We start from the raw sequence: 109,268 nt of genomic DNA, 5'->3' as shown, positions 1-109,268 counted from the left end.
TAACTTCAGTTCTGACACTTTTTTTCAAAAAAAGGGACAAATGGATTTTATATTTAACTCATATTTAGGAAATTTTATGTTAAGAGGTCATAAATAAATTTAAAAAGTCATTAACGAAATTATTTATTCAAATGAATTTTTACTAACCTGAGGGATAGAAAGAAGCTTCTTTGTCCGAACAACAGCTCGAACAACAGTTCGACAAAAAGAGTTAATATACTTAACTAGACAGTTAAAGTAACAAAGCTACTTTGCATTAAGACTTATACTAGTACATTTGAAAAAAAAAAACAATTGTACATCTCTGTTTCAGGCAGAAATTATATTGGTATCGCATTTTTAGTTATTTTCAATCACATTGTTGTTTTTATAGATATTTTTGAACAATTAAAAATCTGAAATGATTTACTGAAAGCAAAATAGTCCAAAAATAATATAAAATTTTTTTCATTCAAAGAATAAACAGGAATATAAAGCATATTAAATGCATAATTCGCGAATAAAAAATGCCATGATAAGTAATTTATTATTTTAAGTATTAAGTAGTTTTTACTAACACTTTGGGCTATATGCCAGAGATGAATAATAACTATCAAAAATATTAATGTTTAAATACCCTTACAGAGCTAACCATTTTAGGATCTTTAATATATTTATTCCTTCTTTGCAGACCAAACAATCAAGATGATAAATACTTAATAATTACAAATTCAAGTTCAACAGAATTTTTTATATTTCCTTATTATACATAGTTCCCAGCAAGTCACGTTTTTACGGCTATAAGGTCATAATGTTCCGATTCGTCCAATAGTCATACCTACTTTATCTCAATTAGAAAGTGTAAGGCTTAATCAGCGCGTTGTATTTTAGTAGTTTTTAAATATCAGACGTAAAAATGATTGTCACAAATAAACAGATGGTCAGACAGACTTTTGTATAAACAATTGAATCAGTAATTAGTATGTTACATAAGATCGGAAACCTCTCTATCCCTGCGCTACAAACATCTGGCTAATTTTATAGGATATTAAGGCTAGAAAAAACATCTAATACTTTAAAAAGCAATTGGCTTGGTAGTTTTTAAGCTTCTTACATAAAATTAAACCAAAAAAATGTTTTCTGTGTATAGATGAGACACATTCTTTGCCTATAATTAAGCAAGGCAGATAACTATTCGGGTTAATTAAAAGTTAAAAACGTTTAAATTATATGAAGAACTTCATAAAAGACATTGTATTAAACCAAGTTTATTAATGAAGGGTACATACTAGTCGTTATATTTTTTACTTGAACTTTGGGTAAATTAAAAATGTCCAAAAAATATTGTAAACGAATTCAGGATACATTTTAAATGTTTTTGTTAGCATGTGTTATTTTCATACATGTATCTACCTATATATGTTTACATATGTTGCCCCCTGGCTAACAATTTTCATTTTGGTCAAAGTTCTTTTAATTTTCTTTCCTATATATGAAAGCTGAAATTAAAATTATTATTTTCATTTATTACCATTTGCATTTTGGCCAAAGGGGCAGAAATGCTGTTGATGCCCTATATACAATATGACAGGACTCAATTGTGAGAATGAAAAATAACTTGATAACCGCATGTTAAATCTTTTTCTTACTCTCTTCTTCAGCTGCTGGCCACATCCTGGACGCAAAAGGAGGCGTAGTGCACAACACAATTGCACAATATTTCCGGGCCAAGGTAATAAATAAATTGCATACGTAATTAAAATCGACGACTGTGCACAACAGGACTCCAACGGACACGAGAAACAAAAGAGAGGGGGGCTAGGACTGGGGAAGGACAGGCAATTGTTATAGCAATTACAGCAACACAACTGAACAACAAGAGGCAACAAAAAGTTCTCCGACTTGACTTGTGCTTCCCTTTAACATCAACTGCATTTCGTTTCGCTTTCCTTTTTGTAACATTTTTGTTTTTTATTTTTTTTTGCACTGTTGGCAGCTCTTTTGTTTCATTTTTTTCTTACCTTTTGTTTTTGGTGTGTTTTTTTTTTGTTGTGTGTGTGTGTGTGTGTGTTGCATGTGAAAACATGGAAAATTGTTAATGGGGGTAATAGGGAAATGGGTTGGCCTTCTCCTTTTCCATTCGCCTCATGGTAGTGTATAGGTAAGCAAAGTTAAGTTTCTTACTCTGGCCTTGTTTGTTTTTAATTTTATATATACATATATTTATATATATGCATATATACGAAGGTATTTCAGGAAACGTCTTTGGTCCGCCTCGCTTGTTGAGCAATTTTGCATGACAAAAGCTCAGCAAAAGGCGGCAACTCAACTGAACCGAACCCAGGTCGAGTGTGGTATAGAGTGTCTAGGGTGGAAACACCTTTTCCCGATTCTTATGGGTCGGTTCTTATTGTTTACCAGAAGTCACGCAATTCGTGTGGCTCTTACTGGAGAACAAAAGAGAGCTTCTCATGCTCATTTCATTTTTCACAACTTAACAAAGAGGTAAACTATTGAGACTTGTTATTAGTTATAACCATTCATTAGGCATGAATGTTTTTGCCATTGTTCTTTTTCTAGCTCGACATATTCTTGTGAGCAACTCTACAAAAACGACAATATTTTTTATAAAGTTATCGATGATTGAGATTAAGTTAGATCCAGGACTAAGTAAGCAGCTCTAATTAAGTCTATGAGTATATAATAGTGTGTTATATATAGTTAAGATAAGGTGAAGTTAAGAAAGAGTCAAAGATAAAGTTTCCAAAAATAGAGAACAAATTTTAAACTTGATACATTTTGACTTTTTACGAACTGATGAAACATTTGATTCCATTCTTTTTGATCTTTTTGGTAAAATATTCCTAAAATGTTATGCATTTTTTAGGTATTTATCATAAAAGCTTCATATATGAATTATAGTTTTAATAATAAAATTTTTTAACCCATAAAATACATAAATGGGAAAAATTACTTTTCTAGACATTTAGAAATATGAAATATGAAGCAATGTTTAAAAATATTGGTTACAATTTTTGAAAATGTTTACCATACTTTGATGAAAATCCTACAATTTGCTATGTAAGCAATATTGGAAATATTTTCTATTTCATAGCATACTTATCAGCAGCACACACACACTCACACATCCCTTGTCAAAATGATCCATGTGGCTAATCATTTGCATAGCTGGAAATGCATAAAAAAAATTTCAACGAATCGCAGGCAGAAAGCATATTTTAGAAATATTGAAAAAAAGAAGACAATATAGAAACGAAGAGGAAAAGCAAAGCTTGGCAACAATTTTTGGAAAATAAATGGGAAAACATTAAACAGATTTAAGTAAATTTGTTTTGCTGCGTGTGCCATCAATAACTTTGGCAGCATATTTGACTTGCCAACCCCAGTGAGTACACCATTCTGCCCTTGCTCCAAACATTTTTTCAACATATTGAATGAGAGGGGGAATGGTTTGGCAAGGGTTTAAAAAATGTTTGCATTAGCTTTTCCCTTTCTACTATCCTCATCTGTCGTTTCTCGTTTCATTTTAGTTCACTTTTGCTAGCTATCTAACTGGAGGTCTTCTCTTTTATTTTTCATGCAAATTAACCCCCCCAAAAAACATAAAAAGAGTAAAGCAGGGAGGACTCCCCTCTCACACACTCACACACACACACACACACATACTTACTTGACAGTCTGGTTGGCTAATTTTGTGTTTCCTTTTCTTACACTTTTGTTGCTTGTAATTTTCAAAATCGATAAGTAACAGAGCACCATCAACTTATTTTATCTTCCCCACTTCTCCCACTTTTCCTCTTCACTTTGCAATATTTTTGCATGAAAATCACGAAGTCGATGTCAAAAATTTCACTTTATCGACTTTTTAGGCTACGGAAATTGTTGGCAACGCAATGGCGGCCACTCAAATATTACCACAATAGGTGGGCGTGCCTTGGCTTTTTCGGTGGTAAAGTCGGTTATTCTACTGTGTTGTGGTAAAAACAATTTCCCAAGTTGTCAATAATAGGAATAAAAATAAAAAACAAAAAAAAAACTGGAAGAAAAACTGCTTGAATTTTTGAGCAATACCAAAGAGGGTTGGCGGCAAAGAAATTGTTATGCTGGCAAAAATTTTCCTTCGCCTGACTTGTCAAATGCAGAAGAGGCCAAAGCGAAAGCCACAATACGACAAACGACAAAGGATTGACATATTTCAAGTGCCTAGCAAATGACGAGACCGCATTTCGTATGCATGAAATGAAGGCTGCCTTCTGGTAACCCATCTCTCCCCCCACAACCCCCTTTAGCTTTTGCTTCGTATAATATATATTAAGTTTGTTTTATTGAATTACCTTCTTTTGGGAGGGAATGCAGACAAAACTTGAAATACAATTTTAGTGTATTAATTCATGGCATAAATTGTTCAAGTGCAATTCAATATATCAAAGATTAAGACTCTTGAGGAAATTGAAGCCACAAAAAGAATGTTTGTATGGTGATATTCCCAATTGGGGATTGGTAAAACAATTTCTTTAGTTGGTTGACATCTTTTTGTGAAGATTTTTTATGTTTTGTAATCGTTTCTTTACAAAAAAAATATACAAATATTATATGTTTACACGAAGATGAGAAGAGACAATCAACGACAAAGGAACAGGCTGAACAGATAAGTAGAGAATGCTAACAAGAAGAAAAGTCATTTTCCAAGTTTGAATTTCGGAGGAGGAATAAATTGAAAGCCAAAGTCGTTCGCGAAAAGATGAAGCGTCTTTTTTTAAAGTCGAGCGCAATGCAAACGTCGATTGTGATTAAAATTCTTGTTAATTCCAAAAGATTGCATTTTTTGTAGACACATAGACAACAATTAACCCTACATTTATGCTTCTATAACTAATTATACTAAACTGAAATGAAAATAGTCAATGTATTGCGACAAATAATATAACAAAGCAGAGATGCCTATTAATAATAGATATCTCTATTAATAAAAATTTAAAGCAGGTGGAAAAAGAAACAACATTTACTGTCTGTATATAAAGAAGGTCTTTATCTTTATCTTTGAGTTGCATTACTTTACAATTAGCTTTTCTCTGTATACAATAAATTAAAGCCATCAATTCATAATCCTAATGCTTGTATTAAGCTAAAAAGGTTATAAGTAGCTTAGTAGTAGGTTCAAGCCCAGATTTAGAATCATTTTTGCTAATTTCAAGTAATGCTGAGAGTAATTAAAATGGAAATTTCTTATTTTGAGCGGAATGGGATTAGCCGAATAATTACACATCTCTAAATAATTCTAAAAGTTTTTAACAAACAGAAAGAAAATTTTAAAGATTTCAAAACTGTTGCGAATATTCTAAAGTGCAATGTTTAACAAACTTTTTGCAATGAGGCAATAGTTAGTAACATATATCTAATTTATACTGTACTACAATTCAAAAGCCTCAGTAACTATGTCTAAGCTGCTTCCGTTGCAGTATAAATACACAACAATTAGCTTGAAAAAAATAACCGTAACCAGATGCTGGCTGGAATTGTTGAGCACACACACTGACAGCTTTGGCTCGTCTGTCACCTGGCATCAATGCCCCAGATGCCGCTGGCACCACCAGCCCCACCACCAACCAACTCATGGTGGGACAAACAACAGGCAGTTGGAACGGCAGCATCTGAGTGGTAGCTCAACAACCGTGAGCTGGTGGCCCTCGATTGTGCCTTTTTGAGCGGGTCCATTGTTGTCCTTTTTTTCCTGGCATTGTGTGGGTGTGGGATTGGTTGTGCGTGTGTTCGTGGGTGTATGCCATTGCATTGTGTTGGGTGACGTTGCAGTCGACTTGTTGCCGTGACGTTGGCACTTGTCGTCATCAGCATCAGCATCATCATCAACCATTCGCCACTTGCCTTATAATGAGTTTGCCATTTTATTTTATTTATTTGCCAGAGTGCTTTGTTTCAGCCAAGCTAAAAGCGTACAAAAGTAGAAGGGAAAAAAATGCATTTTAAATTTAAATTAAATAATGATTTAAGTGCGCCAAGAGGCTTTGTCTACAAACTGGAGAGGAAGTTGGTTATAATGATGAATATTTTATAAGCAAATATAAATGACACGACACATGGCCATTTAAATGTAATAAAAATTAAAGTTAGCTGCAATTAGAATATATAGATTTCAATTCGCTCTATAGTGTCCCCCTCTCATTTATACAATTACGTTTTGAGTTCGCACATACAACAAGTTTCGTTCGAAACGCATTTGTGTGTTGACCCAGTTCATGACTCGAGGCAACACTCGTGGCTATTTGTTTGGCTATTCAATTGAAACTACGCGAAATTGTACACCTCCCCCGCCCATTTCACCCTGTGGCCCGTGGATGTAACCACCCAGCAAACAATGCAGAGACAGAGACAGACAACTACATATTCTATTCGATGTTAGATGTTAGACAGAGAGGCAGTTGGGACAGTTGGTGGCAAAAGGCAGAAATCAAATTACAATTTCAATATGCATTGCGTACTCTAAATGTCTGTTGGTGTCAGTTTTTGATTTCACAGTGTACATTCGCTATACATAGAACATGAAGTTTTCCAAGTTGATGTTTGGAGTTTTGATATTTCAAGCTGTGTGTTTGTGAGTGTGTAGATTTTGATTTTGTGTCCCACACACAAATGCATTTCTTGCCTGTCCATTTGAAATATTTCTATATGAAGGAGTCACTCCAAATGCTAGAGATGGCACTTGTCAGCTTTGGCTAATGCGAGTGAGTAACAGAAGTTGGAAAATTATTTAAAAATACATGAACACCTTTATAAAAATTGAGAAATAATCTGTGTTTAAAAGTACATTCTCATCTTACCAGAGAAGAGACTAGTTGGCATAGAAACAAACAGAGAAATAAAATCAGAGAATTCATATTCTTGCCATTTTTAAGCTAATTTCCATAAGGTTATAGTACCCTTTAAAAAATGCTCTTAAAAATTAACAGAAAATTTATTTAAACATAAGGAGAACAATTTCTGCACTCATTTTATAAATACATTTCCATTTTTATTGAATTATGTTTAAGTAGTTATCAATTGGCATTAATGTTGCATCTCTAGGGACAAAGTTTAGCTTCTGGTTGTGCGTGTCCCCATGTCACTTAATAGAATTTATCACATTTTAACTGTGTGACAGGAGTCAGATGGTTAGTTTAGGTCTGGTTCGGTTTGGTCTTAGTTTGGGTCCTTTTTGCTGGTGCTCTCCTGTCCACTCGTCACTTGTTTTGTCAGTCATGCATTTGAAATGTTAAATTCAATTCGAAATGCAGGCAAAAGTGTCATAGTTATTGATTTCGCACCATAAATAATGCATGCGCCAGCAAGTGACCTAACTTGTTTATTTATTACATGATTTATGCAAGTCGATCACCAGGAAAGACTTCAATTAAAAACGCCTTCTCAACTAGACGGCGATTAAGTGCAAATTGCGAAACCCAAACAGAGTAGTAGATGAATGTAAAGCGAAAACTTTTTCCAACGAACCGATTATTAAATTAAAACGTACAAGAAACTTCTTCCAGTCAAAGATGGAAAGTTTTATGTTCTTTCCTTTTCCCTTCTTTTTTTTCGCTCCATCTTCCTTTTTTTAAAGTTTTTTGTTTTTTTGTCTCTGTGTGCAACGCATAATTTATTATGCGAGGCAAAAATCTGCTGCACCAAATTTGTCACATGGGATAAATAATAAGAAGAAACTTGGCAAAAACTTTCTGCTCGAAAAAGTGCCAGGGGCCAACAGTGAAGGGAACTGCAAGGACTAAGAGAGAACAGAATGGGGCAGGCGGTGTGTGGGGTCGAGGAGGACCAATGGGATTTGCCACAGAGCTTGGGCAGATTACTCATACGCCATGTGAGACGACAGAGTGCAACTGCCAAGTGCAGCATCTAATACAAAGCTGCCAAAGGATTCACATAATAGTGTGGCCAGGCGAGCATGAAATTAGAGCTAAGCACTTGAAGACGATGTGCGGGAAATTTGTTAAACTAAGTTTAAGCAAATTGAATCATGTGAGAGTTGGATGACACAGGCCACAGGACTATAGCACGCCATCTATGTGTATGAGAAAGTAACAAATTTAAATTGTAAAGCGAATTTGCAAAGACCAACAAATTGTTGTTTCCTCGATATGCAATTAAGGAGACATTCAATGAAACACTTCAAATGGAATGCAGTCATCTAACTAATTTTTATTGCAAATACATATTTTTAAAATAAGATTAAAGTGCAATAATAGGTTTTAAAATATATATTTTTTATGTTTGAAAATTCCGCTTTGATCTTACTCACTCACATTGTAGAGAGTTTTCATCAATTCGGGAACAAATTCATCCCATTTGGCCTCAAAGATATTTCCAGCCACTGGCACCTGCTCCATATCATATTTATCTATGAATTTCTCCACATCAAAATTGCTATGGCCTTCGGCATTATTCAATTCAATTCTCTTCTCCTCGAAATCCAATTTATCCGATTGCTGATAGACCAAACAGACATAACGCAAAAGGCCACTCTCTTTGGGCGGCAAAGGCCCATAATATTCGGATATGGTTTGTCCTCTCATAACATCCTTGCCGGGCACATTCACGACTAGCCAATGTAGCCAGGAACGGTACATGGGATTCTCACGAGATGGAGCATCGGGACTGACCATGATAATGGTATAGAAAGTTTCCGCATCAGCATCCCATTCTAGTTTGGGTTGGAATTTTAATTCAGTGGGCGTATAGGCCTTACCCTCGGCTATGTCTAGAGAATTTTCAAACATCATCTGCAGTAGAGAAGAGCTTATAAGTAAATTGACTTTTTTCTTCTTTGGTCTTACCTTTAGCAACTGCTTGGGCGGTTCCTTCAGAATATCCGGTATAATCGCCATATCCTTCATAATGCGACGTACATTCAACTCATTATCCTCTTCTTGTTGACTACTTGATGAGGCAAATAGCAGTAGACTGAACAATAAAATTGCAAGCGAAATATGCATGGCAAACCCAGTAACTAAATGACCCTAAGTACCTCTCTTTATCCATATATATATACTTATATAGTGGCTTAAAATTGTACAAATAAATATATAATTAGGCAATTAACTATAATTTCATTTATAAATATTTACAAAATAGTTATTTTCGCCAATTGATGACCCCAAGGCAATTTGAATAGATAATTGATATACATTTGCTACACTTATTTGGTGGGGGGGTTGAGAAATTAGAGTCACGAAGAGTCAGCTCAGTATACCACACACAGACACACACAAATATACATATATTTATACACACATGTATGTATGTTTGTATATCTTAAGCCATATCTTTGGAGTAGACAGACTACCCTTAGGTAACAATTGTGGTCACTTATGTGTTTATATGTCCTTTTAATAGACTTGCTCGCATTTCAGTTCTCCTTATCAAGACAATTGTCTTGGTTTTTGTGTCTAGCCGGGAAATAAAAAAGATCTCACTAAATATGTCAAAATAAAGGCAAATTTATACACAAACTGATAAACAAAATAATATAAAACAGCGCAAAGGAAAAGAAAAAAAAAGCAAAAGAGAATAGAAGAATCTTTTCTTGCTTTTTTTGGATACAATTGCTATCTTGACATTGTCATCTCAGACTCAAAGTGGAGCCGGGAAATTGGCTCGACAGTTGCTGATGCCTCAAGCTCTTTCAGTTCTATTTGCTTCAGCTGTTTGTTGTTGCCTTGGCACGCCTATCAGTGGAATTGAATCAAATTACCTTGTAATCTTAACCTTAAGGTTATTTGCCATTGCCCACAAAACGCTTTGTGCCGCTTCGGTTTAGTTACTATTCGACTCCCCACAGTCCCATACCCATTTCCCCCCATTCAGTTTCCATTTCAACTTCCTTTACATCTTCCATGGCCCTTCTACCCAAAGATGGCAAAGAAGGAAGTTGGCAAGTTTCCTTCGCTGCGTTGCACCTTTAACACTTGTTTAGGTGGCGACCCCCCCAAAAGATGGGGTCGGAAATGGGCAGGGAAATACGATATATATATATATATAAATGGAAATCCAACATTAAGTCTTATCATGATTGCAAAGTTTAAGTGACTTTTGTGCAAGTGCAAAAGATATAGATTCAATGCTTTTAATGTTGTTGTCGAGGGATTTAGCTCATTTTTTTTTTTAAATGTATCAACTCAATCATAGATAGCGACGAATTGAAGAACTTCTGATTGGAGCAAACTTTAATATCGAATAGGTCGCGAGAATAAGTAAGTTACTGATTTAAGCTCTTAAGGGTAAGTTTGGATCTAAATTAGTAAGGATATTAAATATGACATATCCAACTCATAGGAATTTATTAATAAACAAAAACTGCAGACTAAAGTATTAAAAAATCTGCCAAAGATATGTATATAGATATATTGGAATGCCCTTTAAATAAAAATTTCATTAAATCAATTTTTTGATGCAAATGACAAACTATCCTATACAAGAACTTTTTTATTGCTTTTTGCATACTTTAGGGGGCGAATTTGACCCCATCAAATGATAAATTAAGATTTTCTTAGACTGAATTTACTTTAGAATATCTAAAATATATTCCAAAGATAACATAATTTTTATTATAAATTTGAAATTCTTCAAAACATTAAATAATATCTTTACTAAAGTTTGATCAGAATACAAATTATGAATATTCTATAAAGTCTAAAGACAGTCTAACTAGTTATATCTAAGTATATTTTCCTTAATAAAAACGAGACAAAAATTAGATATTTATATATTTATTCGTATATATAATCGATTTTCTGCCACATGTCAAACCATTTGACTCACAAAATTTTCGTTTAGCAATTAATTGTTGAATATTAATAACTTAGGACAACTTTTGGCCACATGTCACACACACACACGCACAAAATCCAAGACACACATACAAATAAACACAAACACCTAAGCCCAAAGCTACCTAGAAAAACAATTAATAAGCAAATTAATATATAATCAGAACAAATAATGAGCCAATATTTTGCTGAAATATTAAGAAAATGACAAACAGAGGCACCGGGAAATTACAATGTCAATGGCAGGCATATTTAAGGGGGTAACGGGGGAAGGGTAAAGGAGAATGTGAAGGATCTAAAGCTGGCAAAATTTTGAAGCTGTTACCATACAAGAGTCCCACACATGTTCTTCATTCAAATGCCATCATTATCGTGCTCATGCCGCAGAGTCTGCCGCTTCATTATCCATATTACTCCTTTCTAGTGCCTCATAGCTCACACTAACCGCTGCTCGTTCCCCCCCGAAAACCCCAGCACAGAGAACGGTCTCTGGATGGTTATTGTTTCCATTTTGATTTATGTCTGGCATCCTTGGGCATAGTCCTGGTCCTCCCATGCTTGGTTGCTCGTCTACAATTTTAACGTTGTTAACCAAATTGCATAAATTAAGTGCGTTCGTTTGCTTGAGTGGCGTTTGCCTGGCTTGAAGGCTCCTCCTCTGCTCTAGGGCTAGTCCTGTTTCTACTCTTTTTCTCCGTCTCCAGTCCTTGCTATATCGTCTCTTTATTCTCTCTTTCTCTCTCCGCGCTGCATTTGTGTTGCTAATGTGGGCACATTAGAAGCACATGTTGCCAAGCTACTTCTTCTCTTCTTGAGTGAATTTTTAGTGCTTATTTGTTTTTTTTTTCCTCCATATTTGCCTCCACTCCTACAAAACGATATGCAAAGGCTGAACCAAATGAGCAAGGAGTTAAGAAAATTATGTAAAGCACTTGGAATATTTTATAATTGCCATGTAAATGCATTTATGCCAAGCGGATGTTATATAATCCCTTCGAAAAGAAATATATGAAATCATTATGATGATTATTTCTTTCAACTTTTGACTTTGGCACAAAGTCAAGACCAATTAGTTAACCTATCCTTGATAATTATACGTTCATTATAATTATTATTCGGCATATTTTACTAAAGAAAGTTTCTGTGGTGTTTTTTAAGTTAAGTGGAAACGGAATGGAAACTCAATTGGGAAGTTTTAATGGTGCATATACGGCTTATTTTAAACTCTAGCAAGTCTAAGCTTGGCCTTTGTATTAAGGCTAATAACGTAATGCAATTTATTATAAATTAATGGCTTAGAATAGTCAATATTTCGTATTATCTTTAAATTTTTAGGATTATAAAAGCAATTCTTGTGAAGACCTTCAGTCTTTCAGGGCAGTCCAATAATTTTACTCTAAATAAATGGAAAATTTAAATAAATTATGTGGTTTGTGAACAAATTCTTCCATATTTGTATACAGAACGAAAGAAATTTACATTATATACTCCTAGTTTGTTTATATAATTTATTTCAAAAGAAAATAGCAAAAATCTTCGTAATTGCATTAACAAATTGATTCAAATTTAGTAAATAGCTTCAACTTGAGTAAATTTTACAGGTTCTAAGATATTTCTTATAAAAGTACAGATTAAAACTCAAAATTCCAAATTCCAGAAAACATTTCCTTGACGTCGTAGCATAGATTTTTGTTTAAAGCTTTGCCATCGTTTTTTTATCATTCCTGCAGTATTTACTTGTTTATTATATGCTCGAAGCGTTTCAACTTCTGCTCCTTTCGGCTTCTTGTTTAAGCTCTTGCCTTAGTGCCACAGTTTTTATCTTAGCCCCGGCAAATGGCATTCAAATGCAAACCACAAGAGTCACATAAGGATACGAAGGACGAGTTTATAGTATGCCATCGTAACCCAATGCGGCCATACTTTGTCTTCACTCCAACCACCACCAGATACCCCCCTCAAACCACCGCGTCAACCGTTTTGCCATCTTGCTTATGTATGTTTGCACAATTTTGCCACAATGGGCCAAAAATGGAGCAGAAGAGTCAAGCGAAATGTCTGTTTTATTGCGGTTTATGAAACAGTTCATAAATAAACACACATGGGTATGAGTGTGTGTGTGAGTGTGTGTGTGTGCGTATCTGTAAATGGAAACGCATCTTGCTTCAGTCATTCTGGTTAGGTATGTAAACCTATTTGTGTCAGGCATAAATGTATTTCTGTGGCAAAACAAAAATTGCATTACCACACAATTTGGTTTTCTTCATACTTCCAAACACACATTTTCCTTACGTCAAGGAAAATTGGAAATTTTTCAGCATAGTTTTTTTTGCCTTAAATATTTAAGCTCAATTTGCCAAATTCTATTAACGCGAAAAGTGTATCAAACTAACTGCAGGCTACCAACTAAAAAGGAGAGTGTATGTTTGGGTGTTGGGTGGAAAAGTGAGAACTTTTCCATTTAATAAATAATGAAAATTTCATAATGGCGCTTGGAAATCAGACCAGACAAACAGACAGATAAAACTTGGCCATTATCAAAGTTTTTCTCAAGAAAATTTTACAACAAATTTAACATTAATTTGGCAATTTACACGATGCCAAACTCGCAAATGGCCTCAGGCGAACTGAAAACGAATGAACGAATGAATATTCAATTTTCAGTTGAAATTTCTCGGTGAAACAGAACACAAAAAAAAGGGAAGTGAAAAAATTCCTTAACTTCATTTAAAGTATTTCCGCAGCAGACACTTTCGTTTGTCCAATTTACCAGAAAAGCAATTCGAGTTAAATGAGCTAAATATATTTTATGCAAATTAATTTCAAAATCACTCGCAAAACTCTTTAACATAATGGCAATTGTAGAAAAGTTCTTCTGGCATTCGTAAGTTATTAAATTTATCTATTTGTGGCTCATAAAAACTTATTAAGGTAATTCTTAGCTAATACAAATTTCCCAAATTAAACTTGGCCAGTCGAATATTTCTTGTGAATCAATGAATTCAAAAAGTTTTTTATAAAAGAAGTTTTCTTTAATGAAGCTGAACAATTTTAATCTTAATATTATTGCTATTATTTTTTACTATAATAAATATAAGTAAAATCTTCTACTCCTAAAAATACAACCAAATTTGGAATGGGTGTAGATTACTTTTAAGTCAGCATAAAGTAAAATTAATTTTGTAAAATATAATGATGAAACAAGATTTCCAGAAATAGTTTTTCATATGCCTTTTCTCGAAAACTAAAAGTAGATAGTTTTGTATATGTTTCTTTTTAGGCTACATTAGCTTTTTTAACTTATATTTACTAATTTCAACATCGTATTTTCTATATTCAAGTCTATCTACCTATAACAAAATATTCTAAAATACTTTGTTTTAGTTTGAAATTTAGAACAAAATCAGGGAAATTGTCACAATTTCATGATACTCGCACATTTATTGATGATTTCCGGTTTAGGTATTTGTTGAACCTCTTAAATATTTAACTGCAATATAACGAATTTATGTTTTTCAGTTAATAAAATTGTAATCAATGTTTGTATACGCTCGTCACGAAGAACCTGTCACATCGATAAAACTGCCCCTCGTTGGGCTTGCAATTTATAACTCAATTAACGAGCCGCGAGAACCGAGAAGAAACTTTGCCCAAGCAAATACTATAAAAATATCATATATATATACTTACATATTTATATAGGTATATTAATAAGAAAGATGATGGATAAAAGTATCTGCTACAGGCAGGCGAAAAACCGATTAACCCAGATAAGTGAACAGTTCAGAAATTCTGTACTTTTTTTTTAACGATAACAAATCGCTTACGGTTAACAGGCGGCATTAATTCTCATTCACAGTAAAGCATTTATTGGCCAATTAAAGTGGGTGGAAAACCGTAGAAGGAGGCATGAAACGAAATGATGGAACAACCCCTTTGGGCTATATATGTCTATGAGTGTGTGTGTATGTAGAGGCTTCATTTACTTATGTTTATAGAAACAACTCGAAGAATAATTGAGAGCAATTAATAATTTTGACAATTTACACAACATTCAGCCAAATGGCAAAGAGAACAAAGATAAGAGAAACGAAAACCCCTTTCATAATTGGTTGGTTCAAGTAACCGGTTTCACTTTTTTAATTGCTTATTTATGGTTTTCTGTTTGATAAGAAGGGGAAACAAAAAAAAATACATAACAAAGTATCTGCAACTGACAACTTCAATTGGCCAATTGGCTGGCCTTTTCGCTGTCGTTTGATACGTTTTATTTTTCTTTCTCTCGCTTAACTTGTGTTAAAATAAATCAATTATTTTAATTCACGTTGACAACTGGTTGTCATTTTCAGGACAACAAATTCTTTGACTATACCCTGTACTAATTTCAGAAAAAGAAGAGTATATTTGAGTCAATAGAATATTGGTCCCTTTACACATACAAATGACTTTTTCTACAATTTTTTTCTCTCCAATTAGTTGACCTTATAGCATCTCATTGTCTCTAGATAAAGCATATTTTTTACTTCCTATAGGGTAACTTGTATTCGAATTGAGTTGACTTTTTCTTGTCATGCGTCGTCAATTGTTCAGTTGTTTTTTTTTTTTTTTTGTTTTTCGCCCTTGGCTTGACATGGGTTAAGGGTGAACCAACGAACGCAAGAAAAAAAGCAACCGCAAGTGAAAGACTCTCATGCATAAAATGTCAATAGCAGATATGAATATCAAAAATAAAACTGAAGAAACTGAACGAGGGGAGACAAATAGATATGAAAGTATCAGTCATATTAAGATATTTCGATATGTTTAGCTCATTCAAACAAAAATGTCAAACCAAAAAAAAAGCCATTCAAGTGGAAAACTTGGATAAGCTGCAAGTAAATCATTACTGGGAGGGGGAAATAAAGAAAAGTTAGCAATATTAGACTTTAAATTAAATTTAAAATTTACCAGGGTATAAATAAATTCATCTAAACCCCTTTTATCGCCCCCCTCTACCCCATCCACCACATACTGCTGCATATTATACGATTTGCATATATAAATAAAGTTGATCAAAAACATATTCATAGTCCGCCGCCCGCATGTAGCAACAACAAAACCATTTTCCACTTGACATGTGCTCAAGTGGCTAACCATCCCATTTCCCCCTTTTTATGCCCTTCCCTATATCCTTAGCCAACATCCTGCTCGTATTCCCTATATGTATTTGAATGTGGTGCGTTAGGAGATACATATATATATTCAATTCAATCTGTTTTTTCCATTTAAACAATTTTTGCCAAAAACTTGTTTATAACTCAATTTTGCAAAAATAAAACGAAATAACACTTAAATAAATAAACACAAAAAGTGCGGGGTAAGCGGGCCTCCGTTTCCCTTCCTTGCGAAAAGTTTGTTTTTCAAGGGAAGAGGCGATGGTATGTGTGTGTGCGTGTGTGTGTGTGTGTGTGGGAGGAAGAAGGGAAATGAACAATTCCATTTTTGGGTGATTGTGTGCGGATTGTGAAATGCTCTTTGCCTGAGTTTTTGGTTCACACGCATGTAATACACAATAAAGGGGCTTTTGTTACAGTTGCCGTTCCCGTTGTAGTTGTTGTTGCAGCTCTTAACAAGGCACGCGAAGAATCCTCCAAAAGCGAAATGGATATATCAAGCGCTTTAGTCCTGCGAGTCTGCATGAGTATGTACATGCGTGTGTGTGTGTGTGTGTGTGTGTGTGTGCGTTGGTGTTTGCCAAAGGATACAACAATGAAATTGCCAAATGGCATTTCCTCTTCTTGCTTCTATTTCTCTGTGTATGTTTGTGTGTGGGCGCATTAGGATTGCCAGTGGGCGTGGCAGATTGTTGTAACCCAGACTTGCACAAAAACTTTTTGTGAAAATGTTTTGCAGCAAATTGTATTTAATTTTTACATTGCGTATGCTAAAAAACAAACAACAAAATAGAAAAATTTACGAGATTTCAATTTAACGATAAAAGTTTTATATCTATGTACATTTTCATGCTATCAAAACTTAACGAGGATATCAAATATCCCATGCGAATGTACTTACATACATATATGTAAGTAGTCAAAAGTTTGAAAAACTTTTCTTATAAATAAAATAATGCCTTGCAATTTATCAAGAGATAAATTCTTACAGAACTTCAAATGGCTTTGAATAATCAGATTCTAAGATCATTTATTGAGGAGATTGTCTATATAGTGCTGTTTCCAGAACTATTGAAATTCTTCAGCCAAGTTTGCTTACCAGTCTAAATTGCAAAATAATACCTTTACTTCAAAGCTTAACTATTCGAGTATTAAAACTAGTTTAGCTGTAAATCAAGAAAAGCATAGATTAACAGCTTTCATTTTTTTTTTGGAAATATCTTGTAATTATGATTAGCATTAATTTAAATACTAAATTAATTGCATCTCTATGTATAATTTATAGGCTGCAGATTTTGATATGGGTAAATAGATTCTTTAACCTGCTCAAAGCCTTTATTAGGCAGGTCAAAATGGAAATTTTCAAAAATTACCAATTACAACTAAGTGAAGGAAAAAATGGAATGTAAAGGTACCGAGTCAGATGATGCCTAAAAGAACCCCCAAGCTTACTAACCCATAAGAATTGATAAACAATTGATAACAAATGGTATACAATTTACAATATAAACGAATCTTTAAAAAAAATATTGAAAATCGAAAACCAGAAATCAATTGTAATCTTCGAAATTAATATATAATTTTCTCCAAAGGCTCAAGTAGCTCTAAAGACTAAATAGGCTAACTAATTATGTTAAATGTTAGATTATAAACTACACAATTTTTTACTTGCTTCGATATAGAAAATTTTACATATTTCATATGTTGCTATGGATTCACCAGAATAGCTCAAATCAATTTTATGTTTTTATTATATTTCTAAACAATAGAAGTGAAATAACTAATCCATTTATTGTATTTGTGGATTGAATACTCTATTTAACACCCAATTTTGAAAAGACAAATCGATTATACATTAAGCAGAAGACAAACTGAACATAATAATTTATTAATCCACTAGAAATAAATAGTTGCCAAAATTCAGATAGTTATTGCACTTAAATTGTTAATTTGTTGCTTAGTGTAGATTATAAGATGCAAGAGACTGAAAATTAGCCAAGTGTAGAGATATCTTTATCCCCTTCCCCCCATCTTTTTGCCAATTTGAATGCGAAACCCTTCTCTATGGCATCACATTGTTTTTGCTGCAAGTTCACTTGGGCACTTGGTTGCCACAATTTATGCATTTTCCATGGCATTAACGTTGAAAGGCGTCGCAAATGAAATGCCATTCAAAATGCTCTTAGTCCGCTTGGCTGTTGTCTGGTTAGTTGGTTACCTGGTTAGATGCTGCTGCTGTTTCGGATAATGGGCGGCACAACCGCCACCGTTCCCCACCACACCAACTCGACCACCTGGGCCACTCTACAAAAGGTCACGCAAATTAGTCCAGCAAGAACGATAAAGTTTCATGAATAGAAAACTGCCAGACTCGATGCTGGTTGTAATCCTTGGGAAAAACTTGTAAAAGTAACTAGATAACGCAGCAAACTAAGTTGAAGTTGAGCTCTAGGGAGAAGGTGGGAGACGAGTAGACAATGCAAAGACAAGGGAAACCATAGCGATGGCATGGAAGTAAATAGAAGGATGGTGAAAAAATGGTTTATTGACCCTGCATTGGGCTTTGATTTCCAATATATTCAGAGAGTAATACAAAAGAAAAAGGCTTAGAAATGGGATTATCACATTCACTCTCCAATTAGGCAATCCAATCTATGGAGACCCATTGGAAGATTTCCGTTTGCACTAGATGATATCGAATTTATCCACCATATTTTAACTGTAATTCGAAATATTTCTGCCAATTTCGGAAGTTTAAAAAATGTAGCAGACTAAAAAAAAGAAACATCAAAAAGGACGGAAAAAAATACGGGATTCAGAGCACCATAAATTTTGAACTCTGCCTGGCTTGTTTCTCACTCCGCTCATTTGCACAGCGGATTAAAGGGTCTCGTCGGGGTTTTCCACTCTCTCCCATTTATTATGCTTTTGCGTAGGGATTTTCGTATTTTCTTTTTTCCTATATTTCAATGTTTGCCTGTGTGTGTGTGTGTGCGGAAAGCTTGCAAAAGTGATTAATGCAAAAGTTGGCCGAGGCAAGCAAAACAAATTTGCCAAACGCGAATAGAAAAACGCCCCAAAACGCAACTCTGGTAGAATTTTTATTGAATTGCAAGAGCTTTGGAATCCGCTACCAATGCCTGTCGTTTTGGCTTGGGTCACTCCATTTACCTGCGGCATGAATATTGACAGGAACCATGAGCACGGTCTGGAACTAGAGAAGTTCGACCTGGCATTGGAGTTGGCGCATTGGCAATGGCCAAAATGGAGTTTCACAACGCTTTGACTACAGTTGCACGGATTAAAGTGAAAAATACTGCGAAAAGCGGCTTTGGGTAGCAAAGAGTACACTTCACAAAAAGTACAGAACAAACTGTCAAATATTTAAGCTAAATGACTGCTGGAGAGACGGAAAGAGCATCGACAGCTTAATACCTTTCGAGGCTGAAAACGGTTTCTAATTAAAGTCACCCCATAGCGGGCTTATTTGATGGAAAGTTTAAAGAGTTTAACTGTGAAAAAAAGGAATCTGAAACAAATTAGTATATGAAACATCATACAACTATTAGAATATTTTACGAAATTATTTCCTTATACCTTATGATAATCCCTTTATAGCAATACAGTAAAAAATTTAGACAGTATAATCCAAAATGCTTTTAATAGCGAATGTACTCTTCCTTACCTTTATGGCAAAATCATTGAAAAATACATTTTCAATAAATACAAAACGAGCCGGAGACAATAAAATGTCAAGAAAAATCACTGAGCCAGCCAAACTGCAACCCGTCCAACCCCCCATGTACATCCACACACACACACACACATTGGAGTTAAGGGAGATGAGAGAAAATCGAGATTTCTATCAAGCCATCAAACTGGCAAACGAGTTCCGCAGACTCGTCCAAGCCAAAAGTCAACAGGCTGAAGGCACAAGGGGCCAAATGTCAGTGACACCACCAAATAGCATACAGATTCCGATTCAAATCCTCATGGCAGAGCCAAATATCCCACCCTTATGTGAGTTGGAGGTGAAATGTTTTCTTTCCTGCATTATTGATGGTAATTTTAAAACGTGCCTACAAATTTCACACATTTGCCGGATTTACAGTTTTGTTTGCCAGCGAAATCGGAAAATCGCAAAAAAAAGAAAAGAAAGGAGGCAAAATGAATCCTCCTTTGCTTTTGTTTCGTTCGATTGACGCTTATCTTAATGGACCAAACATATGGGCAAGAGTGTACGTAGAATATAATGCAAACCCCCCCAAGTAAAAATGAACGTGTTGATAATTTAAATAAGCTACTTTTTCCAAAAGGCGACCCTTCCCGCTCCATCGTTCGTCGGAAACTCCCTTAACATTAAGCATACGCCCTGTCAGCGTTTGTCGTTGGAGTACCGAATGTCTGGCTGACTGGATGACTGCCTCCCTGGCTGGCTGTCATTTTGCCAGCGATAAGCAAACGGTAAATGATTCTTCCATTTCATATTAATTTCGCCTGCGCGTCAAATCCCAGTGAGATTTTAGCAGTCACTTCATTAAAAAAATATTTCCAATTTTTTTCCCCCCTAATAAAATGGCACCATGTGAGAGCAGGGAGAGAAATGAGATTTTTCCAACAAATTTACACAAATTCCTTATTGAACTTGGGCAAATGACATACTGAGAGTTATTTTATGTAGGTATCGGGGTATATTTCGAATCATTCACTTTACAGCTTGGAATCTGCTCTGTTTGTTTAATTTCGTTGCAGTTTCGGGACAGTTTTACCTTTCACAAGTTTCTCAGAACTGTTGAAAACTTTGAAGACTTTGTTGCTTTATTTGCTCGTTGCTGGTTGCCAACATGCAAACTTCAATCAACACTAGCAAATATAACCAACTCCCCTTTGCAAAGTCAGCCACCCTCCCTCGACCTTGGTCAGTGGCATACCGAAAGACTAACCACAAAGTAAGACCAAAAACTTAGCTGACCAAACTGTCCCGCATTGTGTAATTTTTCAAGTTGAGGACCAGCAAAAAATATATATATATTCTTATATATATATAAAAACTTTTTGTGACTTCTTATCGTTTTATTTTTGTTACTTTGTTTTATTTTGTAGGTTTTTGTCTTGAGGTTTTTTGCTTTATTTTTTTTTTGGTTGGCCATTGTTTTATTTACCTGGAGGTTACTTCTGATCCCCCTTAGTCCCCTTCTCAAGCAGTGTGGGTGTGGGTGTGTGTGTGTGTGCTTATTTATATCGCATGATTGAATCTTGGCCAACAGTAGAAGCAACTTTTTCTATTAACTTTAATGCCCAGGCAACCAAAACTATCCAAGTGTGTGGCATTGTACCTTTCTACCCACACCCATTTTGCGTCTCACTTTCTTTTCTCTGTCTCTTTTTGTCTAAGGTAAGCTTTTGTCTCCTGGCTTCACCTGTTTCTTGCTGTTGTTCTTGTTTTGTTGGCCGCGAAGTCAGTCTAGTAGTGGTCGCCTCTTTAGGTTTAGTAAATGAACTTGATTTTATCGTTTTCTTCTCTTGTTGGTATTGATTTCCAGCCAGTGTCTTTCACTTCACTTGACTTGACTTCTTCAAGTGGTTACATTGTTTATACTCTATCTTTGGAGGGAATAGCTGCTAGCATTAATATTTTGTGTTTGTTTTTTTTTTTTGTAAGAAGTGTTAAGAGTTCTTAAAGCGAATATGAATTATTATAGGATATATTTTTAAGCAGTGTACAAAAGATGATTTTTATTTCGTTGGATTTCTATCTTCTTTAAGCTATGGAAGATTCAGAATTAAGTTTAAGAAATATAAGTTTGAAATTGCAGTAATTTTATCTAAGGCATGTTTTTGACTTTATAAAGAAGTTATATTTTATAAATTACAAGACTATATTGATAAAGTATTTCATTACTTTAATAGTTTTACTTATAAGAATATTGAATAGTAAAGTGTAAAATTGCTCTTCGAAATACTGTGACTTAATGCCTGATACAGATAAGTATATTCAAAATTAGAAGGACTTTTTTATAATATTACTAATTTGTATTTACATAAATTTCATCTAAGAATATTATTTATATTGAGAACTGATGAAGAAAGAATTAAGGAAAGTACACAAAAGCTCTGAAAAACATTAAAGATTTATCTATAGTCTTCTATAAAGACCAAAATAAAAACCTAAAATTATTAAAATACAGTTAAGAGATAATTTGTGATCAAGTCAAAATCATTTCTGTATAGAAATTAGTGCTTGTTTAATAAGGGTATCAACTGTTTCGATGTATCATTAGAGAGAGCTTCGCTGGATTGTTTTTATGTCCTGATTGAGTTCGTTGTGTTTTATTTTTTTTTTGTCTTTTTGCCATTTTCGCTAATGAAAAAGTTGAAAAGTCAACGGTTTTTGCTCCTTTTTCACGGCAGGTTTTTACTTACTTCTTAAAAAGTTTTTGCAATTTTATTCGTTTTATTTTGTTGGTAAGCAGTTTTTATTGAATTTTCTGTTGAAAACGACCAATAGAATGACCGATAATTATTGATGACTCGAAAGAGGCTAACAAATAACACGGCAAGAGTTAATTAAGGGAATTAAAAGAAGTTCCAAAGGAGTTTAGCCAAAGGGAAATGTAGAAAAACGATGCGAGAGAGAGAGTGAGAGGAAGAAATTTAACTATTTATGCTGGGATTTTCATTTTGCCGTTTAATCTCTGACCCCCCGAGACCCCACTCCATTCTGCGGATAACCCCCCCCCCCCCCCTACCTACACAAGAGAGTTAATGCCATTGAAGCATGAGCCCGCATATTGAAATCCTATTTAATTCAATTATCGAACGCCACAACTTAAAGCGCATTTCAATACAAAACTCTGTCGGCTATAAGGGTCAGACCCCAAACCTTATAGCATGCCACATTCCGCTTACTTCTCCTCCTCCTCGTTCTGCTGCTCCTGCTGCTTCAGTTCCTTCTGTTGTTATTTTACTTACCTACCCTCCCCTTTTGGCAGTTTCACTTACGATTATTGCCTACTTTTCAGAGGGCGATGCCAGCTGATGGCGCTTGTACGACACGGCTAAGCTTCGCATTCACATGCAACATGTATTTAACTTGCCCCCAACCCCCACAGATGGTCCCTCTCCACTTGCCATCGTTTCGATTTATATATGTATGCTTTTCCCTATTTATATTGTACATATATCTGGGGTATATACTTTACATGCTCGAATTGTCATTGAAGCGTTTAGCCATTTTATTGGATTGCTCTGTCGTCTTGTAAGAAATCGCCCCAGTTTACTTTGGACCCCATCAGTGCTTTCTCTCTCTCCCCCCTAACCGTCTACATACTGGACTGGACTGAGATTTATGCGCATATGCTAAGCACAAGCCTTATTTGGGGGTTGCCCAGGATATGCCCAGGTCCAAGGGGTTGTCCTTATTCTACGTTTTGTGCTTCTTGTTGACTCTTGGCTGTCTGTCCTTGTCCAAGCCCTGCCAGACTATCTGGCTGACTGCTGCCCTTTTCCATCTACCGTTTTCGCTTGTCTTGGCATTTTCCACTTGGTGTTTTCTTCTTCCTTTTTGCTTGTTTTGTAAATTAAAATTGATTTGATTTTTGCTCTTTTGTTCCATCCTCCAAAACCTAATATGCTTAAATTGCACACATGCTTCCGTTTGGACACAGGAGCAGATCCTTTTCAATGCGGAGAATCCATGGCATTTCACGTTAATAAGCAGAACATTGCATTTTATTTTGATAATGAAACGTCCTCTCTGATGGAACACATAAGCAGTTGACTGGAAAATGTAATGGAACATGAAAAGAAAATCAACAAACTATTGAACAAAAGATTGAAAAAAGACATTGCAATTGGCTCTAATAGATAGAATCCCTTTAAGAGAACTTTATGGGGAATAGGTATCTTTTATTTTTAAAAGCTACGGCAACTTTGTAATATTTGTTTCATTTGGTTAGGTCAGTGCTGCAAAATCTACGTATTTTTACGTAGATCTACGTATTTTCAGCCCCGATCTACGTATCTACGTATAGAGTTCCCAAATCTACGTATTTTTTTTAAATTGTACAAAAAAAAATTTAAATGTTTAATTTAAAAGTAAACGAGTAATTTGCAATTTACCAACACTAACAGTGTGCTAGCAGCAGGCTTTAGTCAAGACGTTGCCTAATGTTGCCAGAAAGAACAGGCTGGCAACGATATTCATTATTCTCAGCTGTGCAGCACATGTAAATTTTTGTCGCGATAAAAAGTTCCTAAAGTTTGGTTGTTTTTATATTGATCTCAAATGGAAAACTACTCTTCTATAAGCAGTGAAAGCGATAAGGAGCAATCCACCACTCCCACAAAGAAACGGAAACGCCACTATGACATGAAATATTCGGATAGTTGGGAGCACGACAAAAAATATTGCGGCTGGCTGAAAAGAAGCGTCAAAGGTAGCAATTTTTTCTTTTGCAAAATTTGCATTGGATAAAAGGAATTGTTTAGGCACAGAAACCCTAAAAGGATTATTATTCACAAAAGACCATTTAAAGCAAATATCATCTGAGCCATCGAAAGAGCACATAAGCTATTTTAATAAAAATATTCACTCCTAAATATTAAAAAAAATGTTAATTTTATTAATAAAAACTTATGTATATGTAAACAAATATGGCATATATATAATTAAAATACCCTTTATAATTGGCTTTGTTTGACTTTAAAAAAAAATACGTAGATCTACGTATTTGACCAAATTTTGGCTACGTAAAAATACGTAGATTTTTAGTTCAAGCTACGTATAAAAAAAAATTTCATTTTGCAGCACTGGGTTAGGTATTCTTTTTTTTTTTTTTCCTTTGCATTTGATTTATACGCATGGCTCATTTCCGTTTTCTTCTTTGATTATCTCTCTCTCTCTCCTTCTCTTTCTCTTTCGCTCTTCTTCTTCGTGCGTGTTCTCATTGTAAAATTCGTTCTGGCAGCTTTAATGTTTGCCAAAGCGGAAATGGAAAACTTTTGCCACGTAGTTTTTCTTACGTCTCTAAGTAGCCAAAAATGCACGTTTCTCTTGGTTGTTGCTGGCTGGCAGTTTGTTTGTTGTTGCCTGCTGCCCTGCGATCGAGCATGAAAAGTTTTTTTTTTGTTTTTTGGTTTAATTTTGGCATTTCACGTATTTTGGCAAGCATTTCTACACATCCACCTACTCACACACACACACACACACACACATCAAAACAAGCTTGCTGGATAAATTTCTGTAAGGACATAAGCAGAAGAGATCCCATCTGGATGCTTAGTCTGAAATTTGCACGCACGTCTGCTCATTAAATACGCATACACATGAAGGCAAAATGAAGTGAAGGCATTTTCACAGGGAAGTAGATAAAGGGGAGACAATCATATCCAAATATTTATATGATGTGATGTATAAATGAAATTGCCAAAACTTTAAAAATTATCTTATATGATTCTAAAGACAAGATGGTTCTAATAGAGAAATTTTTTTTATCTGCAGAAAGATCCATAGGTTTTTTTTTCTTTACTTGACTTTATTTGATATGATTGATAAAACTACACAAAGAAACAGAAAATTAAAAAAAAAGATGTCTGCCCTGATGTAAAATTTATTGATTTAAGCAGAGCCAAATGAGAAAATAATAATCATGAGAATACTAATTGATAGTATTTTAAAATGGAAGCATGACTAAAATAATAATTTGACGATTTGAGGCATAGAGTATAAATTTTCATTGCCTACTTATTCGGGATATTCGTTGCAAATTTACTAACTAGATTAGTTTTAAGTTAAAACCCTTGCTAAAGTTACGAAAACTACATCTCTGACATATCATGTATTTTACACACATATCTCATCCTTTTCACACACACAACTGTGTGGGACACACACACACATAAGCACAAACTTATAAATGTTGTGCTAGATAATGAATCTTTCTCTATCAGTGAGTTGAGTTGTTGTCTGTCTGTTTTATTTGCTTTTATTGTCTTCAACTTTATTCATATCCTGTTAAAATGTATAACTTTGGGTTTTCGGGGGTTATAAATTAAATACCAAATGGTGGCCAAAAGACAAGGGGGTTGATGAGGGGGGGCCCAGGAGTTACATATATCTACATACATACATATAGGAGAAGGCCCTTCAAAGTAGACGATTGTGTTGATAAACTGCGATATGCAGCATAATTAATGAGCGTGTTGTACAATGCCAATATTTTACATACACACAATCACACAATTGTGTACGTGTAATGGATTTAATGAGTAAATTATATAATCTACTACATGAAATGTGAGCTTAAAGCAAGACAATTAACTGCATATGAATAATAGAATTTGAATTATCGTTTTCTACTTCTTAAATTTCATCAATAACTTGTTGCTAAAACAACAGACTTACCCCAGACTTGAGCATAAATAAAAAAAAAGTGAACAAAGTTTGCCCATTCGCACTCAAAATTAGCGCCCTCCAATTAAAGTCTTAACGCACAAAAGCCACCAACGCCTTTGCTTGTAAACAGTTTGCCCTCTAGACCATAACTCTAAGCCAATAGTCAACATGGGAAAATAAAACAAAAACATTTGAGCGACTAGTGAAGCGAATGAGCGGGGTGGCTAGGATTGGGCCAAGGGTATGAGTAACTTCAAAATTTCAACAATAGCAAAATGAAGCAAACGAAGCAGCAACGAAGCCACTTTAAGCCCCACACAAATCCATAAGGCAAACAAAATGGTTTTCAAATGGAAAAGCGCGACCAGAATGAGATGAAGAATGTGCCAGGCCTGGCCCTGTTCCCTTTACTAACGTTTGCCCTGCCCTCGGCAGGACTAGAGTGGGGACAACAACAACAACACAAAATCCCAGACAGAAGCTGGCGTTGCCATTGTAACCGAAATACATTCACACAGTGGTTGGAGCCTTCTCCATCTCTGCAACGGTAACAATTTTCAGTTACATTGCCAATTTTGTTATGCCATGGACTCTCAACTTGATTTGCGGTAATGGTACTTATCGCTAACGGTATACCGATATGATGAAAAAGCAAAATTGATCAACACTCTGTGGAAGGTTTTTGTTTGGCAAAATGTTTAGCAATGGCTGAGGTTAATTCAAAATGGTTATTTTATAACTGATTTCTTTTAAATTTGATCAATCATCTTTTTAAACCACTGTGCGTTATGCCGATAATTCTCAGCTATATTTTCACAGCGGTTACACCAAGAAGGCAAATTGAAGTGGATCTGCGAGAATGGAGAGTGCCGCTGTGGCTGCCTGCCATCCGGGTGTCAACATTGCCAAAGGCTCCCCCTACTCCACCCTGAAAACCAAACCCAAAGTTTGTTTGCTTGTGATTCGTTTTTTTTTTCCTTTCAGTTCGAGGCGCTTTTGTTCTGACATTTCAGTGAGAGAAAATTGAAAATTTTCTTACTAATCGCAATCGATATGCCTTGCCAAATGTCACTCAACTGGATGGAGGGGGGTAGAGAGATGGTCTGATTGTGAGATTTTTGTTTGAATTGGTTCGCTGCCACAAATAAATGAAAGAATACTGTAAAATTAAATAAATATTTGGCATTTCAGATGTTGTAAATAAATTACAATAATGAATGAGTTTTTTTTTTACTTAAGACAAAATTTCATTTCACTTGACAAATTAAGCTCTCAAATACTTTTTAAGATTTTACTTCGTTGCATTTGGTTCACCATTGCCCAAGCCAATTGTGAAATTGTTGCTTTAAATTTAACGCCCATCCCAAGGATCAAAAGTAAGCCACATAACACTTGAAATTCCAAGGCATCGTCTGTACAAATTAATATCGACATTGCCTTTTTTTTACTTTTATTTGCGCCTTTCCTTACAAAAAATATATAACGAGGCCAACATCAACGCCACATGCGTCCATTCATGGCCTCCATTTGCTTCAGTTCGTCATGATTGAAACAAGAACAACACTTCCATCATCATCATCATCATCATCATCATCATCATCATCATCGTCTTCGTCGTCATCGACGTGAGCATAATTCACAGCTGAGTGAATTTTAAGTGGTTATTGCAAAAGTTCACCAAAAAGGCGAAAGGCGTGAGACGGGCATCGGCATTGGCATCAAGTAGCGAAAGTGTTGAAGCGAAATTTTTATTGAGTTATTGTTTGGAAAGTAGAAGTAGACTGCATCAGGAGCACCACCACCAGCAGCAGCAGCACGAGCAGACGAATGGATCCTAGGCCAAAAATTAGGTTAAGCATTTATAAATAATTTTATTAGCCTTAATTGGCACGAAGTTGCAAGAAAATTTTAGCAAATTTTTCGTCTCTTTTTTGTTCAATCAAAGAAAATTTCTTACGAATTCAAAACTCAATTCCTTAAAGGATTAAATTAAAAACAACAATTTGTTACATTTTTTAAAAGGTCCTATCGTTAAGCACAAATACATATGTATACAATAAACACTTCTCTATGCCTCTTTATTTACTTGACAAATTTCTTTCAGTGTAATTCCTGTCTTATTTTTATGATTGACAGACACATTTTTACCGTGATGCCAGACGAAAATGATTATTATATAATTGAAATTGATAGATAAGCTAAAGGAATAAGACAAGAAACGTTTACTTCTCGGGCCCTACCGCCACTTCAATTATTTAGTGGAAGAGAAAAAGACCGACAAGAAATATCATTTAATACCAATTAAAGATGCAAAACGAAGCTGTTTGAACTAATGATAAGCCGACAATCAACAAACGACCCCCTCCCGAAAAATAGAAGTACTTGAACTCTGACTGTTTGCTTTCTATTGGAGACCGACCGAAACGTGTCCAACAGTGAAACGTGCTCAAGTTGATTTAAAGTTGCCAATTGAGAGGAGAATATTTAAACTGAATAAAACGAAAGGCAAAAGTGGCAAATAACATAGAAGAAGACTTTTGCCTATATATGAAATATAATTAATGGGTTAGTCAGGAATAAAATAAAGGGACTCAATTTAGTATCGCTTAAGGTGACTCAGATTTATGTCCTAACTAGGCTAGATTAAGATGCTTTAAGACAAGAATTGGGTTCAAAATAAATGATTTGATTTATAATATATTTGATTAAATTCTTATAAATTATTAATTGCCTTAGGATTGATTGTAATTTCGTAAATATTAAATTAATTGGTATAGCAAATGTTGTTATGGAAGAAAAATAGCCCTAAAGCAACTTTAATTTACGATTGTCAAAATTTTTACACAAATCTTTCTGTCTTTCTCTCTCTCTCTGGTGATAAATTTCAATTTACCATAGTCCATTTGCTGTCAATTTTTCAATTCAATTACAAACACAGACATTTTAGCCATTCACAGTCACATGTTCAATCAGTTTTCATTTCTATTATTATTATTTAAAAATTATAATTTGAATGCAACAGAATGCTGATAGTTAAATAAATGAAAACTAGAGGTAAAATAAATGCAATTACTAAAAATAAAAAACAACCAAATCTATAAATACACGCAATTAAAACTAATTTGAGCTTTTAAATCGATGAGAAACCAGCAAATCGACGAACCAAAAATCAAATGAACTTGATAAAGCGAATTCAATTCAATTCAATGGCCATTGGAAATGCAAATTTTTCACAGGGCTGCCAATTATGTAACATAGAGAAAGAGGAGAGAATACTGACTTGATTTGGAATTGTTGCAATAGGAGCTGCAGCTGCAGGCCTAAATTTCAGACAAGCCAATGCCACACAATTTTGTGCAAATTTTAGGCTGAAAAAAAAAAACCAAAAATTTGTAGCGATGAAATTAAAACCCTTCTAGCTATTTGGGAATGTTTAATAATTTCGCATGTAATACAAAGAGAAGGCAAAAATTTTTACTAACAATAAGCAAACATTTTTGCAATGACAACTAAATAAACTCTGGCTAAAATTGACAGAGAGAGAGTGAGAGATATGGATGAAAGGGGGCTGACCAAGAGTTGGGTAAAGTAAAAACCCAATACAAATATACTCAACTGACATTGGACCATACGAAATCCTGTACAAAAATCAAACTGACAACAAATCCCAATGACAAAATCAAGCAATAGAAATCGATATGTTAGTCCTCCATCCATCTATATGTATACCCCATGCCATGTAGTAAATGGTCATGTTTCGGTCTACTAGAGGTGGAGAGGGAGAACGAAAAAGAGATGGGCGCATTGAGGGTGAGCTACTACTGGTGATGGGATGGTTAGTTCGGTCGGTTGTCTATCCTGTCGAAATGTCAATGCAATTGTCATTGTCTCTGGGTTGTTGTACTTGCTGTTGCTGTATGTTTGCCGTATGCATCATCAATTTGGTGTATCCAGTGGCAATGGATGGAGTAGCAAATGACTAGAGCTGATGGCCATCGCTGCCTCTTTCCACTGAGCAACTAAAAAGCTAAAATGCAATAAGCGTTTTCATTACTTTTCAGGCACAAACTGGTAAGAGATATAGAAATATAGAAGTGATGCATGCCCAAGCTGTCAAAAACCTTTCACAAGTTGTTGAAAAATGAGCTTAAATAATTTTGTTTAAATTGTTCAGTTCAGATTCTTAAGAATGAACTACTTATTTGATTGGATAGATTCACACAACAATGAAAAGTAATCTGCCATGTTGAATATTTTGTTTATCTTTAAGTTTTTTGAAAATATTTCAACCCTTTATAGAATTTATGTACATATACATATACAAATAAATTATCTAAAAGGTTGTATTATTTCTAATTTTGTAACATTTTTTTACAACTCAAGGACACTAAGAGCAAGTTTGTTATAGATAAAATCGGAAGCTAAAAGTTGTGCAAAAAATCTACAAAATTTATAAAGAAAATTTATGATATTAGAAGGCATTAAGCTATTAAAACATTTATTTTAGTGAAAAAACAAAATTCTCATGCAAAATCGTCTCAATTTTTGCAATAAATGACAAACCAAGGCATAAATAAAATAAATCTTTAAGTTTCATTGATTAGTGATTATTAGTTTCAAAATTAAGGACGTTCTTTCAAAAAGTTATATTTTAAGTTATTTAAAAGTGTTTTTTTACTCAGAATTATCACCATCCGAATCCCAAGAGATCCGGGACTCGTAATATTGTATGACCATTTGAGGTATTTTTATATTAGCCACTTTTGCTGGGATCAGTTCCGGTTCCCCATCATCATCAAACCGTATCAGGAATGTGAGACCAGTTGAAAAATGGTTGACGCCACAAATTTCTATGGCTTTAAGTCCACGCTGAAAGCCATTGCCATTGGAAGGCTGCGAAGCCAAAGCTAAAAAGCAATTAAAGATATTGTAAGTCTCTCTATAGACTCTTATAAAGCTTGCTTTTGATACTTACAGGTTTTGCCACCTGAATTCGGAACCTTGGAATTCTTTGCAGCTTTCTTAGAAGCCTGTAGTAAATAACCCAAATAAAATATTGAGCAAGACAAAGATTTTAATTAGTTTTACCTTTTTGTTGCGTTTCACCTGAAATTGTTCGATCACATTGGCGAAGACTAATGGGTCCAACTCCTTCCAAGAGTTTTTCGACTCGCAGTGGTCTTTCCATTTTATATAATATTCAACCTGGAATGATATTGGAAAATCTTTTACTGTACAGTCATACATGTTTAAGGTGACCATTCCACCTATGTACCTTATCATTGCGAAGACGCTGATCTAAGATCTTTTCAATGACAAACTCCTGGGAACCAGAAACTTTTGATTTGTTGTTGTCCTTCTTCTGCATTCTTTCAGCTAAATCTTAACTATTTTCGTTGTGAATTTGTTTGTTATTTAGCTTAATAAAATGCTTTTCTCCTCGTTAAATTGTGTCTAATTGATTCACCAAACAATGCGTTTGCTTTTTAATAAGCACGTGATTCCCAAAAAGAGTTAACCAACACTGTGCAGCGATTTATAATAGAGATGGAATAACTGAAGTGACAAACCGTGACAGTCGATTACAATAAATCCAGGGCTGGGCAATCTTTTATTCTCTATAGTTTACCATTACAAATTAGTGTTGCCACAGTGTCAGAAATTAATTTAGGGTGACACTAACAGTCAAAGTTAAGGTTTCTCAACACTGTCTAGTAAACTCATTAAACTTCTAAAATAACATTTCATTTCTTTTTCAATTGTCGCATTAAACTTTACTTTTTTTTTATACTGTCAATATGAAAAAGAAAATTTTATTTTGATTTGAGCTGATTTGAAAAACTAAAAATTTCAAGCGATTATGTTTTATCCTTAAATACGCTCAAGTAACAATGCATTGATTGATGAATTAAAGCTACACATACATATATGATATCTATATACAGGACAATCTGCAAAATGGGAGTGGTAATTTGGTAAAAGTAATATGTATGTTGAACCCATGACCACTTTTAATACCTGCAATGAAAACGAAAATGAAAATAAATTCCAAAATTTGTGGCAGAGTGGTCATGGCAACCAGACGCCCAACATAAGCCGCTTAAAATCATTCGGCAGCAACAACAAAAAAACGAAACCAGAGACCAGAGAGAGAAAATGAAATCTTTTGGGCGGATGCGTTGGGAATTTCAAAAATCGCACTCGAAGCTCATTACAACAAAAGGTGCTTCATCAGTGGCAGCAGGAACAACACCACCACCACCAACAAGTACCAAGCCTGGGGACAGGCCCACTTAAGTCCGCGCTCTGCCATAATCAACTCGTGGTCCGCTGCCGTTTGTCGAACACCTTCAACAGGGGCTCGTCGGTGGCATCAGGCCACCTTTTTCATTTGCACAAAAACTCGGTATGGACAAATAAAAAAAAAAAAAACCAAACGAAAAGAGTGAAAAGAACAATGGGGCAATGTCGACACTCCTGGGCTCTGAGGCACAGGCTAAGGCTCACGTTTTGGCTCTGGGGTCCATTGCAGTCCCAGGCAGAGTCCGCCCTCCGCTCCCCGTTTCTCAACATTCCTCACTCTCTCTTTCTCTCGATGTCTCTTCATCAGTGCATTCTGCTCCTGTCAGACTCACAATGCCAGGGCACTTAAGCCATTGCTTTTTGATGCCCCACCTCATGCTCATGCTGTTTTGTTTGATATGGGGGTTGCAGGTGGGCGATTGTGTCTGTCTCTCCATCCAAACAACCAACCCGCCCCCCGCCACAAAACTCGCTTTCTGTGCTCTTGTCCCAGTTTCCGGTGTCGTCGTCCATGTGAGGATTTTTCTCATTTTGCGATGAGAGTTCAGCGTGTCAGGACAAAACCCATTTGCCTGTCTTCTAAACTCCCCGTGTCTTGGTCATGTAGACAGCGAGCAATAATTCTGATAATGCACTGACAAAAAAGTTCGTTAGACATAAAAGACGGGAATGGAAATTTAAGTCAAGTTTTCTCAGACACTAATTTGGCCAATTTGTAAACGTTTTAATAAGTGATCGCAATTCGGCATACCCACTTTAAAATATTGCACATTTTCGACTTTCTTAAAGACTCATTTCTCCTTTTAAATATATTAATTAATGGTGTTTGTCGAAAACAATAAATCGATCAAAAATCAACTTAAATTAGAATGTTCCAAATCAGATAAGTTCTTTTTTATAAGAAAAAACGATAGCATTTGTTTAAAGGTTTCTGTAAATGTTTTAAATCAATTTAACAAAAATTTCTCCAAGTGTTGAATTGGATCTCATACTCCACTTGCCTGCAGCTTCTTCAGTTGTCATCAGGTAGCTGCCTGCCTGCACTTAACATTGTCTCTCGGCCCTAGTGGTGTGTGTGTGTCAGTGTGTATGTGTGTGTGCCTCCTGTGCTTTCTCTGGTCTCTGACAATGATGGCGTTGGCATTGACGTCATTGGCATTGGCGTTGTTTGGACGCTGCCGTTTGCCATTCATTTACTATAGAAAAGATACCATACCATGCCATCATTGGGACTAGACGACATCGCCCAGCTTGGTCCAGGAGCAGCCTTGTTCAAATGCAGCCCCATTATTTATGCTTTTTAGCTACGTACCATACCCTCCGTTCCCCGTTACGTTCATAGGTGTCACATGACGCTCTATGAGCTTGTTGGCCTGCCTCAAAACTGAGGGAACTGGGAATCCAGAATATGGTCCATGAATAGGCTCGACGCCATATTGGCAAACATCTTCAATTTGCAGTTGTCGTACATTTTAATTGTTATGGTTATGCATCCCTGGATCCATAGAGAGCACAGGCGATGCGACCAGGACACTACAGCGATAATTGCCGTTCAGAGTTAGCTTTTAATTTGAATGGGTATAGCGTTTTGTAGGACAATTACGATTACCTTTGCCTCTGTCATCGATGGCAGGCCATTGAAATTTGGCTAAATGGCAAGTAAAATTGGATTTTTACCATTAGCTAGCTTAGCTCATTCCATAAACTATGTAGTTCAATTGAAATTTAAGATTTTCAACTTGAAATTAGTTTTAATCTTCATTGAAGATGCCTCAAAAATGGAAAGCTATTGTCTCCTAATTACATAGCGCACAATGGAATGGAAATGCATTTGACACGCCCCCTTCATCTTGTCTATATTGAGGATACCCATTCAAATAAGAGGGAGAGAAGGAAGAGAGAGAGAGAGAGAGAGAGACGGATAGCAAAAAAAAAGTTCGAATAGATATTCAATAGGGCATGCAATTCAAGAAATTATTGTGCAATTTCAATAACTTTCAATTGGGTTTTCAATTTGCTGCACACTTTATCTTTTCTTCGATTTCTTTGCTCTGTCTCCTGTCCTGTCCTTTCTATTATTTGCTTTTCTTGTTGTTTTGTGTTCGAACTTTATCTTATCGTTTTTTGTGACCCTACCGCAAAATGAATAGAGCATAAAATATGAAAACTTTATCGTCTGATGCGGATGCTACATTTTCTTCTTTTTCTTGGAATAAAAAATTGACGATTTTCGTCTTAGGAAATGAATGGAGTAAAATGGGTTTTCATTGAAATATAAACTAGCTAAAAAGCAAAAATAAATATGTTTGAATTTATGTTTCTAAGCTTTAAGCAACGAAAATATATGAGGCCATTAGCTTGCAATTGTAAGAGCTTAACTATGTAAAATCTTTTAATATGGCCAATGGAAACATAAAAATTGCATAAACCAGAATGCAAACAACAAAAATGCCAGCCAAACAGCCATCTAGCCAGCCAAGCCAAAAGGCAAACAATGCAATTTCCCACTAGACTACCGACTCACAGTTTTCCATTTTGCCAAGTTTTTCTCTTTCTCTCACAAGGACTGGAGAGGAGACTCAACCGAAATATGCCTCACGGCGCGTCGCGATCTGTAGCTGAGGGAAAAAGTTTCTTTCCATAAACATGGAAAAAACATGAAAAACAGCAAACAAACTTGCAAAAATACAAAATAGAGAAACTGACAAGAGAAAAAAAGGGGAAAAGAGCAAAAAGAAGAAAATATCTAAGGGAAATGGTAAGAAAGAAATAAGGAAAAACTCAGGAAAGTAAAATAAGGAAGCTTGTGAAGGAAACCTTGGCCGGGTTATGCATAAAATACAAACACAAAAAGAGTGCTTAAGGGGTTTGAGGGGGTAGGTTTGATATAGTAGATGTTGGCCAGGTTGAAATATTTGCATTTGCCAAGTGCAACGGCAAAGATACGTGAGAGTATCTTGCAGATACTTTTGCTTCTATATGTATAGATATGCATGTACATATATATGCCACCCGCAAGCCAACTTGTTTTTTTTCTCCTTCTCTGCATTGAAACAATATTTGCGCTTTACATGAACAAGTCGCTGCGGCTCAGAGTCGTATGTTTTAGTGGGTGGATAGTGTGTTTTTGAAGGTTTTCAGGTGGGATAAGTGGGTGCCGCATGTACGTAAAGTATCTTCGAGCACGAGCAAACCGTATGTATGTATATAAGTATAACCCACTCATATTAACGTTTACTTTTGCCGGCAGCACGTGCCTTGGCTGCTTTCACAGTTTCTAAACCAAACCATTAATCAAACAATTAGACCTGGTTAAGTTTCCAAGCGTTCTCTCTTCGTTGACTTACTATGTACCCGCCCTTCGTTCATTTGCATAAATTATGGCTTCATAATAACCGCTATTTATAATTTTCGTCGACGTCGACGCCAACGGACCCCGATTGGGAGGAAATTGAGGCGGAGGTGGAGGGTGTTGTCAAATACGCCCACTCTCAACACTCGGCAAAAGCAATATCGTGCACTTACCTTTTAGCGGGGGATGGTAACCCAAATGCCATTTGTTTTGGGGTTAATGTGAAAATGAAGTAAAGGATTATTGGTAAACCATCCACCTCATCCCCCCCAAATCATTCGTTATTCATTGATATATATGGTTCGCTCGAAGGAGCAACTAGAACGGCCAAATAAATATTGCGTACCGGTAGTTATCTCTAGAATGTTTAACAGAAAACACCTCGAGGCTAGGTGAAGTAGATCATATTGAACATAATTTTATGCTCCAGAGTAACAAATAATATATAATCGCTGCATCTTGCCTTCATAAATTCCTCTAATGTCTTTATAAATTATAAAAAAGTTGTATATTTTACAATTCGAAGACAATAACATTTGAAAATGTTTCGATTTTGAAGCCGCATATAAAATTCTCATAAACATTTATTGCTTATAAGAATAAATAAAAAATATTGTTGGAAGAATCTGTATTTCTATATTCCTGTTCTAACTCAGCTAAAGTTCCTCCAATTAATCAACTTTGAAATCCTTTTGTACCTCAGATAAAAGTCATTCAGTTGATTGTAATCGAAGATTTTTTTGGTTTTCCGACTTGGATAGATATATGGGATCACTTTCAGTTACCTACATTTGCAGACAAGGCCTCAACTTACAAAGTATTCAAGCATATGCTCTGGCTTACAATTAGATTCAATAGGTAAGTTCATTTGAACTGCTCATTTGAGCAGTGGAGAAATTTCCTCCAAAGTGAACAACTTCCTATGTATGTATATGCACACATCAAATTACATTTACCTCAACTTTAGCAATTTTTTGTGAAGAATTTCAGCTTAACCATCCTGGGGAAAAATTCAACAAAATTCAACAGCTGTTAAAATAATCCAAAATGTTGCCGACTCTTCAGTCTACAAGGAGGAAAATTTTCTTTCGCTTTTTTCATAATTTTTATGTTAATTTCTTTTACGTTGTATTTGAAACTTGGTCTACACAATTACCTTGATGTGCATTTACAAGATGAATAATATTAATACATATATAAGGAGAAGAAGGCATAATATAAATTCGCAACAAACAAACAAAGCAAACCAAACCAATTCAGAAACATTTTACACATGAGAATTATGCAAATTGCGTAAACGCTAAAATCAACTTGGGGCTTTTCAATGTAATTTCTACTCCATGCAAGGGCAAAGGATGAACGAAATGAGGGGTAAGATGTGATGAGGATGCTGAGACATTTTCCACAATTTGCCAAGCAAAAAAGGATTCACACACACCCAAACATACACATACACATATATGGGTATGACTGTTTGCAGGAGGCCCAGTACGTGGCCCAAAACGAGGCTCAAGTCGAGGCAGTCAGCCATCCAGCCAGCCAGCCAGCCGGGAAAGCGAAAAATTCGCAAATGAAATGAAACGAAATGTTTGCATAAACGATTTAATCGAATTCCAATGCAAATTCAGTTAAATTTCATTTCCTTAGCACCCAGGACTTGCTGCCTGAAAAGAAACGACGACGCCATTGACGATGTAGCAAAATCCGCCAAAAGGACAAGGGGGTTACTCGGTTTGGGGGTATGACATGGCATGGGTTCGGGTTGCCGGAAATTAGCATAACACTCGCGGTAATACAATAAAAAGAAAAGGATACAGATACAGATCCAGACAAGACTACGTCCTCCTTTTCATTGCTATACCGATGACTCCAAGGCAGGCAAGTGTAAAGTTCATTTTCAAATTGCTGATATACGAAATTGAAATAGGAAGCTCTTCCCTTTTCCCTTCGTAAGGAAACTCAGCTAGCTGATGATGGAAAATTATTCTTGCTGGTTATGGTTAGGGAAAAACATATAAAAATTAACTAGATTTTATTATTTATTTGCCATCTAGTATCATATTTGATTGGTCGATTGATACAGAAAAAGAAAAGTAAAAATGATTTCAGCATTAAACAATTTCAAGTCGAAAACAAAATCTAGTGTCTATATCTGTTCAGAGCTTTATCATATAATAATAGTAAGCGATCTTAAAGAGTATGAAAATTTCGCTAGACATTTTTACTTGTTCATCGGGTCTTGGGCATTTGTTTTGGCTATTTGCCTAATAGAGCGACTCAATTAATGAGTTAACATACATTAAGCGAGTTTTGTCTGTCCTTTTAGGAAAACTTTAATGAAATCTTAGCACGAACAAAATGGCCAAGAAGAAGATAGACGAATGAAAGGGTATAACTTTCCCTCAACAATTGTCAAGCAATGAATTTTATTTTGCTCTTTACAAGTTGTAAAGAAGAAAAAATTAGGAAGAGAACGAGAAGTCTTTGTGCCTTAGATTTTTCTCTTTTTTTCCATACAAGTTGTTGGCCCAAAGCCAAGCACTTTATATGGTGGCAAAACTTGGCCTTAAGAAGAAAAATCCGTAAGTCAGAAAAAGTTTATATGCCCGTTGCATATTCAAAGCCCGCTCTCTTACTCTCTCTCTCTCTCTGTCTTTCGGTTTTCTTCTATCTCTTTTTGTGTCTCTCTGTGGACAATGTGTTGGTTGTCCTTTCGGTTGCTGGTCGCGCATTTCCGTTACATGCCAAACACTTTTGGCCTTTGTGCCAAAGACCGCAAAAGTCACCGCCTGGCGCATACAAATTAATCATTTCGGCCAAACACACAAAGGTTTGTCGTGCATCAGCATCAGCAGCAGCCAAGTTAATGTTGGCTTTCCATATCGAAAAGGACTTTTCAGGATTTTATCTGAACGTTTTATTATTCGTCTCACGTACGCGACGTTTTTATGATATACCAATTTTGACATAATCCACGTGGATTACGAGGCAACAACCCAAACACTCAAAACACGCAACACTCATGCCAAATATTTTTTGGTATTTTTCTTCTCTTGTTGCCCAATTCTTTGAAATTGGCCAAGAACTCTCACTGAAATTGAGATATCATGAGACTAAGAAAAGTAGTTGGGGCACTTTGATGATGGTCAACTGCTAACAAAGTGAACGATTTCCGTTTCTCACTTTGATGAAAGTCCTCAGAGACTTATTGATTTTCTAGTGAAGTGAGTGATAAATTGAAAATGAAATTGATAACGAAGCTAGATCTAATTATTAAATATTTTTTAAAAATTCAATCTTTTAACTACACCTTGATTTATTCTACGAATTACTCTCCCAATATGTTTTTACAGAATGCAAGAGAAGACAACTAAAAGACAACTACAAACAAATTATAAATATAACTTTTTGCTGGGTGAAGAAATTGATGTCCGTAATTAATCTTCGTATCTTCCTGCAAGTTTTTGTATAATGCTTTTCGTCTATATTATAAGGGTGATCTGATCATGTTCAAATATGTAAATGAATAATTCCGACCAACAAATATTTCATATTACGATAATAGCTGCATATAAAAGTTATGGTCAGAAAGGATTAAAATAATACTGCATCCTGATGGATCAGACCTTGTACCAAGTGAAGGCTTAAGCCTCAGTCTGGGCTGGCCTTTGGCTGGTGACTTATAAACATTAGTTGCACCCTTTTGGATCGACCCATGCCAATACTATACGGTGCAGACGATTAAGAAAAAGTATGTCCTGATTTATGCACTGAAATGTAATTGAATTTTATTTATTTTTTTTTTTTTTTTGTTGACACAAATATCTCTTCTAGGCTATTAATTAAGTAATAAACGACTTAAAGGATTGAGGATTGAGGATTTTACACTCTATTTTGCAAAGGGACTCAGATACATACATACATACATAGTACTTCTACTGTGTATCAGTATTATTGACAAGTTGATCGTGACAAGGTAGTTAGATTTGTATTTACAAAATATTTATAATCAAATTTAAACATGATACGTATAACAATTTGAATGGCTATAATTAATAGAACTGGATATGTAGATATATGGTCTTATTTTTGTTTAAAATATTTTTACCAATTGAAAAGTACAAAAGCATGTTAAATAAATCTACAATTATTTTTTGAATAAGCAGCGCTTCTAAGCTTGTCTGTTAGGTGTTGAAAATAACTTCATGAAATGGTTGTATTATTCATTCCCTTTAGAGTCAAATCTGGATTAACCTTTAAAGTTATTAGTTTGTTGTGATTATCGAATTCAGACGTTATTGGTTCATTTTGAAGACGATTTCTTTCAAACTGAACTGTAAAAATTTCATGTGGAAAGTCAGAAAAGTCAGGCAGCTTTTCCAATCCAGCACCCGTGCAATTGAAGTGAAGTTTAAAATCCACCGAGGCATCAATAATATAACTATTATTTGTCCATCGACATTTATCCAAAATTTTAACATATTCATGAATCAACTTCTTACAAACAATAGAATTATTTTCCTTATGTTTACATGCAAAAAGCAGTATGTTATCGTTGGGAGCATAAATAAACTCTTGAAGTGTGACAAATCTAAAAAATATACAATATTTTATTTGTTATGGTTAGTGCACGAGAAAATATTTGAAAACTTACCTTTGAAATGTTTCGGTCAAAGCAGTCACATTTATAAACCTCAAAATTTCTAATCTTTTTAAGTCTTCAAACATTTCTGGGCGAATGTCTTCCATTTGTAGCGATTTAAAAGTCATCTCATGTAAATTTATCTTATTCTTAAAAAATTGATCAGAAAGATGCAATGGGCCACCTTCGCCTATAATAAGGGCTATGTTTAAGTTGTCTCCAAGTTTTACAAAGTAATCATTTAAAAGTTTATTGTTCGATTTCTGCTTTCCTGATAAAACCACAACCTCCGGTCCGTGTGTATTTATATCAATAGAGTATTCGCCAAAAGCGTTTTGTTTTAATTGCGATGTTTTAGTTGCAAAAAGGTTCCAGAATTTCTTAATTTTAGCGACACCAAGATGATGAAGATAGTCTATCCCTGTTTTTAAGTCACTGGGGTTAATAGTTTTGGTATGAATTTCAACTGATTCCAATGTGTCATTCAACGAGCCCAGAGGTACGAGTAAATCCAATTCAAAGGCAGCATCCAAAATAAAAATACTTATTGATGAATTTTCGATCAAAATATTGTAATAATCCGTTATTACGATTTCGGAAGTTATCTCACATTTTTTACCCGTGACAGTATAATTATTTTGTCGTAGTCTCTCAAAATATTCTGTGCAGTAATTCTCTTGTATTTGTGGGGTATATTCCTCCGATTTTACAGTGGTGTAAATATCTTGTTTCTGCGTAGTATTTTCCTCTGATTTTGTAAAGTAAGTATTTTGTGTGGTATATTCCTTTGATTTTACAGTAGCGTAAATTTCTTGTTGCTGTGGGGTATAGTCCTTAGAATTTACAGTAGGGTAAATGTCTGGTTTCTGTGTGGTATATTCCTCTGATTTTAATTTTTGACCTTTTTCACCGGTAGCCAAGAAAATCCATAACAAAGTCAAAAAGGCCGTTAAAATTAAAAATATGACTACAGAAATGCAAACTTTTTTTGGCGGCATTTCGATGTTTAAGTTTAAATCCGTGCATATGTTAGAGTCTACTAAACTAATTTCTGAACTTGAACTTGTATTTATAAGAAAGATATCCGAACTGCCCTTAATTGAAACGTTCATGAAAAACAACATTGCTTATGAATTTATCCTTATCTTGCGTAGTTTAAGTCCAAGTACCGTACCCGAGTTGGAAATGAAGGCCTTGCTTATAACCCTTATCAAGAATTTAAAAGTATATATTCTTGATAAACGCAAATAGCTAAACAATGAATAATTTTGTTTCCGAGAATGTTGATAATTTTGTCCATTCCTTATCATAACTCAGTAAGAAGAATGAAGTAAGTCAGCGGGCCGATTACGGTACTCTATAGTTGGACGGGTGGACGGAAATGGCTAGTTCGACTCGACTTTGATTACATATTATGTAACTATTTTTATGTACGGCGGAAAATTGTCTTAGCCCTACTTCCTTGTTTGAAAACCCCCCTTAGTTCTTTGTTAGGGTCATAAATGATACTTTTTAATTTAATTAATAAAAATTGGTATATACTCAGTTTTTAGTTGTGTTTTTATTATGTTTTAGTTATTGCCTTTACAATCAGTGCACAAAGTGTAGCTTTTGTGATGATTAGGACAACAAGCATTCTGGCAAGAACAGCAGAAGTGTCCATACTTATTTCCGTCTGCGTTGTAGGGACATAATTCGCATCGAGCATTTATTTCCGGATTGGTCATAATAGGCTCCATTGCTTATCGTTTTTGACTTAATGATGGCAGTTGATTTGGAGTATTCTTGACGAGAGCAATAGTATTTTTTGCGTAAGGCCTCTTTTCTCGTCGAAGAAAAAGCGATTTGACCAGCTTATAGTTATGTCACGTTGTCCAAATACTCTTGTAGACACATTACAACTGCTGGCTTTATGTTGATATATGTACCTAAATGATAAATGCGCTAATACCGGATATGCCTAGCAAACGTATATGAAAATAGGTCATTCGGCACGCTTGCAGGAGAATATACAAATCATTTGGTCACAAGTGTCAACACCTTCTTGTTTTACAGTTGTATCATGATTATGATCGGTTTTTTATTATCTTCAACAGTGTCTTCCTTCATGTGGTGCTGTATGCGAAACCCGGTTTTAGCAAGCGCAATTATCCTTTGATGCTTTCAACTTATTTGTGTCTATTTACCTATCGATTTGAATTGATAGATTCCTATAACTCAGTTGTGTGGAGGTCGGTTTTGTATGCTAATAAACTTTCCCCTCTTTGGAGACCAAGTCTGGATTATCCTTACATTCGTGCTCAATTTGTGATTCTTCCAAGTCTAAATTGAAGACAACAGTGAGCTCCCAATTAGAACCTATTTCTTCAATTTTATCAGAATCATAAGGTCCAAGTTCATTCAAACATAAAGTCTTCACTGTGGACTTATTTTTTCGCAAAAGTTTTACATCTGAATTCATTGACTCTACTAAGAAAAATTAATGATTGTCTGCTTTCGCACACAATAAAACGAATTATTTGAAGACATGTTATCATATTATTAAACATCAAAGCTTTTTATGTAAACATTTATCTTAGGACATGGGTCTTTCGTAACGTATCCGATTGGATTTTCATGCGGGGTCAAATTTTACCCTAACAAGGAACATGTAACTTTTCATTTTTTCACGTTCAGGAAAACCAGATATCCAAAATCGGTTTACGAAAACATCGATAAACATGATATCTCGAACTAAAACAAAAATTATTTGAATGAAGCAATTAATAAAAAAAATATTTAAAAAAAAAACAAAAAAAAAAGGGTAAAAAATGATACTGTAAGGAAGTAGGGTTAAAATACTTATCTCTGAATGTATTTCAATTATATGATTTCTAAATGTAAATGAAACATTTATTTTCGGGCATAAAAATTATATTTTTAGTTCGGAAACGTAAATTATTTCGCCCCCATAACTGTTCACTGTAAAATCAATTTTGTTGCATGTTGCACTTTTGCCACGCCCCAAAAAAGCTATAAAGTTACCCCAAAAATAAAAGGAACAATAACCACAAAAAAGAAAAGAGGAAAAAAGAAAATGATAAGTTATTTTGCCATATAAGTTATAAACTATTTGCAAGACGGGTAGAAATAAACAAACTGATTTGCATTTATGGAAATGGCATTTTAGCACACATAAAGCTTTCCACCTCTTTACCCTACCTCCGACTCTGTATCCCCTCTATACCCCTCTCCACCATCAAGTACTTTTCCTTACCCCTGCTGCAGACAACACGTAATGGCGTAAAAATGCAAAAGGAAAATATAAATGTCCTGACTGCAAAACTTCCGAATCCCTTCAAAATAGAAATGTCCATCGTGTGTGTGTGTGAGAGTGTGTGTGTGTGTGCGAGGGTGTGTGCGAGTGTTTGGCAAAAGTAAATATTTATGTTTTATGTTAATGAGAATATGTCTGACTTTTTGCTATTTGAATATTGGCAAACGGCAACAGGACTCGAGCATTTTCTGTTTGTTTGTCTGCTTGCTTGCTGACTGCTATGTCCTGTTTGTATGCGTGTATGCCTACGTGTGTGTGTCTATGTGGTATGTCCTGGCCAAAAGAATGACAAATGCGTCGGGTGTTGGTTAAAACTGCGGTTGCAGCTTGCATATTTTTCCGTGCAAATAAATGGAATGGTCTAACCGCCAAACGAATTCGCCTTGCTTGTGGTTTTTGCTCTATGCGGTAAATGCGATTGGGAGGGCGGGCGGTTTAAGCCCATATTGAAGATGGCCAAGGTAGTGGAACGGTCGGAATTCCGTGGTGTTGGTGAAGGTGGTGGTGGATTACTTTATGGGTCTGACTTTCGCTTGCTAACATAATGGCTGCAGCTTGCTGTTGTTTTGTTTGCCAATAATTGACAATTTAATTTGCCAAAGCGGCGGAAAAATTGTAAAAGAATTTATTACTGAAAAGCGAAAGCAAACATTCTCATTATGGCAAAGTTTCTATACACTATCAGTTGATAGTAATGTACAGATTCTAGAGGCAGAAATTCACTATAATATCTAGTGAAAAGGAGCCTAAGTTACTTACATATGTTTATGTATGTATGTGGATGTATGGGGCTGATTATATCCTTTGCAACTTTTACTACAGGGAGGCAGATCCATGAACTGGATGAATCGGATACTTTTAAGTTGCTCTCTTTGGTCTTTTTTAATTAAAACTTGTAAAAATTTTGCCTGACTCATTAAAGGTTTGTGAAATGGATCTTAAAATAAAGTTTGTCTTATTCAATCTTTTCATTCTTCATTCAACCATCTATCACTTTACGTAGCTAAATCTCTTGTCTTAAGACAATCTGAGCTTCGATGTTAAGGTAAATGTTGACCACAATATTTGTTATCCCTATTTGCTTTGCAGAATCTTTGAAAGCAAAGGAAAATCCAAAGGATTCTATTCTATTCTATTTAGTCTATTTTTGCCTTTCTTATAACTTAACTTAACTTAACTTTCTTTTAACTTAAGCAGAGATTAAGAGACATTAAAAAGCTCTTTAAGGTTAAAAGCGAAAGTGAAGAATGTAAGTATAAGATATCTATTTGGATAAAGTTATTTTTTATTGGCATAAGTTTGATCCATAAATTATTAGACATAATAACATAATTACAGTGTATTTTAATGTCGATGTGCTAGTTTAAGAAGAATCATTTGCATTTCATTTTTTTTCCAATGTTTTGAGGGTTCTCGTTTGTTAAATGTTTAATTAGTTTGTTGTTTATTGCCATCAGTATATTTGTACCGATTGTTGTTGCTGTCTCAGTGGCTATTTTCACTGTTTATTTATTTAACCCCTTTTATTTTGTTGTTAATTTATTAATGCCGCACTGATATGTCGCTTAAGCTGACATTTAATTAATTTTATTAATTTTTTAATTATGCTAGAGAGCGGTGAAGCAAAAAATATATGAAAAATTTCGTGTGGCTTTTTATGTTAATAAAAAAAACAAAAAAATTGGAATCAAGTAGACTAATTAAATCACAGTAAATGGAAATTTCATCAAATGAGCATTGATAAATGTTTTAAACAGTTGATAAATAGAAAATGAAATGGAAAACCAAGGAATTTGTCTTTGCACACCCCTAACGATTGATATTCTCTTTTTTTTCATCTAAGCAGTATGCAGTTAACGTTAGTTCAATAAACTTTTATGCTAAAACCATGTTGTCATTTAAGGCCCAAGACATCAGAATGAAACAACACAAAAGCAGGCATAAATATGCCCAAGCATGTATCTCGAGTTATGAAAGAGCAGGGAGGTGGGAGGGAGGACAGTTTGTCCTATTGGGTGGGTGGATGAATGTGGACACACATTGAAACCGAGATTGTCAACAGGGCATAAGCGAAAGTGATACAGGGGATTTACTTGGCAAGACAGGCGAGACAAAAACGAAAAGACAGCGAAAAGCAGCAACATTTCTGCTCGTCATTTTTGTTTCTTACAATGATGATGACGATGATGATGATGATGATGATGACAGGGTGGTCGTACTCTGTTTTCTGCGCCAGCCTCTCTGTGAGTCGATGCTGAAATATGCATTATAGTTATGGTAATGGCATGCTCGAAAACTACCCATACTACTGTCCCAAGATCTTTAGACCTGAAGACAACATCACACAGACTGAGACAGAGAGTGAGAGAGACAGAAGGTTGCTGATGTCAAAATGATGACAGGCATATTTACGTTCGTTTCGGTTTTTTCCTTCTACTCTATAAATAAATGGGTAGTGTAATTATTTCATTCAGATTACATCTGGAAATTTATGTAGTAATCTCTTAATTTAAAGTAAATTTAATTAATTTTAGCCTAAATATAATTTATTTTTTCTCTTCATAATGCTATGGCCTAAAGGGCTAAGCGAAAATTTCAAACTTCGACTTCAGTACATTAACAATAAGTAAGACCTGTAATCCAAAGTAATCTAATCAAATGATCACCATTGTGAGATATTTTGGCATACTTTTGGGGACTACAACATGGTGTAATTTGTTAGTTGAGAGATATCGAGTCTTTTTAAAAATTGTAACAACACAATTTTTAGAAATATATGAAAATAGAAAATTTAAGATCAGGTTTACTTATAAGGAAGATGCTAAAAACATTAAACTTTCCTTACAAGAATTAGAAGTCTTCTATAGAAACATATGACAAAAAAATAAAACATTTTTCCATTTTTGAGTTCATTAATAATATTTAAGGGTAATCAAAATTCGTCGGTGATTTATTTCATTTGTGTTTACTGTATTTTGCTCATCCTCACTTTTCTGTTTTGGCTTTGCGCGTCGTCTTTGGTTTTATGGCTTTTCTTTTCATTTTCCATGCTGCTCTTGCGCAAATTTTTAGCATGAGGTGGGCAAGAGTGGTAAGGGCTGGTGTGGTGTGGAGAGGTGTGCAAGGGGGAGGATGATGGGCTAAAGCGGCGTTCTTACTGACAGGCCGTGCAAGGTTAAAGTGACAAGTGCGATGATGTGGCGCCTTGCATAATGTTAAGGTAGCAAAGCCAAGGACATTGATGTGAGGAGGGGAGGGAGGAGGTGTTTCGTTTGGTCGTTTGGTAGAATGGCAGCAGCCAGGCATAGAGTGGATGTAGATGGGGCTGAGAGGGGAGGTGTCTCTCTGTCATGGGGAACATATTTACGTCGTCGCGACAAAACAAAATTACGTGCAGCCATCAATGAAGGAGTACGGCTGTTAAGGGATCCGTGAGGAGGGCGGAGAGATGTGCACGGTGTTTGGGTCTACAGGGGTAACAGCCAGGCATAAAAACTTTTTGCAGTCTGGCAAAATGAGTATTGTTGTAGTTGCAGTTGTAGTTACAGTTGTTGTTGTTGTTGTTAGTACGTTGTTTGAATGTGGCTTTTGCCTTTTGTTTTTATGCCACAGTAAAAACATTGAAATGCGATACTATTGTTGCACAATTGTTGCTACAACTACTGTTGTTGTTGTTGTTGTAGTTGCTGTACATTACCAACACCTCTGTGTTTGGTTTTGCACTTGCTGTTGTTGTTGTTATTGTTGTTGCTGTTGCTTGTCTCGCACAATGTGTGGCCATGTTTGTTGGCTGCCAGCATGAAATCTATGGGATTTAGCAAGCACTTAAACTTTGTCATATGCTGCTGACACTACCACATATAACTACATATATACATATATGTATAGGTATGTATATGATGACGATGTCAACATACACTTTGGCATTGCTTTACACACCTCTCTCCCTCTCTCTCACTGTCTCTCCAATCTCAATGCAACACCATGAAAAATGTCACCCCGTGTATGGACATTTTGCACTTGAAAACATGCAATTGAAATGGTAGACAATACATATGAGTAGAGACACCAGTTAAGTTAGACAAGAGAAACAAGGAGCCGTTAGTGGTTGGGGGTGTTTGTCATGGTTCATTTACCTTTAACATTCGCAAATGTTTTTCCTTGTTAACCGAGAGATAATAACTACAATTTTAGGTCATAATTTAATTGGGTAATCCGAATCATCTTCAATTGGTGCTTAGGTGCAAATTGGAAATTCATTCATTCCATTCCGATTAGAACAATAAAACCATATTTCTTATAAAAAAAAAAGTTTCTTGTGCGTCGGCCGGGAATCGAACCCGGATCAACTGCTTGGAAGGCAACTATGCTGACCATTACACCACCGACGCCCCTTGAATTTAGTGAAAATATTTCCATACTTCAAATCTGGTTAGTATTTCCTATAGTAAATAGTTACCTTATTCTTTCGATCCTTAAGATTTGAAACGATTTTTGTTTAAATTTCCGTAATTAAAATTTGTTAAGCTGTTGTTAAAATTAAGACTTATATTATCTTTCAAAACCGAAAGTTAATGTAAATTATTTTAAAGCCCCTGCAGACAGCAAGGTTACTTCCCATTTAAGATTAACAAATGAATTTAATTAAACAGGCCGAAATTTTTGAGGTCATAAAGGAACGTTTTAAGTTAAATAGGTGTTATATAGTAATTTTCTCCATTACGGCAGGCTTTCGAAAAATAATGTATTGAACTTATTCAAAGTAAACGTATTTGCAATATTTTTCTGTACAATATTAACATAATATTATACTAGAGACATTATTATTTTGACATATTAATATGTTAGGTTAAACTTACTATAACAATTATCAAAGATGTACTTCTTTGGATGTGGTTCTAAATGGGGTAAACTTTGCATCTAAAAGTATGCTATAAGGAATCAAATATTTTCCTTTTTAATTTTAAAGAATTATTGCAATCTCTTTCATCTAAGATATTGCTATGCAAACAAATTTCTGTTACTTTCTATAGTATTTATCATTTTGCCGCCAAACCCCTGAATATGCAAAAACTGAATGTGATAAGCGAAAACCGAGTTCATATTCAGATTCAATATAACCGACATATTATTTAAAAAAGTCTCCAAAAATCATGTCTGCCTGTGTTATTTTAATGTTTTATTAAAACTATCTTTAACTGCAGAATTAGAAGTATAATGCTCTAAATAGGCTTTTAGCGGCAACGAACAACCATAAACTAAAATAAAGAAGTACAACGAAAACCCAAATATATTCCTGCTTCCGCCTTTTGATTTATTTAAGCAAAATATTAAAAATGAAGATGTCCAAAGTTAACACTTTTAACAGAACCCATTATTAATATGTTCATATATGCACAAGTAATAATTAAAACTATCATTAGTAAACTTGCCTTTTCAATTGCAATGAAACGCCCACTCTTTTGCCCATAGACCATATAATTATAGCCAATGTCTTCATTTCCTTTAACCAACAACAGACACACAAGCCACCAACATTAAATTAAAAAACCAAAACAAAATATTATAGTAGGATCCAAGAAATGTTCTACACAATGTCTGTGTGCTGGCCAAGCCAGCACAGACAGTAGACTAGACTTGGACCCAACTATATCTACATATGTATCTCTATGGACAACCGCCCAAGTCATTAGAATTCTCTTTTTGAAAATTTTATGCAGAAAAGTCTTGTTAAAGGCGGTGGGTAAGGGAATTAGAGTGCGGGGGGAGAGGAACCAAAACCAAAAAGCAAAACGAATTTCATTAAATTAGACGTAACGGAAACAAAGTCGTTAAAACTTGGCAAGTCTCTCCCCACAAAATGCATTTCGAATGCATGGCGAGTGAATGGGATAGATAGATAGACAGGGAGAAAGAGAGAAGTAGCGAGAACGTACACTAACGATCCACCAAACGAGTGTTTGTCCTTGGTCCCCAAAATCCTTGCTTTCACTTCATATTCAAGAGGGATGCGGTGCAGGTGCTGCACATGAAGTCGGGGAGTTGTGCGTAGAGAGACGATGTCCAGTTGGCGTTTGGTCCTGATAGACAATGCCAAGCAAACGCCATTTTAATAAAACTCAGGCGAAAATCCCTTTAGAGACACACACACACACACACACACACACATTCACCCACTTACTTATTCACACACACTTGTACACATACATATTTTAACAATTTTCATGCGCACATTTTAAACGATTGAAAAGAGATTTCATTTGGGAATACGACAAAGTGTTACCTTGTTTTAAGCAATTTTACCATTTTTGTGAATAAACATTTTAAGGTTTTCAATTAATGAAAAGTTATAAGTGTTTGAAAGTGTTTAAGTAATAAACATTTTTATTTGTTGTATTTGGGTATCGATCTTTTTGGGTTAAACTAACTTGAGGTAGTATAAATGTTCTTTATCTTTATATATATAGACTCTTTAATTTAACTCTACTTCAAATGGTTACGTAGCATATTAAACGTAACTTTGATTTATTTAGTAAAGAGTTGAATTGAAGTTACCTTAACTATCAATATTTAGTTTGCTCCAAAATGATCTTGAGTTTGTTCATGCATAAAAATTGCTATAAAAATTATTATGCGAAATACTTAAAAGCTAATTCGAATCCAATATACATTTAACTAGTTAAAGTAGAAATCTTTACACTGGGCCCACATTAGCTTACTATCTGGTATACCTTACATACTCTATAAAAATCGTGTCCCACTACCTTTTTCATATGTTTCAGAGAAACTAAGAGATAGAGAAGTAGTATTCTGTTGAGTCAAACTCGAAAAACCAGACAGTCCTTCACTCTCTGCCCCCGTCAAGAGCATTGTCTACTAATAGAGACTTGACTGAAGTGAACTTACCCCTTAACTTTACTTGGTCATTTTCATTTCCCTCCTCCTACTCCTCTGTTTGGTGTGGAGCGATTTACTCCATGCTCATTTCATGCAATGGCAAATTGCCATTTTTAGTTGGCCATTCGATGTAACCGAAACTGGTGACCATTTCGACCATAGCCATCCTACAAATTAGTATAATAAAACGTTTCATAAAGTGAACCACACACTCACACTATCACACACACACACACACACACACACACACACACAAATACATACATTCATAGACCCTAAGAGGATTTCACTCTTGGCTTCAGTTACAGTTTTTCGCTTCGTCTTTTCTCTTTTTTTTTTATGTACGTTTAATAGTTTTGTTTGCATTTTTGTAGTCGTCTGCGTCTAGTTTCTCCTTTACGGTCACTAAGTATCCATTACATAACGAGGTTCTTGAAAGACCAACCCACCCACCCTCCACACCCTCCTCTTGTTCTCATTGCTCAACACTGTAGAATATTTATTACATTTTCTTCACACCGAAAATTGTCATTTTGAAATTGTATTATCCTGGGCCAAGTCAGTGCCACGGATAGCTGCTAGCTCTATGGAGGGTGTCATCAATGTCCTTAACTTCTTTGAAATTGTCGCCATATTTTGCAATTAGAATTAGGATAGGCCAGAAGTAGGTGGAGATAGACAGAGAGAAAGAGAGAGAGAGAGAACTAGGAATGGGGGAAAGCGAGCTGACACATTCAAGAAATTACAACGCCAAATGCCGACGGCCAAAATGGCTTGGGCCCAAACAAAAGGCAAAAGGCGACAACGATGATGGCGTCCAAAATGTATTTTATGGCCTGTTTAAATGTCTCGCGTTTTCAGCCCCTTCCCACACCGTGAATTGTCTATAAAAGGCCCCAAAGAAAGACAGTTTTATGGCAGATAAAAATTACCTTTACTTGAAATGGGGACAAAACTTAAATAGAATTGAAAATGTCCAAAGGCGTACAATAGATTGAAAGTATTTTTCAATCGATATAAAGTCAAGCAGAAAAATCTTTAGGTTAATAACAGAATTTTCAATTGAATTTAAAGAAAATGTTCTATAAGTTTAAATATTATCTAGTGTCAACTTTATGTTGGTATTATTGTTATTTAAATGATTTCTCATCTTGGTTGCTTAGACCATACAAAAGTTGTTAAATCTTAATATGAAGTTGTCATACAATAAATTGATTAATAAACCTTTAAAGTTTAAACTCCGAATGCATTTGAATTGAATTATTATTAGAAAGTTGTTCATATTAGTTCTCAATTTTTATTTCAGTACTTAAGATATTACTTAAACAATTAAAAAACAATCAAAACCAATTAAAAAAGACATCTGCTTAGGAAGATATGTACAAATAAAGAAATAATTCGAAAATGTAGTATTTCGAAGTCATATCTTTATTTATTATTTAATTGTTAGTATTTCTTTGTAAATTCATTCCCATTAGTTTTTCTCCAAAGTTAGAAATAAACTAAAGATTAAACTGTAAGAGAAATTTACTATCCTTCGTGAAAAACATAGTTTTTACAGACCAAGATTCATGTTAATCATTTACTTTCCTTACATATTTTCAGATGTGCAACTTGGTTTCCATATTTTAAATTTACCACTGCTAATGACAGCAGTTAATAGTCAAAAGGGCCAAAATGCAGATACCTTACCTTAAAGCATAATTTGAAGTTAAAACTTTACTTAAACTCAAACTTTCGCCCAAACAACACCCCAACCATTTGCCAAGCTCATTTATTTTAATGCATTTTACTAATTACTCACCGAAAAACAAGCTAAAGACCCTTCGCATCCAAGTATCCTTCCCCCGAATGCACATACCGAAAGCAAATTCAACTTTTTGACTAACTTCATGTGTAAGTTTAGCCATTTAAAGAGGGAAAACCATGGCTAACATTTCATTTACTAGCCAAAATTGTTTCAGGCATTTAATTAGTCTGTGTATGAGTGTGTGGGTGTGTGAAACTGAGAAGACCCCACAACCAGGTGGGTTGGCAGAATGAGGCAATATAGTAGTAGAAGAAGAACCATCATGTGTAATCAACCCTTGAGACTCATGGCTGGCTGACCATTTTCAATTAAGCTTCTCTCTCTCTCTCTATGAATGGTCGAGGGCAGCAATCCCTGGCAAAAGTCGAAAAATCAAAAAATAGCATAATGCCTAAATTAAAATGTTGGCGAATGCTCCAAAAAATTCCCCACTACATTTTTTCATCCTCTTCTTTTTTTCTTAACAATTTCATTTTATCCGGTTTTTCCATTTTGGTTTGTTTTATATGGACATTCCCTTAGCATTTTTCCGACTTTGTTTGCCCCGCAATTTACATTTTTTGTTGTCTGTACTTTCATTTTGTGCACGGCGAGGGGGGAGGAAAAGGAGTTTAAATTAAATTGGTTTTCGGTTATCGCACAGAGATAGAGAGAGGTCAAAAGGGCAATTTAAAAGTGTGTAGGGGAAAAGTCAAACTTATGAAGACAAATAAAAAGAATTGTCTCAACACACACATTTACCATTTCAGTTTTCTTAATGAACAAATGAATTGGATAAGCAATTTTACTTAATCTAAATAACAGAGTTGTTTGTTTTTATAAATTGTTAATGATGATAGAGAGTTAAAAAAAAATCTTTATATGAATTTCAAACAATTTTGACAAGTTTCGTAAAAATAAAGAAATTATATATATGTATTAAAGTTTGCTTACACATAAACCTTAGCAAAAACGGTTCTGGGTATGTGAAATTGTGGAAGTTTTCTAACCAAATTAAGCATTATACAATTGAAGGACTTATATTTTGAAAAAGAAAAGAATTTTTTAATCTTGAATGTAAAAAATGTTTTTAATTAGATCCGATTTTTTTAAATACAATACATTCTGAAAGTTCTTTTAAAATTTTAAAGAGGGAAACACTTACGGAGCGAATGTCCTCAATTTTAAATGTCTATATAGTCACTCAGTTGATGCAAATCAGTTTATCTTTTTATTTCAGGTTCTTTCATTTCCTTCCTCATTTTTCAAAATATTGTGTTTTTTGGAATTTTACCTTTCTACTTATATTTATATTCCCTAACTTTAGTTCTAATCAATTAACTATACAGACGCCGATCAATAAATTATAATGATGATTTCTGGCCTGCAATCGAGGTTTTATTTTCTATTTCTTTGGCAGGAGGCTATCTCATCAAATTGCTTTGGACAATTTTTGCTTATCAACAGGCATCGGCTGGTCGGCAGGCCACAAAGCTTCCTTCCTGTTTCAGAAGGATAACATCCACACACACATATCTTAGCATACACAGCAGGCAACTGGAGATTTGGCGGAGACTTCATATGGTCATGGACAATTTTTATGGTCACTCAAATGCGCATAAAACTCGGTCCTCTCATGTCCTGTCTCCACTTCGTCTCTGTCACTGTATGTTGTCCTTTCTGCTTCTGCTCCTGCTGAGCATATTTACGAGAAAAAAGCTGCTGATTAAACTTTATGGCAAACTTGCTGAATCAGTGTTTTTTTTTTTGCTCCTCCCCTCATCGCGTTGGTCTAAATGCCATAAAATCAAAAATTCCAGACATCGCCTGCAGGATACCAAATTTTTACGATACAAATTTGCCAACTAATTTATGTGAATATCCCTAATATAAGCGAAACAATTGCAAAATACCAAAACAACAATTTCAGTTTTCTTTCGTTTTTCCGCTTTGCATTTATTATTAAATTATTTATTTATTTACAAAATGCATTCAAGTTTTATTTGTCACATGTGTTGCAAAGTTGAAAATGGTTTTTGTTGCAGCATTAGCCTGGTCATTGTCCTGTCCAGTAGCAGGAGCATTGAAAGCATCAACAGCAACAGCAGCAGCTGGCTAAACAAATTGAGAATTGATTCTTTATAGACCATTAGTTTTGATTATACAATAGTTCATGAGAAGGGTGAGGTTTAGCTAGATGTTAGGGAGAAGGAAGAAGAGGGAAACACAGGCAGGAACTTGTGCTGGGGGCAACTGGGTTAGGGCCAGACGACATTCAATTGAACGCTTCAACGCCTATCGACAAATTTTGTGCCAAAAATTATGAGCGCTGTTGGCGTCGACTTTGGCATTGCCTATTATAGCCACGATATATGGTTATACTACCACTACTACAGGAGTATTTGTGTGTGTGTGTGTGTGTTGGCCTCATGTCCATGATAAATTTGGGTTTATTTATCGGCCCTGGCCCAGTGGCAAATGGTATAGAGAACATAGCACACACAGGCATATACACAGCTTACACTTGCACACCCAGATCATACATAGAGAGAGTGTGTTTCGGACACTAAGGCTATTTGTAGTTAGACTTTGGCCGCTTTGTAATGGTCGTCGTGGTAGATAGGGGCAGGGGGCATTTTGGGGTTGCTTTGGGGCAGGGAATTAGGCTACTACTACGACCGAAGAAGGTCGGTGGGGGGTGAGAGGGTGTCGAAGCTAATGGTGTGGGCTGGTCAACTGATACATTAGGTTTGGCCCCGTCCAGCTGGTGTTTGCTGAAGCGAAAAGCTTAAAGTTCAGCCAAGGGAAATATGAGCTCGATTTGCTATAACCGAAAGGAAATGGAAATTTCATGTATTCAGCCGAAAGCAAGTTTATGAAAAATTTAAATGTTAATGATTTGCCTGTAAGAGTAACATACAAACATATCTCTAGACCAGTTTAAAAGCTATATAGAGATCGACATTTAAAAGGAAGTCAATCTATCATTAAACTACCAAACTTTGGCTGAAGTCAATCAGAAATTTCTTTTGAAATGATAAGCTAAAGTTATTCTCAATTTGAAAAGTATAAAGCCAACTGAAATTATTTTTGTTTTATCATGGTTTGTTAATGTAGATTATATTCGATTTATTTGAACTTAGTATACAATTTTTATGCATGGTTAATAAATTCTTTATTTAAACTCTCTCGAATATTTGTAAATACAGTCAGTTTAGATTTTAAATTGACGTAATAAAGCTTTTTTTATGAAACTAAACCCGAGTTAAAGATAATCAGAGAAATGACAACAAAAATTACACTAAAAGCATTCCCACATTCAATCCCTTATCTAATCAGGATCCTCAAATCAGGTAAGTACTATCTTAATAACGTGAATGTATATTGTTTAATATATCAAAGAATATTAACATCGTCAATCATCTAAATAGGTTAAAAAAGTTGAACGTCAAGAAAAGTATTAAATTTTAAATTTATTTCAACTTTTTTTTTCATTTCACTAAGTTTGACTTTCTAGTTTTATTCTCAGTTAGTAGGAAATCGGTGTTCGTTAATGGAAAGTTAGTTCCATAAATATCCCATGTTAAATATATCGATAACTTTCGATTAGGAAACATTTTGCATATTTCGCGACCATAATTAAGAGACTTATTTGTTTGAATGCTCATTGATGTTATTATTTAATGACTCTCCATACTTTTTCCACAATTTTAATAACAGTAAAACTTATTAATGCACAAACAGGAGAAAAAAAAAAACAAAAACATTATTATGCTTCATTTAATAAAATTGATTTTTATTTTCCCGTCGCTTTTTTTTCCCTATATTTTTTTTTTTTGTAACAATTTAATGCATATTCAAATGGTGGCATCCGATGGTCATAATTAAAAACAATAAAAAAATAACAACACCAACAGACACACACAGATACATACACAAATTGTCAATAGCAATTTGTAAAATTGTTTTGCGCCAAAAACGAAAAACAAAGTTTCAGTTCAGTTTCAAATGAAGGCCGAGAGGAAATCATGAATTTCCAATTACAATTGCAACGGAAAGTAGAGGGACAAGAACATCAAGAAAGGGGAGGGGTATGGACTACAAACAATGCCTCAATTGGGCCTACATATTAATGATTTTGGTAGAACAAATTGGGTTTGGGATATTTTGGTTTGGTCAAAGTGCATAATTAATTTATCTAGCCCATCGAAAGAGAGAATAGTGAAGTTGGTTTGGATTGCTGCAAGGGGTGGGGGATGGGGCGCATAGTCGCGGCTAAATTGGGTTTACCTGACCACCATATCGACCATTGACCACCACCAGAGGAATTCAAATCACAAAATCCATGGAATTGTCCAGGACCATGTAGGAAGAGCTATGGCGACGCCAAATAGTTGAGGCTGCAAATGAAATGAGATGAAATTTGGCCAATTAGAGGAAATAAATTTCATTAACCCAAAAAAGTAAGTAGATTCTTTAAATTTATTTTGTTGTAATTTAGTTTTTTTTTTATTTTACTTTTAGGCTTTAATTTGATGCATAATTTATCAATTAATTGATTACTTACACACACTTTTGTTTTTGGTTTTTTTTTCCAGCTATATTTTAATATTTGCTGTAATCGTTTTGCGGCAATTTTTAGTTTTCTTTCTTTTTAGCTATTTAAACTAAATCTAGTTGTCAGTTAATTACAGTTTAATGCTTTAATTACACAGTTTAATTTTGTAGAGTTTTCTTTTTTTTTTTTTTTTGGTTTTCGGGTTAGCATTAAATTATTTATGATATTTTACATTTAACAGCCTTATTATTATTAGCATTCTGCGGGGGATTATTACACAAAAAACTAAATAATTAATTTCTTTTGTTGTTTAAATGCTGTGCGGAGTTTTATTTTTTTATATTTCTAATGCTATTTTTTTTCATTTGTGTATTTTTTTTTTTTTTTGTGTTAATATTTCTGGTGTGGGATTTTTTCGTTAGGGTTTTTCACAATCGATTTTTGTTTTGGCTTAAATTTTCATTTGTGTTATTCTTTTTTGTTGTTCAAACTCTACTATAAATTATTAATTTATGTTTTGTCACTTACTTTTAACTACAATCTGTGTGTGGTGTGTATTGTGTGCTCTGTTCAAGTAGGTTTTTGTTTCAGTTAAACTTTTTTGCTTGCTCGGTAATGCAATAATTTTCATATCAAGGATGTACTTTAATTTATTTACAAGCCAATAATTTTGATTGGGTTTTTCGTTGTTACAAATATTTCTGGCGGAGGGGAAAAGTGTGGGTGTTTTTCTTTTTGGATATCTTTGGGGTAGAAATTGCTAAATTTAAGTGGAAGTCTAAACTAGTTGTGGGAATCGCTAAAAGGTTATTCACTAGGTTGCTCTAGTTAAATGAACTACTATGATTTAGGCTGGGCCGTTCTATATTTTATCTCTAGCTTAGATCACGTAGTTTTAAGTTTTAAGAAGAAAAGTGTTAAAGAGGGAGAAAGTTGCTGAAATGCAGACCTCAACTAAAATTTTCTGTTTCACTTTTTCTTTTTCTCAATAGTCATAGGAAACTGCTATAGTTAGCTTACAATTGAAAATTTGAACAAGTTAATCACTCCATTTACAATCTTCTTTGGTATATAAAACTCTATTAGTCATATTCAATGAGTTTTAAGTCCAATTAAAGCACTCAAACCATATAAAGTTTGGACTTGATATTTCAAAAAGTTATGTCTGCTTTTATTTCAATAATTTTAAAGTTTTTGAAATACCAAAACAACTAATTAAATTTATCTGTTCATAGCTAAACTGAAGATTTATTCATTGTTCAAATTATTTCTATGAAAAGTTAGAAATTTATATGGAAGTCAAAAATTATCTTTAATTTTTAAGTCTGAAGAAATTAAGAGAAATGTGATCTAAGTCACATAAAAGAAGCTAAAGGATGTTTCACTTGAAGTTAACAAACAAATCAACTAAATATATTTCATTCTTACACCCCATTCCTTAACTTTTCTTTAGCAACTCTTTTTTTTTAGTTCTTCATTAAACATTTTAGCGAGATGTAAAAGAGTCTACTCTTTGGTTCCTACTCCTTTCAACTTTAAGAACAACCTTGATATAGTAAGTTACCCATTTAGTGGATCAATTTTTTAGCCTATTTTTATATATTTACGTCCATCTATGTCTCACCTCGAAAAGTTGACTTTCCAATCGCACTAGCTAAACTTCCACCATCCAATACGTTTCCTACCCAAAAAGATGTCACAACATTTTCTTTTTTTTTTATTATTTTCACTTAGTCTATTGAGCAATTATCCCTTTTTTTGCATAGCTTCTTCTCGTTTTTTTCTACTTAGACGTTTGCAGTGGCACTGAAACTACTTAGAAACTTGCTATCACCAGCCAAACTATTCACACTAAGCGAGGATGGATTGGCATTGGGGGCTAGGGCTAGGGACTTGTGTGGATCACCTGAACCAGCATGGAATTGCTGCAATTGATGTTGCTGCTGTTGCTTAAATGATTGATATGCCTCCGAACTGACAGCGGACCAAGTGCCATCCTTGGCCTTAACGTAGAGATGCTGTTTGCTTGGCTGCTTGCTGCCAAAATGATAATCTCCGGTGCCAGCTATCGATGCCGATGAGGCCCAATCATTGAGCAATTGATTGGTAGAATTCGAGAGAGTTGGAAAATCTCCAATCTCAAGATTGTCACAGGCCGGTGGACCACCAGTCAAGAAGTCCAAATTGCCATTGGTTGTTGATGCTGTTGTTGTTGTTATTGAATTGTTGGTGGGATTATGACGCATTGAAGCCGGCGACATGGACATTGCCGATTTGCCAAGAATATTGTTTTCACTCTTATAGAGAGCCTTCGGTTGACGCTGACGACGAAGTGTACCAACGCCACCACCGTTGGCCATCTGGGCGGCCAATGTTGTATTGGCATAGGCGCCAAGACCCTGTTTTAGGGCATTGCTGGCTAAAAGCAATTGTTGCTGCTGATTGAAGGGATTCATCCGCTCCGGTTTGCCATCGATGGCTTGTTCCATTTTATTCTCCGTAATGTTGATCTTTTTCAGTTTCGCTGGCGATGCCGTCAATATGGCCGTCGAAGCAGTTGATGTAGTCATGGGATTCGATTGATTATGCAGTTGCTGCTGCTGCTGTTGGTCAAGGCAGCCATAATGAGCACTTGGCGGTGCTGAATACATGCCCGTGGCCTGATAATCATTCGAGATGATTCCATTATTATTGTTGGGCTGCGGTTGTTGCTTGGTATAGCGATTTTGATACAGTTTCACATTGGCCACCACATTGGTGGTGGCATAGGCTCCACAGCTATCATATAATGATGATGAGGATGATGTTCCACCGCCAGTAGTAGAAGTCGTAGTAGCAGCAGTACCGGAAGTTTGCTGCGCATTTCCGACAATCATGCCCAGTCCACTTTTGAATGTTGAACATGCAACTTCCGCATAATCGGGCATATTCAATGGGGAGAGTCTGTAAGGGAAGGGACACAAAAACCTTGTTAATATCTCACATACTGCTGATGCATACTCTGTATGGGTGTGTGTGTGTGTGTGTGTGAGTGTTCATAAATCAGTTGTTGGAGGAAATTGCTTTTGTTAGGCCATGCATTAATGTAGCTTCTCCGGAAATTACTCTGTACTCTGCTACCTTCTCATTAAAAATTGGTTTTCTGTTTCGTACTCATTTCTCGTACTCTCAATTCCAATTTTAGTTAAATATTGGTTGTGTAGTGCCCCAATTGGGCAAATGGAAATGGGTATTATAGGGGGTAGGGGGATTTATATGGGTGTGTTCCACCCAACCATTAGCATTCAAACTTTCTAATTAGTGGGCGTTGGTGGTGGGGCGGAAAATCGTTTGCTAACTTTTTTTTTCCTCCATGTTTTTCGTTCCCGATTTTTTTCTCTCTCCCTTAGGTTTCCTTTTTTTTCTGTGCTTGTTGCCAAAACTTTTTTATTGCGCAAATTTTTGTGCACTAATTAAGCTAATGAGATAATGCTTATCTATGGCAGTTTTACTTCGTCTCGATGATTTCCCGTAAAAATTATTCAAACGAATAAAAATCCATGCAAGTGCGAATGTGTAAGCATAACTTTTTATGCGAATAGTTTTGCCAGTTAAATCCAGCCAAATTTGTAACAAATATATCTAGAAATTATTGATGGGAATGTTTACAGAAAAGTACGGTAATAAATAAATGGATTTATTTAAAATTTTCAAAGAGATTAAAAAAACTATATTGAATACTTGTATTTAGCCTTTAAATGTTTCTGTTTAATCTCTTCTTGTTACACATAAATAAAATGTTTTATAGTTAAATATTATAAAACTTCTGTATTCTGTTAGTTAGTAATAGAACGACTGCATGAATAAATTTTGAAATGTTGCACTCTGATTACAAAATGAAAAGTTATATGCTTACATTAAACAATTTAATTTTCTTAATACTACTTGAATACTATTTCAATATAAATTTTATAAGCTTTAAGTAAGCAAAACGAACTACGTAAATGGCTAAATCATTTGTAAACTCAAATCACTCTAAATATTCACAATGTTTTGAGTCACCAGTCTATTTCTAAGTCACCTCATATAATTGATTAATGAGATTGTTTAAAAACTCAAAAAGCTCTGAGTGTTCGTAGTATTTTGAATATTCATAGAACTAAGTATTATTAAGTACTAAGACTTTAAAATATTATTCATTTCGCCTTTTAAATGACAAAGAATTAGTTCTTGGGACTTAAACTTAAATTAGTGACCATATAAGTAAGTATTTTCACAGTTTTTTGTATTTTATGTAGCAAAGGCATGATGCAATTGGGAGTGCAAAAGTCATTTCTTGAGTGTTATATTATATATAACCGTACTCATCCACTTCATTCCCTATTTAGTCAATTCAGTTACAAATTGATATAATAGAAAGAAATTCGTACTCGAATTCATTCATTTCATTCAATGTAGTTGTAGTAGTCTAACTTCATTCAACTTCAGTTTTATGCCTCATGCAGTAGTAAATTTGAATGTCTCAAATGTCGATTTGAACCTAATAAATAAATAAAGTTATTTTTTAATGGTCAACGCATTAAGAAAAGATTAATTAATTGCTCTTTTCATATCAAGAATTGCGTGAAATGCAATTACCTAAGCAATTAAATAATATCTGTGAGAATTAACTGCTTTAATATCAACGATTTTTGGCCCATTTAACCCAATCGCTCGCGTTTGTTTAAAGACGCCTGAAAATATGCAACGGAATTTGAAATTTTCCAGCAATTAAGTTCTGTCGACGCAAACACAGGGGAATATTGTCGCTGTTCGTCTTTTCCGGCATTTGCATATGCCAATGGCGTAAAAGTTTTCATTCATTTTTATTTTTTCCAATGCCTTCGAGTGTTAAGCCCCGGTATGAGGGGCTGGGGAAAGCAGTGCCGGATCTAAGCAGCGCAATTCTTTCCCTGAGGGCTATCAATTTTTAATTGTTAATTTAGCGGTGAAAATTGCGTTTAGACTAAACAAACCAAGTAGGTGTGTGTGTGTGTATGTGTGTGCGTGCAACTTGAGGGTGGATGATTTCTCAAATCAGACAACCCGAAAAAGAAATTAAATATTTTAATTGGAAATTTTTAATGACGCAAGTTCTAAACGCGCGTGTCCCACACAAAGGGAGTGTTTATGTAAACACAAACACAGAAAACAAAAAACTCCAGCAATGTTTTGCTTATGTTATACTTTTTACGATTTTACAACGTTGTTAAAATGCACAAGAGCAACAACAAACAGAAAAAAGAACAGCATCTTCGTCCAAACAAGGGGAGAGAAAAGTTCCCCAAAGTTATACAACAGAAAAATTGAAACGGAAATAATGAAAATCGCGTAAAGGAAGTGGCAACAGCATTAGAGGAATGTAGGTGACGCAAGCCAGAATGGCAAATGGTTGGGGGCAAGAAGGAAATGTTTCCAAATTGAAGTGGAGACAACAGATACTCGTATTGTTCGAAGAAAAAAAATAAAACACAAAAAATAAAAAAACAAGAAAACACGTAGCGATAAAAAACTTAAGTGTACTAACAATTGTATACTCTAACTTCTTAGGCAATTGTGACATACAATCTATTTAAAGATTTCAAAAGCGTATTACACTTTTTGTCGAGCTAGAATTAATAAATTTTTAAATTCAATTAAATGTGGGTTAAGATTAAGATTGTTTTTTTAGAGTATATATGATTTTTGATTTAAATTGTACTAGCTAAATTGAATGAAAAAGGATATTTTATTTTCATAAGTTCAACAAACTATATACAGTGTGTACCAAAAAAAAGACTTAACTTACAAAATTCTAAAATTCAAAATAAATAATTTGAAATGAAAAATAGAATTTTTGAAGCTATAAATACAAATGTATTTTCTTTTTAAAAATAATATACAGAATGAACCTGAAAAGATTCCACAAGATATTTAACAAACCTGAAAAAACCTGAAGATATTTTACAAGTATTTCAACAAAAATGGTTGATTTGGAACACTTTATGTAAAAAAAAATATTCTTTGTTTACTATTTTAAACAATTTTTTTTTGAATTTTCATAAAGTTACAAAATAAGAATTGTAGATAGTGATTTATAATTAAAATCAAAATATAATTAATTGAGCTAACATTCCTATGCCTTAACATGTTTCCATTGACATTTTAGATTAGTGCTTTAACTAAGTTATTAGTTAATCTACTTTTAGATACCAAAGTATCTCTAAAAAGCACTCGCAACTCTTATAAATAGATACTGATTATTTAAATAACAAATAATAATTTTAAATGATAGTTAAAGTACTATAATGAATCTATTAGGTAATTTGTCATATGACAACCAAAAACTAATGATTTAAAAAAATTATGTGTCATAAATATTTTGCTTTAAGTAAAAGTTCATGACAATTTTTTTGCACGGGCAACACCTCTTAAATACATGTTATACCTTTAAGGAAGGGTATAAAAAGTCAAAACAAATAAATGCGTAAAATGCCGCAAATAAATACGCGCAAGTTTCTACTGAGCAAAAACAAAAAAAATATATAAAATATCTGAAGCTGGAGGACAGCAATATGTCGCCAGCAGTTGAGTTCTTTTATTGCGCCTTGTTTGGCTTTTTTTTTCTTTATTTTATTTTTTTTTTTGTTTCTTATTTTCTTTCTTATTGTTGTCACAACGGTACATTAAGCTTTAAGGAAACTTTGTTTTTTGGCAAAGAGCACGAAGAAAGATGTAAAAACAAAAACGAGCTGTGAGGAGGCTGGGCTAAGAGGGAATTTGGCTTAGCCACAAAGGGATTAAAAATATTTTTAGAAAAATATTTGCGATTAGGATATCAGGGAGGGGTATAAGGTAAATAAAAAGTGACAAAAGCTTAGCAAATAATTGTTTCAAAATAAGTAAATTCACTGTCAATTCTTGGAAAATGTTATAAAAATTCAAAGAAAGTTAAAAGAAAATTTTTTAGTTCACTGAATAATTTTTCTTTAAATGAAAAGTTGATTGATTTTGGAATTAATTTGTCATTTCTTTTATTCTTAAGATTTTGTAAACTTTCTTTTGATTGTAAAGTAAAAGTTATTTATCTTTTGGGTACACAATTGTGTAAGATGGTTGCTAATAATAGAGTCATAGGCTTTTGCACCAAAAAGCTTTTAAATTTTGGACCTTTTTTCTGGCTTATCAAGATGACAGCCCCTAATTATCTACTTTAGCCTCTCAATTTTAGCTCCTATCGAGTTTTGATTAAATGGGTTAGGTTTGTTTCAAGATATTTGCTAAAGTAGTTTATACATTAACCATTTCATCCATATACATAAAGATTCAGAGAATTTCTTATCTAACAAATCTGTAATTAGGAAATACTTATATGTACATGAGGATCGACTAATTTTGGTACTATGCAAAAAGGGACTCTCAATCAGGCAAAAACTTATCCATTGCGAAGTGTCATCCGTTTAATTCCAATTTTCCTTACTATTTAAGTCTCGAATAACGCGAAACACAATGAAAAAGGCAAGAGAACTTCTTAATGCTAAAATATCTTTTGTTTATTATGTAAAATAACTGGCTGTGACTTTAATTTTTATGCAAAACTGGTTACCAAGGTGAGTTTTGGATATCAAATATGTTTGCTTTCTTGAATGCTTTTCATTTAACCTCCACGGCCTTCTTACATTTTCCGAACCTCTCCCCTGGGTTGAAGTTAATACTACATTGTTGTAGTTAAAGTGCATGCCGGAAAAATAAAACATAAAAGTACATAACATCCAATATAACAAGCAAAACAGATACGAAAAGCTGAACACGAAATATGAAATTCATGTGCGTCGTATGTATCGCGAATGTATGGAAATTAAATAACGGTGGCTATTGTAAATGCCCGCAGTGGAAAATGAAAGAAAGAAAAACTCGAAATGAAAATGAAATGGAAGGAAACAAACACCCGCGCAGTAAACAAGAAGTTACCCTCCATTGAGGGGTAACAACATGGCCCAAAGTAAAACCCGTTCAAGTGTAACAATTTAATGGCGCTTGTTTGGTTTTGGGAAAGTGGAGGATGGCAGATCTGGCCAGAGGATGGGGTGGATGGTTGGGTGGTGGGTCCACACAATTTGGTTTTTTATGAGCCAACCAAAGCCGTAAATACAGAGAATAGTGTACGGAGTTTTGCAATGGTTAAAAACATTTAAGCAATTGCGGGTGATTCTCATTTTTTGTTTTTCCGTTTTTCTGTTTCTGCAATTTTTGTGTAATTAAACAATCAGCGAAGCGTAGACAGGATATTCAAGAAACTTCCGTGTGAGATAAACAAACCAACAACAATCATCAACCCTTCTTCATTCTGAACTCACCTCTCATAATCGGGTAGGAGTGAAGGTTGTCCTTGTTGTGGTTGCCGCTGTTGTTGTTGTTGGTGTTGATGTTGGGCGGTTGCCTGTGCGTAGCCCGGAAGTTGCTCCTTTGTGGCTGCACCGCCACCACCAACACCACTTGGATGTCGCCAAACACCGCCACTTGGATCGATCCACAAGCCATTGGGGCCCGTTGTCGTGTTGCCATTTGGTCCGTTGATGCCGCCGCCGCTGCCAACGCCGCCTCCGCCGTTTAGTGGCAATGTGGGAAACTTTCGCACAGTTCCGATTGCGTGATTACCTGAAATAAAAACCACAGAAAAGAAGAGAAGAAAAAACACAACGACAGCGAAGAGAAAGAAGAAAGTCAATGAATGAATATCATAATGGCTTTCCAGCAATGATTACGGCTCGTTAGTTAAAACTAGTAACTGGCTTTTACTTTGCAAATAATAAAAGACGGAAATTACTTTTTATATTCAATTGGTAAGGTTTTCTCCATGTCTATGTGTGTGTGTTTTTCTCAGACAATTGATGTGATTTTCACGTGAGCATTTTGTTGCCGTTTTCTTTTTTTTTTTTTTTTATAACTTTACCAAACTTCAATTTCCCCTAAAACTTCTGCCCTTCTCCTTCTATACTGCTCCTGCTGCTAGTTATCGTTTTGCTTGTTTATCTTTTTATAGTCGCTTTAACCTTGGCACTGCCTTGTGGCTGACTCCACTGGCAAAGATTATTGCCACTGGCAAGTCCAAGTGTATATAATGTTATGAGTGCGTGCGTTTCAGTGTCTGTAGTTTTGTGGCTAAACAAAATGGTAGCCTAATTGAGACCAGGCCATAAAACTAGTTGGTCATAAATCATAGATTATATGGCCAAGTGGTGGCTGCCACTGCAAAGATACTACAGGAACTACAGGCAGATGGTCTAAAGACATACGAGACCAAAATGTTTGGACTTTGATTATTAAAATTTAGTTTATTTGTTGACCAGAGGAAGCATCATGTCTTTTGAATGAATCTGTTGTCTAAACGAAAGTCAATGTTACATTATGAATTGGCTTTAAAAAGAAAACAATTTTTCCCTAGCAACAAGATTCCTAATCTTTTCACAGAATAAATATTTCTAACCAGATTTTCAAATTGAAGAAGAATATTTATGCCCGCACTTTCTATTCAAATATTGTGCTCAAATTGAAACTTTAAAGAAAGTCTTAAGTTTTATTTATAATAAAGTGAACTTTAAATTTCAGATTTCTTAACTGGATACTTGTGAATCTTAATATTGGATACAGGACTTGAAGTCATTTTCCTTTTTAAGCTTTGTCTTAAAGACCTTTTACTATCTCATTTTTGTACCTATTTTGACTATTTCTGCACTTTTGTGAATAAATTACTGACTATATATCAAGGATGAACTATTATGCTTCTGAGAGTCTGTAATCTTTAATTAAATTCAACTGAAACCTTTGTTAAAGTGTCTAAAATACATTTTAAATAAGACTAAAATCGTTTAAAGATTCTTTAAGCTGTTTAAAACATAGCTTGATTTGGAATAAGCCTAACTATCTTAGACTTTGAGCTGTCTGCCTATAATGTATGCAAGAATATTTAGCTACCCCTCTAATAATGAATACAAATCACCTCTTTTATCAGCTTTAAATTGGTTCATTGTTTGCTTTTGTCCCTCTCGTAAATTACTAAACACGCAATTACCTCTCGACTGAGAGACCTTTCCGAGGCAAACAAAACACACAAAAAAGAAAAAAGTGAATGAAACCCAAAACTAAGCCATGCAAATAATGTGCCACCAAAACTTAATCCACAGACACAAAGGATGTGGGGTAAAAAAAAATAAATAAATAAATTTATATTTAAATTACAATAGGAAATCGCCCTTCACACTCACCATGTAAACTGCCCAGCGAGGTCTGCTTGATAAATTGATAGCGCTTGAATAGAATCAATGCGCCCAATAGAAACACAATTATGGCAATGATGGAGCCCAGCAGGACAATAAACCAGGTCTGTGTTAAAAAGTCATCGGCAATATCACGACTGATGGGATATCTGCATTAGACAATAGACAAAATGGAAAGAGACAGAGGCAGAGACAGAGAAAGAGAAAAGAAAGAAAACCAAAAGCGGAATGAGTTCAGGAAGTACGTGTCCTGGGCGAGGCTTAGTTTAATGGTCACAAAGTCGTCCGCCATCGTAGTCGCAGTCATTCCCGTTCGTTGTCGTTGTCATTTGGTGTTGGCGCCTGCCATTGTCATCGTTTGCCATTAATGGATTGATGTGAATGTGCTCCTGCTACCAGTTTCCAGCTTCATTGGGCGGGGGCCCAGTCAAATGAGCTTGTGGCACAATGACAATGGCATTGCCAACCATTTGTCCTCCTCCTCCTCCTTGACACACTCACCGTGTATAGCCTGTGTCCAGTGATTGGGTGCGTGCATCGATGCGCAATATGGCTGGTTTACTGAAGGGTCCGACGCCCACCCGTGTGGCAGCAGCCACGGCTATATAGTAGGTGACTCCTGTGGTGAGGTTGGCCAACAGTAAGGTTGGCGTTGCCGCATCTATGGTCATATTTTTGAATATTCGCGTTGTATTGTGCACGTCCAGTCCTTTTACTACCACATTGTAGCTGGTGAGTATGCCTAACATGAAAATTTGTGTGTGTGAGGGAAAATGAAATTAAATGTAAACACACAAAGGAGGCATAGAAACAAAAAAAGAAACATACAGACTAACGAACTGTTGATGCTCTTTCTACTCTTGTACATACCATTGCGCGTCCGATTTGGTTGCGGCGGCAACCACTTCAAAAAGACTGAAGTTCGATTGAATTGTATGGCCTCCATGCCATATGGTGGAGCCTCCGGCACTGCAAGCAAAAAGACCACACACACACACACACACACATACAGTCAATTTAGTAAACGACAAACAATTTAATATGAGCTAAGTTAGCTTTAGGTGGTCTTTAAATTTAGGAGAGCCATCTAATTGGAGTTCTTACCATCTTCCAGAGTGCGAACTTGTCGCGAATTGGATGGTTTGCCTACGATGCTCTTGTAAAATGGCACAAGAAAAAACTCATACGTAGAAGCCTTGGCAAGGCCCGGCACAGTGCAGGAACTGAGACCTTGTCCCTTGTTTAGCAGTGTCAGCATCTTGTATTCGGGTGAATGTAGTTCGCGGGCATACAAATAGAAGCCTTCAATGTACTGGCCACTATCGATGTCCCAGCCCAAGCGAACACTGGTTGAATCACTGGCATTTGCCTCGAGTAGTTCGACAACATCATTGGCCTGCAGCAGAGTCTCCACATCGCTGAGCAATAACTGAGAATTGGCTGTGCCCATATTATCCATGGCATCTCTTACGCCCACAAGTTTGCCAGCCGTAATGGGCTCTGAGATGGGTGACGGAGGTGAGAAACCCAATGCATTCTCAGCTCTCACTATAAACATATAGGCGGCTCCATGGGTCAGACTTTCCACCGTGAAAATGGGCTCATTTAATCTCGCTGCTATTGGTATCCAAGTTTTACTCTGATTTGTGCAATACATTTCCACACTATAACCCAGAAAGGATGAGGCTCCAGCCTTATCACTTGTAGGCCACACTATGGTCAGGGCAGAGGCTGTGGCATTCAGTATCTTGGGTTGTCCTGGAGCTGTAGGACATTTACTTTGTTCGGGAGCTCGATAGAACTTAATATTTGGATTGGTGGGCAATTCAATGCGTAGGAAACCACTCCAAGTGGACTTTCCTGCCCGCGAACTGGCCACACAAGTATAAAGTCCTTGATCCTGTTGACGATCCAAATCGGATATAATCAAGTCTCCTGCTGTAGTGATATTCAATTTGGTGCTCGGTTGGACTGGTATGCCATCACGATACCAGGATATAGTTGGATTCGGTAATCCAATGGCCTTGCATTGAAGCGTGGCCAGAGATTTAATAGGCAGAGTTTGATTTACAGGTCCAGCTATGATTATGGGCGGTGGACGATCTTCCTGCGAGTCCAAACTCAATTGAACTCTTGACGTTATGCTAGCCACCTCATTCATGGCATTGCACAAGATGACCAGATCTTTGTCAGCTCGCTGAAATCTCGTCAAGGTCAGTATGGAATGCCCCTCTTCGGTATTGAGGCTATGGAAACGATCCAGAGGCGGGGCACCAGGGAATATCAATGTGCTGTTATTCTTTATGGTCCAGAACATAGTGGGCTTGGGATTACCACTGGCTCTACACTCAAATGAGGTATCAGCTCCAAGTTCCACAGATTTACTTGCTGGACGTTGAATGAATTTCGGGGGAGCTACAGTGTGCAAAGGTGTGGAATGGATCACAGGGATAAACTAGTTAGCTAAGTGTGTTAACTAAAGGCGCTAGCGCTAAACTATAATAATAATGTTCCATACTCACCATAGACTGTAAGGGTACCCATGGCGGTGATGGCACCGACTACATTATCCGCTTCACAGCTATATTCACCTTCGTCAGCTATGGTGACACGTTCCAAACGCAAACTGCGATCCTCGAGGACACTAACACGATCTAAAGTTACAAAGGGTTAGGGGATATTTTTCATTTGCTTCGGGTGCTCCAGTGAACTCTTGCTTACCCAAGGGCATATTGCCACCAGAGGCTGTGCGTAGCCACAGAACATCCGGCATGGGATCTCCACCTACACGACAGGGAAATGTTACTGATGTCCCCTCTAGAACCGTTTGATCATGTGGTCCTCGTATGATGTAGGGCTTAACTGCAAAGCGTTACAATAATGGGAATGTTTAGCTCAACCCAAGTCACATTCCAGCAAATTGAACATGACACATTGATTTGAGGTGCCATCCACCCCCATCATTTGGGAGAAGGACTTTGGGGGACTTACCATGTACTTTCAGAGTGGCCAAAGAGGACTCGCGAACACCAACTGGATTCTTGGCAATGCACTGGTATTGACCCTCGTCAGTCTGACGTGCATCCTGTATGGCCAAATTGCCACCATCAACGATGCGTATACGCTTCGAGCCCTCCAAATCCAATTTCTGGCCACCCTTTTTCCATGTCACCGTCGGCTCAGGTATGCCACGCGGTGCGGCGCACTCCAGAAGTGCCGTTTCACCTTGGGCAATGCGTGTGTTTTGCGGCTCCAGGCGAAACTCATCGCGTAGGACTATATGTAGAAACAGAGCGAAAAAAGGAAGCACAAGATGAGCAATGTGTTTTGGGGGATACGTGGCTAGCCAGAGGCGTCATTATAGGGGATTTCTTTTGCCATCAAACAATGTAGACTGGCAAGAGCTACGCCACTGTAAAATGTGCGTGTATTTCACGTGGCTTGGCCCCTGTCCATTTTCAGTTGGTGCTCTGCTCTGTTGGTTTGGGATGGCAATGGGTGGGTTATAAATTATCTTGGTTTTTGCATGATAAATGCCCTTGCTGTCCCTGTCCTGCCTTAACCTGTAGGTGTGTGTGTATGTGCGGGTGTTTGCGGCCTGACAGCAAAGATAAATTGTTGGTAAATGGCATAAATGTGATTTTTATACGCCCGTACAGTCATACCATCATCATCTACCTATACATACATATACTTACATATATGTACATTCAATACATGTACATTTACCCATAGACAGCTTCACATTTGTAAAGGAAAAAATTGTCCATAGGAGAGGCTTTTTATGTAATTTAATTCCATTCCATTTCATTTTTGACTAAATGACATTTCGAAATTCCTGAAATTTTAGTCAGCTATTGCAATAAGTTAATCAATGTCACTTAATTGTGTTAGACTTAATGGGTCTCTTAGGTGCAGTCCTCTTTCCAAATCATTCTAGTTCATTAAGTAATGACTTAATGCATCTAGAACTAAATTTACTATGGTCAAGATTATCTACTCAGTAATGTGTCTTAATTTTTCAAAAGAAAACGATAAGCCACATAACAAAAGAGTTTCTCATAATTAGGCATCTTAGAGTTTTCTATGTTTAATTAGAAGCATAAGAAAACTTTATTGCTAATCTTAAGCAAGTATTTCATATTTTTCGGCTTAAAGATCCCTTTCTCCAATCCTTAAGTCAAGTCTTTTCTTGAACAAATGTACCCATCTATACATAAAGTAACTATAATTAATATTATTCACGAAACAAATTCTAGTTTTTAGCTTATTTCAAATCTCCAGTGATTATTGTTAAAGGATATTCTATGCAATGTTTACAACGCTGATGCGGTGACCCCGTTCACTTGCGGATTTAAGTCAAATTAAGCACATTTCTCACTTTGTTCCAGAGTCTGACATTTTGAAATGCAATTCTAAGGATTTTCACTTTGATCCCCGCTCTCTCCTATACACTCAGATTGCGTGGTAAATCAGACTATTATCAACATTTCTGCGCCGAGTAAAAGCAGTAATTCAGCTGCCAGCATTTATTTTGCTCAGCATTTTGCTTTATCCTTTGTGTTCTTTTTATTTTTATTTTTTTTGCATCTTTCAGATTCTTTTTCTTCTCATCTTCATTTTGCCTGCTGCTGGTGCTTTTGTGGTCAAAATGGAAACCTGTAATTTGCACACGATTCTCTCCACGGAATCCCCACACAGATGGCTGGCTGGCTGGCTGGTTGCCTCTGACATAGCTCGATTTGTTCGGTTATAAATTTGCTAGGCGAATATTTGTCCTCTGGTGCATATCACAGGACAGCAAAGAGTAAAGTACGAATAGATTGGAGAGAAAAGAGACAGAGGGGGCCACCAGGGTAAAGGTAGAAGTGTGCAAGAAGTGGTTGTTGGTGGTATAATAAATCAAGTAACTTTCAAGCACTTGAAAAGCAGAGCTAAAGTAAATTTTTTACCATGAAAAGCAGCAGTAACCTTTGTGCACTCTCCAAATCTCTCTCTCTCTCTCTCTTTCTCTTTATCTCTTTCAAAAAAGTACTATACCAATATGTATATACATATATTTATATATATATATATATATATATATATAAATCCATAGCGAAAACAGCTTTTACCTAAATTAAATTTCGCTTTTTTAATCTACAAAGTGAATAAGCGCATTTCTTTTATACATTTTTCTTTTACTTGTTGGTTTTTTTGGTTTTCTTCTTTTTTGTTAGTTTCCTCAATTTTTGGTTATGCAAAAGAATGCTAAACCATGACTTTTATATTAAATTTAAAGTTGAAGCATAATAAATCAACATAAATCAAAGAAAATTTCAACGCTCTCACATTCACATTCACAGCAAATATTCAGTCCAGTCACTTTAAAGGCAAACTTCCCCAAAAAAAACAAAACAAAAAAACAACGACAGGACGAAAACTCTTGTAAACAAATTGGCAAGTGTCGCCCTTAAGATACCCTGTAGTAAAAGAAAGTTAATTACTAAAGGTTCTTGCCTTAAATTATCGATAAAATATAAGATACTCCTCTCCCGCGTTAGCGTTCTTAATAGATAAATTTCTATTAAAATGTTTGCTTTACTTAAGTGATTGTCCAAACTATACCCAGCTGAACATACCCTTATTTTAAGAGGGTATTAAAAATCAAGCAAACTTTTAATAGCCAGGCAAGTTTCGCTTCCTTCTTTTACCATCCTCGTGCTGGGTACCAACTCAGCAGGAAACACGCCAACCATCAATAAATTAATCAAAGTCATAATCAGTGTCAGGTTCAGTGCCACTGGGCGAAAGTTGCCGTTGCCGTTGCTGTTGATGTTCTTGCTCTTGCTCTTGTTGTTGTTGTTATATAGGCCTGCCAATGTATTTTTTTTGAGGTCATGGCCCATGGCCCGGGGTCTAGTCAAGCGGAAAAATCTTGCTGAAAAGGTGCAAAATGCCCAAACCAAACCACTGATAATGAGTTAATAAATGAGTCTTAATCTATGTTTATCATGTGAGATTTATGGAAAGATGATAACTACTTCAAGTTGCTTGGAACGTGATGAAAGATTATTTAGTTGTAGCAAAGTTAGAAGAAAAGGTTTTTGCCTTAGCTAATTAAGGGACCAAGTTAAGATGGTGGAAATAATTTATGTCTGAGAAGATTTTGCTTTGAAAAAGTAAGAGGTTAAGTCTTAATGTATTAGTTGTGTCTTCTACGTGGTTAATTAAATGAACAGACAGTAAATGGTTGTCAATTTTGGATATAGCTTCCAATCGGAAGGTTTAACAGATTTCTTTGTGTTTGTTCAGTATGTTGAAAGATTACAAAAAGTCTTGGAGTAGTATGATTCATAAGGATCTTATAAGACAGTCTTACTTTTAGCCTGTTTTTATTAATCCAAAGGTCCAACTTTTTATTAAATTTTTCTCCCCTTTCTTGTTATTAAATTTTCATATATAAATTCGGCAAATTTATTTCTCTTCTGATAATTTCTACAAGTTTTTTTTACTGAAAAATATGCGATCCAGTTCAAGTTTTTAATTTTGTTTTTGTCCTTAAAGTGTGTTTGTTACTTTCCATATGCTTTAGGCTAAGCTTTTCTCATTCTATGTCAGGTCATACGTTGCGTATGGGTAATGTTGACTCTGCTCAAAGCGAAATTACGCTGACAACATCAAATATTGTATATGCAACTTATGTTTATTATTGACAAACCCTCTCCCCCCACTCACCATTCCCAACCACATACCCTCCTCTAGCCTTAACCAAGTGAACAAGTGAACCCGCCTTTACAATTTTCCCTCCTACTTTTCTCTTATATTTGTTGCTGTCCTGTACGCTTTTCTTTTCCGGGTTCTTTTTTTTTATTGCCTAACCCAATCAATGCGAACGCCTTTTGCCTTTGCCAAGTTGCTGATCCAACTCAAACCAGAACCACAGCCACAATAACGACGTTTTAACCAAGCAAACAAATTTGACGTGCTTTTCGTGATTTACATGCAAATATTGAAAAATATTCCCCAAGGATACCGCAAAAAGCAAACCAACAACTGACTAAGGCTAAATATACATATATATGTACATACATATATTTATATATATAGAGAGAGAGGAAGAAAAAAATATGGCATGAAGACAGCACATGAAAAAAAAAAGAATATATAAACTCCAAAGTGCTGAGGCCACAGAGCAATATCGATTTTCATGTGGGCGGAATACACGGAATGTGAAAAGGCATAGCAAATAAAAGAAATATTAGCCAACAAAAGACAAAGTGGCAAAACTGGGGGGAGAGTAAACGTCAATACAAGGAGCAGGGGAGCAGTTCCAAATGGTTTTGAATATAACGGCATACTTATGGATCTAGTCTATGGAGTAGTAGATGGAGTCGGATGATCTCAAAATATTCAACTTATTTTGGGATCTAGTCTTGAAAAGTACTTAAGTACTGGAGTTTGGGTAAGTCAGTCAGTTAAAATTAGTTATACAGGATCCCTAAATATGCATCTTAACATTTCATTGATATTTAGTGAATAATTTTAAACACACATTGGGAAATTATGATTAAATCAAAAAATTATATTTAATATTTTTCAAATCGTAAATTCAACCCACATCAGATTATCCGTGCAAAAGTAAGTGTCTCTTGTTGTAATTTCCAAAAAAGGAAAATGAGCAATAGACCTAACTCAACGCCATCTCAGCTTCGCATGCCACCTAAAACCAAATCCTGCCCCAATAAATCACACACACTTGCACACACACACGCACACCCACACGCATGAAGCATATATGTAGCTCTCATCTGAACCCATCAACCAACTAACCAAGCTAAAAGGGCTTCAAGAGTCAAAAAATAGCAAAGCAAAAAATAGAAAGGCACAAAAAAAAAACAACCAGCAACAACAACAAAGACGAAAAATCGTCCGAAAAAAAAGAAAAACCAGAAATGAAAACGGGTTAATAGAGGCAGCAATAGAGCAGGGACTAGACTGGCAGAGATGGAGCAGCCATCCAGATCAAGGATGAGGCGAAGGAGGAGGAGACCTTCTGACAAGACAAGTGGGTGCGTTCAAGCGGAAAACTTGTAAACGCAGCTAGCAGCTAGTTAGTTAAGTGGGCGGACCGGGTCGGACGGGTGTGCTAGTGTGTGTGTGTGTGTGTGTGTGTGTGCGAGTGGGCGGACTGTAAAAAGGCTGAGCTAGAGAAAGAGACAGAGAGCATAGCTATCCCGTCTCTCTGTGGTGGCCCAACAAAAATCAACATCAATTTAGAATATTAAAAACGCAGACACACACACTAACATGTAGAAGAAGCTAAAAAATGGGAATGGGGTTTTTGAGGGTTTATTCGATTTGACTTACCAGCAACTTGCAATGTGGCATTACGACTGCGTGCCACGCCCAATTCGTTCTTCGCCTCACACCAGTAAATTCCGGCATCTGTTTCGCGACGCGAATTGACAACCTGCAAGAAGACCAAGAAACAGTTGGTGGGTTAAAAAACGATGAACATTAACAGACGGAGAAAGTGTGGTTGTTGGCGGTGGGGGTGGTGGTGGTATTTGGTGGGGAAGGGTCAACAATATGTGGGTGTATGTCTTTCTTATTGAAACGAACAAGACAGACGTTGTGGAATTTCTTGTGTATTCAGTGGGCATTATAATTTTGTAGTTGAATTTGATCTTTCCATAAGGGTTAACTTAAAAGGATGTCTACTGATTGTGAGATATATGGGAAAAAGTTAGTGTTTAAATAGTTCAAATATATGCATGCATAGTTCTGAAACACTTTAAATATGTAGGTTAGTTGGTGTAGTACACAAAATAGACTTGAAATTTATTTGATTTTTGTCCTTTGACAACAACAGCCAAAATATTTGATTTGAAATATTACCGCAAATTAATTGCCTTTAACTTTCTTGTACTTTTACTCAAATATATTTTAGATACGATCTTAATATTGAACTTTAATCCATTTATGTAAAATAACTTTCTACCTTTCTTTAGTTTTTACTTTATTTTATTTTCCTTGCGCACCCACAACTCTTTAATTTTAATGTCAAAAAACAAATCAAGACTTTCCCACTTATATCTTAATTACGGAAAAGAAAATGTTCGTATTATTTGAAGTAACATTCAATAATAGTTTTAAAACCATTTCCAAACTAAATATTTCAATTTAAAGTTAATAATATGACTGTAGTTAAATTGTCTTTCTTTGTCAGTTGGCTACAAACTTTGAATGGGTTTTTAACTTTTGCACAAATATAAATTGATAAGTTTTACTTTACATTCATATCGAATCAGTAATAATGATATTTTGATCTTAAATTATTACACTCATTTTAAAATGTTTTGGGTTAAAGAATTGTCAACTTCAAGTAAAATAAATAAATAAATGTTGGTGATTGTGATCTTCAAAGATTTCATGAAATTGAGAACATTTAGTTACAATATTTATGATTTCAATTGTAACAAATTTGACTTTTGCTTACAGTTTATAAGGGTAAAAACGATTCGTTGCTTTTTGTATGGGGATTATTTGTTCAATTGTTGTAATTTCACAAATGGTTACAACAAAAACAGTAACAAGTGAGCTACAAAAGTACAGCAAGACAAATTTCTAAGACATTGATTTGCAGAGTCCTTTTCACTGGTTTCCTTCCTTCTTGTTGAACTCCTCCTCCGCCTACACTCTCATGCTATCTCTTCCTCTCCTTCTCTGTTGTGTTGGCCCATTCGGATCTTTTGTGGGCCATAAAACAGTCAGCAATCTGTTGTCTGTTGCTCGTCTGCTGGCTGCTTTCAAGTGCTCAAATCATAAAATGTCTCTCGAGCAACTTTATAGTTGCTACATGGAATCCCGAGTGTTAGAAAGGGAGAGGTAGTGTGATTTTTGGAGTATGAGAGGGGTGGATAGAGGCAAGGGAAAGTCGGTCCTTCTGCCTTCCCCTCGTTGTTTGTTTATTTGAGTTTGTTGTTGTGTTTTCTTTCTTGCACAAAAGAATTCCCTAACATGCGCTTAAAATTAAATGTCAAACTAAGTTGTGTGTGTGTGTGTGTATGTATGAGTGTGAGTGTGTGTGTTAGCCATATTTATCTGAAGACAAGAGTAGGTAGAAGAAGTTCGCACAATTTACACAACTTCTGTGCCTCTGTCTTCCTTCTCATCCAAGTGAAATTAAGTGTTGCGCTAAGTGAAGATGACAAAAGGGTTCTTCAGCTGTATTATTCTTTCATTTAATCTTCCTTCCGAAGTATGTGGTGTGTGTGTGTGTGGGTGAGTTTGTGTATATGTGTATGTTTTTGAGTGTACTGTGCCGCGGGTGTGCTTTATAAAACAAATAAGTTGGTGCGCTTGAGGCGTCTCGATTGTCATACTTCTCCACATAAGCACACACACACAAACACAAACACTTACTTACACACATAGATACTATAGTTGTATGTGTATACAAAACAACAGCATCTCAAAGAGATTACTTTCGACGTATCTATGTATAGATGCAAGCAACTCTTTTCTTGAGTTGATTATTATTTGCTTTTGTGTTGTTTTTTTGCTTTCCTTTTTATGCAGTTTAATTAAACTTACTTCAAAGTTGACCTAAAAAATTAAAAAAAAAAAATATTAATCTAATCGCTATCGATATATGCTACATCTATCAATATGACTTTCAAGTAGAGAAGGTTAAGTGTTAATTCATAAATAGGCTAAGAAGATATAAACTAATTCAAAGTTATAAGTAAAAGTAAGTTAAAAGTACAGAAGATAAAAAAAAAATATAAAAAATCATTTTTTTAAACAAATTTGTGTCTCTAAAACCTTTTCATTCCCTTTACTTGTGCCTTTTTTGTGATCCCAAAAATGCTGTTTTTTTAATTTGAGCTCAGAAAGCCAATTTTGATAGTCCTTATTAAGTTTAAAACTCAAAAATTAAATGAAACATACATTTAAATTGAAACTAAAAGTTGTTTTGACTTGCTTGCCTACAAATAATATTAAATGTTAATCTTTTTACACATTTGCTGGAATTTTGAAAATTCCAACCAAAGAAATTTTGCTGCCTGTTGCTTCTGTTTTACCTGTCTGTACATCTATTTTTACCTATTTTCACATGGTTTTTCACACACACACACACAAACACAGAAATTCACATATGCAATTGAATTTCTCGCATAGATTTACCTAATTTCATTTCCATTTGGCACGTTTTCAAGCTCAATTAAAAGCATTTACACGTCACATTTTACAGACTTTAAATTTTAAACCAAATTATAAAACACTCAAGAGAAACACAGACTGCGCGAGAGAGAGAGATAGAGAGGCATATACTTTGTATGTCTATCTCTTTTTAACTCAGACAATTACAAAGTGTAACAACATGAAAAACGAAATGGCTCCCAAATGAAATGTTTGAAAATTTATGGGTATTTTAAATTAAAACGGAAGCGTGTTTTCAACGCGCGACTACACACAGATACGGATACAAACACATACATACGCACACGCATACACACACACAGACACACACACACACACCCACAGAGTGATACAACAAGCTACTAATACAAGCACAGTCAATATATTTTATAGCCACACAGTTTCCAGGCAAGTCAGTTGGCTGCCTTCTTCCTCTCCTTCCCCTCCCTCTCGATACAGCGAAAGTCAAAAGATGCACGTAGCACACGGTGAATGTTTTTTGTTGTCAAATCAGTTTCCGTGTTGCTGCTGCCACCGTCCAGAGGCAGCACGCACAGGAGCAACAGCAGCAGCAACAACAACAACAACAACAACGACAACAAATCCTTGGAGCGCAACCAATTCGCAACAATTCGCGTGGCTCAAGTCATTAAAGATATAAATAAATTTATGTGACTTTTGGCCATGTTTGTTCTGTGCCCCGTATTCTTAGCTGTTTGCTTCTCTCTTTAGCTCACAAACAAAATTAAATTTTTTCCTTCCTTACTTTTTTTGGGGTGGTAAAAAGATGTCGAAACACACAAAAAAGAATAAAAAAAACCAGCTTACTACATTGTCTGGCTTACAGCTCTTTTTCTTCTTCTTGTTGCTCTTCTTTCTCTTTATGGTGGATATTATTTTTTAGGTATTTTATTTTCATTTTATTTCTCAATGGTTGCCATTGCAACGTTGTCGCTTTTTATGAGAAAGGATAGCCAGAACACGAAACTCTCTATGTTGTGAGTGACTGAATGGATAGTAAGTACTTTCATTTCAATTTTTAACATCAGCAGTAGCATCAGCAGCAGCTGCTTTGTGCCTAGCAAATGAGCTTAGTTTTTTTTTTTGTCCTGTCTGCTTATCTCTTATGCAGTAGATGACTAAAGCGAAACATGGCGTATACTTGATATTCGAAAGCTACTAAAATAAAATAGTAGAGTAGGTCAGTAAATGGAATGAAAATAATTTAGATGCGAAAGTAAAGAAGATTTATACTTATATATATAATAAGAGCTTAAGCATAAGCAATAAAGTAATAAAATATGAATTATTTTTGTTCAAGTATAAAGCAAACGGAAAAACTTCTTCAAAATGGGTAGAAATTAAAGAATTATTTGTCAGAGTAATCTAAGAATAAGTGAGAACTAGGTAGTCATAAATGGGACGTCACAGTTCACTTACAATTTTTAAAGGAAACTTAGTCTGAGGTCCGCCGCAAAGTAGTCAAATAAAGCGAGTTACTTAGAAGACATATGTAAATGTAAATATTTCTTTCTTTATGTTTTTGAAATATTAAAAACCTTTTTAAAAAGGATCTGCAGCATATAAAGGTTGATAATTATGTTCTTATTATTCTTTTTTGTTTTAAATTGATATTAATATTGATCTCTTAGACAGAGGAATGGAAATTTCGTATATACATATGTATATCTTCTTAGATTATTAGTCTTAGCATTTATGTAATTATATGTACATATACATACATATATACAAACCAATCAGCAAGTATTCCCTTTTAATTTTTCATCTTTACTGTATTAATTTTCACTCATATTTGCTCAAAGGCATTTTCCATTCTGGCTCACACCTTAAGTTGGTAAGTAGAAAAATATAAACCCATAACTCATACGCAATGTTGTCCTCAACTCTACTCTACACTCTACTTAAGCTCGTCTGTGGGTTTTATTTATTTATATATTTATGTGGGTATATATATGTATGTATGTGTGTAGTATACTTATATATTTTTTTTATGAAGCCGCGAATGTGTCAAGCGTTTGTAAACTCATTAAAATGTACTCGTTGTACATGCAGTGAAAAAGTTATGTTCTCCAGGGGAGAGAGAGAGAGAGAGTGAGAGTAGGAGAGGTGGAAGCAAGTTGAGCCAGACTCCGGCAGAAACAAGTAACTGGCATTAACTTCTTCTTTTTTTTTTGTGTCCCACTCATTCTTTGCAGACACACTGAGGCTCCGTTTAAGTGCTCTCCAGCTGTTTTTAATTAAGATGGTGAAGCTATTAAGGAATCCAAAAAGCAATTCACAACTCTTTTGATTCATTTGCCATTGCATTAAATGGAAACTGCCTGCTTTAAGTTGCCCAAAAACTAAAACGAACTAAATGCAGCAAAGGGAGTTAAAGAGATGTATTAAAAGGGGATTGAGTAGAGGTTGAGCGAAATGCATTACTTGCCAGCACTTCAGAGTCAGACAGAGCAAACATAGAGAGCTTCAGCAACTTTAGTGAAGGATGTTAAGAACGATGATGAATACCAAATAGAGATGCCAAGTAAGTTGAATCGCTAGCGATAAAGCTTTGAAACGATTGCAACGACTTTGTAATCAGTTTGAAATAAATTGAAAAGCAATACATGTTTCAATTTGGCCTGAAGACTGCTTAAGAGTAATTGAATATAATTTGGAGAAGAAAAGAAATCATTTTTAAAACTATTCTACGGCACTTGTGTGACGTATTAAGAAAGCATAATTTTTATTTCCGGATACTAGAAGAAGTAAAGTCTAACCGCCTGTTAATCTGAGCAACTGATCTGTTACAAAGAGACATTTCTTTTTGCATATATTTTTCTTATTTTCTTCTAGAAAACCAATCAGAAATCTTTACACTGCTAATAATTAAAATTGAATTTTCGCAGAATTTAAAATTTGTTTTTAAGATATTTTAAACATTTTGAAAGTCCCTTAGCTATATACTTAATTTAGCTTAATTCCAAGCAGACTAAAAATATTGTAAACTATACTTGACTAAATAAACACATTTTCCTCTACAAAGTAAATTGATTGCAACGTGAATTTCAACTCTTCTTTAAACACTTAATAAATTCAAATGACAAAAATTAGTTTACCTTTAACTAAATGAAGTATAACCAGACGAAAATTTTGTCTTGCGTTATTATGAATTGCTATCGCATCTCTAATATCCACTCTTGAAGAGACTAGTTTTTTTTGCTGCTTCGGCTGAAGTGTGGAAGACAAACCAAAGTGCTGCTCCATACGTATACATACAGCCTCTATGTATGTGGGGGTGTGTGTGTGTGTGTGAGAGAGAGTGTGACTAACTTGTCTGCTTTCGTATTTCGCTCCCTTCAGTTACGTAAATTATAGTCTGTCTTTCCAAAAAGCTCGCTCCTCCATGTCACTTTTCACTATACGCTTCAAGCTGTTATTTTTTCGGGAGTCCTTTTTTTCCTGTGAAACTCTCCCACACAAACACATACAACTATACATATGTGCTATTGTATTTTATTGCATATTCCCCTCTATTTTGCTTGTACATATATCTTAGTCCGTCTTCTTTTCGAGCACTTAAAGACAAAGTTCTATTCTTTTTTCTTATTTTGTTTGGTCTTGGTTAAAGTTGTCTGGCAGAGAAGAAAAAAATTTGATAGTGTTGCATACTTTTAGGCCATTTGAAGTGGTTGCTTCGTCTGCTTGGCATTTATAAGTAAGATGAATTGTTTTCTTTTTTTTTTGGGGGGGAGGCGGTTTTTGTGTGTGGCTAAATGAAATGCTGGGCTGAAATTAGAATGTAAATTATGTGGTGGAAAAAATGAACGAAGAATGATATTAAAGAAAACGAAACATAGGAATAAAGAGAAAGAACAAAAACTTCTCTTTTATGAAATAGCGTTCAAATAGTAAAGTGAAATAAAAGAAAGAGCAAAATAAAAGACAGAAATATGCAACATTTATATCTGTTAGCTTTGTATGTGTGTGTGTGTGTGTGCTTTGGTATTCTTTTATTAAGCTTGAAATATTTATGTGGCCACCGGCAAAAGGAAAAAAAAAACACTACTGGCAAAGGACAAATAGAAGTACTGAGGACTTCTCATGCCATGAAATTAATTCATTTAAAACTCGTTAGATGGGCAAAAAGAAACAATTTTTATACGAGCAAAAGCAAAAGCGGAAACTGAAGTCTGCAAAATCCCGGAATCCTTTTTTCCACTTAAGTGATAAACAAATACACTGACATTCAACGCAAATATTCACACACACACACACACACAGACACATATATACTAATACGAATATAGTCTAAAGGAGTTGCAGATGGCAGGCAGATCGAGTGTGAAAAGTGGCAAGCTCCCGTTCCGCTTAAAAACCAGCTATGGCACTCTTTCTCCCTGAGCTACCATTCCCCACATTGCCAACTGCATCATCAGCATAATCAACGCGCGCCGTTGGCTTTTTGCGTCGTAAATTGCTGAGTGCTCCGGAGTCAGAGTTTGGAGTCGCTTGAACTGGTGGTGTTGGGTGGTGGTGGGGCAGTCATAGTTGGCAGTCCTGCACACATTGGTAGCTTCTCATCAGACAACTGTCTGACTTTTGCTGGCGTTGCTTCCGTTTCGTCTTTATTATTTGTCTGTCTGTCTCCCTGTCAGAGAATTCGCTTCCCATTGCTTTCTTTTGCCCCACTTGCCTCGCTTAATGTTTGTTTACCTTGCGTTAATGAAGTTGTGCTGCCCTGCTCTCTCTCTCTCTACGTCCCTCTTTCTCTCTCCGGCCATGGCCCTGGCCGCCAAATGAAAATGCTTGCAAAAATATTTTTGCAAAAGATACAGAGCCAAGAGTCAAGACTCAAAAATAAAAAAGAAAGTACAAAATAAAAGCAATTAGTTTGTTCATCACTCAACAGATGGGAATTTTTTTTTAAAACATCTTCCCAGTTTACTCCTTTCCTTACTCATTATGAATAAAGAAACAAACAATAAAAAAAAGAAAATAAAAAAAAAATAATAATTATGCATGCAGATAAAACACAAAAGGAGGAGGCAAAAAAAGAAAAAGAATGAAAAGAAAATGCAAGCCAGTGAAAATAATGCAAATATGCCACAAGACTCATTTAAGTACCGACATCTGTATTGAAGCTAACAAAAGAGAAGTATCAAGGAGTCGAACACCAAGTTGAAGTCCTTCTTGCAAAAAAATGTTCTTAAATTTTGAATATTATGAAATATATCATATTTTTATTTGGGTAAAAAATGTATGTGCTATATATTTGAAGCATTTATTGAAAGTCACTTTTGCATTGATTATATTAGATCACAATGATCTAGGAAATTTCAGGAGGATACCCTCTCCATAATCATTATTCTACCAAGAAATCTAACACCGATTTTTCCCCTTCTAAATATAACCAATTTCTACCCCCAAAATTTACCTATAGATCTTTCTTAACCTTTCAAAAAATCTGTGAGGTAGACGTTACTTCGTTGTCTAGAATCTAAAATTAGTTACTGGCTTAATTTAGTAAACAAGAATTATTTCTTTCAAGGCTGAGCTCAACTAAATTTTGACGGAGAATTTTTATAGTTGATAGGGTAATAATCGCCTTTTAAAAGTCAAGATTCAATCAATTTGAGAGTATGATGTAAATTTTTGCTCATTTTAATAACTTAATGGTCCTTCAATATAGTTATAATCGGCTTCCATATATTCCAGTTGTGTCCGATTCCGATTTTCTTAATGAATAAGTATTTATTTTCAACCTAGGGACTTTTTATAAGTATTTACATTTGTGATGTTTTATAAATAAACAATTTTTTAGTATTTTACTATAGTTAGAAAAAACCAACCAAATGATACAATTCCTTAATTTTAAATTTCCATGAAATTGTTTTCCTTGTACAATAACAAGTTTCCATACTTTTTTTTAGTAGTGCATTACGCTGAAAAAAATTAAATATACAATTTCCCAGATGATAATTTCTATAATTTATTATTCGGTTATTGAAAATACGCTCAGTTTTGTAATTACATATTTGTCTAATTTAAAATTTATGATCACTCCCTTATCATGGGACTAAATATAAGCAATTTTTAAATATTTTCTTTTGCCTATCTCTCATTTCTCTTTAGATTTCAATTTGTTAATTTTTGACTCTTAGATAGAAAATACATTAATTATTTTTCCATATTACCACAGAATAGAAAATCATTATATAATATTTTTTCCAAGGCTTTCTTTGTGGGAGCTGGAGCTGGGTGATGTTTCAGTGGTTTGGTTGCTTACCTTGAGGAAAAACAATCCACCTGCCGGCAGGGTGATGCGATGTGATCCAGGCAGTATCTTCAACGGTACACCGTCTTTATACCATTGAATGGTGGGCGTGGGACTGCCCTCCGCTTTGCAATTAAGCGTGGCTGGCTCATGGCGTGGCACTGTCGTATCTATGGGATGCTCGACTATTCGCGGCGGATGTGAACCTGCAAAACGAAAGGGAGACAAAACAAAATAAAAGAGAATCAGAAGGGAGTTGCAAAAAATGCTTTTTTCATACATATATATATAAAGTAAATTGCAAAGAATTCGGGGTCAGTGGTTTGGGGCTGGTTGGATGCCTTTTCCGCTGCGTCATCATCATCATTGTGCCACATCGTTTCCAGGGTCTCTACTATGCGAAAGGGAAACGCTCGCTGGCAAAATGAAAACAATGTTAATGCGCATTGCCGTTGACGTTGCAAATGAAGTTGCAGTTGGAAGCCAGCTCAAAGGTTTCGCTTTGGAATTAATTTGTTTAGATTTGCATATGGCGGCAAAGTACGTTGGCAGCTTAACAGTTAAGTAGTTTTTTGTTTTGCATAATGTGAAATGTGGAAAATTAACCTGCGGCTAGCAAAGCTAAAATGCATTCAAGCCAAGTGGTTGCCAAGAGGGCCAAATACAACTGACATGCTTGATAGCAATGATAAGCCAGGGATTATTAGCATAGTCTTGCTAAATATTTCCCTCAAAGTTAATTCAAGATTTTCAACATTTCTTGAGAGGCAAACGTCAATTGAAGTTTATGGAAATCAACTTACAATTAGTTTACAATTCCGTTTTAACCAGCATTTCGCTTTCCTTTCATTACATTCGTTTGTTCTGTGTAACATCATCTAGGATTTTTGGCTAACTTTTTTACTTGCTCTGAACTCGTAAATCCTTTTTTTGATTAGGATATTCTTATATGCTTTGAATTCTTATAAAATTATTGTCGATTGATATTTTCTGAATGTTTGAAATGAAAAAAAACAAGAATGGCTTTGTAAAGTGAATTTAATTAAATGAATCTTTCATGATTCTGATTCTTGGTTATATTTCCATACACTTTTCAGGAAAAGTAATGGGCTTTAAACATCAGCACTACAAAACTTATCTGTTCTTTGAAATTAATCATCCTGAAGTATTGAAATGAAGAAGGACTTAAAGTCATATCTTACTAAGTTATTTACTGACTCAAATAACAATATGATACCAAAGGCTAATCAATGTTTCATTTGAATATATTGCAGTATCAATGGATATCTAATGAGATGTTTTCATGTGATTCATCTGAGTTTATTGATATTAATCAGTGACTTGACCAAGATTAATATATTGAAAATCTTGTAAATCATTTTAATATATTAAGACTTTTGTGGTTTTTTTTTTAAAACTATAACATATAAATAAAGCTTTAAGTTCAAATTTCCTTAACTTTTGCTTATTTTTATTCCATATTTGTTGAACCAATTCCATTTGACTGCTTTTACATATTACATCCTCAATAAGTATCTATTCCCTAATAAATTATAAATTTAAAAGGAATCTAAATGGATAACAGTTAATATCAATGCCGAAACTCTGAATCTCTATTTAATATATTTTGATATAATTTATATGAAAACAAAAATTGAAAATATCACAAAATGTGTGAATTTAGTTTGATTATTGTTCAATGTTTCCATTCAACTTGTTTTGTTGGCCTAACTTGTTGCCAAAGTTGCTTGGTTAGTTGTTTCAACCGTTAACACCCTATTGTGGTACACATACGCACACAAACACATACTCAATAAATGTGTGTGTGTGGTTTTTATCCCCATAATCTTTATGTTCTATTTGCCAACCAACATTCAACCTATGAACAACTCTTGTATTTGCTACAAGCAATCTGTCAGTGGCAAAGACATAAATTTCAATTTTCATGCCATATCTAAACAATTTGCTGTCATACACACACGCACACATACACACACGCAAACAAGACGCAAAACTTTTATTCATATCACAGCATGAATCTATAAATATATGTATATATATATAAATATATTTTTATGTATGTATATATACATATAGATCTATAACCAGACTGGCAGAGTGAAAATTGATATGTCAGAAAATGTTGGAATATTGAAACGTTATTTAATAAAAATCCAACTTTCGGTGTTGTTGTTGTTGTTGTTATTGCATTTTGTTGTTGATTGCAACATGAAAACAGCTCGCGGCAAAAGTTGCATGTCATGCAGCAGACGCTACACGAAGTCGAAAGCTGGGAAATCGAATTTCAAGGGAACTTACTACAGTTGGTTCTATGTATATGCGACTGAAAGGGACAGAGATACCGAGTATATGGGTGGGAGTTGAGGGTGTCATATATAGCACGGAGGGTGGTGCAAAAGAGGGAAACATTGGAGCATGTTCTAGGGTTCAGCAGGCAAAAGACGCATGTCAATGTTATTTCAACAATGAAAATGAAAATAAAACAACTATTCAAGTGCTCTGTACACGGACAACGAACAGGACGAAAAGGAATGGCGAGGGGAGGTAAAGCAGTCCAAAAATCAACATGCGAGGAAAATAACAAAAAACACTAAGGAGAGAAAAAAAAAACAATATAACAACCAACAGTAACTAAATGCCAGAAGGAATGGGCTAACTTTCACTGCATCGAATTGTCTATACCCTACAAAATCCTAGACTTTCTTAGACAACATTTCCTATACGAAAACTATTTTTTAACTGATTTGAATCGACCTTGATTGAATATAAATAGAGTTGGCTTGTTCTTGAAATCGAATCGCAAACATGCAGAAGAACACAACAAATCTATATACTAAAACAAATCTATATGTAAACAAAGAATATATTTTGATTGTTTTAACAGATTAGCCCAAACTTAAAGTTTCTTAACTAATCATAGTAGAATCCTTTCCATATTGGGCTGCTTAGTGTCTCTGCATACTTTGGGGGGGTAGACCAAAAACCATTTTACATCTTTTGCGCAATGTATATAACATTTTTCGATCTATTATCAAAGTTAGTTGTTAAGGAATGATCAAATAGCTATTTGAAGAATATATTTAATACCATCTTTGAACGTTAGTTCAGAACATTAGTTTAGATTAGATTTAAGTTTAAAATGAGTTTTCAGATAAAGAATTACTCAAATAAGGGTAGAAAACCTTCCAAAACCAATCTTAATAACCACTTGATATCAAGAACTCCCTGGGATTCGTTTCTAAACTTACTTAGCTTAAAACTTATCTTAACTACCTGAATTTAGTTGGACTTTTTCAAGTCTGTTTCAATATTTTTGTTTACATTCGTGTAATTTTCTTTAAACATACAAAATTTAATTCAACTCTTTCAGGTCGGTTTAAGTAATTTGTCTGAATTTAAAGGTAAACATGTTGTGTGAGTAACTTGGAATGTTGCTTCAAATCGTACAATATCCACTTCACAAGGAAAATAACAAAACAAAAGGGTAGAGAACGAGAAATATTCAATGTGCCCTTTGTGCACAATTCGAGGGTTAAATGTCGCATGTGGGAGAGTCGCCGTTGCTGCTGGTGAGGACCCAGTCTCGGACTTGAACTGGACATCGATGGGCGTGGTGGACAAGCAAAAGTTGCTGGACCGTGGACAGTTTTTCTTTCTCTTGTTTTTTTTGTTCATGTTTTTTTGGCTTTTTGGTGCGAGGGAGTTTTTTGTTTTTATTTGCTCTGTTGTTTGTGCATATCTTTGCTTACCAGGCCGGGTCCAGGAGGTGGACCAAGTTGGCTTGTGGTTTGTGCCCTGTGGTAATGTTCAACACCTCCCAAAAACGAAAAAAAGGTTGATTTTGGAAAAGGGCATATATGTACATACATACATTTGAAAAAGGGTGAAGAAATATGTTTGACTTTGATTACGCTAAAAAAAGTAACGAAACAACAAAAATGGGAAACACTTTTAATCAACTTGCAACTAAATAATTCAATTAGTCAACACAGAAACCAGAGAAATTAAACCAACTTGTGTTGTAGTAAATTTTTAGTTCTTGTTGTTGTTGTTACTGCTGTTGTAGTTGTTCCTAGTGGCCTAGAGGCCTACTAATTTAGTTTTAATTGCATGCCAACAATTTCTTGTTCTCTGCTTTTTACTTCGTCCTCATCCATGTATTATATAAGTATAAACATAAAAGGCAAGAATGTAACGACATGGAAAATGCACGAAAATTTGCATAAAAGCAAAGGCAAAGGCATTTTCCAAAAGCGCTTATGCAAAATGCATAAAAGGGAAAACAACAACAACAACGAGAACAAGCACGAGCACGACGAGCTAGAATCTCGAGTCGACCAAAGCCAAGACCAAGACCAAGATGTTCAGCAAATGCCTGAAGAAATTGCTAGAGAAAAACGTTTCGGCAACTGGGTTTCACTTAACAAGCAAAATATTTGCTGCAATTTCCTTAAACATTTTCTTTTTGTTCTATGTCAGGCATTTGCATATGTGTGTGTGTGTGTGTGTATGTGACTGTTGTTGTTGTTGTTGCTGCTTTTCTCTGCATGCATAGTTTGTTGCCTCTCAACGCCTTCGGCAAATTGCATACTTTAAGGCGCTTGGCCCTTTCTTACGAAAACTTTCAACGTTCTTCCGTTTGCATCATCAATCAAAGGCAGGCCAGGCCAGGCCAGGCAGTCGACTAGTTGGCTGTTGCTTTTTAGCTGTAATTGTTGTTGTTGTTTTAATTATGGCTCTTTGGCTCTGGCTAATTGTTTTAGTAGCATACTTTCCACAGCATATATATTTTTCGCTTTGAAAACTATGTTAGTTGGATATCCTTCTTGCACAGAAAGAGAGAGAGAGAGAGAGAGAGAGAGAGAGAGAGAGAGAGAGAGAGAGAGACAGAGAGGAAGGAAGGAATCTATCCCTAAGAATTGTGCCACGCGTCCAGTTTTGCCATAATTAAATTTTTGCCATAATTTACGTGAACTCAACTCTCAGTAACAGCAACAGCTGTTGCAATTTCAAGCTAAAATTGTGTCCAAAATGTCCTGTCAGTAAAAGCAAAGAAATTTTCCTTTTTTGACTTGATTACTAACTTGGCAAAATATGGCAAATTTAATAGTGAAACTCTTGTGAAAATGCCTTTAAGGCCATTTACTTTCATTTGGTTCATTGATATATTTCAAAGGATTGATGATTGAGCTATAATTTTCCAAGTACAGTAATAATTTATATTAGGGGGCAATTTAGATAGCCTATAAACATAAATCTAAAACAATAAATAGAGTTAACGACTGCAAAAAATTCCACAAAAAATGTCATCAATTTTGCCCATTTAATTGAAATAAATGTAGATATTTTCAATAGAATCAATTTTGTCATTGATCCCCTGAGGTATGAAATAGTTTTTAATGGCGTTTTAAAGCAACAATTTTTGGTTTTGCATATAAATCTGATAATTTTTCAAACTTTAACCTAAAATAAAGTTAGAATATGGTTGAATATCTTGTTGAACCTTTTCACACCCCCTAATATTAAGTTAACAACCAACAATTTTCTTCTTTTTTTTCCAAAACACTTTCATACAATGCCCAAAAATGAGTCAAATTAAACTTTTGTAAACGTTTCGTGTGCTGCAAATTGTTTCCGGGGATGTTGTGCGAGTGTGCGTCTGGGTGTGTATATGTTTGATAAACTTTTTTTTCTTCTATTCTTTATGTTGTTGTTGTTATTTAGTTATGAATCATAACGACAACACACACCCAGTCTGCTATAACAACCAAAGGACAAGGCTATAAATTTCGACAAAATTTTGTTCTCACTTTTTGTTTTTTTTGTTTTGGTTTTGTTGGTCTATGGGTTGGGATTGGGTTGACAGGGAAATGACTCAGATGTTTTATTGTGGAAAACGAGTGAATGTGTTTTTTTGACACTTTTTCTAATTGCACACACACACATGTACACAAAAATACTCTCAGTATATTTGAACTGTCTTGTACGTATTGTAAACACGTCAAAAGTCAAGATTTTTGTGGTCTAAATGCATTTGCCATCAAACTGTCAGCTGCAAATGTTTTGCCCAGGCAACTTTGCCTCTGCATATAAAGTGCAAATAATATAAATAATTCAAAACACACTAGAGAGAAGAAGTAGACACACACCAACACAGAGAGAGAAAGACACCCACACACTTGCATTGACACACTTGAAAAACCCCTTCACCCACACTCAGTGTGAGGCCCTGGTAAATGCACCACAATGTTAGAAGTAAAATGCAAAAATGCTAAAATGCCCACCACCCGCTACAAGAAAAAAAAAGAAGAGCCACCCAAAATATGTGCAAATACTTCCATCTATCTATCTATCTAGCTCTGTCTATGTATGCTTTTTTAGACCCACATGTGGGTTAGTTTGTCTACTGAGAATCATTGCCAAACCTACTTACCTACCTACCTACCTAGCTATGTACGATATGTATATTTCTGCACTGCTGCTCTACATTCTATAGTTAAATTGCCACCTTCAGCCCACTGGCCGGAAAAATACATGTGTCCAATATATGTACATATGCAATTGCATTTGGCTATGGCCGAAAAACTTGAGCCTTAACGGTAGCTTAGTCTGCATCCAGCCATTTCAGCTCCTTACCACCCACCCATCCAATACACACACACACCGTCACCCACAAACGAATGTAAAGTTTTCACATTGAATTTTCCAGCGCAGCGCATCGAGTGACAAAACCTTAGATGCTTTTGAACAGAGCGGGTAAAAAGGAAATGTATGTAAGCGTGAGTATGACAGTGTCAGTTATCCTAACTACAATTTACGTAAGGGTAACTAAGGGTACATCGATTGGGTTAAAAATATAGGTTTCTTTATATTTATTGGAATAATGTGTTTTTAATTCTTTTAGGTTCATTTTATATGCTTCATATGCCAGGGTAAAATAGAATCATAAACCCGATACTTTCGGTTTTTATCTTCAGTAAAATATATAAGGAATTGGTAATATCTTTAGCTTATAATGATTGATTGTACTTTTCTGTTATATCTAATGTATAAGAAAAAGCATTTTAATGAAGATTTGATCAGAAATTAGGACTGTTATTTTATTTGGAATAGCTTCAGAACTAGGAAAAGATACAGATGCTTGATTTTGGTGGGACAAAAGACATATAAGATCTAAACTAAATTCTTAAAGGCCCATTTAGTAAACTCTTATCTATATAACACAAACTTAAATGTTAATATTACTCAGTTAGTTTAAAATGCTTTTGGTGCATAATTTGCATGCCTATGTAATGGGATTTTGCATAAAAAACCCTTCAATCAAATGCTCTTGGGCAAGTGTAACTTGAGTTCTTACAACAATTGAATTGAAGTAGGAAATCAAGTTTATTAACCAGCTAAGAATAAATTTTTTAATTTGTAGTTTGAGTTTCACCTGAGTTATTTATTAAACATCCATCTAATGCTAAATATTCTAACTGTTTATATTGGTAAATTATAAACTAAAATATTTTCAAAATTTTTGATTTGTATACGAATTAAAAATCTAAGGAAAGAGTATTTAAAATGTTCTTCCGTTTGTGTTTTTTGGAGCTGACATCAGAAGTTTGTGAAGCGTGAAATGTTAGAGCCAACGTAAAACATTTTGATATTTCTTTTTTTCTTGTCGTTGGAGCCACAAGGATATATTTTTATTTGCACATGGGGACATTTGAAATTCCAGTTGGTTGATGGCTCATTAAGCATCAACGGTTCCACCTTCTTTGCCAGCTGGTCCTTCTCTTAATATCACAGGTCTTTCTGCTGGATAGATTCTTGTATCCCGTGTCAAGCTGCTGTGTCAAATGCTAATTAAAATCAAGCGGCATTCGCTTGTTTAAACAGGAATCATGTTGAGTGGCGCTAAAAAAGTAGAAAGAGAGAGTGGAAGTGGAGGGAGTGGCAGGTAAACTAAAAAGGAGATGGTGACTACCAATCGCCATGACCATCGTTGATGTTGCTGTTGTTGTTGCCATCGTCGTCGTCATCATCATTATCCCTGTCATCGTCAACAGCAATCAAGATAAAAGATAAGTTAAATGGCAAATTGGTGATAAGGGGACAGGCGGGCGGAAAGCAGCAACAGCAGCAGGTTCCTGCTTGTTTGTTTTGTAATAAAGTCCAGTTGAGCACACACACACACACACACACACACACCGACACACATACACAGAATCCTCTTGCCACGCTGCGGCTCGCATCAAAGCAAACTTTTGCTAAGCTGCCATCATTTTTTGGGGGGCTAGTGATTTGAACGCTTGATTGCTTTCACTCAGGACGTACGTGCAAAGCACCAGGACACTTTTCCAATGCTCCACTCTAATATCCTACCACCATCCGCCCCACCCAGCCCGCTCTATGTGGTGTGTTCATGTTAATTTCTATCTGCCTGATTGCTGGGGTTGCCTCTCTCTCTGTATCTATCTCTATCTCTCTGTGCGTTTTCAGTCCCTTTTTGTCTGTCAACCCAAAAGGCACCCATAACAACACGTTCGGCTCATAATTTGGAGTGAAAATTTTCAATTAAACTTAATTGCATTAAAAGCGAAGGGTTCAATCTGTCGTTATATAGTCATGACAGTTCTTGGTGATCCTTTTTAACTGTTTGCGTTCTCTCTCTCTCTCTTTCTCTCTGTATCTCTATCTGTGTGCCTTTGTCTCATTTTTGGCCCTTCATTAGGACCCTTCCAGCTTTATAGTTTTCTGGCTTTTGTTGTTTGTGTATTGCTGTTTTTTATGCTTCTCTTGCTTTTTTATATTTAGCCTAAAGGGGTATTTGTGGGGGGTATTGGGTGAGTGCGTGAAACTCGTTAAAATACAGTGAAACCTCGATATAACGAACTTCGTTATAACGAAAAACCCAATATAACGAATTTTTTGTTAAGTCCCTTGAAAGGACTAAGGTTTTACATTTCAGTACCTATAGCGAATCAATAGATATAACGAATAATTTTGCGATCCCCCTCAGATTCGTTATATCGAGGTTTCACTGTATCTCATAATTCAGTTTTCCCTTTTTATTTTATGACCAATTTATGCATTTATTTATTTTTTGTTTTGGTTTTTGATTAAAATGCATGCATAATGAGGGAATTGAAGCAAATGTTATAAAACGATTTTAATAATTGATTAATATTAAATATAAACAATCAAGAAAATAAATTACAATAAAACTGAAATTTAATATTTGTTTTTTATATTTTTTTGTTTAATGAAATTTATACCATGCATTAATTTTCAAAAAAAAACATAATGTGATTGTATTACTTTCACGGAAATTTTCTTAAAACTGTCTTAATGAGAAGACCCACAGTTGCCAAAATCCATAGTTTGGAGATCCATAAACAGCAATTTTCCTACCTCAAAGCAGGTTGATAACTTGGTAACAACGAATTTCAATAGCTGTTTATTTGAAATTTATCCATGAATTAGATAAACACTTCTTTCAAGTCAAGTTTAAAGTATTTGTTGCCCAATGTGAACCATTTTCCAATTTGCTAACATCCATCATGTCTATTTATGTACACGGCTATCCGTCATGCCCCAAAAAGCTGTCACTTAGTGGAATTTAACACCCTGTTAAATACGCAATGTACATACTCTTTAGTCAAAACATTGGCATTGGCCATCCCCATATCCAAAGCACTTGAAAAAAAAACCCTTCCATTTCTGTCTCTACACTGGCCAACCAACTTCAACACGTACCTAGCTACACATGACACCCAACAAAAGCGACTTCCACTCAATCTAAGCGACAAACAAACAATTTTTTCTCTATCTTTTTTTTGGGGGATACAATTTTTTTGGGTTATTTTTTCTTTTGCGTGTGTGTAAATTGCAGCACATAAATCTTTGTGGCAAGCAGACCAAAGTGGAATAGACACACACACACACAGAGAGGGAGAGGGAGAGACAAAAAGCCAAAGCATGAGCTAAGGAGGGGATATGAGGAGATGGGGACAAACACTCAAAAACACAATAGAAATGACGCGACAGCCATTTTTCAAAAAACAAAACATGCAACAGAAAACTCAAAAAACAAAGCAAAAAAATAAAATCGGAGAAAACCCAAACGAGAATTGTAAAAGTGCGAGAAGAAAGCACTTGATGTAAAAAATGAACACAAAGAGAGAGAGAGAGTGAGAGAGAATGAAAAAGAGGGAGACGAAGAGCTGCGGTATGGGACGCATGATTGTCTTAATGGCTTCGACATGTTTGCAAAACGACTGTCAAAAGCAGGCAATGTGGCATTGGCATAGACATTCGTCCTGGTTTCTCGTCCCGGTCTGTTGTCAGTGGTAGTGGTAGTGTCAGCATCACCACCAGACACCATTCACATGGCATCACAAAATCTGGCATACAAAGAGTCCGTCTACATCTTCCCAATGCTCGCACTCTGCCTTCAGTTTTCAGTCTCAGCCTCAGACCCAATCTGTGTCTTTTCGATTTCTCGCTTCTACCATTGGCATGATATGTCGTCCTTCTGCCACATTGAAGTCATCTAGAGATGAGCAACAAATATCATAAAGAACTTCTGAGTGTTAGTAAATCAGACGAGGGCTTATAATCCATTTATCTTGTTTTCATATACTTTTAAAAGGTTTTTGTTTTATTACTGTATTGGTAGATATGTAGGTGGTGTCTTTGCTTGGTTTTTCCTCTATAAATTATTCGAAACTTCCAAATATATTTACATATATTTCAACTAGACTTGCTTGCCTTTCATTAAGTTAGAATATCATTTCAAATCATTTTACTGATACATTTTCATTTCTTAAGTGCTCTTCTTATAAGAATAATTTCTTTTTCTAAGGAACTTCAATACTGCATGTGCTTTTCTTATAGAAAAATTCCCATAGTTTTCTTTTTTTTTCTTTTCAATGATTAAGAAATTCCAATACTGATATTCCACACTGATATTAATATTTAAAAGCTTTTCTACAAATTTTTACAATTATTTCTTTGTATAGCTAGTTTTTTTTTTTATATGGAACAAAAATACGTCTAATAATAAAGAGAAAATATATTCAAATGGTTATCCTTAGTCTAAGAAAAATCAGTTATACGATATTTCGTTTGTTAAAAAGCAAAAATATTTGTTAAAGGTTTCTAATATTTACTCACATCATACCATCAGGTTGATCAAATTTTGATACTTAATAAGAGACACTATTATTGTACGAATTCAGCAAATAGAAGTTTTAAAAGTAGACTTAGTTGGTCTCTTTCTAAAACCACTTGCATATATGAATTATTTTTGTTACATTTACAAAACCTTGCAATATATTTTTTCCCTTTATTGTTGATACATTACTACAATTTTCAAAAATTTTCTTTAATAAGATGTTCTACAATAATTATGTTTAAGAATTCGTAGGCTTTGTGTGGCACGTTTTAAGGCACTCGCATCTCTGACTAAAAAGGACTCACTTGAGGCTGTCTTGTGTCAACTTCTTGCTGGGATTTTGGGCCTGTGTTTTTTTTTCATCTTTTGGCTTGCTCGTGCAACTGAAATCTATGTTCTGACATAAAAGTCATTCAGTCATGCAGCCCCACAAACCCACACGAACACGAATACTTGATATCTTCCCTACCCCACTGAAGAGGAGGACAAAAAAAAACTTTCTCCCATCCAATCGAGTACTTAGACATGCTTCTGGGCCTATCTTATGGCTGCGAAATTGAATTTGTACACCTGAATGAGTTCACTCACACTCACTTGCTTTCTTGCTTGGCAAACCAAACCTTGTCTGCATGTGTAATTATCGTTATCGATATCGCTCATACGACCAGTTGGCTGGCTGATGACAAACTTTAGCGTTAAACTGTTTTCCAGGAGCAGCACACATTTAACACTCGTTAAGCAAAATCGAAATTAACGCTTTATGTATTTAGTCCGCGCTACTCCTCCCCATCTGCCACCTTTCATTTAGCCAGCTAGCTAGTATCCTTGTCCATGTGAAAAAGGACACTTTTAATGCTTCCCTGTGTAAGCTTTTTTGCTTTTTTGCCTATGAAGTTATTAAAAGTAAATTAGGGTTGCTAGTAACCAGCAAACGAAACCAGAAGCATAGCCAGAACCAGTTTTTGACTGCCTTGTCAACGTGCTTTTGGTCCTTTGCTCCTGTGGTCGGGGTTGAGATTGGGGGTTGGGGTAAGGGTTGGCTCTGGCTGCTCCCTTTTGTAAGGGTTGCGTGCCTTTGACGCATTTTTGCCGCTGCTTCTGTTATTGTTATTGTTGTTGCTTTAGTTGTTGTTGGTCTGTCTGGGCCTGTTGGTTTGTTGTGAACTTAATTGTCAACATGGGAATTTTTAGGTTTTTTTTTCATACTTTGTTTTCAGAATAGTTTCGGGCAGTCGTAGTAGTTGGCCGATACACAGAAAGGGAGCAAGTTGGTTTATGGGTTTGGGTTTGTTTATGTCTGGGATTTATGATGGAAAACTTTCAATTATTTTCAGATTTGTTTAATTACGCTTACATATATAGATATTAGAATAATAGTTGGAGTAGAAGAGAGATTGAAATGTCTGTCTTGACACATATTACAAATTGATTTTTAAGTGTGGGGTTTTCTTTCCCATTCTTAGGTATTTCGAACGCGTTTGCTGTCAATAAACTCCTAATTAAGAATGCAATTGGAGCAGTGGGTGAACATTTCTGAATAATTGATCATTTTCATTGGGTAAAGGACGGAACTGATGAACTAGAATGATTTTCAGCGATATGGATTTTGAATTGCAGTTTTTTCAGCTTTGTATATGAAAATATGTAGAACATTCTGTTCCTGTATTTTAACGTTTAGATAGCAAATTTCTTTAAAATACTTTTAGACTTATTTTTAAAACTTTTTGTTTTAGACTTTTTAACAATTTCATTACAATACCCATTGTGGTAATTTCTGTACCATTTTGCATATTATGAATTATAAAAAACTGTCGAGAAATTTGAACTTAGTTCAGCTATTTTTCAAAGATTTTAATTCTGTTTAATAATAATATTGAGTTTGTTTGTGGCGATTGGCTTGCCTTTCGCCCATAAGGGAATTTTAAAATAAGAAAGCCAGAAAAAATTAACATAGACTAGACTTATTATATATTTTGAAATCCTATTTCATTCGCTGCTTCTTTTTTAAGGACTATTTCCATCATTTCTATTCGTTATCGTAGTTAATTGTTTTTTCTTTTTCTGCTTAAGCATTTAAAATTATTTTGATTGTTAGTAGAGTAGTTTAATATTTGGTTTCTCGTAGTTCATTTTATTTACAGTTTATTTAGGATTAAACTTATTGTTAAGTAGTGATAGTGATCCCTTTCTGGTTATAATCAATAGAAAATGATTTTCTAGACTTAATGTAATTTAGATAAACTTTCAAAAACTTCTTTTTACCCTATGTATTGTGATGTGGTTTTATTTAATATCATTGCAAAGTATTCAGTTGTTTGTTAACAAGTTTTTAAGCCGACTCTGAAACTATCACTACGAGTATTCTCGTTAGACAACTGTATGTTAAGGGTATGGCAATTTTATTCAAGAGAATCTGTTCAATTCAGCCACAAAAGTAAGACAATTGGTTGGGGTAAAAGCATAGAATGATTAAGAGGAGATGGGCGTGGCCACAGCACACACATATATACACATACACACACACACACACACACACACCTTTGAAGTGCAACAGCCGCGAGCAGAGTTGAAAAGTTCGCTTGTTAACATACCTTAATTGCTGTTGTTGCCATTGCCTCAAGCAGCTGCCGGAGCAGGAGCAGACAACAAGGATGTCGTCGACGATGACGATGACAATGACGAGTGCAATTATACAAAAACTACTTAGGCGTTCATCCTGCCTGTGAGGCAACAACAACAACAACAACAACATCAGTAGTCCTCCTGCTGCTGACATCTTTTGGTATAAGTAACAAGGGGAAAGAAGGTGGAAATTGGGGTCGGCGGTGTCGTTTGGTTTGCGAAACGCAACAGAAATTGAAAGAAAATTCACTTTCGCGTTTGTCAATTTGTAAACATCCTTGAAAAAACAGCCAGAGGCGAGAGAAAACTGCGTGTAACTAGGATGTCAGTGACAAGTGCCAGGATGCTGGCTGTAATGCAATTTGAGTAAGTCTTTTATTACATAGGATACTTGAAGTATCCAAAGGGAAAATGCAGTTGAAAGGAAATGAATGAATAGAAAGTGCCATTTGCAATCGTTAAAAACTATTTGCATCTTCGATTTCAATTCAAAGTCTCAAGTCCAAGTCAATTTCAGTTTTAGGCCTGGTGAAGAATCTTATCAGAGTCAAGATTTTGTTGCCTAACAACATTTGTCATTAAGTCAATAAGCGCATTGTGCTTAAATGCACATAAAATAAAGCCTACAATGAAGATGGCAACAGAGGAAAGCCATAAAACGAGACACGACCTGGATGGATCCATCCATCCATCCATCCCAACTCATGCCATCTCTCTTTCCTGACTCGTGTGTCGGGCGACAACGAGGACAAAGCCGATTTATGCCCAATTGGATTTGCTGCTAAGAGCCACAATTCATGTTTTTATGACCGGATGCCTATTACCGAAAAAGCAGAAGTAAAGCCAGATAAGAGGGAGTCGTCGAGTGAGAGAGAGAGAGGGAGAGGCAGTGGAAAGGGGAGAGAATCTTACTACTCACTGCCTGTTTCTTTTTAATAAATATAAAATGTCCTTTTGCTAGAAAATGAAAGAAAAGGCCAAAAAGAGAAAAGGTAAGGCAAGTCAACAAAAGAAATGCTTAGGCCATTGATAAGCAGCCTGCTGCTGGACTTTTGGGTCAGCAAGCATGTCCTTTTCCTTTTTATACATATCAACAATATCCTTGTCGTTGTCGTCATCGTCTTCTTTTCATTCGATTTGCTTGTTATAAAGCTCAAATTTTATGGCAATTCCCCTGCCCTCCTCCCCCACCGTCTAAGAAAATAAAAATCAGCAAAGAAGAAGTCCAACAAGTAAGTCTATCGATTTGAGCTTCAAAAAAAAAGGACTCTAAAAGCAAGCCAAGCCAGGACTTTGAGCAGAACTGATACCAGGAGGTTACAATCTGCTGGCCTAGCACTTTCGGGCATAGCGTTCATCATCAGCAGCTAGCTGGCTGGTTGGCTAGTCCTGACATTGATAAATTATGCAGAGTTCCAGCACGAAAGCAACAAATGGCAAAAGGCAGGCAAACAAAAAGTGTTAGGCGCAGGTTTTGCGGCTCTTGGCCAAGACCATGCCCTGGCTTAAGCTTTCTCGGCCTTGCCGAGATTTCGGACCCCCCGAAAAGGCAATGAGTTGGCAAAAATTATGACTGTTTGGCGTAAGTCATAAAAAAAAACACTCACACTAACAGAAAAAGGGCCAGAGGAAGAATTTACAAAATGCTTGACTGGGTCTGCTAGGCATTTAAAATTTAAGTGCCCCAGATGAAGTTCAGTCAAGGATTGAGTGTGGAATAAGCCCAGGCAGGAAAGGGGCCGGGGGAGTAAGTGAGTACGAACCCTTTAAGAAAGTTGTCTTAAAGTCATTGGCATGGAACAGTTGTAAAATGAAATATTAAAGTTGCCCTACAGAGACATTGGCAAGGCAAGTCACGAGTGAGTGACTTGCTAATGTTGTATCAATATTCTATTTGATAGATTACTCTGAAAATCTCCATCAAAATCATTTCCCAGTTAAAGTTTTTGCAATTTTTATTGAGCATCTGAAGAGGAATTTCATCAGGGTCGAACACTTTTTGGTCCTTTGCCCTTTAACTACAGTTTTACTAAGAAATCAAATATTTTTTGGTAACACTTAAAGAGGTTGAAATAGATGAAGAATATAACATATTTTAACTCTTCAGTTCTGAGGACTGTTCGAAATTTATGATGCTCTTTACCTGTTTGAATAAGTATTTTAAAAACCTTTTGTTTATGTACTTTGTTCGAAAGAAAATTTTTAATCTAAGTCATTTATCGCTATATAAATTTTCTAATAATAAATAAAATAAATTTTAATGTATTATTATGTATGTGTAATGAATTGGTTCTTGTGTTTTAAAGAATATAATGTTTGTTTTAAAAATAAACCTAGAAACTCTATACCATATAGATAATCAAGATTTTCCTTTACGATTTTAATGCTTTAGTCTTTATGACATCAGGATTCTTATGAACGTTTTGAGTCTTCTCATTCAAAATCCGCTTAAAGACCTTATATTGCTTTTATTTTCAAATTTATTTTAATTTTTTTTAGCCAGAATCAATACTAGTTAGGCAATAAAAGTATATTTGAATACATCAATTAGTTTTGCTAAAAACAAATGCCAATAATTTGGAAAACAATGTATATTATGGTTTTTATTATTTCAAAAAGCAAATTAGTGGGTAAACACTATTGAAAATGTTTATTAATCGTCTATTTTATTTTGTTATCGACCCCATAAATTGCTAAATATTAACGTTAAAATTAAATTTATATTAAACTCTCTTGATTAACTTTTCTAATATTTCAGATGATGATGATCTAAATGTGATTTCCATTGCTTTCAACAATTTATACAAATCATTTACATTCTTGATTAAGGTTTTTGCCGTCATGAACTATTCAAATTTCAAACGAAACTTTTCTCTTATCCTGTGCCTTGAATTTTATTTTTCTGCATTGCATTTTTGTTGCATGCTATTTCCTTTTTACACTCTGCATCTGACTCACCCTTTCATTGGCAGCCTTTGCAACATTTTTCCATTTACTGCACTCAAAATTATAACCTACATTTAACATTATTCTCCTTACTTTTTTGCGCTGCTTACGCTAACGCCCAGCAATTTTTGTTCATGAATTGACAACTTTGACATAATTGACTGCAAGGCAAAAGAAAATTCAGAGCAAAAAATGAAATAAAAAAGAAGTAACCACCAGCAGCAGAAAAGGGAAGGAAAACTGAAATCGCAACAACTCATAAACACCGCAGACCAAGTCCTTGAGAGAGAGAAAGAGCTTAAAAGCGTTGGCAAAGAATGTGGTTTGTAGGTGGGGGGCGGGAGACGTGGAAACCCAACCAGCGAGAGAGGAAAAGGAAACCGCATAATGAACCCAACTTGGGGTAAACGAGTCAAAGGCGACGATCCTTGACTATTTTTATAACAATTTTATTATATTTTCAGCATTTCCTTCAGTTTTTTTAAAACATTTATTTTTTTCCCCCCATTGCCCTCATCTTCATTAGCACATTAAAATGTCAATGACACTTGTGGGTGACGAGGGGGCAAATTGGAGTTGGAGTTGCACTACCGACCCAGGGTCGAAAAAAGGGTAAACATTTGAAAAATGCGCGCAAGAAAGAATGCGAACAAGTGACGACAACCACGACAGCGGCGGCTTCTCCAGACATTGGAATCCCTTTTTCACTTCACCATCCTGTCATTTGCTGGCTCAGTCCACTTTCCCGCCCGTCGGTCATTCCCTATGCTTTATGATTGCTGGACGGCGCCAAAGTAAGTAAAGCGCACAAAAAAAATAACCAAAGTAGGAAAAAAAACCATTCTTGTCATAAAAAAATATGCTCAACACTTGTTTATGTCACCAGTTTGCAAAGAACTGTCAAATACCCTACTCCAAAATCCAGAAATCGTGAATCTAGTGAAAAGTTGGTTTATTTTTTAGGTCCTACTCAATTGTGATTTGAGTTAAAAAATTTTATTGAAATTAAACTTTTTTTGGAACTTGTTAAGTTTTAGAGGTAGGATAGACTTAGGAAAAGAAAATGTAAATAAATAAAAAAAAAAAATATTAAAAAAAAATTTAATTTAAAATTAAAATTGAATGATTTGAATATGAAGCTAAACGAGTTTTAGTGAATAAGCTGAAGAATCAGTAGCACAGCATTCAAAAGAAATTAAAAGTTGGGTGTTTATTTGATTGTCTAATGAAAAATAGAGAAACTGAGTATTGCACTATATATTCCGAACTTATAATATCATATATACATACCTAACTCGATTTAATTCACTCTTTATTATATAATTTTCAAGTGTATTGAGATAAAAAATGTCTGTTAGATATAAAAAATACTTACGAAAGTCCGACTATTAGGTAGAGACTTAGCATAGCTATCAACTATTTTGTATTTTTTATTATATAGTCATTAAAAAATCAAAAATTTTCAAAATATCATATATTTTTTAAAACTAAAGAAAAAGTTTTGGTTGTTCCTTTTTTTAAACGAACTTTTGTGTTAAATGGAATGCTTTTTGAAGGGTTCAATAATATGGAGAAATATTGAAAAAATTATTGTATTTCAATGAAAATTCGAATTATTTCATAATTGAACCTATTTCATCATTCCTTTTCCAATGCACTTTGTAGATATTTTTTACTTTCTAACCATAATGCTGGCAATGTGTTTTTTTTACTTTCAGTTTATGTTTATGGAGTTGCTTTTATTTGCTTTTCCCTCAAGCACTTTAAAGTTTTGATAGCCTCAATTGTTGAGTTGGTGCTCTCCTTCAACAAATTTTACTAGTGCAATTCATTAGTGGCAATTGCTTGCTTGCTTATTTGTGTTTTTTTTTTTTTGTGTTTTGTGTGTTTCTTTTGTTGCTTTGTTGTTCGTGTTTGTTTGCTGTTACTGGTGTTGTTCTTGTTGTTGCGATATCACGCTGTTTTAACCTAGTTTTGCTGGCATAATGAAATGAAATATGTTTTCATATGGCAAACATGATTCGCCTTAAACACAAAGACTCAGCGGGTAATCATGTCATAGCCAAAGTACTGTAAGAGCAGAGAGAGGGGCACAAAATTAAGAGGAACGGGAATCGCTGCCTGTTGATAGGCATTGTGTGTCTCTGTGTACGTTTGTGTCTGTGTACATTTCGTTTTTGCACAAAACGAGAAATCCACTTAATTAACTTAATCAAAATATAGCCATTATATATGCCTTTGACTCCATCATATCGCTGCAGGCATGTCCTGCACAGCTGCATGTCCTTATTGTCCTATTGGCACATTGTTTGCTTAGTGCGCTGGATAAATAAATAAATAGACGTATTGTCGGATACATACATAGAAATGTATAAATATGTATGTGTTTGTCTATTACAATTTTGTATCTCCTATTTGTATTATGACAGTCGCCCATTTGATGCAGAAATTAATTAAAATTTTCCCTCCCACCCAAACAGTCCCCCCCACACACACACTATATCTATATCTATATTTGTGTACATTACTTGGCAACTTATTTTTGTGTGTGTGTGAGTGTACTTCTATCTATTTAGTTGATTTGCCTTCAAGCTGCAATAAATTACAATTTCCTCAGTTATTTTTGTTGAATGGAAAAACTAGCAATTACCTTTTATTCACTTCTCTTTTCAATTACAGTAAATTATCCATCAAAGCGAAAGAAATCTCTAATGAATTTCCATTTTTTTTTTTCATTCAAAGTAAACAAAGACAAATATTTCATATATTAATGAATAGTCGAATTTATTTATCCTTATTAGAAAAAAGACTAAACTTTGAAGCAGTTTTAAACAAAGGCTCACATTTCTAAGAAAATAAAGTAACCAATTTATGGTTTTAATCAATAGAAAAGCTGAATTAATATTTACATATAATCCAATTTAGTTTTGAATTTTTATGACAATGCTCAATTATAAAGTCAATTTGAAAGGGTATAGAAACTTTTATACCATTTCTACGAATTATTTGTATGAAACCTTGCTTTACACTTAAATTTCATCTCTAATTAAATAAATGAAACATACTTGCTTAAATTGTTTTCTAGATATATAAATTAACTTGTGTCTTCATTGTAATCTATGTTCATTTTGTATTTCTGAGAAATAAGCAGTCAATATTTGAAATATTTTATGTAATACACTCAAAATTAATTCCATATTACTTTATTAACCCAAAAATGGCCAAGAGGAAAATTCATTTAAGGCAACAGCAGTAGAAATACCTTTTTGGAGAAATAAATATCTTACGCTCTTTTGTTTCAATTAACTAGAAGACAAAAGCGTTTACTGGAATGCAAGCCAGGCTACTTACTGAGGCTTTTACTTTTTGTTACATATATAAACGGGTAAGAAAAGAGCAAAAGAACCTCAAACCCTTTTTGTGTATTAAAAGGCAAAAACCTTGGCATATAAGATGATTTTACCCTTTATTTTTTTGCTTGCCTTTTTTTTTTGTTTGGTATTTAAAGTAATTTAATGCCCCAGTGAATAGAGAATTTGGGTTAGGAATATATATGTATGTGTATCTATAGATAAAGGTATATGTGGCTGGCATTGATACCTGCAGGGTAAAAGTGGAAGAAAATGTTATAGAAACAGAAGGAGTAGAAAAAGTAGAAGTAGAATATTTCATGCCACTTATCAAAGGCAACAATTTAGGTTAAATACTCATTAATATTCTGGTCTGCAAAAGTTTTTGCCAAATAAATTTATGCCCCTTGCCTTTGGCATGATACTGAGACTGAAACAGACAACAGGAGACTAAAAGAGACTGTTAGACACAGTGCCCGAGAATAAGAGAGATAGAAACAGACAGATAGATAGAGAGAGAGAGAGAGAGAGAGAGAGACTTCCCAAAACAAAAATAAATAAGCACACGCACATGCCCTACACAAACACACACACGCCAAAAGACACATAAGAACAGAAACAGCGAGCAAGCGAGCCAGAAATTAATTTGTTGTAGCCTACTTTTTTGGGCGAGCCCTACGAAAAACCAAGAAGACGAAAAAAATGCAAGACAAAACTTTTGCCTATGAAAATGATAATTGCCCCAATGGAGTTGAGCGCAAAAGCATGAATAATTTATAAATTAAGTGCCAGAAGATGGCGAAACTTAAATGCGAAAATACAACAACAACAATGAGCGAAACAAAATATACAAAACTTTATACAGGAAAAAGTATTTAATTTGTTGCCCACTAAAATGCCAATAAATTTTTTGCAAGCCACCAAAAAAAGAAATACATGGCATACTTTTGAGCGCGCGCTCACACAGGACACGTTGCAACGCGTGTTGTCGGGATTTATTTATTTACTGCTTCACCTCCGCCTCTATATCCTCTATATATCCATCATACACACATACACATACATATACTGCTGGCATGGCGGATTTTTGTGCGCTGATAAAAATTTTGACATGCCAAACGAGGCGAATGGAGATGGGGGCAATGTCGAAGAAGGAACACAAAATGACAGGATATTATTCAATTGAATTCGTTTACATGCATGAACTACATAATAAAAATGCCCTTAACCAAAAAGAAGGCAAAAACTGAGTGTACATGTATTTGTATATACATACATACATACATATATGATTCTATAAAGAAAAAAAAATAAATAACGCAAATTGAGCAGCAGCCAAGCCAACAATATGAAATATTCTTTTGTATCATTCAGGCCGGGGCAAACGCTTTTGTTTTCCGTCTATCTGTCTGTCTGGCTGACTGAGTAGGAAAAAGTCTGCGAGGTTTTCGAGGGGGAGGAAGCAGCATTTACATATTCATTTTGCAGAGCCTTATTAAATGCGCATATTTTATGGACATGCTATGAGTACTCGTATTTATACACTCATATTCATACTCATTTCTGGTTAGTTCTACTTGTCTGCTTGCTTACCCCCTCGAGGCTTTTTGTGTGCTTTGCCAACATTTTTCGACTAATTTGTTTGGTTCCGCCAGTTTTGCTTGCTGGCTGCTTGATTGGAGACCATAAAGGGACGAGGAAGAAGTGGGGCATCAGCAAAAGGAAATTGTTTTGCGGCTGGCAAAACTTTTCATATGAAATCCAAACTCATAAGTTTATGCCAGAGGATGTGGCAGAAAGGATATGGAGACGAGTAAATGAGAGATAAGTAAGAGTTATATGAGTTATTCTTGCCAACTTTTGCAATAGGGAACCAAGTAATCAATGCATTGCTTACTCAAAATATAATTCTTAGCTAAGATTTCCAAATGCCTTCAAGCTATTTAAGACATGTAAACTTTAGTTAATATATTGAACAGTCAATTACAAGAAATGTTTTACTGGAGAAACTTCTATATTTACTAGTAAACTATAAAGTAGTTTATTATTTGGAAATATTGATGGGTTTGATTTGAATTTTTTTTTTGTCTATCGTTTCTTTTAATTGGCGTTGTCTATTCGAAATTATTAAGTTTGATTTCGCTGGAACGTTAACTTTAATGTATTTAGTTTATACCTAGACTAAAATAGTAGTAGATAGACTCCCAATTATTGAAAGATTTCAAGCATAAATGTTGATTTAACAACTGAATATTTGAGTATAACTTTAATTAATTAAGATTTCTTAAGACGAGTGGGATGTTCGTTACCTTTTTTTTTTTGATAAATTGCAGTTTAAATCATTTTTAACTTAAATTTTATTTTTTTACTTAAATTTGTTATTATAAGTTTAAAATTCATACCTTATCCTTCCTTAAATAATTTAGAACTTCTTTATTATCGTAATATCCATCAAAAAATTTTTAGATATTTTTTATTTTATTTAAGCCAACAAACTCACACTAAAGTGACCATCAAAGCTAAAAATATATTTTTGTCCATTGGATACTTAATCCAAAAGCATTTCTAAAAGTGTTTGTGACTATTCTTTGGTAGGTAAAATGTATTTTAATAAAAAACTGCCCTAGTAAAGTGCACTTCACTATCAGACACAATATATTTTCCAATTCTAAACACAAATTATTAAGAAATCTTTTTGTCTTCCCTTCATAGAGATAAGCAATGACTAAATATTTTCCATAAACATTCTTAAGCAAATGTCTGGAAGGACCTGCTGAATTTCCCTTGCAATAAATTATATGGAAGACGCATAGCTTTGAATAAAATTGCAAAACTTTTCACACTTCATTGATATCATCAGGAACATATACATGTCATCTCAAACAGTATCAATAAAGCAGTCACATTTGAAACCAGTCAACCAGAGCTACACTCATCTACATGTAATTCTCTGGATCTTCTTATAAAGCCAAAATGGGAGAAAAAAAAATAGAAATAAACACAAACAGTTGCTCCAGAAAAAGTTGTTTTTGTTGGTATTCAACACCTTTTACACACACATGCACACACACACACAATTCGCATACAAATAGAACACTCCAAGTTGGTCTGTTGCCTCAGCTAAATGCAACTCATTACTAGACCACAGAGCCATAGAATTTCATATATATATGTATGTGTGTGTATATGAAATATATATAGAGCACACTCTCGGAACAATTTTCTATGGAATGATTGCAATTGCAGAAGGGGGAAACGCGTCACTTGAACAAAATGCTAGAGAGAGAAATTGCACTTGAAGCAGCAACAGCAGCAGTTGCAGCTGCACAAATAGAATGCCAAGCAAACACACAAGGACTCTGGACCACCAGGACCACTATGAGTTTTTCCTTTCCATTTTTTTTTGTCCTTGTCTTCCCCGCTTTGGAGACTTGTTTCCTCTCTCTTCTTACTTACCTTGTGCATACGTCCACTTTAGAAGGAAAACGATGAATACGAAACGTAAATCCATTTTACAATTTTTTACAGTATTTCGCCTTAAGATAAAATGGCTAAAAAAGCGTTGCAAAAGCATTTATTTGCCTCAGACACTCGCGCACACACACCCACGGCGCAACGCACACACGTACGCACACACACACACACACCGACACTCGAATTGTAGTTGTTTAGTTGCATACAATGTGATTTTTCTTTACCAAAACATACACTTTGCCACTTTCACATTGCCCATTGACCATTTCATTGCTATAGTAAATTTTGCACATTGTGCCAAAAATTTTATTTGCCAAGGCCTTCGCCTGGTTTAAGCCCTTTTTAAAGTTAACTCACATATTAACCATATATATTTTATTTAGTTACTTCAAAAACCGATTTTGTATTATCTAAATGTTTTCTTTTTAATTTTTTCTTTTTATCTTTCAAAGTTTGTTTATGTTGTCTTAAGCAAACACGATGTTGGCTTAAAACTTCAGTGTGACCTCAGCCTTTCAACCGTGGGAACTTTTTTGTTAACCGTTGGCGGCAGTAACCAAAACTCAACTGAAAGCAAACTGAATGTTAAGCCCAAGCACCAAGCACATCCATTCATACGCCGGAGTCCGTGGTAAAGGCAAGTGGTGAGTTTCCTTTCTGCCAAAAAAAAAAAATGACTAAAAGGGCTTCGTGTCTGGGCGGTCGTTTTATTATC

The 109,268-nt window shown here is 35.1% G+C and overlaps 3 protein-coding genes and 1 non-coding gene across 4 annotated transcripts; all 4 read right to left on the bottom strand.

The window, feature by feature from the left end:
• Positions 1–8,180: 8,180 nt before the first annotated feature.
• Positions 8,181–8,999, bottom strand: LOC26528796 (putative odorant-binding protein A5). The gene is made up of 2 exons (XM_015178406.2): positions 8,841–8,999; positions 8,181–8,786 (listed from the first exon to the last, which is right to left on the bottom strand). Exons 1-2 carry the CDS (start codon positions 8,997–8,999, stop codon positions 8,298–8,300), a joined length of 648 nt encoding a protein of 215 aa, XP_015033892.1. The 3' UTR covers positions 8,181–8,297.
• A 21,899-nt stretch (positions 9,000–30,898) lies between these two features.
• Positions 30,899–31,909, bottom strand: LOC6642331 (heterochromatin protein 1). Its single transcript, XM_015178374.3, has 4 exons — positions 31,657–31,909; positions 31,470–31,586; positions 31,357–31,411; positions 30,899–31,288 (listed from the first exon to the last, which is right to left on the bottom strand). The coding sequence occupies exons 1-4, from the start codon at positions 31,747–31,749 to the stop codon at positions 31,056–31,058; spliced, it is 498 nt and encodes a 165-aa protein (XP_015033860.1). The 5' UTR covers positions 31,750–31,909; the 3' UTR covers positions 30,899–31,055.
• A 16,404-nt stretch (positions 31,910–48,313) lies between these two features.
• Trnag-ucc lies at positions 48,314–48,385 on the bottom strand. Its single transcript has one exon. It is a non-coding gene; the product is annotated as a tRNA-Gly (tRNA).
• Positions 48,386–57,787: 9,402 nt separating this feature from the next.
• LOC6642329 (roundabout homolog 2) lies at positions 57,788–108,935 on the bottom strand. Its single transcript, XM_023175793.2, has 12 exons — positions 108,536–108,935; positions 84,989–85,182; positions 75,862–75,964; positions 70,504–70,788; positions 70,234–70,374; positions 70,035–70,166; positions 68,617–69,927; positions 68,383–68,481; positions 68,014–68,254; positions 67,501–67,661; positions 65,593–65,893; positions 57,788–60,181 (listed from the first exon to the last, which is right to left on the bottom strand). The coding sequence occupies exons 1-12, from the start codon at positions 108,651–108,653 to the stop codon at positions 59,026–59,028; spliced, it is 4,242 nt and encodes a 1,413-aa protein (XP_023031561.2). The 5' UTR covers positions 108,654–108,935; the 3' UTR covers positions 57,788–59,025.
• Between the last annotated feature and the right edge of the window lie 333 nt (positions 108,936–109,268).

Source organism: Drosophila willistoni, assembly GCF_018902025.1.
Source record: "Drosophila willistoni isolate 14030-0811.24 chromosome 2R unlocalized genomic scaffold, UCI_dwil_1.1 Seg167, whole genome shotgun sequence".
NCBI classification, from domain to species: Eukaryota; Metazoa; Arthropoda; class Insecta; order Diptera; family Drosophilidae; genus Drosophila; species Drosophila willistoni.
This window is presented reverse-complemented; position numbering and strand designations above follow the sequence as displayed.

What these genes read in the sequence shown, in the direction of transcription:
- LOC26528796 (XM_015178406.2), bottom strand. Translation starts at nt 8,999, where the DNA reads ATGCATATTTCGCTTGCAATTTTATTGTTCAGTCTACTGCTATTTGCC. An exon ending in CGCCCAAGCAGTTGCTAAAG is followed by an intron (nt 8,787 to 8,840) that starts GTAAGACCAAAG and finishes TCTCTACTGCAG; the next exon opens with ATGATGTTTGAAAATTCTCT.
- LOC6642331 (XM_015178374.3), bottom strand. Translation starts at nt 31,749, where the DNA reads ATGCAGAAGAAGGACAACAACAAATCAAAAGTTTCTGGTTCCCAGGAG. An exon ending in AGCGTCTTCGCAATGATAAG is followed by an intron (nt 31,587 to 31,656) that starts GTACATAGGTGG and finishes ATATCATTCCAG; the next exon opens with GTTGAATATTATATAAAATG. An exon ending in GAATTCAGGTGGCAAAACCT is followed by an intron (nt 31,289 to 31,356) that starts GTAAGTATCAAA and finishes ATTGCTTTTTAG; the next exon opens with CTTTGGCTTCGCAGCCTTCC.
- LOC6642329 (XM_023175793.2), bottom strand. Translation starts at nt 108,653, where the DNA reads ATGCTTTTGCAACGCTTTTTTAGCCATTTTATCTTAAGGCGAAATACT. An exon ending in CTGGACACAGGCTATACACG is followed by an intron (nt 67,662 to 68,013) that starts GTGAGTGTGTCA and finishes TGTCTAATGCAG; the next exon opens with ATATCCCATCAGTCGTGATA. An exon ending in CTCCTACCCGATTATGAGAG is followed by an intron (nt 60,182 to 65,592) that starts GTGAGTTCAGAA and finishes CTTCCCTTACAG; the next exon opens with ACTCTCCCCATTGAATATGC.